Source organism: Chelon labrosus, assembly GCF_963514085.1.
Source record: "Chelon labrosus genome assembly, chromosome: 18".
Classification (NCBI taxonomy): Eukaryota; Metazoa; Chordata; class Actinopteri; order Mugiliformes; family Mugilidae; genus Chelon; species Chelon labrosus.
This window is the reverse complement of record NC_140351.1, coordinates 20,899,455-21,019,494: the sequence shown is the minus strand read 5'-3', so window position 1 is coordinate 21,019,494 and position 120,040 is coordinate 20,899,455. Positions and strand designations below refer to the sequence as shown.

At 43.3% G+C, this 120,040-nt stretch overlaps 4 protein-coding genes across 8 annotated transcripts; 1 reads left to right on the top strand and 3 right to left on the bottom strand.

Annotated features, from left to right (window-relative positions):
- Positions 1-18,938: 18,938 nt before the first annotated feature.
- Positions 18,939-22,988, bottom strand: prdm14 (PR domain containing 14; the record flags this gene model as incomplete). The annotated part of the gene is made up of 8 exons (XM_084566729.1): positions 18,939-19,087; positions 19,549-19,768; positions 20,773-20,874; positions 21,166-21,368; positions 21,462-21,732; positions 21,832-21,992; positions 22,085-22,138; positions 22,355-22,988. 8 exons carry the CDS (start codon positions 22,986-22,988, stop codon positions 18,939-18,941), a joined length of 1,794 nt encoding a protein of 597 aa, XP_084422855.1.
- Positions 22,989-24,914: 1,926 nt separating this feature from the next.
- Positions 24,915-80,297, bottom strand: ncoa2 (nuclear receptor coactivator 2). Of its 5 annotated transcripts, none has more exons than XM_084566694.1 (22): positions 80,261-80,297; positions 66,023-66,108; positions 57,113-57,220; positions 56,332-56,504; positions 53,036-53,139; positions 48,845-49,022; positions 47,290-47,478; positions 44,653-44,754; positions 43,250-43,390; positions 42,896-43,043; positions 40,778-42,137; positions 35,066-35,297; positions 34,734-34,943; positions 33,784-34,002; positions 33,221-33,350; positions 32,950-33,115; positions 32,567-32,863; positions 32,117-32,194; positions 31,546-32,026; positions 30,538-30,715; positions 29,226-29,430; positions 24,915-28,041 (listed from the first exon to the last, which is right to left on the bottom strand). In XM_084566694.1, exons 3-22 carry the CDS (start codon positions 57,199-57,201, stop codon positions 28,030-28,032), a joined length of 4,692 nt encoding a protein of 1,563 aa, XP_084422820.1. In that variant the 5' UTR covers positions 57,202-57,220; positions 66,023-66,108; positions 80,261-80,297; the 3' UTR covers positions 24,915-28,029. The 5 variants fall into 5 exon arrangements, with proteins under 5 accessions (XP_084422820.1, XP_084422819.1, XP_084422821.1 ...); XM_084566693.1 differs by lacking the exon at positions 80,261-80,297 and adding an exon at positions 80,006-80,125; XM_084566695.1 differs by lacking the exon at positions 80,261-80,297 and adding an exon at positions 79,434-79,613.
- A 1,856-nt stretch (positions 80,298-82,153) lies between these two features.
- On the bottom strand, positions 82,154-89,810 carry tram1 (translocation associated membrane protein 1). Its single transcript, XM_084566690.1, has 11 exons — positions 89,196-89,810; positions 87,711-87,774; positions 86,718-86,839; positions 86,525-86,641; positions 86,385-86,443; positions 86,170-86,254; positions 85,860-85,930; positions 85,641-85,745; positions 85,408-85,551; positions 84,682-84,833; positions 82,154-83,673 (listed from the first exon to the last, which is right to left on the bottom strand). Exons 1-11 carry the CDS (start codon positions 89,316-89,318, stop codon positions 83,603-83,605), a joined length of 1,113 nt encoding a protein of 370 aa, XP_084422816.1. The 5' UTR covers positions 89,319-89,810; the 3' UTR covers positions 82,154-83,602.
- Positions 89,811-90,588: 778 nt separating this feature from the next.
- On the top strand, positions 90,589-94,109 carry xkr9 (XK, Kell blood group complex subunit-related family, member 9). The gene is made up of 4 exons (XM_084565799.1): positions 90,589-91,380; positions 92,065-92,522; positions 92,819-93,027; positions 93,110-94,109. Exons 2-4 carry the CDS (start codon positions 92,095-92,097, stop codon positions 93,739-93,741), a joined length of 1,269 nt encoding a protein of 422 aa, XP_084421925.1. The 5' UTR covers positions 90,589-91,380; positions 92,065-92,094; the 3' UTR covers positions 93,742-94,109.
- Positions 94,110-120,040: the final 25,931 nt, after the last annotated feature.

Here is a 120,040-nt window from a genome sequence, read left to right as displayed (position 1 = left end):
CTCTACTACACCAGTATAGCTGGCTCTTTATTTCATCTCTCTCAAGTTACTCAAATGAGGAGGCAAAGTCAAAAATTAACTCAATTTCTCAAAAGTAAAATGAACCCTTGCTAGCTTAAAATGCAATATACAGTTGTGAAACAAAGGGCTGTGCAGAGATATTTCATCACTTTAGCACTATGTATAATATGTTGGAAATGAATAGACAGAAATAATCAATATGCCTTTCATTGTCTTCTGTTAGCTATGCACATCAAGGCTGGATGCAACAAATGAAAGCAGCACTAAACGTTCCAGCTTGTATCTACCGCTGTGAAACATTCCCAGTTTATTACTTACATTAAACCAATGACCTTTTGTATTACAGGCTTTCTGTAATTATACATCTGAACATGGAAATTAAGTATTATCTGGTTGTGCTCTACTTCCAGAACAGAAATCTGAATAAAGTTCAAAAGTCGAAGGTTTTTACAGATATGCCTTTTTATCACTTCATAAATCTGAATACAGTTTGGAAAGGAATGAAATGTTGCATAAATCACTGATCTTCACTCAACAAACCTTCTTAACATAAGTAGGAATAAAACTGGAAAGTTTGATGTTAAAACCTACTGAGGTTGATTACTTACATTCACATAATAATTATTTTGTACTACAGGTTTTTGGGAAATGTAATGTTTAAATGTAATGTTTAAATGTAATGTTTAAATGTGAAACGAGGCCTTGTCTAGTAAAATAGACGCTATGCTGCATTTTATTGTGTTTTCTTTGCACTAATCTGGAAGACGACAAGCTCAATTATATTGTGCCAGTGGGATCTCCTCCCGTGAGTGATGACCTAATCATCGTCGTCATGATGTGCAGCCGTGGGACCAACGTGTCCAACATGGCCTTGGGTCGGCCTCCCCCCCGCCCCATCCCACACTCTTCCTGTCAACCATCCCAACTTTATTGACATTACAGGAATCGCTAATGAAGCACTGTCTGTTTCTTCACCCGCCTCTGTCTGCCCATAGAGCTGTTGAACTCATGCAGGCGTGCGCGTTCATAAATATATTTTGCATCCCCACCCCCCACCCTTTACCTCCACACATTGCGGGCTTTTCCTGTACGCAGCCTTGACTGTCATGTCTGGCATGTTACATACAGGAAAATGTAATGATAGATACTTAGGTGTGTGTAACCGGAAGGCAGGGGTGATGCTAGGAATTCCTACTGATAGAACCTGTTTACTCCTCCTCATCTTCTTCGCTCACTTTTTGAAAACATGCAAAGAGAACAATCCGACTGTCGGCGACTGTTGCATGCTAGCTTCATCAGCTAATGGTTTTACAGCAGCACTTAAAGATATAGGAGGACTCTATGCTTGAACTATAACCCTCTGTGGTACTGTTTTACCACATTCTGCTTACAGGAAAGGCTTCCTTTTAAATTAGCCATGCTCTTTGTGCTGCTTTTCAGCATTCTTGTGTCGTGCACGGGCGCCCTGGTCTGTAGCTAGGACTACTCCCCAAATTAGTTTACCCATTCACAGGGGCTCGCCACTGGAAACTTTGCAACCCAGAGAGCGGCTGATGCATATGAATAAGGCGAGCAGATCAGGACAGAAGGGTGGTGTAGTAATTGTGTTAAAAAGTGCAAGGGCCCCAAAATAAAGACCCCTAGTATAAGCCTGCAGAGGCCCCCTTACTGTGCGGAGCAATCTGAGCAGATTGGCCTCCATGCTTATGCTAAAGTCCTCGCTCCCCCCGATTCCTCCTCCTCCTCTCTGCCCTTCCTCCAAAGAAAAAAAGTGTGACCTCCACAAGCCTGATTGGATGTCCAGGTCACCCAATGAGTGGACTCATACACAGGTCCCTCCATGACAAAGGCTCCCTGAATGTCCCTTTCCTAATAAATCATGAGGACATTAACAAATATGTGCCTTGTTAAGAAAAGAGCACAGCAGCTAGCTTCCCTGTGGGGAACCTCGGCACTGATAACACACAGCTTTCGATTAGCAAAGACAATCGCATGGTGATGGTCGGGAATTCCCCCCTGCAGAGGAGAGCACTGGAAAAATAAATAAATAAATTGAATCCCACTATTAATTAATGTGTGCTCATATATTTTCTACATTTTTGTTGCTTTAAAAAGTCACATTTGAAACCTGAAATTGAGCTAACTTTAAACATTACGTAGCATGACCGAATTTAATAGCAAAAATGTCTCATACTTGAGAATATTGGATAGGATTTTGCACTTTAATTTACTACAATAATTAAACTAAATGTAAATATATTACCTGACAAGCTGGAGTCATACATGTTCAGTGGCATTTTAAAGCTTCTTTGCTGTTGATTCTTCATTTAAAAAGCATTGATCACATTGCAATCATACATCTAAATAATAAATTCAAAGATTAATCAGAATGCCTCAGAAAGGCACAGTCAATTTTAACATGTCAAATCTGAATAGAAATCTGTACGACGTCTTTAAGGAAGTCCTTTCAGCGCATCAAAACAGCACCTGGTGGAAGAAGGTGTGGGATGGGAATTCTGGCATTAGCCGGAAAAAGCGGTTTAGCTGCATGCTCATCGTGTCAGTCCTCCCACAGACTCCGAAGTTTACTGTAAACGGTGGGGATGTTGCAAGCCCTCCTCAGTTCCCCCGAAAACATATGGAAATGGGCCATACCTCGAGGGCTTTGTCCTTCTCCAAGAGCATCCACACAGCCCTCACAGGGTTAAAGGAGGGCCTGCCAAACATTTCATATTCATGGGAGACAATTCCCTCCATATGAATGGAATAATTGCTCTTTAGAGGCTTAAGCCGCTAACTGAAGTATGTGTGCGTTTTTCAGGCCCTTGGGCTAGGGTGATCACCAGCAGTCACCTAAGCAGAGCTCCTGTCCTATCATCTGTTAGAGGGGAGGAAGATTTACCTCCTGTGCAGACCTGCATGCATGAATATGTTGTATATGGGTATAAAAATAATTTACAGTAAGTACTTAAGTGTGTGAAAGATCTACTGGGTCTTATTAGCTTAAGAGACTAGCAAAAAATATTATTATTCTCTTAGTGACTGGCAGTTAACAAGCCAGCATAGATCTACTGTAAAGAAATCATCTGTCTGAGGAAAACACTTCAGTAAAGTATATTTGGTATTTCTGCATTTAAAACTTTCGGGACAGCTGTTGATGCTTAAAATCATGAAGCCGAGGCGACAGTCGCTCCTTTTCCTCTGAACCGGGTGGGTCCTGCTTGGGTGAACCTAAAAGGAAATCCCTTTCCTATTGTTGTCAGACTCACATCAGCTCCCCCTGGTCTTCAGAAGCCAGAGGTACTTGAGCGTGTGCCTTCTTAACCCCTGAAGAGGATCCTCCTGCCCAGCTCATCCCACTAATTACCTCCTAGCCATACTGTAAATGGGCCACTCCTGATAATCAGCCTAAGCTGGGAGGAAGGCTGGATGGAAGCGGAGGCAGAGGGAGACGTGGATGGAGAGGGGATGAAAGGAATGGCAGCATTTCAGTGAAGCTGATGGACCCGGGGCCCAAAACACAGTTTGACAGCTGATAAAGTTGTAACATTTTGCACGGTGGCGTTGTTAAAGAATTGGGAAACAATGCATGTTCTGGTAACCGCACAGTCACTACTTTTGCATGTTTGTCCCTTCTTTTCAGGCAGACATGGTTTAAACTTGCTGTAACGCAGTAAAAAATAAGAAGGAAAGTGATTTTTAACAGTAGTTTAGAGAGTATTTTGCTCCGGAGTTTGCGCGATTATAATATGGAACGCATTTATGAGTCCGTGTGTGCCCCTTGACGTTGAAATAAAGCATTTAAAGAGATATAAACAGGGATTAATGGATTTCTTTTAGATGTTTTGCTGCATCTACGGTGACAGGCTGTCTTATGAAATGAGTGATATCCAAGATTTGCACTACTAGTACTGTATGAACCAACAGATCTGGGAGCTGTATAGACAGAGCAGGGAGGTCAGAAAATAGTGATAAATCAACAAACACATCTATCATTTTTGTCTTTTCTAAGGTGTTTCATGCTGTATGAAACTGCCAGCTGTTTCTTTTCTGGTTATAAAAAATCTGAGGAAGCACAAAAGCTGCAGGACCCTCTTTCCTTCTCTTCACCCCTTTCCGAGATCATGCTAACGGCCACACACGCATCCTCCTCTTACAGTAATCAGGTTCTTGAGACACAGCTGCTAATGGAGCAATGCCCTCTGCCCCCGATCCACACTTCTGTACACACAGGCACGCACACAATGCGGCGGCGTTTGCACTGTAATTACTGCAACACTGTCTTTGTCTGGGCCGTAATCCGGGGGATCTCATTGTTGGTCATACGTGCCTGCTCCTTCATTACTGCCGCCGCTCACCCTCCTCCTCGTCCCCTAAAAGCCACCCCCAAACAGCCCCCCCTCCGAAAGGCTGCCTCTCTATTGCACCCCGCGCACAAGAGAAGTGTGCTGTGCCACAAAGGAGGCACAATTAGCCCTGTGACAGTAAGCCCCGGCGTGGGCCAGGGAAGCATGCCGCACAAAGGGGCAAACTTTTATACGACACTTTAATGCAAACACTGGAGTGTGCTGCCTCGTGCCTCTGCCTTCAGAGCCGAGACACTATAATCTCAGGCCTTTTGTGACTGAGACACAAGTGGCCATTCATTTCATTTATTAGTTACCCATTAATTGGGCAGGAAGGGTGTTGCCATTGAGGCACTGTGGGAGATGGTGTTATACAAGGTGGATGCAAAAAGAAATCATCAGTGGCCTGAGCCTTTAATTGAATCCCATGCCAGTCATTCAGAGATTGCCCTGTCAATGATTATATAGGGATCAATACAGTGAGGGCAATGAGCACCCAGTGGTTTTTACAGTGCCTGAGCGAACACACGGCTCGGCCAGTGCTTCTAGCCGAGCAAGAAATGTAGTTTTCAAACTGCCCTTGTTTGTGCTGCTGAGCTCTCGAACAGCTTTTCCTGCTCTGTCTCTGTGCAGCAGGACCCACATTAATGATCGACAGGCTTAAATAAACCCCAGTGGTTGTTCCCTATCGATCAGGTGATCTGGCTATCAGATAAGCCAACAGATCTATCAGGGACCCGTGCTGTAATTGAGTTGCACTGTGGGCCCGTGTTCCAGTCGGAGCTCGCGCGTTTACAGGCGCCCTGCACACGCCCGAGGTGTGGGATTATCAGCATCCTTTAGACGCATAGTGTTGCTTTTTTTTTTCTCTCTTTTTTTTTTTTTTTTTTACAATGCAGACCCAAATGGGAGATGTCCTCCCCGCGCTAATTATGAGTTGTAAAGCAGGTTGTGATTGCGGTTGTTGGTTTGCGTCCCAGAGGGGGATCAGTATTCAGTCTGTCCGCTGCACTGTGTGATTAGAGAGGCCAGAGAGGGGAGGGAAGTTTAGAATGAGATGATGATGCACCAATTAATGCTAACAGTGAGATATCTGACAGCAAACCCCTTCATATTTATGTAGTTGTGTCAATATGTTGCATCTTAAAAAACATTCCGGGGTCTAACATATTAGTAGAAGAATAGAGAAGTACAAATTTTAGGATGCACACATAACATTGATTTTAAGGTACATACCAATTGGTGTGAGCATGAGGTGTAAATACATGGAGTGACTAAATGACAGTGTGTGCATGGCACTGCATATAATATACATAGCTGTATATACAGCTATGTATAATATATGCAGAGTATATTGTCATATTTAATCATATTTGGACAAGGAAACACTTGATCCTCTTTGAAACAATGATAAAACTACTTGTAAAGTGTCTTTTCAAGCATTTATTCATCAAATAAATCTGAAGATGTTGCACTTCTCAGTGGAAAATGTAACTGTAGCCCTAGCCTAGAAAGCTTTGTAGACTCTTTTGTAGAAACATCATAAGGCACAGGGTAAAGAAGTAAAAAACAGCCCACTATTACAGTTGTCATTAGATTATTCAACTGTAAATATTACACTAGCAAATACACTATAGGTGTGAACGCGTAAGAGCCGTTTACATTCAGAAGAAACAAGATTCAGATCTTTATTTAACATCCTAACTATAAATGTTTCTTGAGAAATCCTTAAGGAACATTATATATATATATAACAAAAAAACAAACAAACTGAGATTACTCAAAAACTTATGATTTTATGCAGGAAATAAAGTCTAAAAAATGCCTTACCTAAATACGTTTTGTTATTTTAACCATAAATATCAGATAAGATGTTTAAAAGGAATGATTTAAGTGTGAATTCAATGTCGTCTGTTACTTGCATCAGCGTAAAGACTTCAGAGGGGACACTAATTAAGTTAAACAAGCAGTAATAGTGTCATGTTGTATTAGTGTGTGGGGGTATGTGCGTGTTCCCACCCTTGTGTGTGTGTGTGCGTGTGCGAGATGTTTCCTCTGTGGCCTTTTCCATGCTTCTGTGCCCACCTGTGACACTAATGTTACCTGTCAGCTCGCTCACCACAGCACAGCGCCCATACAGGTCAGGTAGGCAATCACACACACACACACACACTCACACACTCACACCACAACCACCTCTAGGCTCAGAGCGCTGCCTCCAGCCGGAGATGGGTTACAGGACAAAAACAGTCACAATTAACGGACACTCGGTGTGGGAGCTGCCTTCATTAGGTGCGTGTTGTTTTCAGAGGAGTTGAAGGGACAGTCTAATGGTCAGGTTTAAGGCTAATAGGGCACAGGGGGATACGAGCACCTGAGTGAGGCCCACTGCTCACACATTACAGACACTCACTGGCACATCCAGACATTACAGAGAGGACACACAGAAGGTAATAAAGAGGCATAATAGTGACTGTTATGGAGAGGTTTCTGTTGATAAGCTGCACTAATATAATGGTCCACATTTCTCACGAAAAAATCAGTTTTTAAATGCTGCGAGGACCACAAATGACATTCACCCATTGGGGTGGTAGAAAATTAACCTCAGCAGACATAACCAAGACCAGAAAAAAGTCCACTTCCTGCATACTTTTAAGTAAAACCCAGCATTAGTAGTACTTTAAAACAATCATTTTCAGTGTAGATACAAGGAACAAAGACACAAATATTAAAGGAGAGGTTTATACTATATTAATTGTCTGTATGTATGTTTTAATTGGCTTTCAGTCACTGTAATTATTCCTTCTGAGCACACGGGGCTGATATTTGATTTTGATGCAAGCATTTGGAAAACCAAATCCAAGAATGTTTCTTTGTGAAAAAGCACAAATCAGCTAAATCTAGTGGTATCTTTCAAAATAAAAGTCCTTTTAAATTAACAACATAACCAAAACATTAACCAAAAAACTAAAACACTGAAATTGTGTAACTAAGCTTGCACGTGCCTCATTATCTGAACTTAAACTTTGATCCCTGTTAATGTTCATATGGACAAAAAGAACAATCACAGTTAATAAAAGTGGTTTAAATGCACATGCCGTTGTGTGAATATTGCTATGCGTCCTTTAAGACCCCTTTTTTGGTTGATCTGACCTCACCGAGCAGTTCAGCTCGAGCACGGTTACGCATGTGGCAACAGCGAGGAGCCACATCTCAGCCTCTAAATCAGGGCACGAAGCCCATTAGAGTTCCCCCCGGCCTTTCTCCTCCTCTGCTCCACACAGGACTTACGGCCTTTGTTTGCGGATGAGCATCATCACTCACAGCTGCTGCTGCTGTAAATCTGGTCGGCCGCAGCGCTCCGCCAAGAGAAAAAAAAACAAATGAGATCATCCCTTTTGGTCTCACGTGGCGCCTCCGTCGCAGAGGTGAAATATCGAGGATGAGGACGATGACGATGGTGATTATTGGTGATTTCCAGAGAGGGGAGTGTTGTCCTTTGTCCTGTTTGCTGTATGTGTATGTGTGTGTGTGTGTGTACATGTAATGGGCCTGCTCAAGGCGGGATGAATTGTCTGTCCTCCAGCTACTGTTTGGATCGCCAGGCTCATTGTATTTCAGCTGTTGATTAACTAAGACTAGATTAATGGGAGACCTATGCACGGCACAGGAAAGACTGATGCCTGTAACTGTGTCATTCCTCAGCCTCTGTCTTTATAAATCGGGGCTTTATAAATGGAGCAGTGAAGTTCTCTATCTCTCCTCAAGGCGAACCCTACTCTTCTTCTCCCCCCGCCCCATCTCCATGTTCCCTCTTCCTTTAATTACTGTGTTCATGCTTGACGGGCACTGATGACTTGATTAAGCCTGCCGTGTGCAGTTCCAGTCTCTACCCTGCTGATGAATGAGTCTAAAGCTTATTAACTTACTCATTCTGATCAATAAGGCGCTGGGCCTGAACGCCGCAAGGACAGAAGGGAAGCTGCTGCACCGCTGCCCTCCGTGCCAGCAACCGGGGTGAAATCAGCACACATGATTAGCGTGTGTAACCAATCCCGCTGCTCGGTGGAGAGGGGAGTACAGGTGGATTGATTCGCCGGACCACTCTCTGTAGTGGAGGATTTAGAGCTGTCTTCCCTTGACTTTCTTTCCCGTGCGTAATTTGTTTCGGTCAGAACCCATCATACACTAAAATATACAAATCAGGACATAAACTTAAAGGGTTCAACTTGTGAGTTGTTGCGTGTAAATGGCAAAAATGTCAGATAACTAGTCCTCACTTTAACCTCAGCTGCCTTCCCAACAGTATCCCTAAATGTCTCTGAGTTTGCTTTGATCAAGAAGCTCAGAACCAACTATTCAGTAATATTTGAAACATTTCCACATATGCCACCTGTATTAAATTCCCCTCATACATCAGACATATTCCCTCTTTTATACTCGGGAGGTCAGCTCTTCTCAGGGGACGTGCAAGGGACAAATCTAAACCCTATTCCCCCGAGGAGGCCTTTCAGCTCCGCCAGGGACCTTTACAAATGAGTGCCTCATCATTGGAGCTAATTTGGCCTCCGGTGGAAACCTGTGTAACGCCTTCACAGGGGCGAAGACATGTAGTTTGAAGGTGACATCTCGAGCCGTGAAACAGAAATGGGTGACTGCGACTCGGGATGGTGCCACGTGTCTGGCTACGCTTCGAAGACAGGCAAGGGATGCTTCCCCCTCTTTTCATTCTGATATTGATGATTGTGGTGCTGAAATATTTAACGGTAAGAGGTGCCAGTATTGATGTATTGTGGTCAGAGATACAGAAAGAAAGCCCCCATCCTCTCACACACACACACACATACAAGAGGGCTGGAAGGTGTTTGATTCATATTTCATGTCAAGAAAACAGACACTTCCTGCTGCAGAGACGCTTTAGATCACATGATATCCCCTCTGAACGCTGTCAAGTCTGAGAATTCTCTCTGGTTTTGTCGGCTCCTTCCTGAACAGTACATCTGTACAGCAGAATAGGACCTGGATAGCCCCTACTGACCTCTGTCTCCCCTCTCCTGCTGGCTACCGTGTTCGAAGCATGTGTGAGCTGGAAGGTCTTCTGGGAAGAGCCCTTTAAGACGATGCGAGCGCCGTTAATGTGACTGCAGGTCGGCTCCATTTCAGAAACATCGATCCGCTGCTGGAGCTTGCAGCGCGATGTGGCAGGAGAGCTGAGTCGGAGCCTGCGAGAAGGTAGAAAGTGATGCAGTGAGGGGTGCTAATGTCAAACCATTAACTATGTTCAGCGGCCTACGCCTTAGTGCATCCCAGAGAGCCCAAATACATTCACTTCAATCACGTCTTTGTGTGTCTTACCCTCCAGTAATTGCACAGTAATCATATGCACATTTAATGGGAATATTTCAAAAACTCTGGAAACTTCTAACACACACGGTTTGATCCAGTCTGCTCCTATTTCATCTCCAAGCTAAGCTAAAACTAAACAAGCTAAACATAAAATCGAGAAGACATTTATCATTATTCATACTTTTACAGCCTTTTATCCTCTTTTTTCACCTGCACTTTGTTGTATAGTAGACGTAGTTTGTTTTAGCAGAATACCTAATAAAATGATGTGCAAAAAACACGTTGGGTCAGTTATTTGCATACATTACATTATCAATTGTTCTAAAAGTAGAAATATTTTTGATAAATAAAGGAGTTGCTGTGCCATGGTGCATCTCTGAAACCCTCCTACTATAAAGAAATGATTATTCAAAGAAAATAGGTGAAGGAGGGGTTTAATACCTGGAATCCCGGCACCGTATCCCCATTAGCAGATAAATCCTGAAGTGAGGAAATTTCTTGCAGAGCTCTGCAGTTTTCTCCCTTCTGATGGGAGCGCATTATCAGATATATAGACTGACTCTTACCGTATCCTCAGGCATTTTCTGTGACTTCTTCTACCTCGGTCAATAACAGCGTTGTCGATAACTTTGTCTGAGACCTGCAGTTTGTATGAATATGTGTGAGCGTTCAGTTAAAATGAAACAAAGTGGTCTGTTTCACTGAACAGTAATTATGGAGTTATTGAAAGGGGCCGAAGTCATGGTTTTATGGATAACGCTCCGAAAAAGGACTGACTCCAAAAAGCGGCAACGATTGCTGCCGCTAATTAATTGGTCTGGTGTTACGAGATGAATCAATGACCATCAGAAGATTGTCTGTGTGGCCGAGATGAATCTCATGTGTAGGAGATTGTTAAAAAAGCATAAACAGATCAATGGGGCTCCACTTTATAGGCTTAGATGTAGCTTGGATATGCGTTCTGGCTGATGCTGGAGTGTGTGTGTGTGGGGCCTATGGTCCGTCTGGAAACCAGAGCCGTAACACAAGCCCATTTAGCATATGGCATTTTTACCACGGAGAGGTAAACACAGTGGGGAGGCCAGGAGAATAGTAAAACACACTGCTCAGGCCGGATCTCCCTGTGGACTCATGCAGGGTGGACACACACAGAGGACACGGTCCAATGACAAGCCGAGGTCACTTTGTTCAATAGAGCCATTTTATTCATTTGTCTTTTCTAAAATGTTGCAATCATCTTGTTTAGAATGAAATGATCTCATTTTCACATTGTCTATAAAACACTATATTAAAGTTTCCCACCCTCAGCCTGTTCTTCCTACCCTGCAAACATTTCCCTCTTTAGCTCTCTGGGTCACAGTGCATTTAAACCGGTCACAACACCGAAGGATGTTGATATCAGCTGTCAAACCTTAAACCCTAATGGGGCTTTTTTAAAGTGACAATCTTAACAGATCAATGCGCCCCTTAGGATTCAGATTACAAAGACTGCCAAAGACCACATGCGATGGATCGGAGAAACAAGAAGAAAGGAAACAACATATAAGTGGAAGCGTATGACACTATCAGCCCGAGCTTCCCCCACAGAGGGTAGAGACATGTGCCCAAAGCCTGGCTACCTGCAGCTCAGGGTGCTGAAGCAATCCTTTGTCTACTAAGAAAAACTTACCAAGGCGAGGCCTCTCCAGCAAACTGCTGAAAGGATGTAAAAAAAACAGCGGGTGTTAAGAACTTAGATGCCGGGAAGCAGCACTAAGGTGGCGCTAGACTAGAGAAAAGCCATAAAGGCCTGTTAGGGTACATTAGGTGGAGGAGAGGGTCATAAGGCTTCATGAATGTTTCAGCAGGCCGGGGGCATTTGTCTTCCAGCTCTACTGTCAAAAAGCCATCATGACTCAGTGCTGGGGGTGGGGTGGATAGCTGTGGCTCCAGGGCCAAGACACTCTATTTTTCTGTGGCAGTGAAAAGAAAAAAAGAAAAAAAAAAAGAAAAACACCAAGCAAAGAGGAACATCCACACGCAGCACGACACACCATGACAGAAGTATACTCTTAGCTGTGGTAGTGCACTCAGTGGTCACCTCATTCTTCACAGATTTCATTTCCATCACTGTCAACGCGCGTTTCTGTGGAATCATTACCTCTCGTCACCCAGACGAGCGGTTTTAAGACCTTTCAGCTTCACACTCGCTGAGGTTTGGCACCGAAGCATCAGGTGCTTAAACAGTCATTCCAGCGTCGAGGTTGCTGCCAAACATCCACACCCTGGGGCCTTTCGGCTTCTTCTCCCCTTTGACCTCGCAGGCCTTGGGGAGCTGCCTGGGGTCACGGTCAATTGTCCCATGAACAATGGAAGTGTAGTTGTGATAGCAACATGGACTACATAAACCTTTTTAAAGGCAAAGGAAAGAGGTAAGTCCTTAAAAAGGAGGATATTAACCTGATAAACATTCAATCACCAAAAACATCTGCACTAGCTTCCAGTTGAGTTGCAGGCCTGTTTCTGTTTGTCAGGTTGCTTTTTGATTTCACACACTCTAATATTTTGTTGGACCGCCTTTAAGATTACAGCATGCATTTGCATTGTTTCGATAAGCTTCTGCAATGTCACAAGATTTATTTCCAGTGTTGCACTAATTTTTCACCAAGATCTTGTATTGATGATGGGAGAGTCTGACCACTGAGCAAAGCCTTTTCCAGCACATCCTGAAGATTCTCTGAAGGTCTGGACTTTGTGGTGGCCAATCCATGTGTGAAAATTATGTCTCATAATGTTGCTGAGCAACTGCAGCAACCCCAGATCATATCACTGTCCCCACAGGCTTGTACAGTAGGCACTAGGCATGATGGGTGCATCACTTCATCTACCTCTCTTCTTATCCTGATGCCCCCATCACTCTGGAACAGGGTAAATCTGGACTCATCAGACCTCATGACTTAAGGCTACACAGCTGTTCAGTCCCAATCCCTTGAGTTCCCTTCACATTTTAAGCGTGGAAATGCTCTTTCTTTCACTATTAAACATAGCCCTCAGTTCTACTGTTGTTTTTCTTCGATTTGGTTTCTTCAATCTCCTTAGATGTTTTCTCTGCTTGATGCATGCCAATGATTTGACCCTTCTCAAACACACTAACATCTTTTCCACAACCATGGGATGTGTCTTTCAACATGGTTATTTAAGAAATGAGAAGCTACTCATTGCATCAGTTGGGGTTAAATAACTTGTTGCCAGCTGAAAGATAATCACCCATGCAGTAATTATCTAATAGGAGGCTCGTACCTATTTGCTTATATTAAAAATTTAAAGTTAAATCTGACTTTTTTTGGCCAGGCAGTGTATAATGCTATCTTGTGGTGTTAGGGAATAGCTGGAATCGGGATAGCAGCAGCCGATGGCGGCAGGAGGCGTTCAAGATTACTTGCACGATTCTGCAGGTTAGGATGGAACATATGATATATGTATTGCACAGATGCAAAAAGTCTATAGGAGGTTGTTGGTTGGATCTGTAAAGATGTGTTTCAGATTTCACAAATTCAGCCTTCCGAACAACAACACACAGACTTAATACTGCCCTGCCTCATAACTTATTTTAATCAGACAGACCAGTAGTATACTGCAATTAGAGAGGGTGAAGTGGATCAGAGGAGGAGGGGGCTAACAAGCTGATGAAGCAGTTGTCCTCCCTTCTCTCTGTGCTGTTAGCTTTGTTTAATGTGACTGGCAGCTATTGATGGGTTTGTTTTTGACTCCCCCGTCTCTCTGTCCATCACTTTATAGGCATGTAGGTGCAGATTATTATTTTTATCATTTTGGCTGCACATGTACAGTACACTGTGCATCCATTCACTGGTTTGCACTGGCTGTCTTATAGTAAGGCTCAGTCCTGTGCTCTCATGATGGTCAGTGGGGGAATCAATCACTGGCTGTCCTCCTGTGGCTGGTGATTGTGCATTCTCCAGGAGGAAGAGATGAAGGGAGCAAAGTACTTATTAGCTAATCCACTTCAAGACGGATGAGATCTCTCACTTCCTTCACTCGGACACTTCTCCTCACTACCCAGTCATAAAAAATACAGTACATATGGTGTAAGGCTATATCTCTAAATCATCATCTTTATACATAACAAACAAGCCGTACGCCCTGCCTCCCTCCCTCCCCTCTTCAGAGAGTAGCAATCCCAAAGCAAGCAGATCTCTATTTGACGGGATAGCATGGACTCGAGTGCACGAGTGTTGTCCTCGAGGTGTTCATCTAAATGGACAGCTTAGTCAGGATTAGCTGGACTAACAGCAAACATCTTTAAAGGCTGGGAGGTCACCTTGTCTGTGCATGGATGCGCATGTGGAAGGAGTACAGTGTCCATATGTTGTAAATCCTTCCCCCCAGGAACAACACATGCTGCGATTCTTTTACTGACAGAAAGTACACATACTTAGGCTTCGGAATATTTAATTATTCAACTATATCAGTTGCACCTTAAATAGACTGTAAAAACTATTTACCACTAATGGATTCAAGAAAAAATTCTCTGAGGTGCTTTTGCATAGTTTGATTTACGCAGGCATGCACCAGTACGTCTCTATCATTCAGTCAGTGGTCACAGCAGCATGTGGTCTCAGTCCAAAAGTATCAGTGTAAGACATCACAGGACCTTTCAACACCATCACCGCCCTGCAGAGAGGAACATTCGCCTGAGAATAGGCACAACAGGGGTGCCCTGCACCATGCACCATGCACCATGCACCATGCACCAGGCACCAGGCACACGGGAATAACATGTCAGGGAGCAACATGTACAGTATATACTTGTGGTTTTGTCTCAAAAAGGGCGTAACTGCAGGCGGTTTGTGAAGTGGTACACAAACACCAGCAACGTCAGCGATGGAACAAGCTACGTGGGGTGAGGCGGAGACAGAAAATGCGTGACGGAAAGAGAGTAGGGAGGGAGGGAGGGAGGGAGGGAGTACTGTAACAGTAGCTCCTCTACTCACTACCCTACTGCTATAGCTTCATCACCCACAGGAATAACAGTCGAGGCCCGTGCAAAAGCCTTCCGCATAAAGACACACAAATAGCACACAGGGAACTATTGTAAAGCGCGGCGCACGGGGAGAAGGAGCCTGGAACACTTTCTAACATCCCGAATGACAATGGCAGATGTCAGCCTACAAGCAGATCTACTCCCCTCAGCTCAGTTGCATATGAATCAGCCTTAAAGAGAAGCCCAGCAGTCCATCAGGGGTTAAATAGTTCAAAAGGACCAAAGAGATAGATAGATAGATAGATAGATAGATAGATAGATAGATAGATAGATAGATAGATAGATAGATAGATAGATAGATAGATGGGGGTTGTGTGAGTGTGTGTCTGCAAATATGTTGCCCCACGGGACCACAGTGGAACCTCACACCAGCCCCCACAGAGCAGGATAAGGCCATCTGCCCACCTCAAGCATCAATCCCACCTAGAAGATACACAACACTTGGGAGCAATATGGAGAGGCTTTGCAGACAGTGTTTGATCTGCCTTTCATCCATCCAGCAGCATGCGGGCTGCTGAGCCTCTCCGCGTGTCTCCTGCTGTACCGTCCACTGTCCCTGTGGAAATCACTGGCCCGGCAACAACAGCCCCAACCAGAGGCATGAATGGCAGGACACAAGCTGATCAGCCTCATCTCTTGACTGAGGACACAGGAGGGGGAGGCACAGTTCAGCGGATCCATTCAAACTTAAATGACTTAGCTCAAATGTTTCTTTAAAGGGAGAAGTCACACAGGCAGCACTGTGATCTCTATTAGGTGAAGCTACATAAAAGTTACAGCTGAAAAAAAAATCTCCCTTCAAATCCAAATGCCTTTCAATGACAATTAAATGTGATGAGGTGGGGATGAAGAGGAAAAGAACTGAGGAACCAAACTGAAAACTGTGGCCGACAATGGCGCTCCTCACCCTCCATGATAGGCTGCTCAGCAGGATGATATCATTAAAAGTTTCCCCTCAAATGTTTTTCAAAAACTGTGACTCAGTTCCTTTAAAACTCTAAACACAAACTAAATAGAGTACTTCGTCAGACCTCCATGTTCTCTCCGCTCAAAACAGATTCCTTCCATCAGAACAACACACACAGCTATCCTTATCTCTTATAGATTGTCAAATAAACATTGGAAGGTGTTCCCCCATGATGTGGCTTCATGGGGCCACGGTGCATATATAAATGCATACAAGTGTGCAGAAACAAGTGTTCTTTTTCTTGTTTTGGTGAAGTGCGCGCACAAATATTACTTATTTTATGTTGAATGTGGCAAATCTTCTCCTAAAGGTGCAAATGGAATAATAATCAGTAATCAGAGTGCATTTTGAAGGCCAGCGTTTGGGTGTGGTGTTTTGTGAGATTTCAGTTGCACAGTTTTTTTTAGCAGCATGGAGTCACGTTATTTATACTTCAAGTTTTTAGAATTGTGTTCATAATTCAATTTTATGTGTGTATAAAATGGGGAAAATTGTACTGAGAAAGAAGCTCAAGCGTAACAAGGAAGTACCAGATATTGTTCCTGCCAGTCAGTTTGTTGTGGGACTGAGAGAACATGTAAAGGCATGGATGAGTAAAAGGTCCTAATTGTCACCGAGCAGTGAAGTGTCTTGACAAAGTAAGTTCCACTTTATCTTTATCATGACTGAGTTTTCATGCGGTTTGAGGCAAACTGAGGCACAGATGGACGGAGAGCTGGTGTGGTTATAGTTTATGAGTCCACTCAGCTGAAAGTCTGAGGCCTGTCTGGAACAAGGGGCTAGCCTCAACATCAGGCTACGGCACACACACACACACACACACACACACACAATAAGACACACCGACGGCTATTAGGCAATCAATAGAAGCTAATACATCAGAGCATCTGACTACTCAGCTCAGACTGGAGAGAAGAGAAGAGATGAGTAGGGGATAGAAGAGAAGAGAAGAGAAGAGAAGAGAAGTGAAGAGAAGAGAAGAGAAGATTTCACCAGCACCACTCTTTATATAACTTTATTCATTAATAAAAACCCTGAAGTTAGTTACAACCACATTAATGGGATGTATTAGAGTAAACAAAGTATTGCCATTGTTGCATCAACCCAAGCCATAAAACCTCTATCATTAATATAACATTAATATAGAAATGACCCTGATGGATAGCCCTTTAGAGGCCCTGTTCAATTGCCAGGAGGTTAAGTGTGAAATCAATCCGTATAAACGACCGAGATAAAAAATTCTTCCACGCTGGAGCCCTTAATCAGCCCATCAGAGAGGTGCTAGTAAAACCAGTCTTTTAGCACAGGCACGCTAACAATCTCAGTATTTCAGCTCTGGCAGCTCATTCTCCCTTTCCTCCTTCTGTCTTTCTTTTTGTCTTTGTTTCTCGTCCCATCCCTCTCCTCCACCCCTTTGCTCCTGGAAGACCACAAAGGGGTGTATCCTCTCTTTTCACAGCGGGGCCCCTTCATGGTGGCTCAGGGGCTGTATACATGGGAGGGGCTGGGTCCAGTGGAGGTTGATCTACACTTGTTCAAGCATCCATATTTTGGCCATTTGAACGGAGAGGGAGGCTGTTAAACATTCAGAGAGGAGGTGACCCCTGACCCTGAAGGCTGCTGTCCATCCGTTATAGAAAATAAACAGAGAGGCTGAACTGAGTGGCACTGTTTGTTTTACTGCTCTTCTCCCTGCAGACAGAGTAAAGATATTATCTGTATCCTTAATTCACTCTGATCTGATTGGACCTTTAGATTTATTTCAGTAAATTTAATTAGTTTGTTTGACTTTTTCTTTTTTTTCTTGTCTGAAACTGTGTCTTCGATTTGGCACGGTTGCAGCAGTGTTGCGGTGTTGTGACTGCATGCCCTCAGCTTGAAGTATGGCGACCCAGGGGTTAAAGGTGACATAACAACGCACAGAGACAAAGACTGGACACTGTGTCATCTGTCAGACCCCATGCCACTGCCACCAACACAGTACCAATTGGGGCTTTCCTCAAATTAACCCCAAGTCCCTGACACTCACTCACGCATCCATCCACCTATCTGTCCATCTATCCGTCCATCTGATCTCGGGGGAACACATGTGGGACAGTTGGTGACAGTGTGAGGGCAGATGTCAGTCACGGCGAGCTCCTTTGTACGCGGAGCTATAGGCCACCTTACTGCTACCCTCCATTGTCATTCATTTGGTCTGGTGGGGTTTGTTCATTTTCACTGTGCCACCTCCAGTTCAGTAAATGTGCACAAAGGGACACATGCCCTGACGGCACCGCTGCATGCATAGTGAACAAACACACATGCAGCCCCCTCGTGCAACACAAGCATCTTCCATGCATTTAAAATATTAAGACATTTTTTTTCTCCTTACTCTCTTTTCAGCTGTAGTGATTGGACATTTTTGGAGAGAAGACACACATGCATTTATAAATAACAAAGCTTGTTGAATTTAATAGATTTAGAAAGCTGCTAATATATATGTGGCATTGAAGTTACTCCTTGCATTTAAATCTATTTTAACCCAATGTATTCCTTCCCATAGCTGCATTTTTTTCCAATGAAGACCTTCTAAAGTGGAAAATAGAGACAAAACAACAATCTTATTTTCATGCGCTCATTTTATTATTCGTTATGAAAAAAAAGCGGACAAACGACGACACTTTAGTTGTTTTTTTAAGCCTTACATTGCAGTAAAAAATATTATCATACATTATAAATTAAGAGATCGAATAACACTTATCTTTATACACAAATAGGCTCAGATTTACAACGATAAAAATAGCTTTGCTTTTAAAGCGGTAGTTTAAGAAGACCCAACGTAACGATAAGATTAATAATGATGTTACAAATAATATTGATAATAATTGGTAATATTACGGAATAAAACTGGGCGCAAGAAAACGGTTGCAGAGTGAAAGCTTTAAGCCACAGAACAACACACAACATATTTATATAAATAAACGCATTTGGCTGACAATTTAAATTATCATGTAGCTATATAAATAGGCCTATACATTTATAATTATTTTTATTTATTTATTTTTTAATATTTTTTTTTTTTATAAGCAGCACTGGCTGAAAGAAAGGCCTCGGGATTTCACGTAGGCCTCGGTTCATTTATGGTCTAACCACAAAGTTGGTACCTTGATGTCTAAACTGAACTAAAATATAAATTAAAAAGGACTGGAATATTGTTCACTGTGCGCAATGTCGCCTAGTTCCAGGGCCGATATTCGGGATTTAAAACCGTCAAGCCGGTGTAAGGAAAGTTTTGTCCGGTGCTCTTCTGTATTTTTGGATCCTCCTGCAGTCCGCTGCCCGGAGAAGACGGAAGAACGGTGGTGGTGTCCGAGATGTGTCTTTCTGCAGAGGAAGAAAATATCGCAATAAATAACGAGTTTTCAATGCGGAAGTAATGTAACATTTTTATTTTTGCAGCCTTAAATATGTATTTTTTTTTTTTTAAGTAGGCTTAAATATAAACATATGTTTATAAATTATAAATAAAAAAGAAAACAAATCATATATATATTTCTCCAGATTCTGGCGAGGGTTTTAATATATTTTTTTAAATACTACATTAATATGTGTGGCATTAAAGGACACATAGCCAATTTTATGGCAATAATAACATTATTAATATTAAATGTATTTATCTTCCCGCCCTCTTAATTTTCGTTTGCTTAAATTACTGTACTATTAATATAGTTTTATATGTTTCTGTCATTTCTGGTAACAACATAAAATTCTCTATACACAAAATAAAAAAATAAAAAAAATAAACTTTTATTTCTGTTTGGCCCTTAACTAAAATAAGCACTTACGTGTGTGGCTTTTCATGTGGTGTTTGAGCTCTTGCTCGTCTTGAAAGGTCGCTCCGCACAGGTCGCAGGGATGGTGCTTATCTTTGGTGTGGGTCCGGCGGACGTGGCTGTCGTGGGCGGCGTGGGAGGCGAAGGCCTTGCCGCAGTGCTTGCACTTGAAGGGCCTCTCTCCGGAGTGCTGGCGGATGTGTGTGCGCAGAATACTGGAGGCTGTGAAGGCCTGGGAAGAAAGAGAAAAAGTGAGTCGGGCGTTTACGTTTTTCTTTTACTTTTTTTGGTTAAAGTCACATTTTCAACAAAAGTTATTTAAATGGCAGGATAGTTTTTAAAGGCAAGGAGTGTTTTTCCAATAAGCTAATTGCATTTCAATTCGCCTGTCTGAGAAAGTGGTGTTATATATACGTTTAGACACATTTGTTAGACATTATTGTTAATAACGTTCTTTGTTAAACTAGCCTATTTTTAAAATATATATGGTTTTCTTATTTCTTTACAACGCCGCACGTGCAACTAGTCCTACAACAGACCATAAAGCGCTAGGTCTAGCGGCCTCCTGCTCCAGATAAGGAGACAGCGGATTAGCTTAAACAAAAAGTCCTCGGGGTGCATAAAAAAGTGGGAGGATATCGTGAACAAAGAACCCCCCCCAAAAAACTTCTGCTCATTCCAGCACCATAAATTTAAAGTATAACCTCGGAAGACAATGCGGTGGGTGTACATCTGGCGATAATTAGCATGTAAGTGTCTCCGCGGAGCGTGCCCGCCGCGAGGGACAATAATGAGGGGCTCGTGCCAAATGCACCATGAAACGAGGAAGCCCGAAATGGATCCGAAATGGTTTTAAAGATGGCCCAAGGAGGAGCAATGGAAAGAGGGGGGAATAAAAGTTTAAGAGTTAAGAGTGATAAAACAAAAAATCTAAGACGTCCATTAGAAGAAAGAGGCCTATCGTATTTCCAATACCTGCCTGTGTCATGAAGACAACATAACTTTAAAAACAGAACTAGCATATCCACAGATGGTTTGGAAAGTTCCAAACGTTTATAGCATAGTTTTTGTAATATTATGTCATTTTGTATCTTTAAAAGTGTCTTGTTTCGCATGTCCTGCTGCTCACGTGCCCCTTAAATTGCCCAACGGGGACAAATAAAGTTTTCTAAATGCGAATAAATAAACAGCTACAGCAAAGTTGCTTTGGGGAAAATATATGAATAAAAATCTTACCTTATTGCAGTAGACGCACTTGTATGGCCGTTCACCAGAGTGCACACGCATGTGTTTGTTGAGACTGGACGACTGGGAGAAACTTTTTCCACACACTGAGCACTGCAGATCAGGAAAGCATAACATTTTTGTAAATATTTAAATTTTTCAAAATCATTTTTAGACTGAGTGGGTTAAATATTTATTGTCTCATTTAATTACTTTAACGTGAGGTTTTTACGAGGCCTAATAAAAATCTGAAGCACCCGGATGTAACTGATACGTTGGGGCGCTGTTCTTTCAGCACCACCCTTCAGTTCTACATCCACCTTTTACGCAGAGGTGTAAAGAAACAATAATGCGATGGAGGGTTGTGTGAACTGCCTTCAATAAATGCGAGATAGTCCTTTGTACCTTGTGAGGCCTGTGTTTCTCGTGGACGTGTAGGATGTGGATCCGTAATCTGTCCCTCTTCTCGAAAGATCTGTTGCAGAGGTGGCAGGGAAACTTCCTGTCTCCCTGGTCCACGCAGCGCGTGTACTTGAGATGCTTGTCTCTGTAGTATTTGTAGGCAAACACCTTGCCACACCTGTCACATTTAAAGCCCTCGCCGGAATCTGGAGAAAATACAGATTGAAATGTGTTGAGTTTGTTGGTAAACCAAACAGATTAAAGAAGAGTTTGCATGTAAGAGGAGGTTGACTTCTGACCTTCACTGGGAGCAACCACGTTGTTTTCCTCCCTGGGGTCTTTCAGGGTGAGAGGGATCCCGAGGAACTGCATGTAGCAGTCTCCGTACCACACCAAAAGCTCCTGGCCTGGCCGGATCTCTTTGCAGGCTTCGTAGAAGATCTGCCCCTTGACCTGCACCGCGATCAGGTTCTGCTCCTCGGGAAAGCGAGCACACTTCACCAAAGACATCCAGTTTCCTGATCCTCCTCTGCCATCCACAAAATGACTCAAGCGGCCGTTCTCAAACACCTGCAGGAGGAAGCAGCAGGGCAATATAAAGATGAAGATTATTACACAAAAACAGGAATCGGTGCCACCAGGACTGTGTGAGTAAATTCAACACATTACCTCCCACATCAGGGTGTTGTCGTCGTACGTTTTAATCTCGCTGGTGTTGACCAGTTTTCCCTGGAAAGGTCCGAAACGCGTGCCTTTAGGGATGGTGCTTTTATCCGTGAAAACTCCACGGTGGGAAGCTTTCCCCCAAGCAGACTGGAGGACGGTTATCCCTGCAGCGGAGAGTCAACACAGTGTCAAACTTCGTCAGAGTTAAAGAAGACGCGCTGAAGTTACAGGGGATTAAAAAGTTGCACCGGCTTACCCTCTGGGAGTTCAAGTGTTTCTTTGTCCAGTGGGAGGATGTGGGAATCAGAAACTGAAAAGAAAAAGAGAACAAAAGGGGAATTTAACTCACGGGTTCTTTAATCAGCTGTTATTGTTGACTGTATTAATCAATAGAGAGATGGTATTTGAGACATTATTACAGATTAGCTTGCAGACATTACATATGGGTTTGTTGTTACGCACCAATCAAATTTAAATTAAATTAAAATGCATTGATTTGATCAGTTTGTCACAGTTGCAGTCTCACCTGAGTTTTCAGCCAAGGGCACTCCTGATATAGCGTGACCCACACTGCGCTCCGGGCTCCCCGAGTAACCGTAGAGCACCATGAACAAGTCGTCCTGGGTGAAATTATAAGACATCCCCTTCTTCTCTAGAGACAAGTCTGCGGCCCGGAGGCGAAACAAAGTCTCCTTGGGCGGCGTGTTGGTCGAGGAAGAGGAGGATGGACACCTTTCACTGGACGGGCTGCCGAAGTCTGAAGACAGCGGACCGGCGGCGTGCTCGGTCACCACTGCTGCCAGCTCCTCCGGCTTGGGAAGCAGAGGGTGTCCGGGCAACATCTGGCTCAGATACGGGATGCCGGATGCGCTCAACATGTGTTCGTGAAGGACCGAGGCGTTATGGCCGCCCTGGCCAAAGAACGGGGGGACCCCGCCGGGCAGGTTGAACGGCAGGGAAGCCTGGGTGTCCGACACCAGACGACCGAGGGACTTGAGCGGGTGGAGGAGGCTGTGCGTCCGCGGGAAGAAGTCCATGTAGTGATGGGGGCCGGGGAGAGGGGCAGGGTAGAAGCCCCGGGCAGGGCTGCCCTTCAGCATGCCGGCTTGGAAGCTCTTTTCCTTCAGCATTACAGGGATGCTGGACAGAGACACCGACATGACAGCACGGACAAAGCAGAGGTTCTAATGGAGTAGATGGTATATCCTTGAGTGGAGACAGAAGCGAGAGAGGGGGGTGGGAGAGGAAGTGGGGGTGAGTTATAAAAGTTTAATGCAAGAAATCTAAAAAAGGAAACATGACATCGAAAGAGGCTGACCACACCTGAACCAGTGACTTTAACATGAACACAAGCCACGAGTAAACTGAATAATAATCCTAAAAGAGCGCAGGTGACATATTAATGCAACAAATGCGCAATCCTCCATTTAAAGAAGAGGAAAGGAAGCTAAAAATAACATGAATAGCAAATTTTAATTGTTTTTTGCACAGAAGAAAACCTCTGTAAAACTGACAACAGTGCAGATGACAAATAACGGGCACATACTGAACAAAGCTGTCTGTGGGGGAGTCAGGGGAAAGCAGTCCACAGAGAAATCGCACAGCCGAGTTTGCGATATTTCCAGCTGAGAGGTCACAGTCACACATCAAATGTTCATCAGCGGCTTTAAACGACTGAAGGCTTGAACACGGTGTGTGTGTGTGTGTGTTTTCTAGGAACCGTTTACCAATCAGCCAGTAAATAGAGAGACAAACCAGGGTCATGACACTAATTAAAGAACAGCCGCTGAGAGCAGAGGTCAACATTAATGAAGCTTTTTATGGACTCTGACGATTACTATTCAATAATTTAAAAATGTGACTGGAAATAAAAAAAGGGAATGTGGTGAGGAGTGCGTAATGACCCGTGCGTAATGTTAATCTTAAAAAAGGACTAATTGTGTTGTGTTGATCTTAATAGCAGCCTATATCTGATAGTCTAGTAATATAGCTATTTTTTGAACAATATACAAGTTGATACAAACAAACACGCAGTAAATAGACTCTTCCTATTTGAAAGTGGAAAAGAAGCTTACCTTGTGAAATAAATCAGAGCAGTTTCACAGCGCAGTTTTCTCCATCATGTCTACAGATCAGATTTTTGAACAGCCTCCTTGTATAAAATCAAGCACTGACGACAAATCTCCAAGTTCTGGAGGAAGCCTGAAGCACAGAGTCTAAAGTTCAGAGGTGCGCTGTCCCGACCTCTGCCTTCTCTGTGTTGGTCAGTGGTCATCTGAGGGCAACTTTTCCTGCACACAGCCAGGTCTGCTGAAGATGCTCCCTGGCTCCTTCCTCCCATTGGCCAGGGATCAGCTCAGCCTCATGCATCTCAATGCCCCCATAGGAATACCATTTACTCAGGGACAACCCACCCCGTTAACTTCTCCACGGCAAGTCTGCTTTCTCTGAGGCTGATTGAGAGAGGTTCCCGAACATTTCCATATGAAAACAGCCCCCCATCCAGGAGATATCTGTTGTTATGGGTTGGAAGTGGTAAATAAAGACAAGCGCTCTAAACTTCATTGAGAAAATGAGTAAAACTGATCCAAACGAGTCCACACAAAAACGTGTTTTGCTTGTAATTGAGATTTCCGATTATTTCAGTTTGCGTTTTGGGACAGTTTTACGCATTTTTACGCATTGACTTTAAACGTTATCTTGCGTTTCTCTGTCTATTTTACTCTTATAGGGTCACTGCAATCCATTTTTAGGATACCTTTTTAATTTGATAAACGAATAGAAAATAATTTAAAAAAAAAATCAGGCCTACAGTAATTTATATAAAACACTTCCTTTTTAGGTTATAAAGAATTTGAAAAAAAAATATATGGTTAATTATTTTTAAAGAAAAATGCAGTGATTTCTAACAATTTTATTATTTCTAATGCTTTATTATTATCGAAATAAATATATATTACTTAAAAATACAACTAAATAATTAAAATTAAATGCAGCTTTGAGCATTTTTATTATTATTTTTTAAAATCAAGCTGCCGTTTTTTCTTCACAGGAAATAAAGAGTCACTCCATTAAATAATGCAATAACAGAATTCTTTATTTACAAGGCAAATAGCATCAGCGAAGCCATATTAGTTCACAACTTGCATAACTGTGGTTTTAACTTCTCTTGTATATCTAATTTTGCATAAAACGCTCACACACACCCACACACACGCACGCGCGCGCGCACACACACACACACACACACACACACTAGGGTACAGAGAAGATCGATGCGGGTTTACAGTGTGACTCCATGTGAACAATGCAGGAAAAAATAAAAGAAAACATACCTTCGAGGGGAGGGAAAAATAAAAACACAACAGTAAGCTTTCCTCAGAAAGTCCATGTAGTATATTACATATTGCTTCAGTATCCCTAATGTGTCATCTTCACCACAGAAACAAACAAGAGTCTCCAACCCAACACAGAACAGAGAGCAATGATGAGGGGAACTGTGATCTCCAGCAGCTGAGAAGAGTTGAACAATGATGCACCCATTCAGTATTGTACACAAGTCATTATACAAATTTATACAGACAGCAGGTGTAATGTACAAGAACGAGAACGGACGAAATCTAAGGCATTATGCTAGGGTTTTTAGCATTTCAAGGTTGCATCTTAGCTCTAAGAAATTGGCAGACAATACAAAAGGGCATTTAAAGTTCTTTAAAACCATAAGTTACAGAGAGAAAAAAATAGTTTTGTTTAGTGGGTTCAAAGCCTGGATGTTTTTTTTTTCCTTTAAAGGGGCATTTATTTGCTCCTGTCCTCATTACAAATGCTAAAAAAATGCACTGCTACCACATGGCTTTAAGTCATTTGTTTTAAAATCTTGACAATCTTTGGAAATTTTGCAAAGGGCTGTGAATCCTTCTTTAAAATGGCTCAAAAGGCTGATTCTGCACTGTTATTCTTTTTTTTTTTTTTGTTACAATCAAAAGAGCATTTATCAAAAATGTGTGATCTTCCTGTAGGCCTGCAACTATTCCCCCCCTCCCAAAGTTGGTTTGCTACAGCTTCAAATTTAATGTAGAACTACATAAATATGAAAAAGAAGCAACAACGGACAACTTTGGAAATGCTGAGGCGAGTGCGGTGTCCGTATGTTGATAAGAAACACCGTCGGTCACATCCTTAGGCCTTAAATACATTCAGAATGATCTTCTTCCTGTTTTTTTTTTTTTTTTTTTTTACATCAGACCCTGTTAAGTGACATCATGAGAAAAATTTCCTGTGGGCCTCACGCTACCAAACAAGTGGTCGCTCAAAAGAAAACAATTCAGAAATCCAATTGAAATGTGAGGATTATTTGGCTTGCTCAAAGTCTGTCCTGGGTTAAAATAGTTAATATAAAAAGTTTTTTTTTTTTCTCCTTTTTCTTTTTAAAGGAAATTTGAGGTTAGAGAAGATGACTCGCTTTCGATCTTGCGAAGGTCAAAGCAAACCCCTCCAAGAACAGCATGTCATTAGTGAACACTTTATAGTTGAACCAACTGCCTGAGGTCATAAAATATGGCTAAGTGTCTGTCAGAGCGGGTCTCGTGAACCGTGCAGTCTTAACTCTGACCTCTGCTATAGAAGAATGGCTGGAGGCAGAGAGTGGCGCGTGCCAATGAGGGGAGTGGGGGGGTCACAAACTGCCGCCCCCTCTCCAGGTCTCAGCTGCATAATCTAATGTGTGTGTGGACTTTCTTGGTACAAACTGCAATAAAAAACTGTGTTTAATACTGCATCCAAATGCGGAGCAAAAATGTGTCCTTTTTATTCACTGTACAAAAATTACAAAAAAAAAGAAAAAAACAAAACAAATCCAAGAGTAATCAAGTAATTGTTATTGCTTGTTTACATCACACCAGAACAGTTTGCACCTAGCAGCTTGTATGAAGCATTTTTCACTCCAGACAACATAGAAAGCACACTTTTTATATGTTTTTTTTTTTTTTTTTTTTTGAGTTACTGTATGGCTGTGTTGAACTGTTTTCCTTTTTTTTCTTCTTTTTTTGTTGTGTTCTATGCTAAAGGCAGAGAAGCAAGCGATAATCTGTACACTGTATACACAGCACACCCCTTTACAACCCGTCCCTACATCCCCACCCCTCGTCCGAGTCGTACCAGAACGTTTCTCGTTCCCCAAAACGAAACAAAAATAACTGCTCTGCTTCACCAGGTTGGGAGAACCAAAACCCTAAGGAATAAAATAAATAGGAAACAAAAGTCTTACTTATTGGTATGTACAATCTCTGCAATTAATTTAAAACCATATTTGATTTTGACATCTTCTGAAACTACAGGACCAAAGCATAATCCATTACTCAGGTTAATAGAAGGACCTTCTCAGAAAGAATACAACCATTACTGTTAAAATTATAAAAACAAAGTGCCTCTTTCGCACTTTTAGAAATATTTTTCTTCTTGCTACTAGGATAAAGAATCTACAATAATTAAAATGAATCTATACAGAAAAATAAAACTTAATTTAATACACTATATAAACCTCTTGACTAAATTAGTCTAACCATAGAATTCCACTCAAACCATTCTTCTGCAGTGTTTTTCAAGATCATTTTTTTCCCCACCATATCTTCACTCTTTATTTTCACAACAGGAAAAAAAAAAAAGAAGAACCATAATAATTATAATAAAATAAAGAACAGCAAAAAGGCAAGAGCGAGAAAGGTAGGACGTGAAAGAAAGATCAGTGTACGTCGTTTTTTTTTTGAGATGAGATTGTAAATGGCCGCTGTCCGCTGAGAGGAATACATTCATCAGAACAAAAGGATCCCACCCACTGCTGCCCCCTTAAGTCAGTGTACCCCACCGGGAGGCCTACAGTAAGTCACACGACGGTGAATGCAGCTGGACAGGCAGATAGACTGGCTCATCACGAGGCTCTCCTCCAGGAGGGTTAGGCATGTCGGACAGAGAGCCGCCATCCTTCCCCAGCCCTCTTCGTGCTCCCGTGTCCGTTTGGCTGCCGTAGAGGCCCAGCTGGACAGACGGCAAACTTGGGCTGGGGAGAGGGGCGGGTCAGGGCACGGCCTGGCTGGTTCAAGGGGCACTCGGTTGGTTACATGTTTGTAATTTTAACTCTTAAAGGGCCGAGGCGCTCCTTGCACCAGCTGATCGCTGAGGTTCAGGTTAAGAGCTCCGTGAGGGTCAACAGTATTTCTGCAGGGAGACAACACATGTTAACGTGTGATGCGTTTAATAAATCCAAAATTCAAACACACATTAGTAGATCTTGAACTTGTCTGGAGTAAATCAGCCACTTTTGGAATAGACTGTAAACAATTAGAAACACACCATCAAGTAAAGCAAATGGGTAACTCACAAATGCCTGCGCTAATGGCCTAACAGTAAATAATTGAAGTAATCTAAGAGCCAATATTTTTCTATAATCCTGGAAGCGAAGTAAATCAAGTGACAGATATACTGGTATGTTACAACAGTCTGAAGTGCAGACAATCAAACAGCAGCACCCTGGTTAAATATTCATGGCCCTTTATTGGCTTAAAAGCATCACGGACAACAACAGTGCATTCCACATACTGAGCTAACAATACCAGTGAGACAAAGGAAGAAGGATTAACTCAGTTGACATTAAATGAACGAGAGGCAGCATGAACTGAAAATGTTTTCACGTTGCATCACTCCGCTCATGCCGCTCATCGCCGAGTGATGCTTTCAGTGGGTGACGTAATCCGTATGCACGTAAAAGTGTCATCTTGCCGCGCAGGTGTGACAGATGCGAGGCTTAAGGAGTCGAGTGCTCCGCGTTAACCTGCTCGCGGGTTCAGACAGACCTGCCTTTCACCATCACACAGTGACGTCTGCGCGGTCTAAATGGTCTGAAGTGCCCACTGCTAATTACATCACTGTCCTCTAAGTTCAAGTCAAGCAGCAGAACTCCGACTCGAGGAGTTACGTAAACTACCGAGTAAATTATTCACTAGGGCGGCAGTTCAGTAAGTGTACCCAAACACTTAGGGTCTTACGATAAGACAGACAGAAGCTGTCGGGAGTGGACGAGAGAAGGAGAGACGAGCCTTTTAGTATTCCTTGGTCCCCCGATTGCTGTGTAAAACTTATGGGGTCCATTTTGTTAACCTCTAAGGCTTAATCTCTGACTTATACTCCTATTAGGGGCTCCTGTAAAAGACTACTCTGGAGATATTACTGGACCACTTGAAAAGCTCTAATCTGGTCAGGCCAAGCTTAAAGCTGCACATCTCTGAAACAGTTCAAAACAGCACTACAGAGCTACGTAGTCTCGCTCTGAACGGTTCAGGAGCTTCCCTAATTTTGTCCCATCTTCAGACCTGTTGTGTCACGAAGGGCCTGGTGGTATTTACCTGTTCTTGTCCCATGGAGGGCAAACCGGGTGAGGGCCCTGAGGCCATGGACGTGACACTCATCTGTCCGGCCATCTGGCCCATGCTGCTGGTTGCCATGTTGGTGGCCATGGAGACGTTGTTGAGGTTCATGCCATTGCCGTTGTACATGTTGCTGTTATTCTGCTGGGTGAACTGCGGTGACGCCTGCTGCTGCGCGAACATACTGCAGAGAGGACAGGAGAGGAGACGAAGGGACGCTGTGTTAAATGATAGAATCAGACGAAAGTCTATGATCCACCCCAACCCAAGGACTGGATGATATGACCCAGTGCTATGTTTATTTTTCTGTCTATAACAATGTGCACTGTGCACTGTGCACTGATGATTTTCCTCCATTGATCTCTCTTTCACCACAGTGTGTTCTGACATAGCTGTGCACCACTTTAAGTGAATATTCTGATTCTATAACAAAGTGAAGCTGCAGTGCAGAATAACAACATAAGAACTGCACCATTTACAGTCCTCGCCAGTAAAATGAACAGGTTTATGTGAGGCTGCATGCATCTGCTGGTCCAGAGAACTGTTGTTGCTGAGTAAAATGCTTCCTCCAGCTGCACCGCAGTCTTCTCTCATGTTTCCTTGTACAATTAGGCCAATGCTACCGCCGCAAATATGTTGTTTTCTTGACTTTTACCAACCCCAACTTTAAATGTGTAAATTAGTACCATGTATTTCAACCAATATGAAATGTTAACACTTCTAATTCCCTTCCATCCGTGCACGGTCTTGTCATACACGGTGACACAGGAAAAAGTCCTGTGGAGCCGAGTCAGAATCTGATATATTGCCCAGCACTAGAACCACTTGTGCCGTCACTGCTTTAACCCTTGGGAGATATAAACAGGAAGTATGATGGTACCAGGGTGTCACAGAGTGAGCTATTTTCTGCAAGTCGATTAATCTCCTTTTCATTACAGCTCTACTTGTTTATTCTTTTAAGTGTTCAGTGCTAGCAATTCTTTAAGGACTTCTTCTGTTCTGTATATAAATATCAAGTTATTATGTATTGTACCTAGTAATTATAGATGACAAATACCTGAAGGGGAGAAAAAACTGTTTGAAAGAAAAAACTTAAATAAAGTACCTCAAATGTTATACTTATAGGTATAATACTGGAGTAAAATGTAATTCTTGTTTATATTCTTGATAATATTCCTCCTTACAGTCTGCCAAACTAGTTATTAGGAGCTCCTGTTTCACTGGATGCATGAATGAACATGCAGCTCTCAACCATGCTACTTATTTGGGAGTTATCTCCGGCCGTGCTTACCTGTTGCCCCCCATGTTGCCCTGCGGCCATCCATTCATGTCAGAGGAACCCTGGAAAGCAGCGTTTCCTTGGCCCTGCTGCATCATCGGGGACTGTGTGTGGGCCATGCGTGGAGAAAGCAGGGGGCTCTGCGGTGTGCCGGGACCTCCGAAGCCTCCGTCTGCCTGTTGGCTCATACCTGTGGTGGGGCGCATCAAAACAGGTGAGCCGGACCTGTCCCGCAAACACTTTACAAACCACTGTAGTGAACGGAGGAGTGTACTTCACGGTTTGTGCAACACATAAAGACAAACATTTGGAAAAAACGACTGCAGAGAGTGAGCAAGCGTGATGATTGGATCCATTCCAGGTTGCAGTCAGGATTATGGGCAGGCAGTTAACATTTCATACATGCACGTAAGCAAAGAGCAGGCAGTGAAGTAGGAAGAAAGGGGATAAGGAGATGGATTGGGAAAAAAGGGAAAGAAAGAAGTAATGTCTAACACAAGTCAAGGCTCCGTAACACACACGCCAAAACCCAGAGGCCAGAATAAGACTTAGAGGAGAAGGATAAATCAAATGACAAATCAGATTACCAGATTATAGATTACATGTCATGCTGTCTGACTGATCGTTAACAGCCATGACTGCCTCTCTTCCAGAGCAGGGTGTCAATGTGCATCCTGTTAAACTTGAATTACTGTGCTCATGGCGCCCTCTGGTGGAAGTAGAGCGCATTGCCAGGACACCATTTTAGGCAGCACACAAAACAATTATGGAAAACTACTGATTTCTTATAAAATTGGTGTATTGAATAATAAACGCTATAATTGGGATCATTCAATAGCAGCTGATTGTAGCAGTCATCAGTACAAAACACTACAAATCGATTGATTGCCGCTAGTAAAAAAAAAAGCACATGATGCTGTGCAACATAAACACAGACACAATGGTGCGCGCGCACACACACATACACACACACAGGTTGTGGGGTGAAGTGTGTGGTTGGCTTGGGTGTGGGAGCAGTACCTGAGTTGGGAAACTGAAAGGCACTGTGCTGCATTTGGGGGCTGAGTACGGCCCCGTACTGTCCGCCCATCATGTTTGTGTTTCCCATCATCATCTGTGAGGAGGAGGAGGAGGTGGAGGAAGAGGAGGAGGTGCCATGCATGTGGAGCTGGGGGTTGGGAGGGAGAGAGGGCAGGCTGGGGGAGAGAGGGGAGGAGAAGGGGCTGGTAGGAGGAGGTGACGAGGCCAGGCCTGTACTGGTACCGTAGCTGGGCGGGTAGGGGAACTGCTGGGGGTTGGCCTGAGGATTCCGTGGGTTACTCATGCCTCCGGCGGCCATGTTGGGGGGCAGGTTGAGGCCCTGGGCCCTCATCGCCATGGTCCTTTGCTGCTGGACCTGCTGGGCCTGCTGCACCTGCTGCTGCTGCTGCTGCCTCTGTCTCAGGTGATTGCTCAGAAGCTCCCGCTGACGTTGGGCCAACATCTGAGCATTGATGGATCCCTGGAAGTGAGAGAGGGACGACGCGTGAGACAAAAAGACGCAACACATAACGACACATATACGCAGAGAGATTATTTAACGGTGATGTACCTGGTTTGGAGCACTGGCTCTAAGAGGTAGGTTCACATTTGACACACTACTCATCTGAGTCATCATTGGTTGACGGTTCTGCAGAGACAAAAGACAAGTATTAGTAAAAATCCTTAAATGCTTAAACTTCCTTGATCCAATATCTAACATCTATCATAATACAGATGAAATAAAAATGACTGTATTAATAGATCTAAATCATCTTTCAGTTGCACAACTTCAGTGCAACGTAATAAAATATGCCAACCAGCAGGTGGCAGACAGGCCTAAATGTATTTCTTATGTGCGTAGAAGATATGCCAAAATGTCAACTTCAAGGATGATTATATAACTCTCGCCTGTGTGTTCAGTCACACAGCTAGAGATCAAACAGTGAGGCTATGTCAGACTCAAGAATCAATGAGCAGTATCACTTCCAGCAGTGTTAGGAGCGACGAGATGAATGTGCACCTGCTGTGACTGGAGCCGGTGCTGGAGTTGCAGTCTTAGTGTGTTGGGCTGGTTGGGGACGACCCCGGCAGGCCTGAGTCCGGGCCGGGCCTGCATTCTCATTATCGGGTAGCCTGGACGTGGACCCATCTGGCCAGGCATGGGGTGGAAGCCTGGCTCTTGCATCGGTGCACCGGGGTAGCCCCTTTGCGCCATGTGCGACGCAGGGGGAGCGAATTGCTGGGCGTACATCGGGGGCTTCTGGTCTAACATCAGGGGGGGATCCTGGGGGAACTGGTCCGGCTCAAGAGATTGGCTCTGAAACAAGTCAATTAAATAGAAATAAGACATCCATAAAAACTAAAACAAACTGCGATGGCGTAGGTTTGGAGGGATAATCTCACCTGTTCCACTAGAGCGGGGATCCCCAGAGCACGATCAATCTCCTCTAGGCCATCAAAATCTTTTAGAGCGGTGTACAGCTGGGACATCAGGGCCCCCTCATCTACAGCACTGCCTTCACCTGAGCCGAGCCCCGTACTGCACAGCAAATCATCCTGGGGGGCCGGTCTGGGAAGAAGAGGTGACAATTATTAGCAACAAAAACAGTCAAGGGAACTTTGGTTAGAATATAAATTGTAATTTTACGATAAAAGATGCCGATGAGTATCTTACCTGCCCGTGTTTGCAAAAGTTGTCGGTTCAATTGGCATCATGCTGTCTGGCCACGGGGCCGTCTGGTTGGGTGGAGCCTGCTGTTGGGAGAAATGGTGGCCAACCATACTGATATCCATGTCAGCTTGGCCTAAATAGGGAGAATAAATAAAAATAATTAAGGTAAAACATTAGACGGTTAATGCAGAAATGACACCTTTAAAAGAATAAAACACAAATGGCTTTATTTTCTCTAATATATATATAAACAGAAGGATCAAAGTTGAGGGACACATAATACATTCCTGTGTTTAGTGCTGTACTGTTATCAACCACAAGGTGGCAACATTTACAACGATGAGAAGCAGATATTCGGTAAAAGGTGAACTGAGGTCTTCTCTACTGAACCTCTGCAGTAGGCCAGCTTCCCAGGGGTTACACAGACCATACTTGACAACTTGAATGTGATATTAGTGATATCTATGTGCCTAACTCTGGGTTTCTGTACTGGAGAAAGGCTTTATTGTGTCTTAATAAGTCTGAGATCCCCTCTGTAGAGTACATTTAAAACAATGCGCCCTCACCACTGGCCATCATCGGGGACTGGAGCATCGGTCGGGGCCCCGGCTGGCTGTTGGGCCTCATGTTAGCACTGTTGGGTCCCATCCTACCCTGCATGGCGCCTTGCTGCCCAGGGCCGGACGCTCCCAGAGGAGGGGCAGAGGCTGAACTCACCCAGCCCTCTTGCTGCTGCTGCTGCTGCTGCTGCATGCCTGGCCGGGGACCACCTGGAGCCATCATGCCTAGAGGAGGGAACACGCACACAGTGAGACAAGAAACAATGAGTCTGTCTCATGACAGATTTCAGATGTCCCCCGTCACCATGATGTAATGGTGCAACATAAGGGGAAACGCCATCTCTGCAGTGCCGGGGGATGTTTGAGGACTCCTAATATGTGGGAGTGACAATGAGAGAAAACTTTGTGCCAGTGTGGGTGACTATTTCCTGTCACAGGAAGTGAGTCACTGTGTCACGACATGATTTGTGACAGGGTGAGAGAGACACACTGATGGAGGGAAAGAGGTCTTTCCTCAGAATTTGGAGAAGAAAGTAACTGCGCTTTATTTAATCTTTTGATTATTGTGAAATTGCCAAGAATCACACGTCACAAAAACCTGTCAAAGAGTGGAAACTGAGGTTTATTTGACAATGAGTCCACACTGAAACGAAAAACATGATAAAAGAATAGCTAAAATGTGTTTAAGTACTGATGCCTAGTCTAGTAGCTACTGGCTAGGAATGACTCTTAAAGGCGTGTGTTTGGACACAGATGTTTGTGTAAGGAATCTGTTTATCCTTATGAAAACATAACTGTTCAGGCCACTGTGAAGCCTGCAGCTCTGCAGGCTGGTCGAGTACAGGTCATGCATTAATGTCAGATCAACCATCTGGACACGGCTGAAGTCTTTATCTGGGAAAACTGAGGAACTAAGTCAGAAACACAAAGATACAACAACAAACAGTCACACCTACCTGTGTTGACCATACCGGCCTGGTTAGCCATCATGCCGTGACTTCCCACCATGCCTTGCTGCTGTTGCTGCTGCATGAGAGTGTATGGGCTTGTGGCCCTTATGGGGTACTGCTGTAATGAGGGCTGCTGGGGGGACACATTCATGTCCAGAGACATACTCCTCACAGGTAGACCCCTGCCTGGCTGGCCTGGTCGGATACCCCCAAAGTCTGAAGAGAGAAACAAACGGGCGTTTGTGTTAATGCTCCAGAAACAAAAACATATTGACATGGTACATTTTCAACATAACGTGGTGAGTGCATTTCTTTTCCCATGTAGGAAAGGGACTCACTCGTCGGGCCCATGCCAGGTCCGAGGCCCCTGTGTTGTTGTTGCTGCTGCGCCGCCGCCGCCGCCGCCGCCGCCGCCGCCGCCATGGCTGGGTTGGTCTCGGACATCTGCAGGATGTCATTGATGATGTTCTGTTTGTCCATGGGACTGGGCAACGACACAGGCCGCGGCTCGCAGAAGAGCTGCGGCTGAGCATTCTGCAGGTCGTTCAGGATGTCATCCAGCTCCGACGACTAGAAGGACAGAGCGAGAAAAAGGAAAACTGTGAACGCGGAAACGGTTCAGCCATTCAGGCGTCCATTTAGAAATCTATTACCGCTTCACCTGCACACAAACATACACGTGGCGAGCGCGCACATTTACCGAGAGCAGACTTGTGTGAAGAGTCTCTAAGTGGGAGATGAGAACAGCAGGCTTGGCCTTGTTTATAATACAGCAGTAACCCCAGGAAAAAATGGACCACTTTCCGTCAAATCTAGGCCACACTTCATTTTGACTTAGCTTATCAGACTCACATGCAGCTCCTCGCTCACAGCCTGGTTCTTTCAGACGTACAACACAACATCTGCTTCCTTTTATATAGGCCGCAATTTTAAACACACGATTAAGAATGACATATTATTGCAAACAATATTTGCATCGTCAGTAAGTGGAGGAAGCAGTGAAGAAGAAAGAAGAAAACATGGCTGCTGAAGCTGCTTTCTGCCAAAATAACATGGGAGAGCAGCAACAGACAGGAGCTCGGTTGGTGCCAAAGTTTGAGCAGCTCTCTGCCCCCTACTGTAAACAGCTGTAGTGTGCCAGCCCAAGGCTGCTTTCATATACAACTGGGCTTTGGACTATCTGGATCATTTTTGTTTAGTTTTTCATGCAATTCTTAAACACAGACAAGGCCATACTGGGACCTGGTTTCACTTGTTGAGCTAAAGAACTGATAAGAATAGAAAAGACTAATTTTTCTCTGTATATCTACTACCAATTGCTACAGATGGAACAGACAAAATAACACCTACATTCCATATTTATGGCATTGAATTCTATTTTACTGAAAATAAATGTAGGTTACACTCAGCCTCTAAGAGAGCCATTAACATAGGTGATCTCAGTGTGTCCTAGAGGCCTGAGGGACGTTAGGTAAATAAGTTGCATTGGCTGTAACTGTCCACCAGAGTGCAGCACACCTGGAATCACTGGCATCTCCTGATCGTGACTTACTGTACAGCAGGAGAACAGCACTGTTCCAATGTTGTACCCAAATGTTCTAGACAATCCTAACTGCTGCCCGATGATAACGCGGCTGTCACAAAACGTCTCGTGGAACACTTAATCTAGAGAGCTCAAGGACTACAGCCTTGATCGCGCCCGGACCTGTCCCTCCTCCACCTTGGAAGATCCCAGTTAAATCATGTTTCCATGCGCAGGGCACAAAACGCATAGCAACACAACGCCGGTCATACTAAGGAGCAGACAGGATATGTAGGAGAGCTAGAAAGAGTAACAGAGCGAAGGGGTGGGAGGGGGAGTGGTGGTGGTGGTGGGAGAGAGAAGAGCCCTAATGAGGTCAGGAATGATGTAATGCTTCTGTACACTCTCAGTTTGCTCTCCTCCTCCTCTCCAATTCGCTCTCCTCCCACTTTCTATTCTCTCGACTTCTCTAGTTGCTTTTACCCTTAATGGGTCCTATTTCTATCAATCCTTGTTACTCTCTTCTTTCAGTGTGTGTCGGTGCATGTAATCCAATCCCTGTCCTTTTCTGCATCTCACACCCGTTTACTATATTGAGTTAAAAATGCGAAGGGTCAAAGGACGAATAAATTGTTAAATATTTACTCTCAGGCCATGTTTAAAGATCCACATTTAATGTCCTGGTGTCGGACCTTTACTTGCACTCCTGGAACAGCAGCTGAGAATTCATACACTACTAGATGCAATGTGTCTAAGGCACGTGCAAATTGTAATCTACTTATTGATTCCCACAGCCAGCAAATACATAGAGAAAAAAGGGAGTAGAAAAATGCAAGAGGAGAGAGAGAGAGAGAGGCACACAGATGTGAGGAAATCTCAGCAACAATGGCAATCGGCAAACGTAATGCGTTTTAGGCCGAAGCCGACGACGTGTCCTACATTTCATGTTTGATAGAGAAGGCCCTCGCTCAGAGACATTTGCATGCCTAGCAACAGTAGGCTGACTTTTTCACAGCGGGGCGGCGGCGAGGCCGTGCCAAATGTGTATTCTTACACTCCCGTCCTGCATCCACCTGACACTTAAACCAGTCACAACAGTGAGCGAGCGGGTTACGTTCACCGCCCCGGCGTCACGCATTCAATCTCAGCGTGTCCGTTTGGCGTGCGGCGACCTCAGGGCAAGGAGGGCGATTATTATTTGTTTCCGACGCAGGCCGTGCCATTTAATAGGAAGGGGGAACTGAGAATTGGAGAGAGAGTAAAGCAGAAGTGGCACCGTCGAGTAAGAAAAAAGGAAAAGTCACTTCAACCCTAAATCGCGCTGGCCTTCTGTCAGCTAAAAATACACAAAAATGAACAAGACAGCACTGGGATATTAGTATTATTTTTTTAATCATCTGAAAGAGATACGATTATGTTTTTGTTTTTTATAATCAAGGAACAATAACTCAGATACTTCCGTCCTTCCAAGTACTGCTATATTTGAGGATGCTGTGTTGAGATTGTTACTAGTGAACACTTTCACATCCATCTCTATTACTGAAGATTTACTTCAGTCATATGTCCAAGTTTAATATCTTTAATTCATGCAACTGTTCATTTATTAACTATATTAACATTATTTATTTAAACGTAGTTATTATTTATTTTCCTATGTCCCGGATCACTGAGGGGCTACTGCGACCTACATCCATCATCCACCCATGCCAAAGTATTGAACAACAATACTTTCATTGGCACTTACAGTCTTTCCTGCAACAATCCTAATGTTTATTAGTTCAACTTCACCGATGTGGAGCCTCTTTTCCCTGCGATCACTCATTTTACGTGTCAACGAGTCCAATCCCACATCACGGCTGCCGTCATTAACTTGTATTCAGTTTCGTTTTCTCAGGCAATTAGTGACTGATTTCTATCTACAGAGCAACAGCTTGGTAATGGCTGTGGGTTAAAAAAGCATCAATTCAATTCAATTCAATTCAATTTTATTTATATAGCGTCAATAACAATACAAATCGTCTCAAGACGCTTTACAAAAACCCGGCCTGAAACCCCCAGAGCAAGCCTGAAGGCATCCATGGGCCGTGATCAGATTACATGTCTGACAACGCAAACAGAAGAGTACGCAGATGAGAACAATATTCGGTTGCATAAATACAGCAAATGTAAAGCCTGAAAGAGCTGGCCAACTATTTCTCAATTCCAAATGCATTCGTGTTCAGAGAAGTCATTTTAATGTACCGTCAGCGGTTAGAGTTATTTAAATACAGTATATTTCAGCTGCAGAGGAGTGAGCTGCTTTATAAATACTGGCTCGAAAGACGCAAGATCTTCTGTAGGTGTGTCAGAGCTGCAATGTGACGCAGCTGGATTTGATGGTCACTGCTGCTTTGGTGAGCAAGCATATCCAGAATGAAGACACAGGCTTTTGGCGGATTTGCCAGCCCGTTTGTCAGAAGTGGCAGATGGAGAGGGGAATGGCAAATGGGTCGCTTTAAATTAAGGAGCGGAGTCACTTATGTCGATTACCGGTGATCGTCGTCTCTGCTTAATCCGGGAAGGGGAAAACAACGGGAGACTGTCCCGTCAGGCCTGAACCGTTCCTATAGTCAACCATACCATCGTAGCCCTGCTCTGATTTCTCATTTAGCTCTGCCCCAGCCATCAATAATTCAGCCCTCAAACAATCACAAGGAGGAGCGAGGAGGAGGAGGGAGGGAGAGAGAGTCAGCGAGAAAACAGTGGGTGAGGTTAGTAGAGAGGGCGATGAGTGGACTCTTTAACTAGTACAGTCAGCGTTCACACATGGCCAAGCAGCAATTCACCAGCAACGAGCAGAAGCCCACTCACACACATGTAATGGCCTTAATGAAGTCATGGCTTAGTGCGTGTCTAACAAATGCCCTTATTCTAGTCAGTGGAATCTGTGGAGATGGAATTCGCCATCGCCGCTCGAAGCAACGGAATCGTCATAATCGCCTCACACTGCGATGCAGCCGCTTCCAGAAAATGAAATTAAGACACGCCATACATGTTAAACCTGTATTTTTAAAGTCTTTTTCCCTGTACTGTTTCTTGTATGTTCTACAAACACACCACTCCCTCTCCCCTCTATCTCCATGGTAGCAGAGAGGACATGCAGGAGCATATGGCTCATCATTTTCACTCTGCCTGCCGAGGCTGGGCTCTCCTGGGGGTATCTACACCTCTCTCTCTCTCTCTCTCTCTCTCTCTCTCTCTCTTCCTCTCTCTTCCTCCCCTTCTTTGTTCAGTTCTACAGCGGCTCTTAATATCCAACCTTTTCCTGTTCTTCATATGTACCCGAGCAGCCAAGCACATACTGTACATACACAGCTAGGTGACTTTCTGAGCCACCGCCCCTTGTCTAAATGAAAAACCAAGGGAGGAGGCTTTAGGAAAAAGAATGTTCTGAGCGATTACTTTAAAAACTGACACGACTCGTGACAACGGACATTTCAAATTGATAGATCAGAACATGTTATCCAGACTGTGTCCAAGACCAAACAAGGTCAGTGCTGTCATGAAAGGATGTGTTTCTACAGAGTGCTACCTCTGTTCAATGTTAGCGCCATTTACACGGAAGGCATGCAACCTCGACTACGTGACTGGTAAGGTAAGAAGCGAAACAGAGAAAGCAAAGAGTGGAAGGGCACTTGTGTAATTTTGTGTAATTCTATGTAATTCTGTGGTTTCGCAGCGATGTGTGTGACAGAATGACATTTGCAGACTCGTGCCGTACGCAGGTTTCCTGTATGAAAGCTCAGTGAGACTTGCTGAACACTAGTTTTCTTTCCTGTATTAGGACATCAGCAAGTCGGGTCTAAAAACTTCGAAACCTCTGCTACACACAAATGTCGAGTTTCTCCAGCAACACTCTCCCTTCTCACTCCCTTCTCACTCCCTTTTACTCTTTTCTCTCTTTCAGCGCCAGGCCTGACCGTAACTCCGTGCCAGACCTGCAGATTCTGGCCAAATGCAACCAGGATCAAATGGCTGGAGAACCACAGGGGCTCCTTCCAAATGTCACAGTTGTTTGAAGCTGGCGGATAGATTCCCTCAGCCCGCGCTGCCAACACACAGGCAGCGAGAGGACCAGATGTGTTTATATACGTTAATAAAAATCATGCACGATGGATTATGTGTATATGACAAGGCTATATATCTACCACAAATATGCCACAAAGGCTGCCTGTCCCGCATAGCGTCTGACTGTGAGTGCAATTAGCTCTAACATCTTGCGTGGACAAGGGACTTAGAGGAACCAACATCTGCTATCTAACCCAGATTTACACTCAAAGAGAGAGAGGAGGTAAGTGGAGCAATACAAGGCAAAAAAACAAAACAACTACTTTTGGTTTTGCAACAGGCTAAAGAGGTTACAAAGTCATTTTTAGGGCAGCTCTAGCTCTTCCATCATTTCAAAGATTGCAAAAATAAATTAAAAATCGCTTGTTTCCTGCATCTTTTCTTACAAGAAGACAAAATGTTTTCAAAATTTAACACTGACCTGCTCTGCCCGGTCGTATCCTGCATCTGGTTTCTCCGCCTTGACCTGGGGGTGTTTGCCTCCTTCCACCTTCACCTCCCCAGGCTCCAGCTTGGGGACCTTGTCCTTCAATACAGTGTCATCCTTATCCAGTAGATAGCGTAGCAGAGCATTGTCCTTCTTCTTTGGGCTCAGTGGCTCCTGCTTGGGAACAATTTCTGCACCAGACGCTGCACCACCAGCACCCTGGGTTTGGTCTTGGCCCAGCTCTTTGCCCGTAGCCTCTGCAGTGAGTTTGGCAAGGTCTACGGGAGATGTACTGTTCTGAAGCAGCTGGTGGAGGATTTTGTGTTTCTCTTTCAGGGATGTGGCATGAGTGTTCCCTCCTGTGTGGCCACCCCGGACCCCTGTCCCAGCCTGGTCCTTACCCTCACCCCCTGCGCCAGGAGACAGGGGTGTCTCCAGAGGTTCTGGTTTTGTGGTGAGTAGTTGCAGTAACTTGGTGTGGCCCTTGTTGTCATGCAAACGGTTGTGAGAATCGTGGCCCTCAAGTGACCCATCCCTCTCCTCCTTGGGCTCGACTAGGCTGCTCTCTGTTTGACCCTGGGCGTGCCCCTGACTCAGCTCTGAGTGAGGTCCAAATGAGTCCCCTGCACCACCAGTAGCACTGCAGCCTCCTCCAAGTTTTGACATCATATGAGTGTTCACCCCTGACCCTGGCGTGATACCAGCTGGGGAGCCTAACTTCCGGTCTGGAGACCCCAGTGTATGTGCATGAGGGGGTCCATGCCCGTGTCCTACACCGTGGCACTCACTAAGGGCCTGCAGAGCTGACAGAGAACTGCTAGTGTAGCTGTTAGCATGGGTGCTAGACGTACTACCTCCAGCACCTCCAGGTCCTCCACCACCACACATCCCCACTGGTGAGGGTGAGTGCAGGCCTCCTGCTACACGAGGGCTGCCTGCCCCCCCAGGACTACCCCGGTGCCTGGGTGACAGCATAGAGTTCTGTTGAGGTGGATGAGGCCCACCGGCCGGGCTAGGGCTGGCCCGAGAGGGGCTGTTCATCCTCCAGTTGGGGCCCTGTTGAGGAGGTTGCATCCCCCCAGTGTGGTTGTGTGGTGGGGGACATCCAAAGCGGTAGCCCTGCATATGGCCCCCCATGGCTGCCGGCTCTCTGGGACCAGTAGGGCCTGGAGGGGAGAAAGGCGTGCTGTTGCTGCTGATGGTAGTGTCTTGGCCCTGAGGCCCCGAACCCGGCAAACTGCCCGGGGTTGGAGGAGTCATGGAGGGAGTGGAGGAGTTCATTGGTTTGGGAGTCATCCCTGTTGCCTGCGTTCCAGGACCCATGTCCTGGCCCATTCCACATACTGTCTGCTCCCTAGAGGTTAAAAGACACAAGACACAGATTAGTGCATATAACTTCATCTACAAGAATACTCCTCTCAAAGTTTCTGCCAAAGATCTCACAGACCAATCAAATTGTTTGGGGAGGGCTTTACGCAGAGATGGACAGAAGACAGTGACATAGTCATACACGTACATATGTTATCTTCATGCCTTATTTTACTTATAACTAAATGGTTGCCGTCAAAGAAGACAATGTTTAGATTCAGCTATCACGTCTGTTGAAAAAGATATTGCCAGCAAAATAACTTTAAATGACTGAATGAATGAATTAAGGCTTCTTAAAACAAACACATGGAACATAATTAGTTGCTCCAATTATTCCAATTGTGCGCAAAGGTATTTTTTTTCTTTACAGCAGTTGAAAAATGCCCCACAATGAAATCCAAATGTCAAGTTACTGGACTCAAATTCTGTCTGTCTGTCTGTCTAACCCAAGCTACATCAACACAAGTATCAATACTTAAAACAAGACTCTGTGACACTAGTATCAGCAATACACTTGGCTGTTGAATATAAAGTAGTGTTGTATTGGTGGATTAAGTTAGCTTTATATCCGATTTTGACCCAGACCACTGGCAAGCCGTTAGATATTCCTCATTTCTACATAGAATACATGAAACCATCAGGTTGCGCTGCAGGGCGCTAACAGGCTGAAACTTGTAAGTTCATGCGAAGGATTTGTGTCTCTTTTTTGCTCTCTCTGACACAGGTGTAGATAGTGAAACATACCTCTGTAGAATGTGCAGGGACATGTAGAGCTGGGGTTCGTTGGTGGCAGGAGAGCGCACCAGTTTGCTCTTGGTGTGGGCCGAGACGATGGTTCCATCAGAGAGGGAGAACCGGTAGATAGGGCTGAACGCTTGGCCATGACGGAGCACTGTGGGGACACACGTACACCAATCAGGCATAGCATCATGACCACCTGCCTAATACTGTGTAGGTCTCCCTTGTGAGTCACAAACAGTTGTGACTCATCAGAGAATGGACATGGGCCTTCTGAGGGTGGTTTTATTGATTTTAATGTTGTGGCTGATGTGGTGTATTTTTACTTGACGGAATAGTCCTTGTGGTTAACAGCTTTACCTTCTTGCTGATGTCTCTTAGCGAAAGACATTTCCCCATCGTTCTGCAGGTGGAACCTCTGTATGCAGCGCCTCACCAGATCTTCCCAGCCAGGCTTCATGGACGCTCGCAGCAGACTGGTATCCAGGGACGTTATCTTACCTGAGCACAGGGGAGCAGATTAAAGTGGTTTTAGTAAGATGTGGAAGCAGGGATTTCTGTATCCAAACACAAACGCGCTCTAACTGAGCTCCTGTGGATTTACTGTCCCCCCCTCAAACATAAATATGTAGAGCCTGTTGAAGAGACGTTGTTCTCCACTTGGCAATTTTGCTGCCCACCAGCTCTGTGGCTTTATATTGATTATAGAAACAGTGAGGTATCTCTGTTTACATTTGAATTACAACTTGTCAAAAGCTGTATGCTGTGACAGTTAAGCAGTGACAACCAAAAAATACTATTAAAAGAAATGTCCATGCAAACAGTGTAAGACCACCATGTTCACACTAAATAGAGCAGGTGGAAGAATTCCTTTTAAGAGTCATCACAGCAGCTCAGGCTCAACTATCTTTAGACCTCAACGAGTACACCCAAACACCAGTCATCAGTCATGGCAGTGTAACAGTTGTTCCATTCCTTGCTGGAATGCAATTTAAATGGAGGCGGTGATGCATTTGAAAGGGTGACAAGCTCACTGCTGCTTGAATGACAGCCATAGGGACTGACTAAAGACTTGTCACACTGACATCCATAACGGGAGCCATTCACAGCTCCACACCATATCCGACAAGCTCTCGCAGGGAGCAGCCAATTGAAGGGGAAATATTTTTATTAAAACAGGGCTGCGAGTGAAAAATCATACTATTAACCTTGAATGAAACAAATCATAGTAATTATCCGTCCTAAAAGACAGGTAAATAAACAGGGGCATGCATACAGTTCACGTACACCTACAGAAATCTGAGCAGGAAATTATAGTAAATTACTATATGTCAGTGACTAACTATGAGTGTGCGTTTGTCGGCTGTCTCTCCGTGTGCGCATGCCACACAAATGGTTTGAGTACATCAAAGAACAGGTGAAGCGCAGACAGACGTCTGCATCTAGGTGCCAGTGTTCAGACAGGCTCTTTACCTCCCAGAGAGCAGACAGCGGTGGGAAGCTAGTACAACTAACATGTTCAATCTTAAGGGCCTGTAGCAAGGATGTAATAATCTTTAATTACCCAACTGTAGAGTGAGGTGATTTATTGGCTGGCAATACAGGTTAAGGTGATCCTGGGACTATATTTTCCTTCCAAGGAAGGACAAAGTTTTATACCAGCAGCTATATGTGTGAAAATGGTCTAAATCTAAAGTCATGATTTAAGTTTTCTCGATCGTCTCTGCCATATTGGTACGTGGCTGCGTGACTGGTTCCTGTACCTTGCAGGTCCTGGCGCGTAGTGAAGCTCTCGTGCGTAGGAAGCATGGGTCTTTCCTTCGTGGGCACCCTGCGAGCCACACAGATCAGGCACGACTGAAAGTCTAAAAAAAAAAAAAAAAAAGAGAGGGGCGAACAGACAGAATATGTGGAGGAGAGAAAAGACAAAGTAGGGGATGTAACAAAGAGGACATGCCAGAGACGGAAGAGATGAAGGGGGATGGGAGAGGAGGGGGAGAGGGGCGGTTGGGGGGGTGTAAATGATAGAGACAGAGGGAGGGAAAGAAAATGAAATGCATGTTATTCCCAGGCAACATAATTAATACAGTTATTAATGAGCGCGGGGATCAGGGCTCCGCTCTTTTCACGAGGAGGAGCAGCAATCGCTGGCAAGGGAAATGATGAAGTGTGACCTTTGAAGGTGTGTGTATATATGTGTATAAGTGGCTGTGTGTACGCGTGTGTGCTCGTGTGCACGTCTCCGGCTGGTCTCACCTAAAGCGACATGTCACACTGATGACACCTCCCCCTGGCTCAACATTAAAGATTGCCATCGCTCAATCGTGACAGTTGCCTCTAACACAAGCAAAGATGACACCGCCAAGTCCAGCACTGGGGTGACCCCAAAAAGTCCACCATCTAACTTTCCTGTGCCAGTAATACCCACAATCCCACACATGTTTCTCGCAAAGAACTGCATGCCAGGGCTAACACACACACACATTCCTTATTTTGACTTGTAAACAGAGCCTCTTGGGTGGTCCAGCCTTTAAATCTGTGAATCTCCGTTAACTTTCTTGCTTTCCTTCTCTCTCCTCCCTTCCTCTGTTTCTGTCTATAGCTGGACACATTCCTGCAACAGTTACCACTGGTCCCGCCTCGTCACTCGGGTCCACACAAACACTCACACACCTCTGGCCTGGGTCCTAGTTAGTCTATTTGCCAGAGTTACGGCTGGCAAGCAGCTGGTGCACACAAGAAGCCAGGGAGGGGAAAAGAGAAGTGGAGACTAGACTTGGAGTGTAACATTCGCATTTTCACTTATTGTTTTAATTTACCACTGAGTTCTGGTTTGGGAATGGGTGGTAGAATAATCCAGCTGTTTTGTGAATGCTAGATTCAAATGCTTTCACACACAGTCCTGAATATTTCTGGATAAAGGGCACTTGTTATGGAAATTTACACAGACCGCGTCATCTCACTTTCAGGTCTATAGTCAGGAAAACCACTGGAAAAGCCCAGTGACCTCTGAGTGACTGAAAGAAGAGACAACCTACAATTTAAACCACTTCCCTGGAAAGGTTAGCAGACGTTTACACAAGTAGCTCAGTAAAAATGCAGCTTCCTTCTTTCTCTACTCCCATAAGCTCCAAAATATGTTGAAAGTGTTTACATTCTGCTGCGTCTAAATCAGTTTTGAAGGTTATGAAAAGATTGGTTGACTGTTGGCGACACATGATTAAAACACATCCGTCCCTTGGAGTCATAAGCCCAGGTTTGTGAGGGATGTACATGCATTATAGATGAGCTTTAACGACAGCCGCCCGGCCCCTCGTCTCCCTCGTGTCATTTAACTTTTCATGGATGGAAGTTGAGTGGCACCAGCGCTTTCCTTGCTTACCCCCAGCTGGCTCGGAAGTTGCTTTCTCACATACAATGCCAGTTATTACGCTAAAGTCGGTCATGACATAATTCCATTCGGCGGCAATCATTTTCTGATGTTCCTTCGACTCCTTTTCTGATCTGAACTACGACATGAGCGATAAACATTGCTCGCAGAAGTCTTCTTCACACTAAGATGCCTGTTAATTTCCATTCAGCTGTCCAAAGAAGACGTCAGCAATCAGTTGGCTGTCACATAAAGTGAGTAAATGAACGCATTTCTCGATTTGGTTGCCCTCAATTCTTTCTTCCCTAAATGGATTTTTATTGTGTCCTCTAAAATTCAAATCTAAGGCTGATGTCTCTGTGAAGCAATCTTCTCACTTCTCAGTCATAACAGTTTTTAATGAACCGACTTCTGCCTCCCACAGTTTCTAAAACACTCCGACTGCTGCGTGTGTTAGAAATTGTAAGAAGGGGGCAGTGAGATTCAGAGCTCGCAAAGTGATGTTCAGAAATAATTCCAGGGTCTGTAGGTGCAAATGAAGCCGTGGAAATTTTTGCGAGGAAGATTTGTATTTGTAGGAAAATGTGCACGAGGTGGTAAACTAAGTGCTTTTATAAACATCTGTGCACAGACACAAAAACAGGAAAACTGCTCAACTTTCCCACACTGTGCGGTGACCCTGAAGTTCCCAGTACTCTTGACCCAGAATATATATATATATATATTTTTTTTTGTACTTTTACCAATTAAATCTTTTCACCTGAACAAATTAGGATTCTTGCATGGATATATTTTACATGTTTGCACAGGTTTATTTTTAACTACAAACTAAATTGACCTTTATTGTACATTCTTTGATCAGAATGTAAGGTACCCATCATTGCTTAATTCACTACTCCTAAATTTCAAAAGGCTATAAACTGGATATTAAAATATGCCAGATTAGATCAAAAGATTAAGATATAATATGGTCAAACTGTGGCCAGCACTGGACACATGTATCACTACTTCCCCCCCTCCCCTTCCATACCGTCTCCTTCCTCTTTGATGGACTTGGGCTCTGAAACAGCAAAACACTGCATGGTCTCATATTTCTGCTGCTGCGGCTCATGCTCGTGCGGCTCGTCCTGGCTCTCGCTGTGCGGGTTGACCAGCATTCGGCAGTTGAAGGTGTGACTGTTCCTCCTCGGACCCTCGCTGGACCACGGCACGCCGTTGACTGGAAGGAGAAAGCGGCAGAGGAGATCAGCAATGAGGGCCTCCTGTGGATTTGGTTTGACAAATTTTACTGCAGCCAAAACTGAACAGCAGAACAGTGAGATTGGGAGCTGCGGTGAGTGAGCCAGGAGAGGCTACCACGCCGCAAGTGAAAGACATAATGAGAACAAGACAGAGGGAGTCGAAGGCGGAAAAAAGTGTAAAAAGAAGAGAGCTGTTGCTGGGTAGAGATCAGTCATAATGAGCAGTTGGAACCATGAGCCCGGTGCCATCTATCCGCAGCCATGCATCACAGCCAGGCCTCCATATGCATGTCCTCTAAAACATCATTGCCAGTCTTTCTTCTCCTCTCCAACACTTACACAGGCGTGAGCAAACACACGTCCACACACATGTGTAAGCACATTCGCGCGCGCACACACACACACACACACACCAAAAAAAAGAGACATGTATAGTCACTCACAACTCATTTCACTCTAGCAAACTCCCATCACACTCCATCTGGTTTGTGATCTCATTCAGTGCATTGATAATCTCCCAGTATCTGGGACACAGCCCACTGATCGTTTCCAGGGTACTCCGCTCTGTGCTGCTCTCCCACCCAGATGGCTCGGTACTCAGACCTCAATCCGAAGCACCGGGAGAGAAAGAGTGAAGGACTTACAGCTCCTGATGGGCTGCAGTGACATAGATCACGATCACCTCGTGTGCGGAAAAGACGCAGGGGTGGGATGTTAAATGGATGTCGGAATGAGAGAAGATGTGGAAAGGGCAAAACTGGAAGAGGTGAATTCTACCCCACAAATATAAATAGCCCGTTTTCATTAGATGAGTAATGCTACGATGAAGACAACAGTGTTTTATGGGTGGGCTAGAAAATGGGAAAGTGAGAGCATGAAAATAGGAACTTGGCGAGGGTGTGTGGCAGAGAAAGAGAGAGAGAGAATAACGCAAAAAGTGAAGAGAAGGGGAAGGAAGGGCATTAAATGAGAATATAGGAAGAGAACGATGCTGCTGACAGGGGAGAGAAGCCGAAAAAGGAAGTTAATTAGCTGAAAAGGGAGGGAGGACGAGGAGAGGAGTGAGAGCAAGCGTCTGGGCTGAGCATCAGCAAAAGAGAAAAAGAACCTATAGGTTTTATGCACCATGCAACACTTTGTATTAACCAGCTTTCCCAACCACGAACATTTTAATTGAAGTCTATCTATGAAACAGCCACCTACATCGTACCCGTTTGAACAGGGAGAAGGAAAGAGGTGATGGAACACACAGTAGAGGACAAACACGTGGATTCAGAGATGGGAGACAGAGAAAAGCGCAGAGAGCAAAGTAAATGTTGCCAGGGAAATAAGCTCAGGGCTAACCGAGGGATTTAGGCAGCAGGTTCTTGATGAACTCAGCGTGGTCCCCGACATGCAGCACGCTGTAGACACTGGTGTTCATCAGCTCCTCCTGGTTGTAGCGCAGGTACTGGGTCACATTCTCAGACACAAACACGATGTTGCCCTCCATGTTCACCACAAAGAAGAAGCCGTCCAGGGCCTAGAGGGGATGAAGGGAGTTCAAAACAGACAAGTTAGTTCACTGGATTCCCGACACAAACAGAACAAAACTCTTATTTATTAAGACTGCAGTCCGAGCTCGATATGCGTTCCTCGGCTATTACTGTTTAAAGGCTGAAACATCTCAAATAAGCCAAGTCTTTCTGTTTTTCCAGGGCTTACATTTGATTTCTAGAGGCAGAGAAAGAAGATGGGTTACGTTGCTACTAAAAAATTTGGCTTATTATCTTTAGTGAAGTGCCCGAGTTGTGGCTAGTACTCAATGTATCAGCTGAAAAGCACACAAACTACTGTCATGCTGGCCCAAGCCTTAGCAAATTGTGCAATATGCACAGCAACTACATTGTGTCTAAAGAGAGGAGATCAGTACTCGGTGTGCCGGGTACATGCATCACTCCGGCAGATGCTCGTCACGGCGCGGCTCACAGAGAGCAGGATAAAAGCATGCGCCTGCAGAGTTTGGAGGATGTGAAGGAGCAGCAGCACTTAATTGAAGGAATACAGCCCCAGGTCGGCCATTACACACAAGATGGTGTCAATTAGGCCATCACCCGGAGCATTTAAAAAGGAGAACTCTCATTCTTGTAAAAGCTGGTGTTAAGATAAGACACAAGAGACTCATCCCAAGGTGTCTGCTCACCTCACCTCTGATTGAATAATCAGACGGATTTGTCACGTCCTAGAGTCGTATACGTTTACGAGGTGTACACACAAGAAGAGAGGCCGAGAAAAAAAAAAAAAAACTTTGTTGATGCGAAGTCGAACTACTCTTTGCACTACAACTTTGAGGCAACGTGACTTAGGCAACCACCCTGATGCAGTTGATACGACGTATGACGCAAACGCAGAGTTCACCAAACATTCACCACAAGGAAACATGACACAAAAAAAGCCTGATCATCAAAAGTGTGGGACCGCTTTGAACAGAGACCCAGAAAGATGCTTAGTAAAATTGAAACAGCCTACCGCAGCAGCACAGCCGCTATGTGCGAACAACTTGACAGAGCCTGGAACATCCACTAGCAACAAACTGTCAGCTACAAAGAGATGGATGCAGAGCGAACCGCTTTCCAATCTGCTGCCTTTCTGACTCAAAACAACAAGAACGCAGTGTAAATATTTAGATCAGTACAGTGTGTTCTGCCTAATTGTTGGTTGGTGATCAGTGCCAGGTTGTTGTCTTCGTGGCCTTACCCATTTTTCAACCAAGAACTGTGCAGAGCAGATGCTAATGGTTAGCACGGTCAAGTTGTTTCCAGTGCAGTTGCAAGGTGTTGCAAGCAGTTTGCTTACGCACATGCAGACAGTTTAGACTTTCATTACTTTCATTTCGTTAAACTCTAAGTGGGTGTAAGCAACCTTGTGCAGATGACGAATACAGATGTATTTCCAGTTACAATTAGCCCATTCAAGTCAACTCGTACCTATCACCATCTACGTTTCTTAAAGGGGAGCTACTGTTTTTAACAACCTGGATCTTATTTCTAGCATAAAATGCCATCGTTTACTCACCAATATCACTTTTGTTTCATTTGCACTTGTTCAGGAGATAATTAGATCAGCGTATATCCATATAGCAGGAGTGCTCAGGCCACCGAGACGCAGCCTCTAAATTACGCATTATCTGCCGCGAAACTCGTTAATTTCGCCAGTATTTTGTTATGATACGCTGGTGCTATTCCCCGTTGAATCCGGAGTTACGTGTTATCATCATCCGGGGGCTGTCGATTGACCTACAGAGCCCGGATGATGATAACACGTAACTCCGGATTAAATATTGGCAAAATTTTGCAATCAATAGTATTATTACATAAAAAGATCAAGTTTGAAATACTAGGCTTCTGGAGTCTGGACCCAAAAACCATCCCATTTGGACCCGAACGTGCAGCCAAAACAGAAGGTTATGGTTTTAAACCTGATGGGGCGCTTCCATTTTAACCGGCGCAGCTTTTATAGTCTTTACGGTAGTGGTTTACTTGATGAGGTGATGCACGGACCAATTGCATGAGAGTTAAGCCATCCCACATGATGACATTCAGCAAATAAGGACTTTATTTGAACATGCACAGTTTTCACATTGTATTTATTTTCTCTTATTTTGAAATGCAGTTCACTTTTTTATTTTTTTTTAAAAAGGTATTTAGGTCAGATATTGACTGCATGTCGAAGTTGATACAACTACTAGGCTACTTAAATATATATCACACTAAATAGTTAGACATTCTGGACCTTGGCTTGAAGACATTTTTTCTAAATGGAACTTTCTAAATTTGAGTTGAATATGCCTGCTATATAGGCTTCATGTTTAAATATGCTGTTAAGAGAAACCATTTGAAGGAAGTTTAAAAGTTTAATGACAGAAGTATTTAGTGGTAAGTTAAAGGATTAACTGAGCACTTGGATGAATTGGTTGAAAAACAAAAATCATTTGTTGAAGCCTTACATAAAGTTATACATATCTAACTTAAATGTTTGTGTTTAAGCCGTCACTTTTGATTGTATCTTCTCTTTTCTGACAGTGACAGAGTCCACATGTCTCTAAAAACAGATCTGTGTTCGAACAACGGGCTTAATTTTGGGGTTCAGCAAATCCCAGGTTACGGGCGATCACAGTGGGACAGAAGTTTTCCCTCGCATGCCTTAACCCAGCATGATCTGAAAATAGACTTAAGGAGATCTCATCTATCACTGCATGAACCAGAGCTGCTCCAAAATGCAACATGGTTGTGTAAGTCCGGCCTGTGTGAAGAAAGGCCGTGAACTGGACAACTAGGGCAAACAGAAACAGAGCAAACACTCTCCAGTGCCAACTCCTGCCTTCCTTCAGACGATCTTACATAATGGCGTTAGCCAATACCTTAATTTACAATGCCCTCACTAAATATACACGGCAGAGATGACTAAAGCCACGACAAATCAATATACTCTAAATAAATACATTGTGAGCAATCAGGCTCTCCCCGTACTGTATCTGTTCCACTTTGCACCTAACCCATTGTCTTGATATACGACTCTTTATTGCTTACCCATGCACTAATATGGAGCAGGTAGTGAATTGTTGTAGGGTCACTTCCTCTCTCTGGGTTATTTATATAACACTGGTGCTTGGCAAACAGGGATTCATACTCTTATTTACTTACACTATAATCAGACATTTTAAAAAGTTTAAAACAACAGCACACTAACGTTCCTTCACAGCCCTATCAGTCTGTCTGAGTCTGCATGAGAGTGGGCAGCAGAAAGCCTTGGAGGAGGGTCATGGGGCGCGTGGGTGCATTTCCTACCAACAGCCATTCTCTTCTGAGCCTCCTGTAATGAGCCCAAGCTGGCGGACGGGGACATGGCTAGAGCGGAGCGGGTGTGAATGGCCGATCCCTGTGTTTTGGGGCTGCTGACAGATGGGAAAGCTCGCAGGCTGCACGGGGCTATATTTAGCCGCGAGTTAGTATGTCGATTCAGTGACGCTGGACCAGGAGAGCTATAAATATTCCATGACAGGACAGATCTAGCGGCGAACGAAGAGAAGATGGGGAGGGAGAGAGAAAAGAGAACTGAACAAGTACGAGAGAGAGAGAGAAAGAGAGAGAAAGGGAGGGAGGAAATGAGTGAGAGGACAGGCTGAATGGACTGATTCATCCGCCAGGCTGTTGCTTTCTTTCCCATTATATGTAAGCACTTCAGTGGCCCTCCGTGGTACAACGAGGCCATTGCTCTGCTCGGTGATTTACAGCCAATCAGGGGCGGATACAAGACGCTGGCAGCTTTTACTCCACACGGCTTCACTCACACACCGCCACTACTCAGGCTCATTTGTGATTGTTCTCTGTGGATGGCACTCTTCATTATATACCAATCATGATTTAAGGAGGAGAACCTACGCGGGTGTCGCTTCGAGTGTTCAGTCTGGGCCACTTCAGTGCAAGTGTGGCATTTCCTAACGCTTCCTTCACAGATATGACACCATGAGTAATTAAGGAAAGGCTCTCTACCCACCTCCAGCATCATTGGTCCCAAGGCATCTTTGTCAATCACACTTTGGCCTGTCGATGACACATCCGCCTTCTGCACCTCCTCCTCGTTTGCTGCTGCAGCTTTTTCTGTTAAGGGGAAAGTTAAAAAAAACATTTAGCGAAAAGAAATCTTAACTCCGTAAAAATCCCATCCCATGGCACCGAAGCATAAGGGGTCAAAGAGAACGAGCGGGAGAAAAACAATTTCGCGTTCCCCCTGAAACTGGCCCACATACTTTAAAAGAGGTCACCCGTTGACGAGCGTTTTAACAAGTATCCATCCGGTCACAGAGCAAACACATTATTTGGTCCCTTTGTGAAAACATGTGGCCGTGGCTCGAACCCAAGCGGCCCGAGCAGCGAACTGAGTGAAAGGTTGTTGTAAATGAGTGTGCCAGAGCGCATGGCTGACACGCCGGTGGCTGCCACTGGATGGATTGCATTGTCATGTGTGGGGGGGGAAGAAAAAAAAAAATAGAAAAAAAGAAGCAGCTATTATGGAAGCAGTGTGTAAACAACTCTTGCTCTAAATAGGATAGCAAGTTATTGCAATAGGTCAGGCAGCAAAAAGGGGACAAGACTCTCTTTTAAACGGAGTTATTAATTCATACTAATAATGAAAGTAAGTAAACAATTTTTTATTTTTTAGTCTAGACAATAAGTAACTTTATGAAACAAACCTCTAAACTGGTCAACTGTTTTCTTGCAGCATCTGGATCAGCAAAATGTGATGTGTTTTGGGCCCTAAACTAAGAACCCAAAGTATGCCTTATTGCACATGGCCTACATTTTGTAATATAGTCCTAATATGAGAGCTGCATAATCAACTATAAAGTATTCATGATGAGTACATTTAAATAGAGCACTTCTAAATCTACTGGCTAATAAAGGTGTTATTTTAATGCAATGAACACTGTGAATGGTTTAAACAAATAAGCTGTGAAAATTTAGAGCATCTTGCAAGCTTCTGTACCTGCAGTATGGTGCTTTTCACTCGTTCATGCGAGTGGGTCAATAACCATGCAGAGAAGCCTTATGTTCAGAGCGGAGGCTGCCCTACTTTTAGAGATGATGATGAGAGGCGGAATATGAGTGGGCTGTCGGGGTGGGGAGGGGGGGCACATTTAACTGTCGCACCACGCCAAGAAGAGGGCTGACCATATGGTGAAAAAATGTTGTGGTTAAGAGCAAGCAAATCCGTGTCCTTCCCTTTTTTGGGAGTAGACGCGCGAAAAGGCGGCCACAAACGCAGGTTCGCCGGGGCTCGGTGGGCTCACTCAACACCCCACAGACCCATATTCATCTCTTTCAGCGTTAATGATGTGCGCCTCAGCAGGACCTCTCCAGGCCCAGCGGGGCTCAGCAGACCGGCACAGCTGCCCTGGGTACAGACCCATCACTCAGTGTCAGCGCAGCCCTCGCTGGCTTTTTGTCCGTCTGTACCACAGATAGCGGAAGGGATTGATCAATTAAAAGGATCGGATCAAGGAATAAGTGCTACATAATATGCAAACGGCGAGACCTTTGCCATCTACAGTTTAACATTTTATATGGATTTTATATGGATTTTTCTGCTTTTCACGCATGTATAATGAATACAAATAAGGTGCTAAACAATGTATGCTTGGCAGCTGCTGTAAATCTCAGCCACCAGCTCATGAGTGCTGGTCTTAACCGCTCACTCTTGCCAACACTATGTGTAAAGGAAGCTGTAAAACTCTTGGCCATACTCTTTATTTTATAGGCTGTAGAAATGTTATTACTCCACATATTGTCTGTTAAGGTGCAACAAGGCGGAAAGAAAAAAAAAGCAGCGCTTATGCTAAGCATTTCCACTCTGATTTCAATTAGGAAAATGTACGCAGACAGCATGAGGGGAACAAGCAGGGTGGAATTAGCAACTTTCGGCGGGAGGCAGCTTTTTCAAAGGCCATCGTCGCTGCGTTGCACTTCTCTGCGGGAAGGCTGCGACGCCAATTAGTTAGAGTCACATTTTAAAGAACAGGGGGGAAAAAAATATGCACCACATTCATGCCTGCACATCCTTGGTACATCTCACTAAAGAGATGACAGATGCAGTGCGATGAAAAGAACTAATGCAGGTGGTGAAACGTTCATGGACTTGTGTTTAGAAAATTAAAACGTGCACATAAGCTCCCAGCTTTCCCGGTTCCACGACACGTGCAACAAAAATGGCTACTGATCCACTGTTCCTCTGTGTAAGACGAGGTGCAGGAAGCTTCTCTACGTGGCCACTGAAGTTACGGAGTACAATTTGGCCCTTCCCTCTGTGGTTTCTTTCTGTACAAACACAGTTTTGTTTCAGAGGCAGGCAGGGGACAGCACACTAGCCTAGGATAAAACACAAAGAAAACGTAGAGGAAGGCCTGGAGGTAGGGAGAATGGAATAAGCCAGCCGAATGGGGGAGGGATGGACAGACAGTAGCGAGAGTTTGAGCGGGATTTTTGCATCACAATTCTCACCATTACATAACACTTGGCTCTGTGAGTCACATCAAGCAAGATGACATCACCAGCCAGTCTGATTCATGCACACCTCGAGTGGGACAATCTTTGTCTACCAGTCACTCAGCTGCTTTTTTTCTTTTCTTTTTTTAATATATGCACGGTCCAAGCATAAGTTTAGTCTTTGCATTTAAATTCACACGAGGAGCGTAAAACATTTTTATGGTACGTTTGGACCTGTGAGAGGGGGAAAAAAATGAAAAATGTACAAGAAGACAGACCTCAACCAATTACAGAAGACTACTGGAAGGGAGAAGCTGGCAAGTAGAACCATGCGCACTGATTTGTTCGCCTGATGTTCTGGCTCAGAACGGATGTGGGAAAGATTGGCAGCCAGCAAAAAACTGCTCTAGTTTATGCACATTATTTGATGGAGTGACGGAGGGAACATTAAATCAATTGTGCTGCTCTTTAATAACACCATCAATTACTGTGTGTGGAGCAGATCCCAAACCATAATACCTATGCCATCAAATGTGAGGTTTCTGCCGACATAACGCCAGCTGTGGCACTCGCAGCTATACTGGAACCTTAAAAACCAAAAGAAACTCATTCATGGTACTACTAATTTGATTTGTAGCAGTGCTAAATCTATTTTCTGGTGTTCACTTAGGTTATGCTTGATATACCACTCTAGGTTTTATGTAATAAAAAAAAACTGAAGGAACAAAAACCTTCAACAGAGCCAGCTCAGAGCCAGCTACATTGGAACCTATTACTAGTGTCAGAAACGTTACATGTTGCCGCTTGTACCTTGCTCCTTTATTTGTCTGATTTGTTTCACAGTTTCCTTCAGGATTGCACATTTGTCAGGTTTGACATTGAAGTTGTCGATGTCGTTGAAGTTGGCAAAGATCAGCTCGGCGAGCTCTTCTATGTATTTGTTCTCGTGCTCGCGGTTGCGTTTCTCGTTGCTCCGCTTGGGACTGCAGAGAGAAAAGGGGGAAAAAAATAAGCAATCAAGGCAGTGGCAACAGCAAGGGTGATAAAGATGTACGGCAGAAAGGTCACGCATGCGGAACTGTGTGTGAGAAGTAGATTTCTAATAGTAATAATAAAATAAAAATCCAGCTTTGGCCCATATTTCCATTGCTGCAACATGACAGTGCACAGCATCTTATCTACTGTAAACGTTGGACCGGAAGAGAGGAGGCTAGATTCAATTATGCCTCTTATGGCATGAAATATATCTTTAGGCTTTTTCCACTATGCCAACAAGGCGCAGAGCATCAATAAAGAAAAACCTACATTGTTTGGTGCTTGACTACAGCTTAATTATGCAGATTTAGAATACATTCTTCCACAGTGCTCCAGGGTTAACTGTCACTATAGCAGTGTTGTTGTACTGAACATACAATATCCGTGGTGGTTGGTTTTAATGTCTTAAATTAATCAGGAAGAGGTGCACACGCTTTTAGACCCAACATTTTGTCAAAGTTGCTAATAACGTGTCTGCGTGCCGAGGCTGAATCTGGATGTGACCTTTGTTGCACGATAATTGCTTTGCCCCACATTACTTTAGGTGATTACTTACCTGGGTCCTAGAAGTTCGGCAGAACATTCTTTGCGTTTTCGTGACTCTGCCCTGGCAGGGTCAGATGGGTTTTCACCAACTCCACTCATCCTCAATGCATATCAGCGTCTGGACAACAGACACACAGAAGGGAGAAAAAATGGTTAACATATGAGGCAGAGCTGGAAAAAAAAAAAAAATCTGATGCAGCGACTATAAACTTCTAACAACAAAATTATGTTCCCCACGTAGGCGTGCGTTCATGCTAACATGGGCATCTGCGTACAACACACATCATCATACTGTGCTGGGGGCACAGGTTGATCCACTCCAGGAGGAATGAGTGAAAATGGAGCGGAGAAAGCGATTCAATCATTTCTCTCTGATGGTGCAGCTCTCCCCAGAGAGACTGAAATGAGAGCACGGCGCTTTGCCCACAGCACCAGACTGCGCGCTCAACCGTGTACCAAGAAAAACCCATTCGTTACACGAAACCAGGCAAAGCCAGCTCACATTAAGAGCGGAGTGGGTTTACAATGACAACATGTGTCCGTGTTTACCGAGTGCCTCCGAGACTGCTTCACCTGCTTGTACGAGTCACTCAGACATTTAATGCAAGAATCACATCTCGTCCTCTCTTTTTGAGGTTACGCGTGTGTGATATATTAGTAAGTAAGAAATCATGTTGTGATCGTTTTCCGTTATACAAAGTGACAAGCTGGCTGAGGGCTGTTTCTGTTACGAACGCACTGCTGTCTGGGGTATTTCTGCCATTTGAGATGAAATGCCATTAGGTTATGGTACGAATTATTCGCACTGTGATATTGAGTTAAAACAAGATTCTTTTGGAGCCTTTGGTGTGTCCCTCACCCTGCATGCCGACATATCTTTAATTCTGCTCCAACTCTTTTCTTCGGAAAGTCACCACGGGCTGAACTCATGCCACTAAATGAACGACTATCAATTATTGAGCCGGGCAATGTCTTATTAAACACCACCATCATCTGAAAAGCTGACGGTAGCTAATGGACTTGGATTTGAATATAGGGGCATATCTGCTGCATACAAGATGTGAACACGTGTGATCATCCAAAACAAATGGTGACATTTTTTCCGGTTCTTTATTATTCATGAGGCATTTCATACATCTTATTCACATATACACAGATTCTACATTTATCTACACGCTCACTAAATCCCCCTGAAAAACTCTGCATGCAGCACAGCCTTACTTCATAAGCATAATTGCAAACAACAAAAGCCCCCCCCCCCCCGTAACACTCAACACACATTCTCTGGTCTAAGAAGTTGTTTCCAGGATATGCTGGATATTCTTGGGAATACAAAAGGGATGGTATATCGATATATGATAAAACATATCCATCCTACTTTCAAATCAGTGTTTTTTTTTTTTTCTTTTAGTTTTATCTTATGTATTGTAAGACCGCTGGTGTCTTATTTAAAATTCACTTCAGCGACATGCTTTTACATGCAGCACGTGTTACCTCATTCAGCAATTTTTGCCTCGCAGCATCAGCCTACCTGCTAACCGTTTTATAAGGAAACTGCTGAGCTGGTGGCATTTCCGGTTTAAATCTCAGGTTGCTTGATTCCGAATGCAACAAGCGGCTGTTTTTAATGCACATGTTAAAAAAAAAGTGCATGCAAGATGATCATCTCGCATGTGGGCTCACGAGAGATCGGTCGCCACCACCTTTTTGCTTTCGGAGGGTTATGCAGAGAGGGGAGAGGACACAATCGGACAAACGATGAAAGCTGGAGAAATGAAATGAAAGTCTTTCCCCAGCACATTGCCCAAGGTCGGGGCATGCTGTGTTGTGATACACTCTCAGCCGCTCTAACCATGGAAACGGCTATGACACACACCGCTCACTGCTCAGCCATTACATAAGGAAGAACGGAGCAGAGAGCAACACAATGTAGAGCGGAGAGGAATCGCATAGCTTGGCAGACGCAGGCTAAACTAAAAAGGGAGATAGTGACCATGCAAACTTGAGTCTGGCTCCCTCCTGGCCTGGAGTGACCTACTTAAAGCTAATGGTAGGGTCTGTGCTCAAATGGATGAAGTCAAAGCAACAGTGATTGGCCAGAGAGGCAGAGGAGACTCTGAAGGGTAAAACACATTCTGTTAACAAGTGACTTGGGTACCACTGTACAGAGTATAGACAGATAATGATGCACAAATGGTGCGGAAGTGTCCTTGTATTATGCTCTGTTGAATGCCATCAAGGTGTCTTTATGTGGCACCGTGCAGTCCACTGAAAATATAACAGTTTCTATAGCAGAGGTTATGTGCTTTTATTAATGACAACAGAAACAGGCCATTAAACTCTAATAGCTAAGTGGCACTCTATGATCCATTCCTATTGGCTGTGCCTGGGCTTTCAGGCACAAGTTACCATGGGGATTCTGAACCTGATTGGTTGTGCCCGTCCCACAGGGCCAGTTATGATTGGTTGTCTCCATCTCCTTGACATGGGAGTAATGATGGGTCATTGTACATTGAGACAAATAAGAGAGACAGGAAGTACCAGGCACGTCTCAATGACACCAGCGCAGACAGCCTGGCAAGCAGGCTGGAAGGCCGTTTTTGTTGCTGGGGGTTCTGAGCTTCACATGGGCAGACTAACAAGGGATTTCTAATCCTAGAGAATGCCCTGGATCCCTGGGCAGCTATAAACAGCTGGCCACTTGGTGTTAGCACTTACAGCATGGAGCTGTGCCACGGAGTTAATTATCAACATCGGCCACAAGGGGCGAGTTCCTCAAAGCTTAAATGTTCTTGGATGCTAGAGGCTATAAGTGAATGATGGCATGTTCATTTTGCTTCTGTGACATGATGCATTGTCATCCCTATCTGCACAGCTAGAAGCGACATAACATACGCTCTGGTAGTATGACTAGCAAGAGGCTGTTAGTCTAACATATGTTTGTATGAACTGTAATGATAATAACATAATCCACAAACCAGAACTGAACCTACACACAGGAAACAGCCTTCAGAGACATTAAGGCACTGCTGATAATGGAGATATATGTGATGATAGACTATCATGTTTATGGCTTTAAATGCAGGTAGGGCTGAGCTTCATGGGAGCATCATGATGCCAATCAATCTGCTAACAGTATGCATATAAATTATTCATTCACACTTCCTGTTAAAAGGGAAGATTCTCGACTAAATTTTAAATGTTGAAAGCTACAGCTGCTAAATTCAAGGCCTTGCCAAACGAGTTCACACAGTAATGATTAAGATTAGCCACAGGTAAATCCCTCTGGAGTTTTAAGTCGGTTTTCTGTGGCGACATTTCAGCAGTTGCCCATCAGTAGTGATGCATTCAGCATCAACTCGCAATGACTAGAGGTGAAGAGAGGAGTAACCTGTGACAAAGGTGGAGTAGGCTACACCAGCTACAAGTACAACAGAGCCTACGGCGGAGAAACAAGAGTTACAAATGTAACTTGGGTTCTATGAATTTGCAGTCTCTGTCAGTCAGAAAGCATGCAACAGAGCCAAGGAAGCGTCCACAAAAGGTTTCTGATGCTCCAGATACAAAAGAAACTCATTCAGAGGAAGGAACACAAAGAGTTTAGCTAGCTAAAAGAAAAAACTGACCAGCTGAAAATTTATGGAAGTTACAGCAACATGGTTAAGAAGGCCAAACTCAGACAAATGATTCCATAAGAGACTGCCATCTATTGGCACACCTGTGCTGGCCGCAGATATCACTGACTCAAAGCAATGCAGGAAAAAAGGAGGCGGGGCAAATACCCTGAGTAGGTACAGGAATGACTGGTATTTTCTGGAAGGCATCCATCAAATTTACAGTTCCCCAAGCTGTCAGCTCATTTAGTTCATTACTGCTGTTAAGTTGAGGCATATGGTCCATCAGTCATTACATGCTGCCTTATGTTAGTCATAGACAGTGTGAAATCAGTGTGGTGCTAAATAGGGGCTGTCAGGCAAAACGAAAGAAAGCTGCACCACATCTAAATCTAAATAAAAAAAGACAATACTCTGCTATAGACAAATATTAGCCAGAAACTCCCGCATATAGTTTGACCAACGTCTGTCTGTCTGTCTGTCCGCTGGCTGACAGTCACTGGGAAAGTACAAACTGAAAATGAAACTTTAAATGACGCTTGGGTCACATGATTTATTGGAGCTTTCCGTGCAGTTGTTCTGCAACTCTCAAGTTGTCATCAGTGTATGTCACCACTTAAAAGTAGTAAACACCTCTACTCAGGCCTAAGGGGTTATCTCTCGACAATTCTCACTTCACAACAAGTTTTCATCTTAACCACAGCTGTTTCCCAAGATTCTAAATGAAGAATAAGGTGTTTAAACAAATTTAACAGTCACGCCACAGTCGTCAGCATGCAACATTTTCCCGTGTCTGCGGTTTATCATACCAGTTGATATTGAGGACATGGTATATGCTAAGAGATGAACAAACTATGCTTTGAACCGCAGCAACACTAATGAAGTAACAGAGAGGTCATCTGACCAAACAGAAGTGAAAGTCTGAGAAATCAATTGACTTTGAAAGTAGTAGTTGCACTTGAGGGAGGTGATCATAGGTGTGTGTGTCATTGCTTATATCTTAGGTGTCACAAGAGCAGACTCTCCAGGACCGAGCTGGAGCCGACCAGTCTGGTAAGGCAGGAATGCAGAGACAACCAGGGGCTGCTGCCGCCTGGGGAGTTGGAGGCGACGTTTCCTCTTGTCAAAGCCAGCTGGTACAACCTGTGCATGACATGCTCTATCAGACTGCGACACAGCAAAAGCTCAAAATAAATGTTTATCTGCTTCGGTGAGGCCGTAATGACAAAACACTAAACTTTTCACCAAACGGGGGATGCAGAGTGGCAGGCAAATTTACTCTCTGCAACTACTGTCCGTACAGTGATGCCGCGCTGCTCGGACATGACAAGATGCTGACTTGACGTGGTGCTCGAAACGGGATGACAGGATGCTGTTGTTGTCCAAATTTTAGAATTACAATACATCCACTATGACAGGACCCCGTGACCTGCTTTGGTCTGCAAATGAGCTAAATCACAACTCCTGTCTCAGACTTGCTTCATCACAGTTTTAGTAGTCTAGTTTAACTCCAGTTCAAGTAATAAAGGAGAGGTTGGATAATCACCAATCATAATGAATTAATTATTTTAGCAAGCAAGACTGTTTGGGTATTATTGGGTAGCTGCTATAACCCCTGCATACCTCCATGTACATCACCAAAGGGGGGTGTTTTAAAAAATACTCAAGCACCCTTTCCAGCCATAGTATTATGAAGAAAAAAATGGATGCAAGAAAAAAGAATCATTGTCTGATTGCAAGGGGAGAGGGCATGTGCCAGTGTGCCATTCCTGTAATCATGTGGGTTAGCAGGCCTTTGATTATAGAGACACACCCTGTGTTTCTGAAGCTCACAGAGTGCTGGGCATGACTATGCATTTAACTGCATCAAAAGCTATTGGAGAGACGCTTGAAGTCTCCTGCACTATAATAATGAGGGCCCTTCCAGAAAGTGCAAAAGCCTCTGTGGGGCACTGAACAATGTTTCGCCGGTGTGTAATCCGTCCTCACATGGCTTCTTGGCACAACAGGCCCCAAGAGAGAAACGGAGAACCAGAGTGCACCAATAAAAACCACTTCTGGATGGCTGCAACACGGGCCATTTATTTCCTGCAAACTGAAGAGGAAATCATGACAGGGGAGGGGCCCAAAGGACTTGCGTCTTCTCGTTTTACACCTCAATATTTGCAAGGGTGTGAGGAACTGCTGACGGGGCCAAAACACACAAAACTGTGTTGGAACCATGTAAGATGGTATTAAAGGCAAACATGTATTTAAAAACAATATCACTTTCAACAGAATGCAATGTGGGTGGGGGTCTGGAGTGAACTCTGGCCTTGCTGACAGCTGCTGTTGCCTTGAACCAGATGTTGTGATATTAGGTTTGGGTCAAGTGAGAGGCAAAGGGAGATGGAGGGAGGAATGCAATGATAGATTTGGTGAGTTTAGGAGCAATATGACACCGAAACCTTGAATCCTGGGTGAATTCAACAACACGTGAATGACAGGAGTCTGTAGAGGACCCAATAATGAGCAGTGATCTTTGGAGAAAACGAGAATTCAGAGTGAAGACACAGTAAAGGAGACTGGGAACAACAAAGGGAACAAATATAGGTCATGGGCCGCTTCCAAAGAGAAGGTTCAGTGAGTGTAATGACTTGTGTTCTGTACACCCTGAGGGTCAAATCGGTGGCTCCAATCTGCAACTGAGTTTCTCAATATATCATTGCTAAATCACATGATTACACTCTATACGCGCTGAACGTTAGTTCTCTCCTTAGGCTCACCAGCACTTGCCCATCTTCCAATCAACTTACTGCCCATTTATCGAATGGCTGAGCGGCATTGAAACACTTATCTGTTTTACCATGTAACCAAAGCAAACCGACTCAATTTTAATTACATGTGTCCCGAAAATCTGACACAAACACACACGCTGCTAATTTACTCAACAAAGACGTATGCAATTTGCTTGCTACCAAGTCCCACTCAAGAGTTTGGCCACTCTGGAATCACTGCAAGGTAATGGCTCTAAAGTGCAACCAAGAGCCAGGCCACCCCCATTTACTGAAAGCTGATCACGCTCATCAATCTTTAACACTGGCAGTCACTTCAGGATGTCGCAGGATGGGAAGGAGAGGGCTTTCTGTTTAATAAGCGCAGAATGCCTGCCTCCGGCTGCCACAGAAACAGAGGGGAGAAGACTGGTGGGATAGGTGAACTGGAGAGCCAATTACCGGGGGGGTGTCAAAAATGATTAACTGGCATAAATAAGCAACTCGCAACAATAATCTAGTCAACAATTCATCAGCGGCTGAGAGCACTGGCAGAGAGGAGATTCAGATATCACTGTGGAAATCAGATTATTTTATAAGGTGAAATGCAGAGGTAGCCTGAGCTGATGTCCCAAGGGTATTGCCATTAATCTACTTGCGATTCTTTTCCCTAATGCAACACATGGGGTAAACACCTTGTTATGCACAGCATAAACAGTGAAAACTATTCCTAATTCACATTCACGGTACTTCTGTGGAGTGTCATAATGTGCCAGCAGTTTCAATTAATGCTACTGACTGAGCATAACTGCTTTAAAAAATGAATAATCTGCATGACCACGTGCACTGTGCCACTGAAGTACTTAATGGCAGAAAAAAATGATTTAAACTAGGGCAAACGATTAGTTCTTCAATCCATTAATCTGTGGAGTGTTTTTTATTGATTAGGTAATGATATTTACTAATAAAAGTTAATCAAACATAATGACATATTTGAAACATGATATCTATGAATGAACAACCCATTTTAAACTTAAAGCTGGACCAAATTATACTATGCAACAAAGGTTAAGGTTTATTGCGTGTAATTCATTAAAATGTTTTTACTATAATCTGTCATTAGTTAGCACACATAGAGTATGTTTTAACTTCAGTGACTTGTGCTGGTTGTAACTGGAAATACATCAGTATTATCCTGTAGTAGAGGGTCACCATTTACACTCACATAAACCTAACATGCGAGAGGAAACACAGCGGACACATGGGGAACATGGAAATTCCACACAGAAAACCAGCAAGGTCAGAACCCAGAACCTCCATGCAGTAATGCTAACCAATGCTAAAGGTTGCTAACACCCACATAGAGTGTAACGTTCATGAGAATGTACGTCGCATAGTTTTAAAGGTCTATATGTGCAGAAACAACCGGCTTACCATGTTAGCGATTAGCATCGTGGTTAGCATCCGCTGGAGTGTCTGTTCTTTCCTCCAAAACAGCTGGTGAGGACACAACGACAACTCCTAGGCTCTGACCAGCAACCAACCATCAGACTACGTTCAACGCAACGGTCCAAATATACAAACTATGTTATCTAAATGCTTTGACGCGTCGGCATATTCTATGCAAATTGACATATTTAAGTAGTCGACGTAATTGATGACGTCAACGGGTCGATTTAATTAGACGGGTCTAATTTAAACACATTTTGTTCATGGCGCTCACTTCTCAGACTAAATTGTTCTACATGAAAATCTGGATTGTGAATATATATCCAAGAAAAAAATAAGTATTCTGATGTACATATTCTATACTGCACAGCTCAGCATATTAATAAGAAGAAAATCCAGTTTTACAACCAGAAACCAAACCAAGCTCATGCAAACTATTATTATGAGTATTAGTCCACACAGAAATTGGGTGTTGCAAGAACTGCTGGCGACGCAGTAATCCTAAAGGACACGTTCTAGCCAACACCGTCTGAACTGTAACCTGCAAAACAACTGAACCTCAACAGAAGGAACTGCGGTTTCAGGAGTGAGGCTGCTTTTCCCCACAAGATGGATGAATGCTGCACGCCAAACGGGACTACTAGATGAAGCCCTCACTTTAACAGCAGCTGGATCCAGATACTACCAGCCACAAAGGAAAAGGTCAGGCGAGGGTGGTGTGGAAATCAGGAGAGAAGATTCAGCAGACTTCTCACGGTAATGTCTGTACCAGTCAGATAGAGCTCCAAATGAAAAGACTGTTCAAAAGTGTTTTCATTTAGACTGGTATCTAAACGCTTGCTATGTAAAAGCTTCTTCTCTTTTTACTAAATAGATTATTTCATACAGCTTGTAATAAAATAAACGGAAAGGGAGCACTTCTCCATATTAAGAGATGCTGCATGTATGACACATGTAGGGCCAAAACTAATCTTTTAAAAATGATTCAAAAGAAGAAATCTATGAGGTAGGTTCATTTGTGAAGTTGGCCATTTGAGTGTCTATTTCCCATATTGCACAGTAGAGTTGCGTAAAGGGAGAGTTGGCTGTGGCTATGCTTCTCACCTTGGTTTCAGTCCAGAGAGTCCCTCAGGCCATTGCGGCAAGACGCTAATGCTAGGAAACCTTTATGCATCATCCACTCCTCCCTGCTGAAAGAAATAACAGCAAAATTGGGATGTACAGTCCAGACCGTCAATCAGCACACGTCTCATCACAAGAGGACTCAACCGTGATTTGTGAGCACAACATTCGGGATTACGGCTGCCATAGTAACACTGATTAACGTGTTCGCTTCGAATTTCGTCGACATTTGTTTGGCCAGAAGAAAGGCAGAAAATACGTAACATGAGCACATGTGGGACTGCAATTCTCTTGTGCAACTTTGAGTAAAAAAAAGTGGGGAGTTCATTATCAAAATAGTTGTCAATTAATTTTTCCTGAATCAGCTTTGTATGGCTCTTATTTTCCATTACCGCTTAACCAACAAAACGCTCTTCTTGAAACTTGGTTTGTACTTCAGTGACTAATCACGTGGGGTTGGAGCTAATGAATTATTGTTATTAATTTTACCAAAATAACAGCAACACACATAAGAGATAAGACATTGGAGTGGATGGTGAGTATGTATTGATTCTCAACGGGGGCATAAAGAGGGTGAATATTCTGTGGTTGCCCAGACACTAACCGGAGTAGGAAATATATTTTCAGACCAAACAAGGTATGTATTGCTGCGACGCGCAGATGCATTTCTGGGGAGCGTGTCAGGGTATGGCGTATGGTACGAAGCACAGAAGAAGATGTAAAACGGTTTCTTTACATGGAAATAATAAACGTAGCACAAGAACAGTCCCTATGGAAATCCCACTGGAAAAAAAACAGCCCAAAAAGATATACAATGAATGATCTAGAAACAGGGATGCTCCAGTGTGGTGAAATGTCCTATTTGGGTACAAAGGTCTAAACTGCGTGCTGTATGCCTGTTTTATCAGAAAACTACAAAATAAAAGATCCTGCAGTTATTCTCTTTGAGAAGGAGCCCAAAAAGTTTTAGTGCCACAGCTATTTAGTTAACTTTTTATGTTGTTCAAACTCTGCACACATTTTATGCAGTACTCAGTGTTTGCATTAAGTTAGCATTGAACTGCAAGTTAAGGGTCTACAGAGTCTTTTCATCCCTCAGGATCTCAAAGCCTATTACATTGTGGAACACGGTGCTCCTTTTTAATCGTGGCATACAATTAATTAGACCAGAAAAAAATTTCAATTTTAACTCGTATTCCCACTTGGATAATTACAAAATGCAAGTGTTAAGTTTCTCAAAAAAAAAAAAAAGGAATCTTCCGGGCTATTTGGCAACACTGGGGGGAAAAAAATGAATGGGAGGCCTCAGGAGCCTCACGGAGGTGATTTTATGACAATGCCAAGGAGTGAGCCAGCTGAGGAATGCACTCTCATGATGTCATTCACTGACATAAGAGTAAACCGATTCTCCTTCTGAACCCTGCACATAGCTAGAACCCACGTGGAAAGGTGGTATTATTCTGTACCAAACATTGCATTAGTTTAGTAACATTAGGTGGCTACTGCTTATTGTTTATGCACTGCTTAATTGCTCACTTTATCTGCACTTTGTATTGCCTAATTTATCATCTGCCCATCTCCTTTATTGTAAATTATGTTACTCACTGACTTGTATATATGTTCTCACAGGTAAATACTGTCTATATGCTGTAAGAATAACTTGTACCATACTGTTTATACACCACACTATTTATGCCACGTTCACTTACTGCCTATTGCACTTCTGGTTAGATGCTAAACTGCATTTCGTTGCTCTGCACCTGTACATGCATTGAATCTAATCTGATCTAATCTAATCTAAGTGCTGCACAGTCAAATAGCTGAAAGGTGACAAGATTTACAATGTAAACATAAAATCTTGACAAAAATATCTCTTTGTGCATCTGTATATGAATAAGCAAAATACCTGCTGTGTTTTTAACGCTACAGCCAAGTGTATTATTTTAGTTTGTTTACTTTAGTTAGTGAATTATGTTTTTAATGCTGTAGTTCTGTCAGCTACAGCTTCCTCTGTTCCTTTTCCTGTTCCTGCATGGCTCTTGGTTTTCATCCTCTAGAGGAATTTCCTCTGAGCTTTAATGCTGTCACATGCTCAGTCCAGCTCTTGATCTGTGCACTGAGTGACAGAAAAAAAAACAAAGCCTGCAAGCGCTCTGTTGAGTTAGCGTAACAGTAATCATTTTTAAATGACTACACGGATCACGAAACAACACTGACTGACTGATCTGACCAAATATTTTGTGTACAAGGTTAATTCCCCACAAGTTGGTATGGGCCACACCATCTCATACATATCGGACCAGACAAGCTATAGCAACGCGTGGTGTGACATAAGCAATGTGGACATGCTGGTGGCATTAGTGGTGTGATCTAAGGCCAGTGACAAGTCACACCAGAAGAAAGCCCATATGCCCGTATTCAAGAACACAAATCATCCATATACACTGGAGCAGAAGCCATCCTGAGGAGCCGTCTGTCCGTGACAGGTTACTCCACTCGGCACAGATTTGCTGAATGACACATAGTGTAACTTCAACAAAAACACAAAACCCTGCCAACCTGTCACTCAGCTTTAGCAGCAACGTTAATAGAGGTTCATGTTACACCAACGTACTAGCATGACAGAATCAATCAAAATACTTGTAAGTTATAAAAAAAAAAAAAAAACTAAAACACTGGCAACTGACAGTCCAACAACCACGACCAAAAAAACCCCAAAAGATTCAAAAAATAGAAACCTGGCAACCGCAAGTAAACTAATCCCAGATACGTTTGTCAAATCCCTCTACCTTAAAAGTCACAAAGATGGATTGAGTCAGATAAATATACACTAACACAGTTAAGCTCACACACCATCGCCAACCTGAGTCCAACCATCTGTTGGTATTTAGGGGGAGGGCAAAGATCACCAGGTTAAAAGTTCATGCTCTCCTTAAACAGATTACGGCCAATTAAACCGCAGCTGGTAATAGACGGTTTCATTATGCAGAGCAACACCTCACATCAGTCTTGGTGTGACAAAACTCCCAGATGAATCAAAAGTGAAACAGAACAAGTGGGGACTGAAGCGCAGCTAAGAGAGAAGTATAAACTGTTTTACTACAACAGATCTCACTCCCAAGTTCAATGGGGAATTCAGAGTATTTTTTAGGACACAGACAGAGTGACCACAGCAGAAATGTTCCCCCGAGCCTAACTTTGGAAGCAACTGTAATCTTTCCATTCTCCCAGAGTAGGCACTGTGCTCCTCCTTGAGTGAAAGGCTTGCTCACACGGGCTGGGTTAACAATGCTAATGAGGCAGCTAATCATGTTCACATAGGACAAAGGGTAGATAGTTCATGTGCTAGAAACTGACCATAATGGCCAGGTCACAGAAGGGCTAAACGCCAATGGAGCTCCAACTGGGAGCCTTTTGAATGGCCCACTAATTGCTGTCAATTCAATAAGAATCAAGGCTGATGTCTACCCTAATGAAAATACCTGGCCTTTTAGCTCTGGTCATGCCCAAGACCCGCTTCCTAATCAATAGGTCTATCTAGCGTGATGGAGGGGGGTGCAAATAAGAAACTGTGGGGTGTGGGAAATCAGATTATTCAGCTAAACACAGATGATCCTATGTATGTAATGTGGAACATGATGACAAAAGGAACATGTGTTGTCCACAAATGGGGTTTGTGATAGTTCGCAGGCTGAAGAGTGCACACTAGCAGGTTTAACTTCACAGACTGGCAATGGGACTTCCTGTAAACACCTCAAACTTGCATCGTGTGTTGGGATGTCCCAGAACAAAGCATGCTTGCGTCAGCAGAGGAATGTAGTTGTACTGGGTTTCTTGGGGAGATATTAACTGCACAACACAAATGCATCTACATATACTTTACAAGAGTACTGCGTGCAATTCATTGACTCTTGGAAAAAAATAAAATACTAGTGGTTTACATGAAGATTTCTGTATAGCGTGATCTCACCAATATAGAAATCTTCATGTAAACCACTAGTATTTTATTTTTTTCCACAGGCTAATACAGATGCAACCAAGAGCCAGGTGCCCTTACATCTGTTGCTCAAATAGCAACAGCTAGCTCCTTCTGCTGTGACCTCAGCGACAGTAAACACAAACGTGAAAGTACCATAATGAGACAGATAAGGCGTGTTGTAAAAGGTGAGTCACAGGGACGGGAGAAAGGAAATGTGTGTGCGGCTGAGACCGTGCGCGAGGAAGGGTGTGAGCAGAAAGGAAAAAAAAAGAATTATGCGCGCAGCTAATTGAATAATGTTTTTAAGATGATCTGGAACACATCTTGCAACTGGTCTGTATGTCAGCTGCAAATCTATTGTGCTTGGGTATGTGTGCATTTGTGTGTGTGTGTGTGTGTGTGTGTGTTTGTGCATGCGCATGTGCATCCACTGTCTTTTATTGCCTGTCACAGTTTACCAGAAATTAGTTCCCATGGAGCCCGAGGCTATAGAGTGGAAGCAGACTCAGGATAAGGAGGTGCCATGTTAGCGCAGAGGGGAGGGGAAGAGTGGATCAGCTGACACAACTATGTCACTTTATCAGCCAAAGACTGAGACAATTTGACAGCCTAACGCTCACAGCAAATGTACACACAGAGACTGGCGAATGTGCAAAACCCTACCAAACTAAAGTAGTACACTGTAGGTTTAAAAGAATTACGTGAAAGTACACAGAATAGAGGAAGAAAAGGGTTCCAACTGATTTCTGCCCAGTGTGGTCACGGTAATAATTTGTGGAGCACATTTAGGGGGGTTGACTTTAAACCCCAGCATTACCTGATTAAGAGTGCTGCTGCTTTGACAGTGGAACATGTAATTGGACAAGACAGAGCAAAGAGCCAAGTGAAGCACCATCCTCTCCCCTTTTCTCTGCCGATTTCTCCATTTACACAGTCCCCTGGTGAAACACTTCGCATCAGGCAGGTCAGGTAGACTCTACAACTGTGGCTATTTAACCTTTATTTGGCAAAGTCGCTGGCTTCCTAAGAGTTACTAAGATGGGAAAAACTTTTTTCCGGAGATAATTTCAGGTGATGACCACTGATGAAAATCTGAAAGGAGACTTTTATTTCAGACAGAGTGGTGGCATCTCTTCACTGCTTTTTTGTTGTGAACAATTCATGTGGGTAGCATGCAAAACACCTACTCCAGCTGCAGGTAACTGGGCAGTGTTGCTTCCTAAAAAAAACCCCACAATAATGACGACACACTAGTCCCAAATATGAAGCATAAGCCCCCTTTCAAATCAGTCAAAAAAACAAAAATTGGAACGATCATAAAACTTATGTAAACGCACCGATCTGCCACATTATTAAAACCACTGACAGGAGAAGTAAATAACATTGACCATCTTGTGACCTGGCATTCATGCGGATGTTACTTAGACGTGTACCACCCACCTAGACCAGACCAGGCACCCCATAGCAATGACACTCTTTGATGGCAGCAGCCATCCCCAGCAGGCCAGACACCACAGGACACCCACCAAAGGCCCATGTCCATTCTCTGATGAGTCACAACTATTTTGGAGGCACAAGGGAGACCTAGACAATATTAAGAAGGTGGTCATAATGTTATGCCTGATCGGTGTACGACAATATATTCACTAAAGTTTGAGAAGATATCAATCTTTTTTGGTAAACTGTGTGCTGATTAGCGTTAGGCAACTCCCCAAACATTGGCAACAAATCTTTTTAATAATCACTTTCTACTGGTGGAGATATGAACTGCTGCATTGTGATAATTGAGATTACTCAATTTCAGAATCAGAATCAGCTTTATTTCTCCAACTCCTGTCATTATTACTGTTCATGTCAAATAACTCCACCCCAACAAAATGTTTTAAAATGAAACTATTGTCTGTCAGTTTACAAAGAAAAGGCATCAGCGCAACACCACGGCGCTGCCTTTCCTGAATAACCTCCTCTCCAAGAGAGCCTTTGTTTTGCACTCCACTGCCAGATGAGATGGGAGGCAGTTTTGTTTTGACGGCCCACATCTTCAGGTGCCAAAACCACAAATCTCTGGAGCAAAGGCATGAATGGAAGCACTTTAACATGTGAACAAACAAATTGTAGTCACATAGTCCAAGGGGGACAAATATTAGTGATCTGAAAGTACAGTTGGAAGAAAGAACTGTAACAGAATCACAGAGAATTTCGTTGTTTGGGTCTATGAATTACAAATACAATCACAATTTATGTTAGCATTAGTAGAATAAATAAAACAAATTGAAAAATGATACTCATCATTAGTGACTTCACTCAGATGTGATGTCCTATAAGTCTCATGACATCTCCATGTTTACAGTATATGAAGTACACGGTCAAGTTTGTACATCAAGGTTTGCACGCCATCAGTTACTTGTGTAACTTGTTCTTTACTTTTCTCCCTGTGGCTTTCCGGACCTGTTTGATATTTTCTACTGACACTCAAATCATCCCAGATCACACAAGAACAGTGACCACCAAGCAACAACCAATCTGGGTTCAATTTCTAATCACCAGCTCTCTTCCACGGAAATCTCAGATAATCTTTCAGATTTTATTTTAGAATGATTCATGAATAATCAAAAAAGAATCACTTGCTGATTGCCTCTCGTCAAATAAAGGGATAAATAATTCTTGATGTACTACTGAGCACATAACTACTGTCAATTGGTTGTTAATTAAAAAATAACTTGTCAGATACAGATTCATGTCCAACAACTGAAGAGCTGATTTACATGCATACCATGTTCACCTATTCATAATGGTTGCTCCACTCACCTTTTATTGTGAGAATTAATAGGGCTTGATACGAGGCTCATGAATCTCTGCAACCATTTATGTTTTTTATACTTAATAAAAGGAAAACAAGTACTGAAGTGGACAGATTTATGCTTAATTTTGTCACAATAACAGCCTACTATATCCCTATACGGTAGAGGTGGTAAAACAGGTCAGCTAAGGAGATTCCTTACCCCACTGAAAACAGTAAAGCTAGAGCATGAGAAACCATATTATAGGTCACTGGAGGAACACTGCTGAGTCAGCAGAAAGGTAAAGACAGAGAGACAAGGGGGGGTTGGGAGAAATCACACTGGTCAGAGTTTGACCCTCACAATGTGTACAGAAATGAAAAGCCTGAAACTGAATCCCCACATTCCTCTGGCTTTATGACAAGCGGGTGAGAAATGCTGCTGCTCTGCACATGTCATTCCATACTACCGTCGTATAGCCCCAGCCTGCGAAGGTGGTGCAAGTGTACAGGTTACCTCTGTCCCAGAATGGGATTGTATACAAGGCCTTCTGTGGGCTGATTCACACGGCATATTTTTGGACCACCCACCCAACTTCATCAGGCAGCTTGCTCAATCCAAGTTCTCTCTCCCTCCCTCGGTGCCAAGGATCCCACCCTGGGCACTGGGAAAGGTGCCAACCACATGCTAGCACCCAGTGGCACAAACACATTGTGGCAAAGGGAAAGGCAGTTCACCCCCAATGCAGAAATTAAGATAGCACACTACCAAAGCTTTATCTACAACCCTTGTCTTACATCAAAACACCGTTTCACATGATTTACCTTTGTTATTCTTCGGGATTGCTTTTGGATAAAGCTTTAAATCCACCGTGTTTGAGTGTGTGCTATTTAAATTCTTTATGTTATTGTGAAAACCGTGTGTTATTACACTACTGATAACGGCAGAGTGCAAATACGTGCAAATATCCCTGCTCTTTTAAAATGAGCTTTTGTTCAAAATAGTATCAGTTATGAGAATCTTCCATATTGTGCAGCAAAGCAATACGGCTCAAAACACAGGGGGAAACGGCTGCAGAGACACTGTCACGCAGTCATGTGACCTCTGCTGTCTCCTCTGTTCAAGGCAAACAGGCTGAGGGCACCTTCTTAGCAATGAGCAGTAGACACCACAATATCATTTAGCTTGAGAGATCAATATGCACTTTGCTGTGGTTGACCTACATAAGTGGAGGAGCGTGGACTGTTGAAATCATTGGATTGCCTGTGAGCCTCAAGATCCTTGGAGCCCTGGTGGAGTCTCCACGGCAGTAGGCCATAAGGCGTGCTTAGGTGTGAGATCACTTATCTTTGTCTTAAGAACATTACAGATTCAAACAGCTATCAGAACAATGGTTTCTCAAATGAACTGTCGCAGATAATTTAAACTCACTGAAAATGATCCCTGACATGGATGATCCAGCAAACTTTAACAGCATTTATCTATTAAGCTGAAAGCTATAGTGCATTACTTTTACATATAACTAAACATCTGATACATTCAAGCCTTTGCCAAACAAGTTCACACTGTGCTGATTAAGCTAATCAGCAAAAGATAAATGTCTCTGTATTCTGCATTTTACCAGAGTTTTAAATAGGGCGTCTGTGGTGACATTCCTAAACCGGTTCACTGATGAGAACAGAATACAGCAACTAGGAGTACGGAGGAGCCTGAGGTGGAGAAACGAAAGTTACAGATGTAACCACGGTTCTGTGAATTCACCACCTCTGGCAGTCTGGAAGATTGAAATAAAGCCGGGGTGTCCACAAAGAGTTTCTGAGGATTCAGATAAAAATAATGAAACTCAGTATTCAGAGAAATAATTAAAGTCTTAAACCCTATTGACAAAGAATTCGTATTACCTACTGACCCTGTGCTCTTAACTAACTCACAATACTGACTGTGAGAATGCCAATGTGTGCAACGTTGCCATCATAGTAAAAAGTGGCTACTTTGAAGAATAAAAAAAAAAACATTCTATTTCAACACTTTCTTGTCTTCAGTATTAATCTAAAATGCAGAAAATAATGAAAATAAAGAAAAAATATTGAATGTGACTGGTACTTTCGTCCATACATGTGTGTCAACAGTGTTTGGGTAATTACCTCGACTGTCACAAAGGAGAGATAGAATCTCTGCACCCCAGCTTTAAATGTTGTGGAGTATTGTATTTAATACTCATATTCTAACATGGATATTCATCACAGACTGGTCTTGTTGATGCCAAACCCTAGGCATGAAAGCTAGGGGTACAGATTATCCAAGAATAAATTTCAGCTCAATCGTTGCTCTCAATATTCTGAGAAAACAAGTGCAATGGTATGCGCATCCCTCAGTCAATCAATACCTAGCAAACCCAGAGAAGTAGCGTATGCGTGACAGCAGTTCTCAGGGTAAGATCTTACACTCTTTCATGACAGCGTTTTTGGATCATTTCTGGAAAAGCACACAAAAAAGGTCCGGCACAGTCTGTTGTTAACGAGACAGGACCTACTCTCAGCGCAGATAGATGGGATGGCTGATTTGAGGTCAGCTAATAACACAACGACAACAAGCCTGGGAGCACAGAGGGAGTAAATATTCCCCACGTCTCCTCTCCCCCGTCAAAGGCCTCTCAGCTTTCCATCAAACATCTCTGCCTCGCTTTAGACGCATCTCCTCCGCTGTTTCGCCCTCCTCTCTCCCTCTGCTGTAAAAACCTGGCCATTACCCCCACAGCTCATCCCTCACGCCCACCCAGGACCTGTCACACTGCTGTTTCCATGACAACACAAACACAGAGACAGCAGGGTGAGATGCCCAGCGAGACAAGGCAAACGGATGCCAGGGGGAGGGGTGCATCACGTCAAGATACACTGTGGACCTTATACAGCATGTGATGGACAGATTACACAATGCAGACCGATCTGTTACATCTAAACTAGAATGGAAGCCACATGGTTTCTTGTTTGTTTGGCCCTTCCTCGCCATGCAGCCAATGCCTGCCCTCCAGTGTGGGCTTTAACATTTAATGTCATTATTAACAATTCCACGGTTTAACAGATTGTCGTTAAACTGCTCAGGTCACTGTAGACTCTGCTCATTGACTCGAATGTGCAGATTCGGGAGCCCAGATTGCTGCCAGCTTCTCGGTGTTAGGTGTTGTCATTTGACACTGCTTTAAAAAAAAAAAAAAAAAAACACGAGCCCAGGAGTACACATTAAACAGCCTGTGTAAGACAGAGTGCTGCTGTTCAGGAGCTGGCTGTTCTAAGTAGCAGAGACAAGGCTGTCATTTTACAGCCCAGTTCAAATGAGTCAAGTTAATGTCGTTACCAAAGAGAAGTGTGTAGTGACAACAGGAGTAGTGTTTACTGGTACAGTATGACAAGGGATCAATCATCAGTCACACAGTTTCGATTATCTGTGTACCTAATTGTTACTTGCTTATGGGTCACATATACTGTATTTGCATCAACTATTTAAGTTATTTTATCTTGTCGTTTACTTGCATTATCTGGCACTTCGTAACTTTATTTTTAAAGGTGAACGTTTTTCTGAATGGTACAAATATTATTAGTATTATTATATTACAAATAAGTTGTCATCTTTACCATTTAGGTGGGATTACTTCAATAATGCACTTCTTAAGAGATTTAAATGACTATTCATTAATTAATGTTTAAATAAAACGATAATTATTGATTAACATATTCATTCATTCATGTTCTGTAACCGCTTGTCCTGTGAATGTCCGCGGAGGGGGCTGGAGCCTATCCCTGACGGGGAACACCCTGAACAGGTCTCCAGTCTATCGCAGGGCTAACACAGAGAGACAGATAACCATTCACACTCACATGCACACCTACGGCCAATTTAGAATCACCAATTAACCTAAGAGTATGTCTTCCTAGGTATGTAACGCAGAACGCAAGAGCTGCGATCGGTCCGCTTGGTAGCAACGTGTATCCGCTTTAGTATTTGCAGCTGCTTCTCCATCTCTGCAATTTTCAAATTGATTATTTTGGATCAATAAAGATGAAACACATCGAGGACAGGTTAACTGAGGAGGTTCAGAGATACAAACATTTGTATGACTCGTCTTTGGCGAAATTTCGGTGAAAGTTTCATTCGCCATTGTTGAAAGTGAAGCAGGAAGTAGAAACACAAATAAACCCGACTGGCAAAAAAGACACAGTGCCGACTAGCGTTTTTACAGAGCAAGTCATACTGACGAGCGCACAAGTATAAACGGCTTGCACCGGCGTCATTATTATAAAGCTTATTAACCCAATAACAATAGGCCCAAACTACTCGGGGACCTCATGTGATTTAGGAATTCATGTCTCCCCTGTGTGTTGGACCATACGTTCACTCAGGCTCAAAAAGAGGCTGCCAGTTCAAATAACTACGAACTCAGATGGCCTCAGCAATAATAATTACAGCACGAAAGCCAACCTCAAGTATAAAACCATTATAAGATGTCATTTTGTTTACTCTCCAACAGGCTTTTAATTATTCGTTATCTTGGAGCAACTTGACAGCAAATATAGTCCTTTCCCAGCAATGTTGTTTACAGGACTGTGATCAATAGAACAGATGAATCTGCCGCTTATTTTCTTATTGTTCAGAGCATGAGCAAGTGAAAATCATCTGCCCCACAGACAGACAACAAGTACACAGCCTAAAATAATTCAGTTTGCACTCATAAAGAAAGAATAAGAAAACAAGCCACTGGTGACAATGGATGAGCTGGAAGCACAGGAAATTGCTATTAAATAATTGCTTAAAACGTCTGCATGAATCACAAAGCGTAAACATGGTGTTTAACTGTAGCATTGGGCTGAGATGCAAAAACTCATTACCTGACCATTAGAAAAACCGACAAACTTTGCAACAGAACAAGGGTCGCTCGATTACAGTATCACAAAGGTGACGCAACAAAGCCAAAGCCTATCAGAGGGCAAAAGTCAGCAATTACAAGGTGACACGTTTGCCTCCAAGTGCGGTGCTTTGTGTGACGAAATTACCACGCAACGATCAGGTGTTAGGAAGGCAGGAAAGACGGGGCGGTGAAAAGCAAATGTAACGGCGGCTAGCATGCATGGGAAACACTGTCTCCCGATCATGTGACGAGAAAGGCGTTACTATGTCACACACCTGTTGCTATAGCTGTAGATCACAATGTGCTCAGGCAGAGTGCTTTAGCTGACACCCACTACACAAACTGCCCCAGCAGTGTGAGAAAACTTCCAGCCAGTTATCCTTGTATAAACATCCACATACTTGCGTGCACGCTTGCAGGAATTCTGTCATCATCCCAGCAGTCGCTGTTGTATTTGTTTGTTTTTTTCTTTAAGTCAAAACCCTATGAAACCACTTTTTTTCCCCTGCTAATGCAAATCTTTGTACAGTCTCCAGTTCAAAGCTAAACAAACAACAAAAGCATGGGATTACAATGATATATGGACAAACACACACACACTGCAGGAAGGCAGGCTTGCATCTTCACAGGGCGACATTCTTTAGAGGGCTGTGACGGGCATCAAATGCCAGCCCCACGTATTCAACTAAGACGCTTTCAAAATCAAAATCAGGTCAGTTCATGGGGATGTTTTCACTTTTTGTGAGGATGAACAGTTTGTTTTGTGTCCAGCTATCCACCGATAGCAAGCACCTACAGCTCCCCAAACCGCTCACAATGCGCCTTGCATGGCTACCCACTCCTCCAACTGTGGGCTAAACCCATGACAAATAAGGCTAATCTGATTTAAATATCTGATTTTTTTCAAGGTGCTGTTATAGAAAAACAGGAACCCCGCGCCAATATCGCCTCTTTTGAACTTCTTGAGTGCCATGTGTCACCCATCACGCCGCACACTGAGGTTGCAGTCAAACCGCAGCCGCCGTACAAGATGTCATGTTATATTTCATATCAGTGATGTGACGTGAAGTACGGTGCACCATCAGGTGGGCAGAGTGATGCAACGGAAACTGCTCAACTGGTTCCACAGGATGCGTTCCTCCTGCATTACTGAGAGGAGCGCTGACAGCCACTGAAGTGGCACAAGCTGTCTGCCCGTATAGTCCTGGATCAGTCAAGCAGGAGGGCTCTTGGAGGGGGTGCACTGCACTCTCCTCCTCACAGGCACGACACATGAGTGAAACCTCTAAGCAGCGCCCCTCCACACACACACAAACACAAACACACACACACACACACACACTGCATATAGAGAGCATCATCCCTATTCAATGCCCAATCTTTATTTAAATGTCCACAATGTCACCTATGTGAACTCTAGTAATTGTTTTGCCATATAATTATGTAATTAATCTTAAATATCCTTATTTGGAAGCGGAAAGCACATTGCAGATTTCTTATCTTCCAACCTTGAGTAGATTTTCTGGTGTGCAGCTGTGTCTACCAACAACTTTCTGAATTCTTACATATTTTAATAGTTTGTAGTGCTCCCGTATAGCCTGGCTGCTGCTGCCGCTAACTGAGCACAATGCACAGTAACGCCAGCCAAATACAACAGAAACATTAGTTCAGCAAAAATTAAAAGCGTGCTCCCTGCAGCCCTAACAAACGCAGGATTCGTTTGTAACTTACCTAACGCAGCAAGTAGTAAAGAAGCTTCGTCATTACCACGGCAGACAGCCCGCTCAAAACACATGGTGATGAGAGCCGTCCTGACTCACTCGTATTCTGACAACGACGTCCACAGCGGCGACACTAGCCCCGCAGCTAAACAGCTAGCATGCTAACTACGTTCCTGCTACACTGGCGAACTTTGTAGGCAGCACGGTCGGTCACTCGCTCACTCAGCACAAAAAAAACAATGACACATGAAAGTATTGTGCACGCCGCAAATCACTTTCCACCAAACGCACACATAAACACGCCACCGCCGAACAGAAACGGGGAACAAACGGCGCAATAACTCCATTGCAAGCCCGCTGTCGGCGCCGTCTAATTAAGTTTGCAGCAGAAAACACTATTGACACAGGCAGGCGAGCTTAGCCGAGAAGCTAACGCTTGCTAATAAGCTAACGCCGAAGCGAGAAGCCTGTGCCAGACAGACACACAACCGAGATTGAGGACCTCGCACTGGATCGTGGATTTCACAACGAAAACACCGCGTCGCGTCTCAACAAGAGGCACAAACGCGTGTGGCTACTTACGATTTAATACTTTTGGCTGTGTCCTCGCTGTTAAATTCCGTTTATCCGAGGCGGCTCTGACCTTCGCGGTAGTGAAACAACATTTCTGCTGGCTAACTGTGCCGCCATGTTACTCCTGCTCTGCAAACCAATGCTGAGTGTTTATCTGGCTGGTAGCTGCTATCCTCCCCCACACCGAACCACATCACGGGGCTCCAGCAGTATCAACTCAGTTACTGCCCGGGGGGTTCCTAAGCAAATCCTACGGCGATTTACCTGTTAGGATGACACGGGGCTTGCAGTTTGATTGATCAGTTTGTCGACATGTGATCTGCCAGTCACTTGAACACCCCACTGTGCCATGTCAGTGTCAATTTAAATATATGTTAAGAAATGAGCAAACTAGAACCCCTGTCTTATAGCCACTTTATAAATAAGAAAAAATGTGTATTGTTATGATTATTATTATTATTATTATTATTATTATTATTGTTATTATTATACGAAACCTATTACATTCTTTCACATATGAAAATGGCTCACCAAGATGTATGTAAATGGGAAGTCATAAAGATTTATGCGACCCTATAAAATGCTGTGTTTAAGCAGCGCAAATAAAGCGGCTGGTGAAAGGAGAGCAGTTTCCTTTAATCACAACGTCAGTATAAACTGTTCATTTCAAAGATATTGCAGCTGCTTTAACACTCATCCTCACCACAGTGGTGGTGGGTTAACTGTTCACCAGGGGGATATTATTTAGCATTTTGGTTTTCATTTCAAGAAATATGGCAAAACGTATTAAATGACATGCTTTAGAAATATCGCAAATAAGCGCGTCCTACTTGTTTATTTAGCCACATCGATTTATTGTCTGGTCAACTATCCGTGGGTCAAACTAACACGCAGGCGTTTTCTCTCAGTGAAAACTTGTGCAACAGCACCACCAAGTGGCGGAGAGTTGGAATTTGCGAAAGGGCAGAGAAAATGAGTAGGTTCCCTTTAGTCATACTAATAAAGTACTTTTATTTATCTTTACTTTTATAAATGGGGTGATACGCTGTTTGTGTTATGGGTTTGTAATTATTTTTTATAAATATAGTTAGAAAAAAAGTATTTTGTATGTGGCACAAAGCCTAATTTTAGTCAAGACTCAGTGCCCTGAATTTCTTTATCCTATTTTTTAAAACAAATATTGTGCATCTTACATTATTGACCAAACATTTTTAATTGTGACTGGTTTAAGTAAATGCAATGAATAAAATAAGCTAAAACTATTCAAAGCTTGAAATGTTTCCCTCCTGTGTAGAGAAAGATTTTAAAGAATTGCTTATCCTTAATTTGAATGAATACATCAAATAAATAAAAGCCAAGTAATTAAAAAAAATAAGGTCTGTGAAATATTTTAGTGTCAGATAGAAAAAATAAAAATAAAAAATCCAAGATTATAGAGATGTCAAGTGGGGTTGCACGTCTCTTCACATCGCTATTACTTGCGCGGCATTAAATGATGGTGAAATTAAATCATTCTTATTTTTTTCGCAAAAGCCAATTTCAGCGTCACAGTTCAGAAGCATCAGTTTTTAAACACCAAATAAATAAACACCAAATCTCTCTTCAGTCAATATGTTATTTGTCCTTAACTGTGAGTCTCCAAGCAAATGATAAAATGTATACTGTTAATGCAGCCAAATAATTAAAAATGCTTGTTCTTTTCCTTAATATTTTATTACTTTACCGAATAAGCCTTCTGAGCAAGCTGAGAAAACCACATTGTATTGTATTCAAACTAATATCTTAAGTCTTTCATGATATTATTATTATTTTAAAGTCTGCATTAAATCAAATACAATATTTGACTTGATAAATCGCTTGCACAATACATGGCCTATATGCAGGTATTTTGCCAAACATTGACAAAAGTCTGCTTTGTATAAACTCTTAATGGTATTTTAGTTTGTCATCGCCTAAAAAAAAAAGAAAAGAATGTTGATGACTCATCCTGTACTAGTGGGCGTATACTAATCTTGCGTCCAATGAAACGCTATCATAGTGTTTCTCATTCAATGGGTAGGCAGGCACATGAGAATGCTAGGCAATGTCTTCGAGTTTCCAACTAAATATTAAATGCACACTCTACTATTAATGCAGCCAAATAATAATTCAGAAACATTTTTCTTTTTTTTTTAACATTTTATTACTTTTATTACTTTTCAGAATAAATTCTCAGGGCATTCAAAAAAAACACATACTGCTGCAGGCAACAGTGACTCATGAGTATGTACCTAAAAATGTGAATGGTTTCATTCGTTAGATGAGCAACTGTAACCTACAACAGGTAGGTGAATGCGAGTGACTGCACTCCGCAGCTTGGCATGACTTGGCATCAACAGTCAGTCAGTCTGACTCATTCAGCACAGTCGACAGAGGGCAACGAGTTAACAGCCAAAACATAATGAAAGTGATGCATCATTCACAGTGATTCTGTGCTTGGGTAACAAATCATTCTGGTGGACATTTTTCTTAAACACAAGGCCAAACGAATACAGCAAAACTCCAATTTCACTCAAACAGCAAACGACGCTGGACAATACGAAACTCGCCAACGGGAATGTTTTGTCGGATGAAGTCATTTCCATCTCTTACAAAGTTACATCATCCAAAGCTAAAACACGAGCTGTGTTTATTCATTACAGATGCAATATATTTGGTATAAAATCCTGGCAAGAAACATGTTCTGTTGTTATTACAGAGCTGCTCTGAACTCCAATGACTAAATGCTACATCAGGTTACTATGTCTCTACTGGCAGTTTTGCACAATACTGATCAGTGAATGCTACAATATTAGAGCATGATGTTTTCTGTTTTCCATGGTTGCTTCTGTACACTCTTATTATATATGTGAGGGAATATTATCAAAAGCTACTTCCATCGTATAGCTTGATGTCCCTCTGTAGCAGAGTGTGCTGAAAACACTGTCAAATGTATTGCTGCGTGAGCGTATAGAGTGTATAGTGTGAGCCCAGTCGTATCTTAAGGATGGAAACGACAAGACTTTTTGCAGCCTTGACTCACAGGGGAAAAACAATAGACATTACAAAGTATGTCACAAACTCCATATAATGTCTACAAAATTCCCTTGAGGGAGAGACTGGAGTCAGAGGAGCTAGCACTTATAAATACAAGGGGAAAAAAAGGGAAATAAAAGACAAGCTGCGATACACAGATTTTAGAAAAAGCATGAAATTACCCTGAACTGGGATTAAACACTGAAGTGATCATTCCTGAAATTTCAGAATTACACACTCTGTACAAAACAATCGGCATCAATAGGCACTTCTTAAATACTTTTTTTTTTTTTTTTTTTTATATATAGTTTATTTCTGAATTGGTTTTCTTTTGAAATAACACAGCGGGGCAAAGATTGGGAAACGAAGGCGCTTTGGACGACTGGCGACGAGCGAAGCTGAATGCATTCTGGCCCTTGAAGTCCAGCTCTGAGGTCAGTCCTGCGTGGGAGCTGGAAATGCGTGTCGTGATCAAGGAGTATCTGTTGTTGGATGCTGGCGGCCACAAGGGTGTCGATTTTTCTCTGAAAGGAGGGGCTGAGGGGAATGTTCTTATGAGGACTTCTCTTTTCTTCCTCTTGGTGAATCAGCCCCATGAGAGTTCACTCCATTAACTCCATTGGCTAAAAACAAAGGACATTTCCGGTTAACCACATTTAAAAAAAGCAGGTAAACACGGTTATTATTATTATTTAAAACTAATTTTGTGAGAACAATTAAGTGTATGCATAGTATTCCAGCAAATATGTGACGTTACATTTATTATGATGTATTTTAAAGTCCCTATGAAATCAAATTTGATGTTTAAGTAATACATAATAGTATATAATGTGACTTCCACTATACGACACACTATGTACACCGATCAGACAAAACATTATGACCACCCTCCTAATATTGTGTAGGTCTCCCTTGCGTCTCCAAAACAGTGACTCATCAGAGAATGGACATGGGCCTTCTGAGGGTGTCCTGTGGTGTCTGGCAACAGATTGTTGTTAGTGGGGGCCTTTGGGTCCTATGGGTTGAGGGGAGGGGCCTCTGTGGATCATCTCACAGATACTTAGGGATCTAGTGAATTTCGAGGCCAGGTCAACACCTTGTGCCCCATTGCTATGGGGTGGGGGTGTCTGGTCTGGTCTAGGTGGATGGTACATGTCGAACTAACATTCACATGAATGCCAGATCCAAACGATTCCCAGCAGAACATGTATTGTCACAAGATGATCAATGTAGTTCACTTCTCCTGTCAGTGGTTTGAATGTTGTGGCTGTATGTCTGTATCTGGCGCAACATGTGCAAAAAAAAAAATTAAAAAAAAATAGTTTACAGATATTCTTACTGGTATTTTAGAGTTTGTTATTTCCCCTAAAATCATTGGTGTCATTGATCAAAATGTTGATGCCCTTGAGGGTGTGTACTAATTATGCGTCCAATGAAACACTTTCTTGTATTTCCATGTCCGTCCCACTCCCTGATTGCTCTCGGCTCAGGCGAATGGCACTTTGTTAAACATTGACATGGGGACTTTAAGAGCACTTTGTTTCGACAATAAATCTTTTTTTATTTTTGCTGAATACCTCGCAGTAAAATGACACGCACTGAACGCCTTTTGCCTTTTCCTCCCCCCTCACCTTTGTCTTTCTTTGATCTGCTCTTGGAAGGAGCCTGCTTCTTTTTCAAGGTCTGAGCCTGGCCATGCTCTCTCCACCGGCGCAGCTGAAAGTTGATAAATTTCCACATCATAAAGGCCTGCGTGAGGCAGATGGCGGCCAGGACGGTTACCCTAGCAGGCGGAGAAAAAAACAAAAACAGTCAGCACCTCAGAATGTAAATAAAGATGTGTGCATTACACAGTGACACTGGTAAACGTCAGACACAATTTCTGAGCTCCCTCAAGTGCCAGTCCTGCCAACCGGCGAAGTTTCAGTAGTTAATCAAAGCTTTGCATCAGCTCAGCACACACTGTGGTTGTATTTGACGGCAGTTTATCAAACTTGGTTCTCACTTCCGCTTCTACGGTGCCGTTCTTCCTTCATGATTGTTAAACCTCCGTCACAACACAGCCAAGAACGTCTAAAGTCATCAAAGAAGATCTCACTTCTTACTTTCTTCTAAGTGGCCAGGGTGTGGTTGACAGATCTTTGTATCAGTTTGGTTAAGAAGATCATATATCAGCCTCAAAATATGACGCACATTTGGCAACTTATGGATATATTTAATAGTTGACATTTCATGGCCTATTAAACTATACATTTTAAAAGGCTCATAGCTTGCGGATTAAGCTTTAAATTTAAAAATATACAGTATATTTCAGGATTAGTTGGTCCTGTTTCTCTCCTCTCCTCAGATATACTTACCTAACAAAGAGAACATTAAAGTTTCCTGCAGCCAAATCAAAGCCTTGACTCTCAGCTGTGGAAAGGCCAAAGCCCACGGTGAGGACAGACAGGGACAGGGTGAGCAGCCGCCCAAGGACAAACAAGACCGCCCATATGGTGAAGCTGCGAGACAAGAGAATGGCCGTGATGAGGCGTTCAAGACTTTCCACCGTCACTCGGTCTCGATCTGAAATCCTCAACGTCGGACTCACCCCATTTGCCTGTTCTCGTTGCTGAAGTAGACCAGGCGGGAGACGTGGAACAGGAGCTCGACGAAGTAGTGCAGCACCAGCAGGACCAGACCCAGGCGGTTCAGACTGAAAAACACGGGGAGACATCTTTAGAAAAATGACAGGAAGAACAGTGTACGAACACTGGCTCCACCAAACCATGCACTTAATTTCAGGATTTCAAAAAGCGGCGGTTCTTACTTGAGAATGTAGGCACCAGCGATGTGGGCCAGGTACAGGAAGATGTACACAAGCTGACGCGGAATATCCTCCTAAACAGTAAACACAGAGGATGAGAGGACGAAAGGTCAAAAATATTTATAGCAATGCGGCTGTGCACGCACGCCGATTTAAGCAAGGGGAGCATGATGCCGTGAAACAATGCTACACAGCGGAGGAAGTCAAACAGGAAGTAGAGACAGGGTGCATACAGAAGCCACGGTACGTCATTACATCCCAGAAAGACGGGCCCACCAAACACGCACACAAAAACATGCACACCCTCACTTACCTTCTTTGTCTTTTGGAAATACAGTTCGGGGAGAGCATGTAGCCAGTAGCCCATCTGACAAATGTAGTAGAATTTCATCTGGAATCTGAAGGACAAAGTCACAAAATTAAGATTTCTAAAGAATTCTGAGCCACATATGAAACTCTTATAAATGAACCAATGTGACTGGTTTTCTTGCCCGTTTATCCATAAACACACACAACATCAACACTTACGGCATCAGTGTATGTGGATAATCCTCCCACAGTTTGACTGGATTGGACAGAAGGTTTTCCTAAAAAGAAATGAGCCTTTAAGTAAGTTTTTCAGGGATTAACGAGTAAGTACACAAATGTCTGCTAGCTGCTGTACGTACCGAAAGCAGGATGCTTGCCCCCCAACCAAAAGAGAACAGGTAGAAGGCGCTGAGCTGGCCCGACTCATTAAACTTGCTGTGCTTGGTTTTGGAGAAGTGCTTCTTCCTGTTGATTTTCTGCAAACACAAACAACGTTGAACACTGCAGAACGGCTCCTTTGCGTACCTGGGCGCGTGCCTTCGCCTCACTTACGTCGAGCACATACTCCTGGATGATGGCGTGCATGATGATGGCCACCAGCATGTAGAAGAAGACGGTAGCCAAGTCCTTGATGCCGTGGTGGAAGTGGTTGACCGCCGTCTCCTCCGGGGCTTCTGCAGAACATGCAAGTCACGGAGACTCATTAAAATCTACTTTTTATCTCGTTTCACAAATGTCAGACTCGTCAGATGACATCCTCAGCGCAATCAGTCGAAGCCATCTGATTCAGTTCAGTCAAGTGATTCACAAGTTTAATCACTATAATTCCTGAGGTGAGGTGCTCGGATTAGTGAGTCTGGGTGGTGTCGTATTGCACCACTGTGAAAATGCCAGTCACAGCCTGTATTCGCACAGTAACTGACACTATTCTGTCTTTCTTAAGCTGCATATTTTTTTTTAATACAGCCTCCAACTCATAATCTAGGGAACAGAAAACACCAAAATGCAAAGACTGACTGCTCAGTCTAACAGTGTGCAGATATCAGCACTGACAGAAAAGACACAGTGGTATTATTGATTTGGTTTGAGTCCATTCAGTGCAGAGAGATTTGGGTGCTGCATCTTATTTGTCTTATTAGATACAAGCTGTAAATAAGTTACAGGGCTAGGTAAGTGGTGAGGTCTCACAGATAAGAGCTGAACCTCCAGCCTGAGCAGCACACGCCCAACAGTATCTGAAGTTGGCAAAAGAATCGTTAACCTTGAAAAGGACTTGAATTGGGAGGCCTATATTACACCTCAGCCCAAATTCGCCCGGCTCAACCTTGCCACAAGAGAACTTTATAAATCAGGCAGACTAAATTTAGCCGCACAAGGGGGAGAAAAAAAAAAGAGCTCTCAAATGGGTTTTTGTAAGGCCACGCAAGTACCGCTCCAGAATCTAAATGCGAGGCCAGAAAAGACGGAGGGAACCGCTGCATTATGCTCCAAAGCCAAAATATTCACACGTCATCCGTTCTCTCCACGAGCCAATATTTGACTTACCAGCTGCTGATATGGTGACATTGTACTGGACAGTTATGAACAGCACTGCAAACTTTGAGGTGACCTGCAGATAGAAAAAGACGCATTAGAGGATGACCACAAAAACATATCTGATGCTCATGTAAACATTTTTACCATAAAAAGGTTATTGGATTTATGAACTTAGATAGAACACTGGTGTAAAAGTGTTCTAAGTATAAAAATAGCAAATGATTTTTTTGTCTGACTGTACACACAGACCCACCAAATCTTTTACACCATGCCTGAATTATGGCAATATAAATATGGCAACAATACTGTACATAAACAAATATTTTAAGGGTTTAATAAAAGTAAAGATAATATTTTTTTAAATTAATTTAAAATTCTATTTAATTTAATAATATAATTTAAACGTAATGTATTTGTGATGGGAACTTCCAACCAAGCAAATATATTGGAGACAGCCGCATCAAAGCATCTAAATAGTAAGACATAGCCGGAAGTTGCACAATTCTCCTTCACAACAAAAGAGCTCCGTGGGAAACAAATTATTATCCGATACAAGGGAGGTGTGCTACAGTAACATTTGGAGTTTAATTCTAAAACGGTCATAGTAATTATCAAAGAATTTCCCCAGCCATTGCGGTGCAATGGACACGTCGCGACGGCCGATGAGTGACAGGACCTTTAATTTGAAAAACACAAACAGGAAGCGGTTTTAATTATGGCCGGCTGGACACAAGCGGCGCCGATTTTCACCGAGGTTGAAACCTGCTTGAAATTAACCAACGTGTCATTTAAAGTTAGACACGTCAGGATATGGTTTTATAAAAGCATTTCGGCCGTGGGCCAGCAGCATCTACTTCGATTTAAAACGTTCTTTAATAACAAAATAAAATGGACAACTTCCAGTTTTGGCTGCAGACGGGTTTCGATGATGACAGCAGCCCTCTCAATCGCTGTATGATTGCCACGTAACACATCTATGCATACGTTCAAAGTGTTGCAGAATACTGGGACCACCGAAACTGATGCCGTGTTGCTGACTTGCAACATTTTGCGACGTTTCCACAAATACGAGCCCACATAAATAACTTTTAAGTTTCTTTTTTTTTTTTTGCTGAAATAGTCGAACAACGGGCCTGTCGACTTGATAGTGTTTTGAGATATCGATTTCGAAAAAGGGGAAGCAACCAGATGGAGAGTGAGGACTAGTTCACACGTCGCTTTATTCCAGACATGAACGCATTCATTAAGTCTTATGGAAACCAAAATTTGCATTTGGCTCGAGTTGAGTTGGTGGATTAAACCGAGCCACGGCGCACGGGAAACTTTCGATCACGGGAGGAAGTCGTGTGAAGAATAGATCAGACAGCCATGTCAGTTTCCAGGAATACAGACTCAGGCATTCTCTCTACCGAAGACCCCTCTGCTCACGGTATACCTGCAGAGCAAACCCCTTCTCCGCGCGTGATTAGAAACCCATTCAACATGTGGACTTACCTCAAACATCAACCCGAGCAGGAACACCATAGCAACACAGGAAACAATATCTGCATGGTTCTGGATGACAAACTCATGGCTGAGAATCGGCGGATTCTTGTTGGTCTTCTTTCGGATCCCCATGTCGACGCGATTCGCGAGACTTTCGCTTTTGCTCGGCGCAGATGTGGTGTGTTTCCACCAGATAGTGAGGGATTCTTCGCCAGTGAACGCTCGGAGCTCCCCCCCTGCTTCCTATAGCCACAGGGCCAGGCTGAAATTGAATGGCGTGTCACTCTTCAGCTAGTGGGAGGGTTCACGGAGAGAGACGCCGCCGCTGCGCCTGCCTGACCAACGAGAGTCCTTACGCACAAGAGGGAAACAGCTGGCGCTCTCTGTCGCTGCCTAGAGGTTTGGAGTACAAGGATGGCTGGCTGGTATTTTCTGTCATATCTGGCACCACAGCCACTGCTGATTGGAGATTTTGGAGATACTGTAACAAGCTACAGCCTCAAAACATCTAGTAAAAGTCTCCCATGTACTATAATATTGAATAAAGTTGAATTCGCCTTATTAGATTGTCTTGCAAACTATCTCAACACATATACCTTAGTATGCCATTAAATTATGCCAATATAATGCATGGGCTTGGTTAAATCTGTGTTTAAAGAATTAGTTCTGCAGTTTGGAAAACACACACACAAGAACTGGATTACACTCTCAAACCCATCTGGTAAATACAAAGACAGGCAGCTGCTGGAAGTCTGGGAGGAAAAGCTACACTAGTTGTAGGAGTAAAAGTTGTAGCTGATCTGGACACTGGCCTACTCTTTGCTGAGGAATATTCAGGGACACAGTTGCCTGGTTTGTAGGTTTCATATTCACCGCACAGACACATAAACTGGTATCGGTCTTCTGATCCAACTCTCGCCAAGATGGAAAATAAACTTTGGAAATAAATTTCCAAAATGTGCAACAATTTCTTTAATCAAACTTCCATAGACACTGCAAACAGAGGCAGGTGCTTCTGGGTTATAACACCCCTTTATATACTGTATAATATACCTTACACACACACACAATCATTTATTTGTTTATTTATTTTGCCCTGCCACCCTCTGGTTGGTTATTCTGACCCCTGAAATGTAAGAAATAACATACTGATATCTAATAGTAGACCACCAACATTATTTAAAACATGTATTTTTATTTTTATGCAATTCAGTTTAATTAGTAGCCCTGCGATAGACTGGCAATCTGTCCAGGGTGTACCCGATGACAGCTGGGATAGGCTCCAGCCCCTTCCTAACTTGCTGATGTTGAAACTCTGTGATCTGGTTGCTTTATTCTCCATTTGGATTTGCATTAAGAGCCACATTAACTCATCTGATTACATATTTAAAAAACAATGTTATTACAACATTGACTCCTTATTGAAATGTTACATATTAAAAAGATTCAAAGACTTAATGTGACACTAAGTATGTAAAGGAGATACCTGTTACCAGCTGGTACAACCCCGAACTTACGTTATATACATAGTTTTGCTTTAATTCTGAGGTCATAAAGGCACGATACAACAGGTGAATAGGGTCAAAAATGTACAGTAACCTATGAATTTCAGTAGTACATTAGCCACCATTAATTTTTTTTATGCATTTCCTGATCGGAAACCTTGACAGTGGATAAAGCCAGGCTCAAAGTCCTTGTTTCATTTTGGTAACATATTAGATCCAAAAGCTTTTACAGAGGGGGTTTTTGTCAGTCCATATAAAAGTTCACATTAATTTCAATAGGAAAAGTGCAATAAAACAAACACTTAAAGGAGTGTTTTGGACTGTGCCCTCTGCCTTCTGCTCTCAGCTGTAACTAGTCTGACCGTAATTAATAAGTTTACAGGAAATCCTCTCAGAAGGGTGTTAACCTTCCCTTTGTGTCTTTGTGGGCTATTATTTTTTTTCAGCCAATCAGACGTCGATCTATGAGTTCTGTGACGGGAGACTGCGTGTGACAAGGGAGTGTGAAGTGAAAGCAAGTCGCAGACACACCTACATATGGTACACCGATTATGCAATTCCCCTTTCCCAGCTTCTCTACACCAGCTCAGTTGAGGTGGAGCTTGACACAAGTTTCGAGGGAAGAGAAAGGGAACTTCTGTGTGACTCTGTGACTGTAAGCAGCTCTCTGCCGAGCTCAAAATATACAGGTAGGTCCGAATACTGTTCTATTTGTGTGTGTGTGTGTGTGTGTGTATGTGTGTGTGTCGTAGCTGTTACATTTGTAGAATGACACGCACTGGTAACTGTGTGTAATTTAAGAGCAGGAAGAGATCACATTGAGATTTGTAGATGAGCTCAGGATAGCTTATAAAGCAACTCTATGAGAATATAGTAATTTAAAACAAATACATAATTGCAGTGAAGACAACATTTAAAGTTCTATTTGGAATGTGTTTGCAATTTAAATTTGCCTTCATCGTCACCCTATTTCAGTCATCCAGGTCACTGTATATCCAAAAAAAGCGTTTCACCACGAATCCGAGCACTCAGAACTGAAGAAGCTACTCGGATGAGTGGTGAAACGTCTTCTCAAAAATCTCTACAAGTCCAGTTGCAATGCTTTTTTGGGTGTCTAATGCTGTCATTGCTGTTGATCATGTCATTGAGTTCAGGTCATATCAGGACTTGATATCATAAAGTGTTTATGACAGAGAATGAAGGGCAGGAGACCATGGTGCAAAAGTTGACTGCAGTCGCGCTGCATTTCAGATCTTTAACTGACAAGTGCAAAGATTAGTTTGACATGATCTGCATAAGATTCCAACTTAATGTGTGACAAGCTTTTTTAATTGTGTTATTTTTTTTTTTCTGTTATTTTTTTTTTTTTTCAGTTTCTGTCTGCAGGTCGGCCAAAATGGCACATGGAATGCAGGGAACTCCTCACAGCAGTATTTCTCCAGAAACCCGATTATAAAGCAAAGTTACATTTCTACATTCTCAACTTGTTGGTCAATATTTCAAGTGATGAGACAATGAGTCACACAGACTCCCAGTACTCCAGACTGCGATGGCTATTAACTGCTGCTGGACTCTTCTTGTACGTGGGGGACATGTGGACGGACATTGGACTGTGTCTGAACTATTTCCTAGAGGAACAATACGTGTGGTGTGGACTGACTCTGATGTTTGTTTTGTCTGGGGTGCTGGTAACTCAGATCTTTAGCTGCGTCTGGTTCTGGGAGGACATGAGCAAGCCTTTGCTGAACCCAGAGAGGAAACTCACCATATTAGGCTTGTCAAAACGTGGCCTTGCTGTCCTGCATGTGTTTGGCATGGGCATCTTCACCAGGTATGCAGTGAAAACGAAGATTTAAAGAACTCTGGTATTTGTCAGCTCGGTGTACCTACAAGGAAGAGGTGCCTGCCTGTTGTGAACGTGCAAATATGCTAATCATGAACGATGGCATCTTGGAATGCGTAAACCGGAACAGCCGCATTCAAGCTGTACCGTGTTGTGTTGTTAAGAAAAAGCCTTGCAAGTGCATCACTGTCTGTGCAGGTGCAAAAACATCTTAATTACAATGCATAATTACAATGCTGACAACCTGTTTGACTTTGTTGTCACTGTGTTTGGCCTGTTGCTAGGTATTATCAGCTGCTGACAAAAGGCCACAGATTTGTTTGGTCAAGAACTGATTCCCGTGAAACGGACGAGAGGACGAGCCGCAAACTGTTCTGCATGGCTGCAGATCTGAGCATGCTCAAACTGTTTGAGACTTTCCTGGAGAGTGTCCCCCAGCTCCTTTTGCAGCTGTACATACTACTCGGCCACAGCGAGTCCTCGTTCATGCAGTGTAAGTAGACACAGGAGGCGAGAAACTTTCTATCTATGAACTTACAGAAGCATTATTTAGACCACCTGTCCCCTTCTTTCAGATTTATCCATTGCCTTCTCCTTCTTTAATGCTTCCTGGGCGTTGGTGGACTATCGTCGCTGCCTGCGCAGATCCCTCCCCCGCGTGAAAGAGATGCCCTCTGGCCTCCCAACAGCAGTTTACCTCCTCTACAAACTTTTTACCATTACCAGCCACATCCTCAGCTACGGCTTCCTCCTCATATTGAGCTCATACACGTCAATAGGCCTTGCCGTCATCTGGCTAGCGGCAACAATATGGACACACTTGATTCCAACCAAATTCTGCTCATCCAGTATTCTTGAGCTTCTCTACCGGGCAGTCATAGGAGTCATCCTCATATTTACATTTTTCAATGTGAAAGGACAGGACACTAAAATACCCATGATTATCTATTATATTTTCTGCACTGTTGTAAACACTACGGCTCTGCTGTTGTTGGCGCTCTTAAAGCCAGAGCTGCTGAAGAGCACTTTTGTGCTGACAACCTACATTTTAATCGTTGTAGGCACAGTGCTGGGGCTGGTGTGCCTCGTGTCGTACTACCTCCGCCTGCACCGCGGAGGCTACAGGCTTGAGGGGGAAGAGGTGGACGGCCCCATGATGCAAGCAAAGTCAGCAACGAGAATAACTTTGTTTTTTCAACCTGAATGAAGGTTGTAAACGCTCTCCAAGATTGGCTGCGAGGCTGTGAGAGGAAGACAGAGAAATATATGCACATGTTGGGAATCTGAAACTACAAGAGGGCTGTACAGAGAGAAGCTTTTTTATCACATTTTGCTTGTATGTCACTGTGTGCTGCTGTTTGTCTTTCTTTTCATGTCGGAAGACCGAAATGTGTGCGTTCTCATTTGATCTAAAGGGACAGCTAAACAATATAGTTCTATATAGTTCAATATAGTTATAGTATTTATTCTTGACTTATTTATACTTTTAATTTGTAATTTTATTAATCTTAGCGGAAGCATTTATGTCTCCTAAGACCAAGACAGACAACTGGTAACAGACTGTTATCAGATCAAAAATACTGTATGCGATATTCAAAAATAAACTGTATTTACAAAGTTTTTGATGTTTTGATATGTAGACAATGCCAATGCAATTTCATTTTCCTTAACTTCTGGAAAACCAGTCACATTTAGGGGCGTTCACGCTTGTCCTGCAAAAAAAGTTTAATGAAGCATGTAGTGCACATACTCACCACAGGATGGCGCCATTATCTAGGTTGACTTTGCAAAGTTTTTGAATTGGACTAATAGGCTTTGGGCCACGTTACCTTTTTTTTTTTTCTTTTTCTAATCACTCTATTTATTTTGCCTCGGTGTGTCCAGACAGAATGTCATAATACTTTATTGATTAATGTGAATTCTTATTCATAATATTCAGTCCATTGCATGTTAATTGCTTTTTCTCCGTAGCACTCCTTTTTCTACCCCCAAATGTTTCTTTAGCTTAACGGTGATGAAAAACTGCAATAAAAGTGCTTAACTTATCCCCACTGATAAATTAAAGTGCAGGATCCAATTCAGGGTTCAAGCTCTTGCTCGATGACAGTCCAGCAGGCTTGAATATAGTTCCTCCTGTTCAAAGTGGATTTCCTACCACCTCAGTCATCTCACTGACCTGGAATTATACTATAAATATCAGCTACTACTGTAATCTTTCTCCTTCTAATCCTTACAAACTGAAAGGTGGTACCTAAACATTTACCCCCTCCCTCCCCTCAGAAATGATGAAGACAAGGGTCATGGATGAGCTAACTAGAAATAACAAACCGGTGCTAATTTTGTTTTGACTACCAGCAAAATATTGGGTGAGTCAAGCCGGAGAGCCGCGGACGCTGTTTCTTCCTGGCTGTGGGAGAAGAGGGGGAGAGAGGGAAGGAGGGAGGGTGGCCCAGTGTGAGCTCACCTGGGAGGAACGCTGACAAACCACAGGGTCCAGAGAGCACGACGGTTGCTGGCACTCAAATAAGCGCGGCCTGTTATATTTTTTTTCTCTCTCCCCCTTCCTTTATTTCAGCCAGAGCTTTTTGATTTGTTTACTCCGAGAGGCCACTTTAACTTTCATCTGTCAGTTGCGCTCCGTCAGAAGCACTCCGTAAAATGACAAATTTAAGCGAGGAACTTTAGTTGGAAGGGAAATAAATCAATGCCAGGTAGTTTACCACACAGAATTCAGATTTTTGTGGAGCTGCAGTGGGTGGACTTTAACTCTTCAATATTTCTTCTTCTTCAGTCTGTTGAATTATTTTGCTTCCTGCATATTAAGAGAATGCAAAAAAAATATAATGGCTTTGGGACCAAAGGGAGGTATGTGCACCTGCAGGGAGTACTCGCTTCATTAAGAAGAAAACAAAATTCCGTAATTTCTTACATTAAAAATGATGGATACTTCCGTTTCTGCCATCTACTGTATTTCCTTGAGTTCTGTGGTCTAATGCAATGTAAACCTGCTAGGGGGACTTTTATTGGGAGAAAACCCATGTGGCTGACGTCCTGAGTAGTCTCTCGGTCGTCCTTTGCTTTTGTCGAACTGCACATATTTTTGGCCGTGACTCACCACCGATAGCACTGCCAGGGACCAGTCACAAGCCATTGGGATGAAACATGTGGAGTAAAGCATTACCTCCTTCTCTCTAGGAGAAAACAAGCAGAGAGAACTCTGGCGTTGACAGCCTCTCTGTAATTTCCACTTCTGGCACCGAGAGCTTAATACCCAGTAATCTCTCACCCCGATCTCACTGAAATGCACCTCCAGAAAGGCTTGAGAACCCTGCAAGGATCTGAGAAACTACAGTTAAATCAAAGATGATGATACGTGACAGTGCAAGATGAATCTCCGCAGCGCTACAGGTTCTCATTATGCCCAGAGACGGAGCTTAAACTTTGACCACTGAGTGGATCTTGTTTGAAAAAAAAAAAAAAACAGGACAAATGTACAAACACAAGGACTGGTAAGCTAACATTTGCCATCTCTGTCAACAACTCAGGTTTGTCTGATTGAATGGCATTCAGAGTCTACATAAACAGCCTTGACCACTGACCTCTCTGTAACCACCGCTAGACTTTTCACCAAACCTTATCTTTTTGTTTTCCATCACCACATCCTGTAACAGCCGGTCAGGAGGGGGACATTCCTGGCGTATACCATCCCCACAATTTGTACAGACACAATAAACCCGGGGAAGCAGGCTGTTTTTCATTAGGGCTTCAAAGTCCATATAAACCATGATTAATGAAGCCCTGAGATGCTGTATGTCTTTAATTATTATGACTTGACTGCTGCACCAGCGCCTCAGATGCATTAACAATGTTGGCGATCTGTACATGTCTGCCTGGCTCATTCTGACATGGCAGCTTCGCCTCATTCTTGGAGAATTCCCCGAATGTGGAGGAGGGTATGAGGGGAGTGATACAACCCCCCAAACCTCTCTCTTTTTTTCTTTTTTTCTTTTTGCAGTGGCACAGAATTTTCTTTAATCACTGTACATGCACACTTACAAATTCGCCTGGGCAGTGACAGAGTGGAGAGCAGGCTGAGGATAATTACATGCAGTGGGCGAGTGTGTGATCAGAGCGTGGCATTGCTTTACCCAGAGGGTTCTGTAAATAAAGTTCTCATGCAATGAATAAGGATATTGTATAGTGCATTACGCCGGGTACAATAGCCCAACCATTGTTACTCTTTGGATTTCTGTTCCAGAGTTGTTGTTGGTGTATGACAAGAAGTGTGACAAGGAAGTCAATCTGGACTTAAGCAGAAAATACTGTAGATGATGTCAGTTGTTAATGTAAATCTGACATAAGAATTAACCTGCAGTAACTATTTACATGTTAAGATTCTCTGAGGACCTTTTCCTTTATTTGGCTATGTATCACGTAAAAAAACAACAACTGAAGAGTCCAACTTATTTACGATTTAATAAATACCCTTGGAGAAAACGTCACAAAGATTATTAATCTCATGTCGAATTATAATACATACCAGGAGGCCTACACCATAGTCAGATTTTATTAGACCAGTGTCGGTGGCCCTAGTTTATATGGTGTGTCCGCCATTGTGGCCACTAGCTGAACTCCTATCAACAGTTTTTTAGGCAATTCAGCATGTTGAATGCATGGTTTGTAACTTTTTCTAGTCTCCCAGCTAAAAGTAGCTCTTCTGGTTTGCCCTTTTGAGTTACTATTACAAATTGCTGTATGCATGTATGAAGAGTTATTTCCTTTCCTACAGGACATAGATACTATCTGGCCGTTGGCCGTAATCTTTGCTGTGTGCAACGTTTTTAGTTCAGACACAAGTGACACAAGGCAACGTTAAAATTGGCCTTTGTTGGCAGTAGTTCTTGGATATCTGTGTATCGGTACCTTAAGAGTGTACAGCTAAGCAAGCGTCCGTGTGAGGCAGTTTGACCATAATGCTTTAGTTAGCGTGCTATTATAGTGACAATGCTAACAAGTAAATGTTTACATATCATAATTTTGTAATTATCTAAATGGGATTTGGTAGAACAAACATATAAAACACACATACATACTAAGTTTATACAGCCTAGCTAGCTATTCTTTGAGGCAGTTTGAACTTTATGCTTCTGTTAGCATGCTAACATGCTTACAAAGACAATGTTAAAATGCTGGTGCTTACCCAGTACATGGGCTGCCTTCAAATGTGGTTGTGTTTATTGTGTTCATGAGAAGTATATTAGAGCACCCCATCTTCTTGCATTCATAACCTTGAAAGTCTGAATTTTTTAGTTCACAAGTTGTGATGTGTGTGAAATGGACGGAGCCATGAAAGTCTATTTTTGCCATTGCATTTCCTACATTAAATTGATTCTTTGCTAGTTGTTAGCCATGGTGGCTTCTAGTTACCAATACATACAACCATGAACACCAAGAATTTTAAGTATGTGACTTTAAGGAGATGCTCTTTAAATCTCATTGTACCGTGTATAATGACAATAAAGGCTTTCAATTCAATTCAATTCAATCATTTAATAATGAGCAGCTCAGGAGTTCGATTTAAAAGCAGCAATAATTTTAGTTATTAACTTAGTTATAGTTTGGTACAACAAACATGAAAGTGTTAGCCAAAGTAAAAGTTTAACCTGCTAATGTCAGGGGATGACTAGATTCATTACGACGAGCTTTAAAGGGAATTGTTGTCAGGACATTTAATTAAAAACATCAAATATCAAATGTGTTTGTGATGGCACAATAGGACAAGTCAGGGCATCACTTTACTCATTCAGATTGTCCACAGACTTAGCCTCTGTGGACCATGAATGTCTGTACACAATTTGATCTCAATCCATGGTTGATATTGACATCACTACAGCTCTATGTAGAGCCTACTGGACCGGACAGCGCAGTGAGGTGAAAAGGCTTTACGGTATTTATGACCCTTGTCAGCCAAGATGACACCTGGGAACAGCCTTTCACTGCTGCCCTCTGAGCAGCTCTACCACTTGGTGTTTAGTGCCATTTTGGACCAACAAGTCTTGTTGGGTAAGAAGGTAAGAAAGTAGTAGTAACACCTCACGCTATCAGATTCTGCCAGCTGGTCCATTAAGCCATCTTGGAACGTACTTGGACTGTGCATGGTAATAAATGATTGCATGACATTGATAAAACAAAATCAAAAACTATACTTGTTAAAAAGAATAAAAATACTTTTTAAGCACTTATTATACCAGCACGTCACTCCATCCCCCTTTTTCTGCTTTTCAGATGTGAGTCATCCTTAAAAGACTTCAAAGAAGAAAACTGGACGTGAAACAAAGTGTACTCTGCGTCTTGTCCAGGTAGTAGGGCCTAAGAAACAAAGAGCAAAGAGGAAGCTAATTTGTATAATCCTCATTTAGTGCAGGAGGTTTATGTTTCACAGCCATGGACAATCAGTGAGCACTAACATAATGGTGCTACCCATCCCAGCCCTCACACACAGTCATACACACAGATAGAAAACAGAAGCCATATTTGTGTTGGGCACACTCCCACAGCACACAGGATGATGGATTATCGAGTGTTCCTGTTTATTTATGCTGTGCTGGGTTGAGGAGTAAGGGCAAAGACCTCATGCATACGGCCTATGTATGGCAAATACAATCAGCCATAAAAAAAGGTTGCATATTATGAATGAGCAATGGGTTCACACATACATACACACACGGAAAGTACTGTGCTGCAATCATCCGCCTACACACATACACACACATGTCTTTTTGCAGGGGAAGCTTGTCTTGATTAACCTGGCCGGGGGAACCTGACATGTTTTTCCTTTTACGTCATGGCTTGTTCCCTGAGTGGCTCAGTGGAAGCCATCAATTCTAGTTTGTCTGTAGTTTGTCTGTTTGAATTTTTTGCTAATCTGGATTATTCATTGATGGCCCGCTGGCCTCGTTCAGGAAGTGCTGAGTGATGACTGCTGTGGTGTTTTTTACTCAGACATCATACATCACCTTTTTCTTCCATCATCAAAACTGTATCAATCAGTCGGGCCACTTTCCTTTACCAGATGTAAAATGTTTTTTAGATTTCCTCCTGATCAGTGCTTTATCCAACAGAGAAACAAAAAATACCTCAGAGAGGGAAATCATTATCAGGAAGATCCATGAAAATAGTAAGGAGGTGCACAAAGCATTTGGGACTTTATGATTATGAGGGACAAATGTTTTTCTCTCATACAGCCTCTGAGCTCCGTACACCACAGCTTATCACCCCTTTGGCAATTTTCTTTTTTGCCCACTATCAGAAAATCCATAGATCTTGAGTGGAGGAAAAGATGCTATGCCTGATTATAACAAGAGGTCAGGTCTTTGATGCTGGTTCGGTGAAATTTGTTATACGTTAAGCCAGTGCTAATGTGATTATGGACATTGATCCATTAAATCTACTGTAAAAACGCAGCCCGCACTAGTTTTGAACTCGATACTGAGAAGAAATGTGAGAGGTGAAACATTAAAGACGCTTTGATGTAATATTTAACCCATCTGCAGCAAACGGGGGGGGCGGGGGGTGACCATAAAACGCATTTTGGGCCAGCGCAAGAGGGACAAGTCGGTGTGAGAAATGGGATGTGTGATTTTCTCTCTAGTTTCTTGCAGTGCCATTGCAATGTGTGCATGAAAAGGGGCAACTGCCTGTCGTGATTACCCGGGAGGACGTTTTATCAGGGCAATAAAATCAGGTTCTATGTGGCTGGAATATAGACTGTGGAACTCCCCCACCTACATGGGATCAGCCTGAGCCTCAGCCTGCCACCCCATACCTCTTCTGCCATGGCCAATAATGGTAACACAAAATTTGGCCTACCAATGCAGAGAGAATGCTGGCTGATAAACTACAGACTTTCTAAGGCCTTCAATTTTCCTTTTTAGACTTGTTAATTTATTACTGAATAGACAAAATGCTGCTAGACTGTTGCTGTATACAAAAAATATACTTTAAGTATAGAGCTCCATTTTAATGATAAAACAAATTTTTATTTAAATTATTTACAACATATCTAACAAGAATGTCATTTATTTCTGTTTTGTTTGGTGTCTGATTTTATTGACACAAATATTACATGACCTTTGTAAGTAAATAATAACAGCTTTAAGTTTTATCTTTGTTTTAATATCATTTTCATATTTAGTTTAAAATGGTAATTCAAGTTTAACCACACCAGATCTCAAGAATTCCTCTACAGTCACAATGTCACACTCTAAGCTAATTAGTTTGCTTTTCCCCCTTGCTTTATGATCAGATTTTATCAGTGTCTAATTTTGTTGCGTGCAATGAGCATTCTGATTTTATTTACTGATAATAAATAGTGACAAAACACATTTTAGCTGTAGCTAAGGCTAGCCCAGCCAGTCCATAAGTTCGCTTAAACAACATGGTGTTTTTTGGTTTAGCTGTGAAGATGGCTGGATTTGTGGCATTGAATTTTACTATGGTAAAAAAAGGTACGCAGTATAACATTAATATGTCAATTTATGTCAAATCTCATGACTTCCCCTAGAGTCAAAATGGTAGCTGAGCCATTGTAAGCTAGTTAGCTTTAGCTGGATTATTTTTTTTTAAAATTTATTTATTTTTTGTTCTTTAAATTACAATTAGACGTTGTTATGAGCAACAAGCAGCTAAACCCAAAGATTCAAATACTACTGATGTATTGATAACAACTAGAGAAAAATAGACGGTTTTATCTGTAGCTAAGACAAGCTAAAACTAGTCTACCAGTTAGCTTAAATGATATACCACTCCTGCGTTAGCTGTTCAGTTGGCTGCATTTTCTATGCCAAGGAGAGCAGTGATAGGGTTAAAAGATTACCAAAATGTTTTAATGGCATCAAATAGCATATAGTGAAGAAGAAAAGTCAGACTGTGGTTTGAATTTGCCCAACAGGACATTTTGTTGCTGCTTCTAGTCTAGACATCACAATAACAAAGGGTTATCACGTCACTAAAATAAATCAGGATGCTGAGTGGAACTGAAGACCGCAACAATCTCTTTACACAAACATGAGGAAATTATTTAATTTTATTGTGGGTGTAGCATTTTTTAAGACTGTCTTTTTCCTTTTCCAACTGAAATTTGTATCAGTAAATCAATATATTGCATATCTATTGTTTGATATCGCCATCGCGTATGAGGTGGTTTTTAGATTTAGGATTTCCTGCTGTGAACATTAAATGTTGTGTAACTTTTGTAAGCATCAAATGGACTTAATAGCGTTCAAATTTAAATTACTAAATGTTATCTTGTTAAATTTATAAACTGTGACTTTAACTACCCTAACTGTGATTGGTACTTGTGACCCACGTCCTACAATTTTGTCCTCTTTGATTTAGAAGTTTGTAATGTGCTTTCATTTCAGATTATTTTTTGGAATAACTTACTTCATGTATTGAAACTCTAATGCCATTTGTCAGTTTTCAGACATTTGACAGATTCTATTTTTGCCATATATGTGAGTTGAACTGTCAACATTTTTTAAAATATATTCACACAGACAGTTTTTTTTAACCTTACCCCGACCTCTAGGAGACAGGAGTGGGCCTTAGATGAATGCTTTTCATTTGGGTGTCAAAAAGCTATCAGTATGGCATCTCATTGGGATATCCACAGTGCAAGGCCTTTTGGTCTGGCCCATAATGCAACAAAGGTGTGGTGACTGAGTAATCTCCTTAAACAGGCTCCCTGGCAAAGCCACGGGTTCACTCATGGGCCCCAGAGTCTCTACCAGAGGAAACTACACCCCCCCCCACTTCAGATCCCAACTCAGATAAAACACACTGATGACATCACCGTCTCCCCCCTCGTTTTAAAATACATCCCAGTGGTCTTCCCTTATTAGCATGTGCAGTGTAGCGGGCAGCGAGAATAATAATGTGTTCTCTCTCTCACACTGACTGAACTATTCGAGTTGAAACCACAAAGCCCCGGGCAGCAGCCAAGCTAAATAACAGTCAGAGGGAAGATGGTCAAAGCATCACAATTAGAGGCAGTTTATTTTGTATTCTGCCCGTGCCAGTGGGAGCACAGACAGACTGTAATTTTTGCCATAGATGCTTGAGAGTTTATGTTGCTGGAGAAATCTGTGGAAAGCTTATGAACGCTTCAGATACAGGAGTGTGGTCGGAGGTGATGCTCGGCTGACCCGAGGAGGGGAAACGATACAAGAGCTGTTTCGCAAAGAACTGCTGAACAGAATTCTAGCGAGTTTGCCCGAAGTTCAGGGAGCATACAAAAGAGCAAGCAAGCGAGAATGAATGAAGCGCCTTGTTCTTAATGGGGCAACGGAGAACTAAAACAAACACTCCCCTGCGTCGGAATATTAGCGAGTTATTCTGTGATGGGGCTCTAACTTTGACGTAATTATTATTGATTATTATATGGAGCAAAAATATAGTTTATGCCACCCAAGGGTCCTGTCCAGGCTAGGCTCAATACCAGAGAGGGCTTTGAGTTCATGCAGGCACATGTGGGACCCCCACCCCCCAACAAATACACACACAGTTTCAGCATTATTATAAAGCTCTGTTCAGGATTTCTGGCTTGTGTACAGTATTTCGCTTACAAGGTCTTTTGCAGCTTTTTTGACCCACGGGGTGAAGCAAGGCCTGCAAAAGTAAAGATTTAGTTACCAAGACTGTATGCAAGACTCGTCATATTAACTCTTGTAGCATTTTTTCTTACATGAAATCTCAAGTCGTGCACATGAGCCTTCACAAACATTATGTTCTGTATTAGATACTGAGTCTATTGACAGTATACTTGTGCAAGAGCAAAAAGCAAGATGAATATCTAATCAAAAATCTTATGTTGATGTTATGACCCACACATATAATATAATGTGCTTCATTGGGCTCATCATGTAAAGTCTATCATGAGCGTTTACACACATTTTGGAGTCTAGGAACAGGTGATTTAGATGAAAATGTGTAAAATTCGGACAATACAGATCTTCTTCTTCTTCTTGGCTGCTTTTATTTCTGTGGGTTAATGGGTGTGATTTGGAATCAGTGATTTGGAATCAGTGTCCTCTACACGTGCTACACGTGTACTAAAATATATTCTGTGTGGCATTGAGGAGATACTTCCTGTCGGTCCCTTGCCTGGTATCTGTCCAGTAGGTGGCGGTATATCTACATGAAAGCGTTCACCCACCTTGGAGGTTTACGGCCTCGGCCTCTTCCAGGCCGACCAGTCTGAGCCGAAGCCAGCAGTCAGGGAGAGAGAGAGAGAGAGAGAGAGAGAGAGAGAGAGAGAGAGAGACACCTGATCGGCCTCATTGCCCCCATAACCACTCCGCAGTAATTAGCCGAGAGGCCAGGGCTCGAGTCGGTCTCAAGCAAACTGTCCTCTCCTTAATTAGGTCCACCTTTCAGCGCCTCTTTGAGACAATAAGCCTGCAACTGGCGCTTCCTCGATGGCCACTTGAAATCGTCCCAATTACACAAATTAAACAATATTGTCATGTGAAAATGGGGATTTAAAAAAGGGAAAAATATGTAAAAATAAAAACAAAAATAACGGACAAAATAGGAAAAAAAAATGAATTAATATTATTATATTAATATTATTATTATATTAATATTATAGGAGTGTCGTAATTTTTACGTGACCCTAAAAAGACTGCTAAATATATTTGGATTAATTCGGCCTCGTTATTTTAATTCCAACAAAATACAGAGGAATAAATGTTATTTATTTTACATTGCAGTAACTTGTATTCCATATATATATTATTATTACACCGGATAAAACCTACAATTAAGCATTACCACACCAAAAAAAAACGTTGAAAGTGTACACATTACGCAAAATGGCTTTTAATTTGAAATTGATTTTTTGTTTATTTCTATTTTTATTTTTATTTGTCGAGCAACACATTAAACAATAAACTTTAATTATTGAGGGAAAACTTACAATATTAAATACCGATATTGCTTTTTAATTGTAAACTGTAAATTATTACAGATCCAGAACATTGTTTTGTCATATCTATATTATTATTATTATTATTATTATTATTATTATTACATTGTGGTCGTGTCGGAGGGACTGAATAATTTACCATGATATTATCTATCGATTGACTGCAGAAGAAGAAGGGATGCGTGCGCAGCTCTCCGGTGTGCAGCAATACGGGCTACAGTAAATGTCTCACTCACGACAGCGATCGATCAATAATCTCGGCAGTTTGGGACAGTGGGGGCAAGTCACATGACGGCAGATTCCATGAGAGGGGCAACACGACAGGGCCAACCTTGACACTAAAAGGAATATTGAGTTTCAAGGCGGTGAGGCGTTCAGGTTTCATACTTAACATGAAGTGGCCGCGATTAATGCAACCGGAAGAATTACAGTTGACAAATCAGAGCTGCCCTTTTAAAGATTTGAAAACTGCTAATTTATTTTTTTCAGAAAGTTAAATTTAAAAAAGAGACTGGGTTTGAACTCAAAATATTCAGAAAACTTGAGAAAAATAAAACGAAAGGAGCGGATCAGCTGAAGCAAATGCAAAGCAATCAAAGCTGAGCGCTGCTTTTCGCTTTTTGATTGTGTTCTGACACTAATACTGGCTCCAATAAAGTCCCCACCTGTCCTGGAAAGTGATAAAGCTCTTCATCTCACTTGCATGCTTTGCCAGGAAGTGACGGCCTAATGCTCCTACTTAATGATTTCCACAGGATAGGCTGCGCATGACAGACGCCAGAGAATCGGCCCTCATCTCTCACACACACACATCACACATACACACACATCACACACACACCACACACACACACACAGACGGCAACCAGTGCCATCTATCAGAGGGGATACTACTCTTGGTCCAGTGCATCTCAGTCTTGCCTGTGTTTATATAAGCTTGATTTTCACAACTGGAAAGTAATAGCCATCTGCCCAAGCAGGCTGGAAGGGTATCATGTGTGAGCAGGTAACCGACGGCTATTAAAATAACACACACCAGGTCGTCTCGCACACACACACACACACACATTACAAGTTAGTGCAGGAGAGCGAAAGAGAAGGGGAGAGAGGGAGAAGAGAGACAGATATGAAATATAGTGCAGGCGCCCGACTGTCAGAAACTCTTAGGACATGGCAGGCAAAGGAGCAGAGCACTGGTGATGGAGATGATTTATAAGTGTAATATTTGATAAACCTGCAGTACAAGACTTTCTGCGATACACACATGAAGTGGAAGAAAGTGGATTGTTTGCTGAAGCTGTTCTTATAATAACTGTAGACACTCAGAGCGGCCAGACGGGCTAACGCAGCTCCAGGAAATGCTTGTGACCAGACTGACAGGTGAGTGGAGTCAGTCAGCTCCAGGTTAGCCGCATTCCCAGGCCCCCGTCTCCCCAGGTAGTGTGGGAAGGATAAGTCTCCCCCTCCTCGGCCCCGCCTCAAAGGGCATGTGCGACCCCGTGATGACATATGACCTCTCCAATGGCCCTCCAGAGCCGCATCTGTCATTTCCCACAATCCCCGTCCCATTTTCATCTCAGGGTAAGCTGGAAATTACAGGAAAAGAGCAGTGGAGGCTTCCTCCTGCCACCACGCCGTCGCACAATCTGGGTCGAGTCAGTTTCAACACAGCATATTTTTATTTTTATTTTACAGCAATGAAGTTGAATTGCATTTATTTATCTTTTTGTCCCAGTTGCATGTGTAAAGCTTTAAGAGTGGCCATTTGTTTTGGCTAGTTTCTTCATTCGGGATGCGTATTTGTGTACTAATTGACTGTTCCTGAGACAAAAAGGAAATATTCCCAAGTGCATCAGTAATTGAAAAGAGTATTTGCACATTTTAACATCTCATTTATTCAGAGGACACAGGGAGTGTTCATTTATTCCCCTGGCTATCTGTGGTCTAATTACCCTCTAAAAGCTTCTCCATTGGCGTCAGTGTAATGAGGCCCCTGTAGACTACAGGTTGACATAAGACTGCCTTCAGCTATTCCCCCTGCCGCACCTTCCCCCCCGCCCCCACTCCCCCATTCACTCGTCCCACCTCAACGGCCTATGGCGGATGGACCAGCAGGGGTCCATCTGCGCAGGACAGCACAGACGGAAGCCATTGAGGTGGAACATACAGGAGAGGTCCTGACAAGATAAAGATATCAGGAGCAGACAAGGGCAAAGGAACATATTGATGGAGAGGGCCTCTCTCAGGGCAGGCTGACACCAGATACCTGCTATTTAAAACAGTGGTTTCGCTTGCTCATGGATTTGTCCACGCTGCAGTGCCATAACCTAACTAGGAGGGCCACGAACTCTCTCTTTCTCTATCTCCCTCACCGTCCCCCCCCCAACCCTCCCTCCACCTTCTTCGTGTCTTCATCCTCTAGGCCCTAACCCGGTTTTACACAGTGTCAAGCAGACAAACACAGTCACCCCTATAACTGCTAATGCCGCCGACATAAGGCTCCATCTTTGGCCCCTAATGAAATCGGAATATGTGTTATGGAGTTCCAAACTGGATCATATTAAAACGATCCTCCCCTTCTCCCCCAGACTCGTCCTCGCGTCTCGATTCGGAGTTAACCATTAGTGTTCCGCTAGTCTTCCGGTGCAACAGGGGCCCCCGGCTCAGGCCTGTCTGGCTGGGGGCCAATACCCCCAGCCAGACAGGCCTATCCATCGGCCACGCATTGTATGTGTGTGTGTGTGTGTGTGGTGTGGAGACCAAGTGACAGTGAGTCCTGGGCAACAGCTGAAAGACGCTGGCAGCCGGAGCCTATATGGGGGGAAGGGTCCAGTCTGGCTCTGAGCTCAACCTAAATCTCACAAAAATGGAAACAGTGTAACACAAAAATGTCGCCATTATCCGTAGAAGAAGAACTCCAATAGTTAGTTACGTTCTGGATCTTTTATTGATATAACACCACACAAGTGCTATTGTTTTCTCATATTCATTATTTATCATTATTAAAACCGAGAAAATAGTTCTCTGCCTATGTTTTTTGGTTTTTAATAGACATCAGTGTCTTTATTCACCAAGGTTAATGTTGTTGAGTGGGGTGAAAATGACTCATGTAATATATCACTAATTGTGTTTAAATGTTTAGAACAGACCAGTCGCTTCTATGGTGAATAAAAGTATTGATTTGCATCAAAACATTTGAAACCCTGTAAAGTAAGTATGTTTTTTGGTATAACTTCTGAAGTAATGGTAACTTTTGCCACTTAAAGGAACTGCAGATCTGATAAAATGCTGTTCACTCTCAATCCTTAGACTAAGCAGACATCTCAACCCATTAACTCCCTCCATCCTTTTACAGTACACTGGCCTTTCCTTTCCTTGTGGCCCCTACTCTCCCCAGTGACCGGCCCCTCCCTTGTCCCAAAGCCCATTATAGCCCCTCAGTCCCTTTCCTTCCCCCCCGTCACCAATCCTAGTCTCTGCTCCTGTCACATACCCCTGCCCTTGCCTTGTCACACCCCTTCACTGATGGATGGTCGGGGTCAGTGGTTCAGCTGTGGAGTTCAAGCCTGCGGGCTCCAAGGGCTCCCCTCCTCGCTCCCATCCTTCTGCCTTGCCTCCCCCCGCCACCTTTTACTACTCCTGCTCTCCCCCCCCCCCCCTTCCTCCTGCAAGAAAACAGCGTTGAAAAAAAACCCAAAAGCTGGCCGCTCAGCTGAGAGAACTCATAACTCTCCCCTCGGCACCCACCTTCCTCAACACCCACCGTTAACACTTTCGTTCCTCGCCGGGCCCTCAAATAGACCCGGCTTACTGGGGCCACATAAATCACAGCGAGGGTCAGGCCTCTCCGCACTTTGAATGGGCAGAGGTAGGTCACTTACTGTCTCAGCACCGTGAGTTATCTCTTTATAATGACGCCTCTCAGATGTCTGTGAATGTGTGTGAGCCTCTCTCTCTCTCTCTGTGAATTCTTAATCTAAAATCCTCTTCTTTAATTTGGCTATCGAGCCCAATCAGAGAGATTGTTTCTGCTACATTTGGCTGAGACCTGCATTAGCTCATACGCTGTTTGTGGTGCTGCTTACTGTCTGATTGCTTGCTCTCACATCTGGGGAGCTCGGGCCACGTAGCTCCTCATCAGCTCCGTCCTAACGACTCTGCAGCCGAGGTATCTGGAGAGTCTCAGATCGCAGACCTAAATCTGTACTGACACGCACTCTGCTCTTATGCTAATCATAATGTTTAGGAATATTGAACAGACAAGAGAGAGGGGGGGTCGGAACGGGGCAGGACGGAGTCGAGTGGGAGGCCCGACGAATTCCAGTAGTTTTGAAACATGGCAATTATCAGCATTAGCCTGCGCCCCCGACCCAAACCGCCAAAGTGAGCGGAAATGGCAGCAATCAGGCCCGATTTCCCTCGGAGATGCTCGACGGGCTGGACACACACATCCAAGAGACACGGGCCCTCAGTCGGGGAGAGAGAGCAGCGCCAGAGCCCCGCAAGCCCCTGACAGATGGGAGCGGAGCGGGGCAAGTCCAGGGGCTGACAGCAATGTTGCCAAAATTGCTCTTGGATTGACTAACAATTAAGATATCAAAAGAGATCACGGCAGCTCACTGACAGCTGCTTCAATTGTTTGCACCTGCTCCTCTGGTGTTCTGCACATGTCTGGCATGGATTAGGCTGACTCGTGCTGGCCACATTTCACCTTTCCACAAGTGATTTACTCCAGAATCATCCTCCTGCCTCGCTAGCTTGTTGAGCACACCCCGTAGCCGCTCTCCTGTTAGGAGGAGCGCGGGAAGGAGGGAGGGCGGGGAGCACAATGGGATCATTACCGTTGCCACTGTCATTAGCGACGTCGTCATGTGTCTCTCATCTCTCATTCCACTGCTGTTTAACTGAGATTCCTCATTTTCACCTGAACTACATGGTGGTCAGCAAAAAAATTCGACATTTTGTTCATCTTTGAAGTGAAGTGAAATAAACACAGCATCTGCAAATACACACAACAAATCATTCTTCAAATGTAATGCTCCTTTTTATTTCAGGAACTTAATGTTGTTTAAAAAAAATAAGCAGTAATTGTGCAACACTTGCAGAGTCTCTCTATTCTTGATTTAGGAGTTTTCCTTCACTCTGTGTTTAAGAATTACTCCCAGATTTCACTTCTTGAACTGGTTCACAGCACATTTTGCCTCATGGTCCCGTGACATAAAAGCCTGCCGCTTTGAAGTTTAATGTCCTCGACTGACTGTTTGACATTTGCATCCATAATTTGCTGTGAAATCCAGTGCGCAGTGTTGCTGTCTGCCACGCGATCTTAAAGCAGAATTGTTCCAGCAGGCGTTCATTTCGTCAAACCCGACTCCTTTCTTCGGTAATGGTGGCCTCACTGGGTTTTGCATTCAGCTCTCCGTCCCCACTCCTTTCCAAATTTAGCCAGACTTTTTTAGATGTTGCTTTACAAACCGTTACATGCCTTTCTCGCGAGGTCACAGGTAAGGTTCCGACCGGTACATCCTGATTCTTCGTCGATGTTGCACCGCGGAACAGCATACCACCACTCCTGTGTCCGCTAAACCCTCCTACAACTTGATATACAGATCTTGACGACCACAGTTCACAATTTACAAGCTCTTTGATATCATTTTGTGTAGTTTTGCAGAGGCAGAGAACTCATCAAGATCTGAACCTGTACTTAGAAACAACAACTCTTGACCTTCCCTACAAGCAGAAACAAGTGAATTCAGTCCTAACAGTTCTGACTGTTTGTAAAAGCATGCTCAAACCTTTCCAAGAGAAGCTGATGAATATTTGCTGCTGCTGCGCTGTGCACAGGAGCCTAAAACTTTGCATACAATTATGCACGGTACAATCAAGAAGTCATTTGCAAATCACTTTTCAGTCTGTTGTGCATGATAGTTACGTGACGAAACATTTGTGAAACCCCAAAGGTGTATCATCATTATTATTATTATTATTATTATTTTTTACATTGCAGGAGTGTCTTGATAGGCCTGTGACAACTGAACTCTGAGTCTGACGGCCTGATGAGATAAAGAAAGTCATTGTGTGGTCCTCCGCTGCCTACTGGCGGTACTCTATCCCTCTGGATTAGAGATGGACAGATGGAGTCAAGCGGTAGATGGACACAGGTAAAATAACATAGAACCCACCCAGCTCGTCAGACCTGTTCTTTTCAGTTCTGTGGTGTATATTTAGCAGCATTTTAGGGTGGCGTCATCTCCGGTGCTGCACGGTTGTTGGTGTGTTAGCTGTTTAATCCAAACCAGTAGTTTCTTGGAGCACAGACTAACTATCTTTTCTTTTTTTGGTTGCAGGTGACAGGTGCCGAGCATCCCTGTCATTTCTCTCCAGACATACGTTCACAAAGAGAAGCAGCTGAAGGACTAAGAGAGAGGAGCACCTGGAGGAAAAGGCACTGTCCAGAGAGTAAACGTACATGTTTGCTGCATGCGCACACAACTGCGTGTTTGCATTTGTGTGTGTGCGTGCCTGATTATAATACATGTGGTTCAAACAGGGCAACTCTCTCCTATTATCTTTCCATCAGCTTTAGGCTCCATTAATACTGCCCTCCCCTCTGTACACAATAACACCAGTATTCTCCTATCTGTGTGTGCTGGCATTGTCCAGGCCCATAAGGCATGGTTACAACTTTTTTTTTCAAACCTGACGGAAAGCTTCCTCTTTGTGTGCCTTGCATGTGCGTGTCTGCCAGTGTTGCTTATGGACCTGCAGACAAGCTAATTACGCAAGTGCGTCCCAAAAACCAAGATCAGGAAGGAAGGATGTAGAGGTGGTAGCCGGTAAACCCCTCCAGCCACCACCTTACACAACCTCACACACACACACACACACACATATATATCCACACACCACTCCTCTCCTTGTCTGGCAGGGGGAGACAGGGCCAGCCGTACCCAGTGCCAACCCCTCTGGAGCCGGGCCAGTCCCGCCGGACCCTCTGGATCTTATTCTGCCGAGGGCCGTTGTGGCTGGTTGGTCCCACTGTGTAACTCTAGCTCAGCCTCTGACACAGCACAGGTATGTCCCCTGTGGCCCAGATTACCAGGGGACTGTGTAAACAGGCCTGCTAATCTGAGGAAGTATCCCGCTGGCATATTTGTGAAGCCTGCCTCAGCGACAGCTTTTCATTTGAGAGCTACTGTGTGCGGGACTGATAGCCAAGCAGGAAATCAACTTTTTTTTTTGTTTTTGTTTTTTTTTGCATTTGATTTGTTTCTTCAGAAATGAAAAGAAGAACTACTGCCTCCGCTGCGGTACGAAAACACCGTCCTTAAAAGCCGGTCATAATCTTTTTAACTCCCCATGAGAATTATCTTTTTGAATGTGAACTTTATACTGAATAAATATTGTAAATGGGAGTGAGCCCACTTGACTTCAAAATATAGACGACTCAGTAGACCTTTATGAAAAAAATCTCGCCTGCCATACCTTTTAGTCGAGGAAAATGTGAGTCCCTGCGTCTTTAAGTCACTTTAATCTGCTAACAGCTTGGGCTTGGGCCACTTGGTCATTTCTCAGGCCCTCTTTCCATTGTCCTATATGTCATCTCCAGGCAGACACTGTTTAGATATTAATGGCAGCATGATGAGATGGCCTCCTTACAAGGCTGGCCTTACTGGATAATTGATCATGTAGTGAATGAGATGATGTGGTTCAGGTTTAGGTCTAGCTGCTCCACCACGGAACCATGACCAGCATTTATTTTATTTTTATATTTCAACTTTTATTCTTTAAGGAAAAAAATACATAAGACATTAGGTTTGATAAAAATAAAACAGCCAAGCGTTTATATAGAGGAGAAGATCGAGTCATAAATGGTTAAAAAAACAAAAAATGCTGGAAAACTCTAAGAGAAATAAATCACGCATCCAAATAATAATTCTTACTGTGGAATACAAACATGTTTTAAAATCTCCAAGTGGTTTCTTTGATGACTTTTCTGTTGCAGTAACTAATCCCAGGGCCAAATGAGAGAAGTAATGAGCATTCTTTTCTGACATGAGAGTGTTTATAGGAGCGCAACTCTAGCATGTAAAGGGAGACGCATGGAAGCACTTCTATTCCTCGGAATAAAGTAATTAAGGATCTCTCTCTCCCATTTTTTTTCTTCCCGGGCCCAGTCTGAGCCAGAGAAACGTAACTTTCTGCGTGCAAGTCGATCATCGCCGCAACTTGACATCCTGACCCGGACGTTTAATTTATTGATCTTCATTTTATTCCGATGTAAGGAGCCTTTGCTCTTTTAAATTAATCCAGGTTAATTTGGCCCGGCCCCCTATCCCACCCAGCATGAATGGGCCCTCTGTTGGGCAGAGCTGGCCCTGGCCACCCAGTTTTATGGGAATCTGCAGTGAATTAGAAAATCTGTCAATGCGAGAGGAGTTGCGCGGCGCGGATATGCCGTGTCACTCCACCTGTAAAAGAACTGCTCTTTGTCCATTATCTCCCAGGCTTACCTGAGGAGAGTTAACCTTGAGGTCAATAACATCTCCATGGTGTTTCATGACTGGCTGGGCCGGGGACGGGGGTCTGAGGAGAGCCATTGTTAACATGCGGGCTGCAGACCCACACTTCCTCCTGCTTTGGCTCTCCCCATCAAATACCTCTGGGAAACAGATCTGTAAAGAGCAGTGACGGGAGCCATAAAGATGTGATCACTTTCACAGGAAAGAGCAGCCACTGTACTAGTTTGTCTTCATTGCGCTTAATATAAACGCTTCATTTCTTAAAATGAAGTTACAGCATCAAGGTATGTTACCCCAGGATGTAATTTCTTGGCATCCTGCAGAATTTATATCTGGCGACTGCTTAAATTCACTCTCATAATTACACATAATATACAACTCTACACTAGTATTCCATCCATGAACCACTCAGTATCCCTGAAAGCAGGGATGTGGAACTTTTGGCTGCTTGTCTTCCTCTTATTTCCCCCTCTCGTATGATTCATGCACTCCTCCAGCACGGTCTTTGTAGTTAAGCATGCTGGTATTCAAATCTAAGCATCCCAGATTGGAGTATAATTTGCCCGTGCATATCTATTGCTTTCCCTGCAATCATCCAAATGTAGAAATAACCTTCAGATTGTAGGAAAGTTTTAGGTAGTGAGCCAGGCAAATAACAACTATTCTATCGCGGCATTACTTCCCTCAATCCCCCACCTCTGCAGTGAGTAAAAGGAAAGTTATTTATGTTTACAGCTGCCAGAAACTGATTGAAGACGAGCGCCATTTGATATTTAAAGGACTCTCTAAACAGTATTAACAATAAGGGATTATTGTCTGCAGCGTCAATTTGATTATTCTAATTTCCCCGTCTGCAGAGACCTTATACAAATTGACGCGTAATCACAAGTGAACCGAGGGTGTCTGTTTTGAAATGCTCCTCTGTTTAGATGGAGTCATTTGAATAGGATTTGACCTGCATGTAAATGGCGGGTTGGGGAGAAGTGCACACTGAAAGCAAGGGAGGCAGGTGCACAGCACAGGAAAGTCCAGGTGCGCCGACAATGACACAGATCCACTCGGCGTTGGATGTTTGCCTTCCATCTGGAAACCAGAGCGACGTATGATCGACTGGGCTTAAAAATACCCTCGTTAAAACAGTCATTTACCTTGCTAACTTTATGCCGCGCAGCTCTCGTCTGAGCACATGAGGGAAGAAGGATTTGCCTAATTTGAGTGGATATTTTCAAGTCAGTCAAGCATTTGTCAACAAAGGCCAACAAAGCGAGACAGACAGCTCTGTGTTACGCAAGCTGACAGCAGATTAAACAGTGCTGGATTGATTACCACGAGCTGTCCAAAGCGGATTTATTTTACCAAACAAAATCAAAGACGGATGTCTTTTATTGAGATGCCCAACGTGAAACATGTCTTTTTCCCATGTTAAACAAAAGTATGCGTGCCAAGGTTCTGGAACATTTAGCTCGCTTAAACAGGTATCGATCCGTGCTGCGTAGGAATAGAGGGCCCACTTTGCCGCGGCTCCTTTTCTTGGTCAACTATGTTGTCATTGCATTCACTAACAGCCCCAAGGGGGTGGTGTGGAGGCAGGGGAACATGTCGGGCCAAGCACATCACCTGTTCCTAAAACCAAAATAGGTCACAACTTGAGATTCAATTTTAGCAGGCCAACAGCAGCGACAGGGGTGTAACAACCGGTGATGAGTGATGATCACAGGCCTTCACTCATAATCAGCAGTCCCTGGTGGCCTTATTTCACTATACCTGCCACTTAATGTGGCCTGACATCAACCAAACACACTATTAATAACCACAGATATTTGGATTTGGTTTTCTATACAGGCCTTGCTTGAAACGATCCACAGAACAGAGGTACTTATTCGTTTGGAAAAGGCAGTTTCTGCTTTATATTATTATATCCTACACCCAGCTATATCTGAGATCATCTAACTAGTAACAATGGATCAGCCAAAAAGGACAGATCGAGCTAAGTCAAGCAAATCTTTTGAAAACCTTAAAATAAAAAAAAAAGATCATATGTCCTCTGAAATCTGTATCTGTGTAACACAATCAAAAGATTAAAACTCAAATAACCAGGCTGGTCGCTAATCAAGATCACAAATCTCCCTCAAAGGAAGATTGAGTCATGGCTTATTCGTGATTGTCGGTGAGACAGATCCCTCTCGCTGATTTCAGCAGCTGCATCTCACTTTTTCCCTGCACTCAATTTGCGTCTCATCTTGCTGCCATATTAAAACACAATAAACCACAAAACAAATATTTGTTTTTGTTTTCTCCCTGCAACTAGAGGGCTTTGAAATCCAAACCGGCTGCGCTGTAGCTCAAACCGGCGCTGTGAAATCTAAAGTGACAAAGCATTTTTCTCTCCCCCTCCAAGCCCTCGGCCAGATGCTAAGAAGTGCAGATGTTTCACTTTTTCATCATTTGGAAAGTGTATACCTGCCTTTTTTCTTCTATTGTATATTTAATCCTTTGTGAAGGCTTGTGGTTATTTGCGGTTGTAATTAGGCTGTTTCCATTAAGGAATATTACTGCTAAATGGATCCATTACTCTAGACCCTACTCCGTCATAGGAAAATGCACGACCACCACGGTGATTGGAAGGAGGCCCAGTCTGGATTCTCGAAACAGAAAGGACTCACACCTGAGAGAGACAGGGACAAAACTGGATTCCTGTATTGTAACCTGAATCCATTTTCTGCTGCTTATCTGGGTCCAGACAAAGGAGCTATGATGTTCTTCCTTGCCATTTTCCTCCTAGGACATTACAATTCAGATATTAAGTCCCTCCAGGGTGTTGTGGACTGGGGTTTGCTCCAAGTTGGACGACTTCTCTGCAGTAAGGGATCTGGTAGGTACTACTGTGTAGTGGTGTAGCAGTTTGTTGGCTTAGGTAGCATCTCTGCTCTTTTGCTGATGATGTAGTGCTGCTTGGTCTGAATGTCTTTATTAATCAATATAATATAACATGAAAGACAAATACCCAGATTAATCCATGATAAAGCTTTTGCAGCTTCTCATTCACACCAATAGTTGCAAACATCTTTTTTTGTCTTTCGTGACAACTAAATGTTGGTCGTATGTATTAACTGAATGCTGCGTTGTCCAGTCCTGCAAGAGAAGCCACATGGCTTTGACATTGTATATCCATAAAATAACAGTCACATCCATCAGCAAGTGAGAGCGGGCCTCATTTAACCTTCACAATTCGGCCCTTGTATAAGATCCGCATTGTATTCTTAGGTTGTGTGTTAAAAACACTTCTCCTCCCAGTCTGGATCACGCCAGCATCGTCAGAGCCCCAGAGCCTGCAGCGCTTTTGTCACCGATACCCCAGCGCCGTGCCCTAAATGAGCGACACTGACACTGGGATGTCACCTGGACTTTGTTCCTTAGCGTGCCTCCGCGTCTCCACCCTCGACCCTCGGGGTGATTCCCAGCCTCGGCTCCTCTCACTCCTCCCTTTTTTTGTATTGAGACTCCAAACAATGCGTTCCCAAAGCCTCCGGGCTATTTTTACACCTCCGAGCTTTGTTGTCCTCCGTCCTCCTTCTTATTGTGAAATGTGCAAAATGACAGGACCGATCAACAGGGGGAAAAAAAAGAAAAAAAAAAAGTGGAACTTTGGAATAAGTGCATGTGGCCCACAGGACTGTACCACAAAAGACTGAAGCCCTTATTGTTGTTGTGCACCATTATGGTGGCAACCATAGCGTGACAGCACTCTGACAACAGCTCCTTTCAGATTTAATGCTGAGTGACACATTGTTGATAACTATCAACAGACTGAGATTCTCTACATTGCACGTATTAGAGAGTGCTGCAGTCGGCATACGCTGTGTGGAAAAAAAACCCCACTGTTATTATGAACACTGTCCACAGTGTTTGATTTAGTGTTTGGGAAGCACCGTATTACTGCCCATTTTGACCAGTCTGAGCCTGAGCGGTTTTGGAAGGTCTTTCACGTTCAAGTTCAAATTAGTTTGCTAAAACAACACACACTGAAGCGGCTAACCAAGACTCTTTGTCTATGTACTTCGCGTCATTAGAAAATAGTGTATGCCAATCCACAGTTTACTGGTCGTGTGTCAGCGTATGTGTCTGGCGCCTGTTCTTGCTAACATTCTGCCCTGTCCGTGAAGCGTGCCCGTGGAGCTCCTTCTTCGTTGTTATTAAGTGCCTCGTATCCTTTTCCCTGGTCTTAACCGTGATGACAATGCTTTCCAAATCCCAGTCATTTAGTATACTGTAAACAGACCACTGCTTTCATGTGAGCAAACACTACACAGTGAATACCCTCTAATAGCGCATATCAATTGCTATTAGAACTAGGGGGAAAAAAGAAGGGGGACAAAAAAAATCAAGAGGGTCCGATTATCCCTGAGTCTCTAACAGGCCAAATAAATAGTACCATGTGGGTGATTTGGCCCAGATGGACACCCGAGTCCAAGGGAGTTAGGGTTGTCCAAAAAACCATCAGAGTTTAGAGGGTAAGTCAGGGTACCTGCCTTACCTCAGCATCCCCTCATCATTAAGGGCTTAGTGTCCTAAATGGATTTTACAGTCTCTGCTCTGGGACACACACCGGCATGGAGGCTGGGAGCTGCTTGAGGCTGCTCAGCTCAATGAAAACCACTTGTGGAGTCAGCAGTGAACTTTGGAAAGAAAAATACGTTTTAATTGCAAGACAATGGTGACTGAAGGAGTCCATCCAAAAAAAATAATCAAAAATCTGTTTACTTACCCTGAATGTCTTCCACATAAATGTGTCCACATATGTGAAATTTGGTGGTGGTCCGTAAAAATGTTGTGAAGACTTGTACGGTCGCCTGTATGAAAAGAAAAGTTAGGACATAACCAAACATCAGGAGGTATCCTCTCCTGGGGATCATGAACAGCCTTAACAAACGTCAGACCAAATCATCCAGTAGTCGCAATATGACAGTTTGACTAAAATGTAGATACCTAGGCAGACGACTGTTTCTCATTGCTCTCACAATGGAATAGTGACATATCAGTCTGATGATATTAGCCAGAGTCTGCCAGCAAGAGAGATCATACAGTTTAGGCACACACAGAAGGCTCATTTGAACATGGCCATCTACACTTAATAAATTGCAGAACAACCGATCACCACGATTCAGGCGACGACTGCTCCGAATGCCAGTTATAAGCGCCGTCTCGGTTTTCCCTTTATGAATGATGAAAACAGACTACTGCTCCCTGCTGATATGAAGATTTATTTCCCTTCACATGGGCCCAGAACATAAAATATGTGCTCGTTGGCAGCGCTGCACGTAGTCTTAGCGGCGTGTTCGAGTGCAGCCTTTCGGCCCTGACGCGTGCGTTGCCTTTCATGTCAGTTTAGTGCGTCTGGGTCTTAAGGTTGAAGAAGGAATAACTTGGGAAGTAGCAAAAATATCTGTATGGCTATTTACCACAAATGTATTTAAAAAAAATCTCATATATTCTACAGGTTTTTGATTAGTTCACATGAAAACCTGAACATATAAAACCTTAACCATCTCAAAGGTCAAAGGTCAACGAGGTTTTGATTGTCATTTCAACCATATATAGCAGATACAGTACATAGTGCGACGAGAGGACGTCCTTCCAAGACCATGGAGCTATATGAAGACATAAGACTAAGCATGATATAAGGGACTGAGCATAAAGTGTGCATGTGCAAGCTTATGCAGACAATACAAAACAGTGCAAACAGTACGAACAGTGCGAGGACGAGCGACACTGCAAAGACAAACACTACATACAGATAGTACAAAACACTTTGTGCATTTATAGACAATGCACTTATAAAAAGACACTAGTGTGTGCAAAGGATGCAAAGATGCGTGCCCGTCTGGACATCACTACAGGTAAATGAGAAGATGTGTATTTTAAATTTTGAACTCTTAAAGGACAGCATGGACACGTCATCCAGTAGAATGACCGTCCTGTCAAAATGCAGATCCTGGCAACCATCCCATCAGGACAACGTCTGCCTCTACTGACGGCCTCATTTGTGTGTGTAAATCAGCCTGAGCCTTGACCACGCTGGCTTCTGGCATCGGCGATGGAAATGAGCCGCAGTGTGTCAACAGTCTCAAAGCAGTTCATATCAACTTGCTCATCCTATTTCATTTAGGGTTCGCTGTGCTGCGGCGACAGCGCTGAACAACCGATATCGGCCTACCTATCAATCAAACTGACTCCTGGATATGAGGTTTTGTTTTTAAACCCCCCTCCTTTGGTCACAGTGTAAGTGCAAAAAGAGAAACTGTGCTGTGCTCCCTAGCCACAGGCCCGTATGTCTAAATGCAGCAGCGTGTGGAAGCGGTTGCAGTGGAGCTGACCTCTTAGCAGCCCAGTCAGTCCTGTTTGTGAGAGATGGAGCCTGTCTTTTATCAGTCCCCATTAGAGGGGACAGGAGTGTAGAGGGAGTGTGTTGGTCTGCGTGTGTGTGTGTGCGCGCGCCTTTGTACGTGTGCCTTGCTTGAGCGGCCACATTAATCTCCATGAGTGAGTGCTAGCAGGTGTTAACCTATGTCACTCCTAATCGCCATGGCAACAGAGTCATGGCACCTGGAGGTGTCTGTGAGGCGGCGTCATGTATGGCTCATCACCCACCCACCCCCCACTATGTGTTTCTAACAATATGGAGATTCAAACAAGTTAGCAGCAGTTTGTGCATACAGTATACATGTCAATTAAAGGAATATGTCCACATTTTGGGAAATTCTGATCATTTCTTTTGTTGCAGAGATGTGATGCTAAAGTTAGCTTAGCTTAAAAAAGGAAACAGGTCAAACAGCACCAAAGCACCAATGGGCACATCTACCGTAGCTTAATCATTTCAAACGTTAAATTAGAAGTACAAGGAGTTGTGATTTTACTGACTGTATATTAAAATGGACAAACCCAGTGTGGTTTCTCGAAGAGTGATTTTGAGGCTCATTGTGCTGGTTTCAGTTGTCACA

Coding starts and splice junctions, on each gene's coding strand:
- tram1 (XM_084566690.1), bottom strand. CDS start 89,318: ATGGGGATCCGAAAGAAGACCAACAAGAATCCGCCGATTCTCAGCCAT. Junction 87,775..89,195: donor TGCTCGGGTTGATGTTTGAG/GTAAGTCCACAT, acceptor TTCTATCTGCAG/GTCACCTCAAAGTTTGCAGT. Junction 84,834..85,407: donor TTTAATGTTCTCTTTGTTAG/GTAAGTATATCT, acceptor TCCGCCTGCTAG/GGTAACCGTCCTGGCCGCCA.
- ncoa2 (XM_084566694.1), bottom strand. CDS start 57,201: ATGAGTGGAGTTGGTGAAAACCCATCTGACCCTGCCAGGGCAGAGTCA. Junction 53,140..56,331: donor CAGACAAATAAAGGAGCAAG/GTACAAGCGGCA, acceptor TCCCCTTAACAG/AAAAAGCTGCAGCAGCAAAC. Junction 43,391..44,652: donor TACGCGCCAGGACCTGCAAG/GTACAGGAACCA, acceptor CCCTGTGCTCAG/GTAAGATAACGTCCCTGGAT.
- xkr9 (XM_084565799.1), top strand. CDS start 92,095: ATGGAATGCAGGGAACTCCTCACAGCAGTATTTCTCCAGAAACCCGAT. Junction 92,523..92,818: donor GGCATGGGCATCTTCACCAG/GTATGCAGTGAA, acceptor GCCTGTTGCTAG/GTATTATCAGCTGCTGACAA. Junction 93,028..93,109: donor CGAGTCCTCGTTCATGCAGT/GTAAGTAGACAC, acceptor CCCTTCTTTCAG/ATTTATCCATTGCCTTCTCC.